Source organism: Poecilia mexicana, unplaced genomic scaffold (genome assembly GCF_051168715.1).
Source record: "Poecilia mexicana isolate PSO_F unplaced genomic scaffold, ASM5116871v1 scaffold_7, whole genome shotgun sequence".
Lineage (NCBI taxonomy): Eukaryota > Metazoa > Chordata > Actinopteri > Cyprinodontiformes > Poeciliidae > Poecilia > Poecilia mexicana.
Genome location: NW_028263376.1, coordinates 12,452,697 through 12,587,175, shown reverse-complemented (window position 1 = coordinate 12,587,175; position 134,479 = coordinate 12,452,697). Strand labels below are relative to the sequence as shown.

The following is a 134,479-nucleotide window of genomic DNA, read 5'->3' as shown; positions in this document are numbered from 1 at the left end:
AAAAAGTTGTTGATAAATGTAAGAAAATATTGAATATTTTGAGATGTTTGGCTGGCAGTGACTGGGGAGCAGATAGGAAATCACTAAAACAGATTTACACAGGTATGATAAGGTCCAACATAGACTTTGGTTGTTTAGTTTACGGTTCAGCAGCTAAAACACATCTGGTTAAATTAGACATTATCCAACATCAGGCACTAAGATTACGTACTGGAGCATTTAAAACCACACCAACAGCACCATTAGAAATAGAAATGGGAGAAATGCCATTAGATTTAAGAAGAACAAAATTAGAAATTAATTATTGGTTAAATTTGCAAGGCAGTAACGTTGATCATCCAACTCTGGAAATTTTAAATCCATGTTGGGAAAAAGAAAAGAAATAAATGAAGAGTTTTGGATGGACAATTGAAAATAAAATACAAAATTTTGAAATGAATAATTTAGAAATTAGGCAAACAACACCAATATCAATTATACCTCCCTGGATTCTACCAGAAGCAAGAGTAGATATGTCAGTAATGAAAAAAAAAACAAGATAAATCATACATTGTAGATAGTTATTCAGTGCAATTATATTTAAATAATTATTATCAATACATTCAAATTTATACTGATGCGTCAAAAATAACTGGGAAAATAGGAATAGCGTTTGTAGTACCAGAATTCAATATAAAAATAGAAAAACAAATTACAGATGGGTTATCAATATACACAGGAGAAATGTTGGCAATATCATTGGCTTTACAATGGGTAGAAGACATAAAACCATTAAAACAATAATATGTTCATATTCAAGCTCTGCATTATTAAGTTTAAAAAATAATCAAACAGATAGTAGGATGGACATTTTATTAGAAATATTTCATACATTATTTAGAATACAAAACATGGGTTTGACAGTTATATTTGTGTGGTTTCCAGCACATATTGGGGTAGAAGGAAACGAGAGGGCAGATAAAATGGCAAAGAGGGCAATTAAAAATCCTATTAGTTTTACAGTTAAAATAAGTAAATCTGAAGGAAAGAGTATTGTTAAAGAGAAACTGATGAAAGTATGGCAAAAAAAGGTGGGATGAAGATAAAACAGGAAGATGGTTTTATAAAATTCAGAAGAATGTAGGAGAAAGAAGAAATGGAAGAAGAAATAGAAAGGAGAAAAGAATGATAACAAGGTTAAGATTTGGGCATTCAGGACTTAATTATACACTTTTTAAAATTCAAAAACATAAAACTGGCAAATGTGATTACTGTGATAAATATGAAACCATAGAACATGTTATATTAGAATGCCATAAATATGAAATAGAGAGAAGATATATGAAGAGAGAGTGTGAAAGGATTAAGGAAAAGATTAATTTATTAGATATATTGAGGAAGAATTTAGGGAGTAAACATACACAAATAATTATTCAATTTCTTAAGAAAACGAAATTATTTCATAGAATTTAATTATAGTGTGTTTATGAATGAAGGCATAATATACAAAGTTGTGCACAAGTATGTATGTGTTAAGTGTGAATGTGTGAGTGTATGTCAGATAGAATTTATGGTAGAATATATGTGAGGATAAATATTTAAACCATCACGAACCACACTCCATACCAGTAAGTGGTGGTAATCCTACTAAAAATTTCTTGCCAACCGCCATAAAACCGACAAGAAGAAGAAGAACACACTGCTGAAGACATCAGGAAGAGAATCATGCAGCTGCACAGGTCTGGTTCATCCTTGGGAACAATTTCCAGATGCTTGATATGCTGTTTTTGTATTCAGTGTGTTTAAATTTCTGGTTTTATCTTTGCATTTGGTAGAGATGAGTAATTTGAGACAGATTAAATATCCTTCCACAGTAGATTGGCAGACCTTTGACCCCATTCCTCCTGACTGGAAGGATTTATCATGCTCTGCTAGGACAGCAGTGAAATGAACCATGAAATCCATCTAAATGACTTTAGAAATGATTAAATTGTGACAGCTGATTAGAAAATACAAAATGGAAAATATTTTTGGCCTAATGACAATCTGTGTGTTTTGGTGCCTGATTCACACACCTGGTGTTGATGTCAGCAGCATGAATGTCCACATCCAAGCTCCTTGTACTCACACAAACACACAAAGGCTGCCTGATCTACAGCTGTAGGTTTGTGGAAATATTAATTACATATGTTACTCTGTGTTTCATAGAGGTCTAGTCAAAGTTATACTCCAGTTTTTCATAACGTTTAAGGTACCTAGTCCGTTGTCTGATTCTTAAAGAGTTATTCCCACAGCTCGACAGTTTCTGTCTGCCTTACAAAACACAAATGGAGCACACCTGCTCACAATGCATTTAAAAATAACAGATTGGCTTGTTTTTAAGTTGAGTTGTATAGGATAATGTCACTTTACTTGTGCGAAAGGTTTTTACATCACAAACCCCCGACATTTTAGTTGAAGGTTGTACTTTTTAGAGCCCTATTATGCAAGAAATGTACCTAACCCTAAGAAATAATACGAATTTCACCCTGCTGAATTAGTTTATGCTGGTTTCACGTCCACTGTGTGGACAAAGGGAAGTCAATGCAATCACCTGCTCCATTATGCATCACCTCTCTTTAGTGTCTGTCCTCTTTAATGCAGATGAGTCAGTTTCACTTCCATGAGGTTTCACTGAGCTCTGATGCAACAGCTGCTAATCAGGGGCCTGCAAGAAGACAAGAGCCGAAAAGTTTACCCAGTGACCCTCACCAGGTTACTGAGTCTTATTGTGTTCCTTAATAAATCAGTAACAATATTTATACTGTACTTACTGTAAGATACAAGCTTCAACACGGAGTAAAGGTCTGAAGTGTCTCATGATGAGGGAAGAGGAACGTTATGCTAACATCAACGTAAGAGTCACCCAAGGTAAGACGAGGTGTAATAATGAAGCTTTGTTTGCTGAAAACTTCCAGAAAACTGTAAAACAGCTGACACACTGGGTGCCTTTAAATCTCAACTTAAAATGTAAAATATTCTTATAAGATGTTACATTATTGTTAATAACCTGACAATGTTATGTCTTTATAGTAAGTTGTTATGAAATCTCATCAAATGACCCTCCAAAGCTACAAATGTAAAAAATAATTTGTTGTTTTTGTATTTTATTGTGAAACAGAACAATGAGTCTCAAAAGAATTTCGATGAAATATGGAAACATTTTTAAGTAAAAATGAACCGACATTTGATAGGGGACAGAAAAATTACATAACTTTTTACAATTAGCACAGCTAAATGCACATCAGATGACAAGAGGCTAGTGCTCCGTCAGCTGATGTTTAAGGTCATGTGGAGTTAATCAGGACCTGTAGTTCACACAGCAAAAACATAAAATCTTGCCAACCATAGAAATTAATTTGTTTTACAGCATCTGAACGTGCACAGAAATCAGTAATACTTTTGTTACATTAGACTTAAAGATAAACAACCATAAAACATCCACTGTGCTCTGGATTAACCCAGACTGTGAGAACAGGATAAGTAAGGTTGAAGAGTTCAGATGTAAAAAAAAAATCTAATTTCAGAAAATTATTGTACCAGTAGTGATTTTACAATGGCCAAACGTAACATGTTTTCAAGTATTTAAGGGATGCAATATATATATATATATTTTATATGCAATATCTTAATAAAACAAAGTTCTGCAGTCTGAGGTAGAAAAAGAATCTGTAAATCAATATTGATCCGAAACATTGATCTGAATGTTAACCTTATTAAAATAAATAAATTCAGATTCCTATTTTGGGAGGGTTAAATGTTTTCTATTTTGGAGTTTTTTGTGTGACTATTTTCAGGATATGGGTCACTCTTTCATCAAGTTTAACAATATAGGGCAACTATAACTACTTCTGAGTAAGCTTTGCAGATTTTTCTGGTTTACCATTTTTTTCCACATTACTTACTTTCAGTCATAAATTCTAGTAAATTATTATTGTCTCAAAAAAATGCAAAGCTGAGATTGAAGACGTTTTCTTTATTTTGATGACGGCATTTGACAAAAATACTGTTTGTTGCTTGTTTCATAATTGGTTCTTGTGTTACGTTTGTTATTCAAATAAACTTAACTTGACAAAAAGAAAGAAAAACAAAGCAGGCATCACACATTCTGCTAGTGCAGTTTGCAGTTTTCTTTTTTTATTGTTGCCTCATTCACTAAACAGTTCAGTGGTGCAAGATTACCGTACACAGAGTTAGGATATCTGCATGACACATCTATGCTATACAGCGGATGGATTATAATTATTACAAATACAGTAAACATATTTACAGTTTAGTTCAAGCTCCGTACAACATAGATATTTACAAAATAAGTATGAAAATGAAACCAGTCTGACGAATAATGTACAGCGGTAAAATGTTCAGGTCTTGTCCTTTTATTCTTCTTAATGCACGAATCCCAAAGATACTGTCAGAGGGGGGCTGATGGAGACATCAGGACTAGTTTTGTTTGAAAGGCATCAACGGAAAAAAGAAATAAAGTCACATTAAAGAGTTCTATCATAATTTTAGTCTATAGCTATGATGTGTTATAATCCCTGATAGTAGATTAAATAAACTAATAAAAATAACCTTTTATTAAGATTTCAGACACCTGGCCACAGTGCGTCGTTAGCAAATATCTCTTCAAAAGACGAAAGCGTGAACCGCTTTCTGGTAAAGAGGAAGCACTAATGTAACTCGCCTCCATGCGGAAAAAAACAAAAAGGTGCAGCGGGTCACATCTTAGGTCCCTTTTAAAGAAATGGTGAGAAACGACAAAAACCCTAAATCCTACATTCAACTCTCTCTCTCAGTTCAGGCTGCCAAACCTTCATTTGGTTCACTATGAGCAGAACAACTAAACCGCACAGACTTCACTTGATCAGTTAGTTGAACCTTTTATTGATATGTGCAAAGAGCTGCAAACTAATATGTACATTTTTTTAAACGATAAACGCATAATCCATAATAATATACTTCTGAAAATTACCCACTGGGGGTGAAAATGTTTGCTCTGATGTCCTTCCATATGAAAAAGCAGCACTCTCCCCCACCCCATCTCCTAATGAATGCATAGATGCATGTTTTATATCCTACGATGGGTTCTTTAAGCACTCCCTGACCAGCAGGTTTCCTGACCTGTGATCGGAGATTAAATTATCGCAGGCACCTCCGTTTCTGGTCTCGTGTCAGCGGGCGAACTGCTGGTTGGTAGGCCAGAGTTTAACTACGCCCTTCTGCGCAGAGACGGAGGCACCAAGCAAACATCCTCACCAACAAAAAAAAAACTAACAAAAAAAACTCTCTCTGCATCGTCCCTTTCATCTTTTCATCCAGTGTAGCTTTGATATGTGCTCTCGTTTTTGTTCCTGAAGCTTGGATATAATCCTGCTGTTACCTGACCTTGCTATAGATAAGAGTTAATGTGCAAAAACAAAAAGTGCAACACCAATAAATGCTGGTTAAAAAAATTAAAATAAGTAAATGCCCTTTTTTTTTACATTTCAAAAAAAAAAAAAACTTTGAGAAATAAAAATTTTAAAAAGAAGGGGGGGAAAAAGAGATGGGTTGGAGAAGTTTCAATTCAGGAAGCTGAACGGAAAATGAAGAAGTGGTCATGTTTGTTGGTGCTGAAATGGACAAAACTTCATTTTAGAGGTTTTACCCAATGAGGGGAACATTTCATCATCATCCTCCTCCTCCTCCTCAGGCTGTGCCTGAGCAGCTTCATCACCTCATTTAACTCTCGCAACCCAGCAACTTCTTCACTTCTACTCGCGTCTTTAGTTTCACACACACAGTGGGGTAAGAAAGTTTGGGTTTATGTTAGCTGTAGAAGCAGAAAGAACAGCCTACCATGGGATCTGAGTATTGCAGTGTCTTAAGCAATGAGCTGTTCTCTCTCTCTCTCTCTCTCTTATTTCTCTCCCGTATCTCCCCCCTCACATCCTTCTTACGGTGGAACACCAAACTGAAAAATAAGTACTCCTGCAGGAACTACCCGTACAAAAGTTGTACATTTTTGCTTGTTTTTATCCAGTAAGCAAGTTTTTTTTTTTTTTTTTTTTAATGTTTGCACAAATGCATGGACTGACACTGGCACTACCTGGGAGTTGGTGTATGTACAGAGGCTGAGAGGCGGGATCCAAGCATCACGGATGATTCGGTGCCGAGCTCGACAGGATTTCGCTTGTAATTTTAAGTTTCGCTTTGCAATTCTCTACTAGCTAAAAATAAAATTTAAAAAAAGGAAAGCAATACTAATAGTAAGTAATAGAGCATGACTAAGAGATTGCTTTGATATATTTGCAGATTTTTAACTTTGTTTTTTTTTGTTTTGTTGGGTTTTTTTTTGCGATTTGAGTTGTTTTCAGGGAGCAAACCTGGTGTTCTCCTGGGGGCTGCTGCTGCACTTCTTATCTGAGCACGTTATCAAAAACCAAAAGGCAAAAAGTTAAATTAAACTTATTTTGGGAGACAAATAACACTGATAATACTTTTTTTTTTTTTTTTTTTTTTTTTTTACAGATGATTGGCAAACTGAAAATTAGTTTTTTTTGGAGAGCCGTGCACACACAAGTAGAGACTACTACGACATGCTACAAGTCAGGAAGTTCAGGAATGACGACAAAGCGGAAAGAACCAGACCCGTCGTGAAAATTTAAAACACAAAAAAGCCGACGGGGGGAGGAGGAGAAGAAGAAGAGCTCGGGGTGCCGGAGGGACGGGAGGGGAGGCAAAGTTCAACGGAGCTGAAACTTTTAGTCGCATGAAAAGTAGAAACTTAAGCCACAAGTCTACTTACAAGAGGAAACCTTTTAAGACTCACAATGATTAATAAGTGTTAACACTTTGTTTGATCAAAGAGAGAGCGAGAGCCACGGGGGTTCCTCCGCTCCGCTCAGTTCTTCATCAGACCGCTGCGCCTCCTCGCCAGCTTCGATCTGAGGGGACGACATGTTGCGGTGAGGCAAAGGTGCATTCGTTCAAGAGGAACTGAAGACGGCACACGCAAAAGTATAGAAGTACCTTATCGTCCCTGCCAGCAGAGGGTTGAAGGCGTACAGCCAGTCGTTCATGTCTTTCTCATTGTTGGCCTGCAGAAGGATTCCTCGATGCTTTGTGCACACCGCAAACGTGTTGGGAGTCTGCAAACATCAAATATTCATCATGAGACGCAGCTTCATCAGAGGTGGAGAGACTAAATAATTAGATTTAAGCCAAGGATTTTCCAAAAGAAGAAGTGGGTGTACTGGCATTTGGCTGAATGAAAGAAAAGTTGAGAGAGCACTCTGCCCCCTTTAGGCGCCACCAAAAAGCTCACAGTATAATTCTGGCTGGACATTTGAATACTCTCATCAGAACTAGCGGATCTCCTTTGAGTTGGCTGGTTTTCTGGCAAAGATCCTTGGTTGGTTTCAATCAAGACCGTTCCAGAATTCTTTCTACCTCGGTTCTTCTCAGTCCATGTCGACGTGACGCCAAGCTCACCGCCGGCGACGCTCGTGTTCCAGAACATTTCTGAGTTGTTCCTGAACATCACTTGTCTCACATCTGAGGTTCACAGTTCAGGTCAGATGGTTGACATATGGACAGGGCTGAGTGTTATGACAAAGTAACAATCTCAAAAGGCAAACTGAAGCAGCACTAAGCTTCAGGACGTTTTATGAACCGATCCTGCCAAAGGAAGAGGCCTAAAGTCCAGATTAAATTGTGCCAGAAACTTGTTGATGGGGGTGAAAAGCATCAGGTTTCTCTGCCACCCACAGAGGGACACTTATTCTGATACGTTTAAAGAGGTCCTGATTGATGGAAATCCACAGTAAAATAAGGTTCTAGTTCATAAAAATGACAGAAGCTGTATATTGTACAATCAATCCGCCCTGGAAAAAGCAGCAGCTCAAACAGATCAATGAAAGCCTGAGCTTAATGTGACATTTACATTTATTATGGGTGTATTTAAACTTCTGATTCGAAACAGACGAGCACCTTGAGCATGGCCTGCTGGTCTTCGCTGTATTCCACCTGGGCCGTGGAGAGGTTGAGGACGCCTCGCTCCACCGGGTCCTTGTCGCTGTTGTAGATGAAGACGTACGGGCGGCGAACGACCACAAAGTGCTTCACCCACGTGTTGGAGCGCGGCTCCATGAAGCTGAGGAAACCTTTCTTAGACACCACAGACCTGAAATGAAGCAAACATATATATATATATATATATATATATATATATAACGCCTTTACTATACAACTAATGCAGGTCAGACAATCCAACACCATTTCAGATGAGCTGCCATCATTTATTACTAACCCCGGCCTCATTTCCTCGATATCAGGCACCAAGTTTAAGAACTCGTTCTTTCCAGCCCGAGCAAGGTAGGACATCTCCAGAGTGGGAACCATCGGGAAGTTCTCGTAGTCCGAGCAGGAAGGACTGGAGGCACGGGAGTTGTTCTCTGGGGTCCTTTAAGACAGAAAGAAAAAAGTTAATGTCAAAATTGTCCACTCGTAATGCATTATGTTGAAAACAATTGTTTTATAAGATCTTGTTGTACGACCATCAAACTTGCTTTATTTTAGTAAATCTATTGTATCGATTATTCTGACATTTAAACAGATTTAAAAAAAAAGAACATTCTGTCAATTTTTAATGTACACCTTTTTTATATGCATTATTCAAAATACATTAAAAGATGGAAATAAACAAATAATTCAGTTCATTTTTTAAGTAAGAAGAATAAAGAAACTAAAATGCAATGCATTGCATTCTGTTTCATTGTTGTTTTCATTTTGGTGCTTATTTTAACATAAAAATGTGAAAAGCTCAGCTGTTTCTGCTTCATTTAATAAGGCTAGTGTGTTGATTAAGTTTTGGATTCACAAATTAATAATTAGATAGCAAAAGGAGCTGATAAGAGATTTTGTTTTAACAGAATTTGAAGCAGGTGAAGCTAAAACTATGCCACTTGAAAGTTTTTGAGTATAACACAATAACAGAAAAGGCTTTCTTTTTGTATCTTAAATGCAAACTGTGTATAGATTTTATTTACATTTGTTTTGTAAATGTTAAAACTAGCAGGGGAAAAAAAATATCAAAACAGCTAATATCCACATCCTCCATGGCTAATAATGCACCAATACAAGGAGAACATTGTTACTTTTGGTCTAAGGAGCTGCAGCGGGAGTCAGCCAGGGAGGGGCAGGTGGAGGACGGCGTGAGGGTGGCGCTGCTTAAGCTGGTCACCGATGGGTCTCGTCCGATGGGCGAGATGTCAGACAGCTGGAGAAGATGGCAAAACGTTAGGCGTGTTTACCCAGTCAAACGTGACCGGAGCGAGGAAAACATCCGAGTCGTTTCTCACCTTGCAGTCGCTGATGCTGTTCACCACCTGGCTGTAGTCGCTGTTGAAGGTGTGGGTCAGCAGGCGCAGACACTGCAACACAACATCCGTCAGCTCCAGGGAGCTCAGAAATCGCCGGCGTGCTTTCTTGCCGCGTGCGGGATTTCTCCTCACCTTGGAGGCGAGCTCCTTCTCGCGGTCCACCAGGCTCTCGATGTCCGCCGAGTCGTAGCCGCTGCTCTCGCTGGGCGTGATGGCGCTCTCGCAAGTGGCGCTGGAGATCTGCGAGGAGATGGAGGTGGAGGTGGACAGGGTCCCCGAGCTCATGCTGGGGGACAGAGACTCGCTCAAGGACTTGGCGGTGGGAGCCGTTCCCACCGGAGGCGCCTCTCCCAGCTTCTCCCTCAGCAGGAGGAGGTGACGGGTCTTCTCCACCTGAGGAGAGGTACGAGTTCTTTTATCTTTACACCATCAGGAGTTATTTGAGCTGCATGTTTTCACAGCAGCAATAGAACATGACAGAGAAAGGTACCTGAGCCTTAACTGCAATTAACGGCATGATAAATTAAACTGAGCTTGGCAATTTTCCATTGTGATGATTATTATTTTTTTGAAGGGCAATTTTGTTTCACAGAAACTTCATAATTCATTTTATTTATGGCTTTGGTTGTATATAGGTTGATATTTCAGTTTTTCAGTATTTCAGGTGTTGTGTTTTACTTTGGATATTTAAAATGTCTTCTAGTTGCAGCGTTAAGTAAGGGTGCACCAATAAATCGACCCTGATTTCTTTAATTTTGGGAGATTGCCGATCATTCGATACTTGCATGTGGAGCCGATCACATCCACCGATTTTATCTACTTTGGCAAAGGTCTAAAAATCAGCTCTGCTATGACAGAGGTTTGACTGACAGACCCACGGTCATGTCTGCACGTTTGTAATTACTTTTTGCTATATTTGGAAACATTTCAGACAAAAAAATAAAAATCACTTTTCCTTTTAAATATTGGTCATTGGCGACCATATGGAAAACTGCAATAGGTGCACCCTAAATGTTAAGTGCTCTTTACAGGATTAAAGTTAATTGGTCTTTGAAGTTGCAATATTATTCTATTATCAATATATTACTTGAAAATGGACTCAAAACATTGCTCTGAGACATTATCGTGTATTGCAATAATTACTGGGACATTTTATAGTCCAGCCAAATTTGAGCTGGACGAAAAAAAACTTTGTTCTCTTCCACATAAGGTCAATATAATATTCCTGCCAGTGTTTTTTTTTATTTATCTTTTTGACCACTGGTTCATTCCTATGATTAAGTTTAAAATGATTTGAAACATATTTTTTTAATATGTGAATGTCAAATCTGATTTCCAAGTTCCCACCTCATGCAGCTGCTCGAGTTTCTCCAGCTCCCACTGGTGCTCCAGGATCAAACTGTCCCCTCTGGGCCTCCATCCGGCCAGGTTCTCCTCCCCTCGCACGTAGGCCACGGAAGTGTCCAGAACCTTCCTCCTCCTCCGCTGCATCCCTGTGCAGGAGAACCCGGCTTGTCAACACAAAAGGTATAATGGCAACTATTCAGATGTTTCTTTGAAATCGTTTTCTCCTCGTTTACCAGGGCTTCCGGTGTCAGACATCTTGCACAGGCTGAGCTCATAGATGCCGGTGACGCGATTGCTGTAACAAAGCAGCAAAAAAAAATTATTAATTAATGAAATGAAAAATTCGGCCAAAAGAGTGTGACGCGTGGTAATAATTGGAGATTGATTTCAGCTTGAACAGACTTGGCATGATTGTACGGTCAAAACCCAAAAGAATACGATTTACTTGCGGTCAATGAACACACCGTACCTAAATGCAACCGGGGCTTTACAGACCACACTTATCAAAGTGGCAGTTATTACTCCACAGACAAGTCTTAAAGGCAGCTACCAGAGAAGTACTTAAAATAATTAATACACAAGAAGAATTAAAGGAGGAAGAATCTGGTTTTCTGCTGTTTGTGAAAACTACTTTTAAGCTTCAGACCAGAATAACAGAAAGGCTGAATGTTTTACAGCAACATTCTCCCTCAGTAATGGAAATGCTGGATGTAGAAATATTTGTAGCAATCTGTAAATCTCTGAGAAGTGTCCACATTCTCAGGGGAACACACACACACAGATGTCACTGATTACAATTACTACAGTCAATCATTTCATTTATTCTATGAAAATGTAAAACATCAATTCAAATATCTCTGTCAGAGTTTTGCACTAACAGTAAAATCATGCTTTACACTCCCGGTCAAAAAGCAAAACTGTAATCAGTAGGCTAAAGTTGTACACAAAACAGAACCTCAAAACTCAGATTGGCTTTTTTATTGGAGTGTTATACATCCGTGTTAATAGATGCACCAAAGTGCATCAACCTGCAGGCTTACCAGTCAGGAGTTTTGGAGTACCCACTCCCAAAGAGGTTCCTGAGAGAACGCGGCGGGGAGATCTTGGCGTCCCGGGAGTAGAACACCATGCAGATGTCTTTGGTGATGATGGCGGGCTGGATGCAGTGGTCCAGCTGAAAAGCAGAGGTGCGAGTGAGCCAACGTCCGAGACGCAGCGAGATCGCCGTGAGACAGAGCGGAAAGACAAACCTCCAGATATGCAGACAGAGTCATGTAGATCTTCTCTCCGTACGGAGTTACTCGGTTCAGCAGGAGGGAGTTGTGCAGCGAGCTGTCCCACACAGCTTCAAAACGGTAGAACGTTCTGAAGGAAAAAATATACAGAGGAAAGCAACAGGAGTTGAGCTTTGGGAAGTCTCGTTTCAAAAAAAGACACTTTTGATGTTGCGTTTCTCGTTGTGACATGGGAGGTTGGGATTTGGCTAAAGAACTGGTGTGTGGATGTGCACAGGTCTAGATGGCTGAAAACGAAACTTTCTCACACTTTCAACGTGACAGGATGCGAGGATAAACACAGAGAAGACACAAAGAGGAGACAAGACTCAAGGTAGGAGCTGGAACATACTGAGAATACAGTTCAGCATGATGCAACTAAAAGTAAAGCTGCCTTTTTGTATATACTGATACGTATTCATTTTACAAACCAATTCCTTTTCGGTGAGGTTGCATTTATCCTTATCTCCCAGCAGGGGGAGCATTTACCCACAGACAAGTGACCTTACTGAATGTTAGGGTAGTCAACAAAACAAAAAACTTGAATCAAACTGACAGTAGGTCAGCTCACGACTTTTATTTATACTAAAGTCACAAACTTATAAATGTATAAAAGTAGTACTGATCAGGGTGCATTTGCATTTAGATCGCCTTTGTCCATCAACATTTTGAGAGTTTTAGGAAATGAATGGTAATGGAAACAAAGGCATATCTTATGCAACAAGCAGGGAAGGGGCTTAGGAACCAAAAATCTATTAAACTTATTTCTAAGAGTCTACGGGTTCTAAAAGAGACACATAAAGGTCCTTCATTGAAGGCCTTATGCTCTCTGATGAATGGTACCTATCAATATCCTTATCAATAGAAAGCCTGAGGACAATCAAGAGTCCAGCAGCAGCAGGAGGAAAGAGTCCACAGAATAAAAAGAGAAGCACAAAGAGTCAGGCAACAGAAACAATAAAGCACATCAACAACTGTAAATAAAAAACAAACAGAAAGCTCATGCAATGAATTCATTTTACCCTCAGAAACCATAAAGACAAGAACATTTTCACATATTTTCAACACAAAAACATGAAAAGCCTACACAACAACAAACAGATGGATTGTCAGGTTTAGAGTTTATCAGAGCCAAAGTAGCTCTCAGAGTCCAGTCCACGTACCTGTTAGTGTTGTGGGATGACTTGATGTTCTTGGCAGAAATGATGTTCAGGGACAGGACGGCGTCGGCTGCGCTGTCGTCCACCTCGGCCTTGTTCCTGATACGACCTGATGGAGATACAACGGCATGACGCGTCAATACGGTCACTGAGACTTCTTCTGGTGAGCAATAAAATAAGAAACACAACTCTACAAGCATCTGGTCAGAGTCCAGAGGCTGCATGTGAAAAATGTGAAATGTAATTATTTGGTCCATCTGCGGCAGCTGCAGTGTATAAAAAGCTTAGAAAGAGAAGCTGCCTTAAGCAAAACAGAAGCCTCTCTTCCCCTCCCATAGGTGTGTGTGGTATATTCACAGTATATCCTCTTCTGAAGGGTTTACCCTCACTTTTTTTTACCCCGCGTTACCGTCTAGTTTCCATTGGATCGAGTGAAGCTCTCGGACGGATGGCTCACCTACAACCAGCTCACGAACATCCTTCCAGTGGAGCTCGCTGCCCTTCTCGTGTATAAGAGTCACTGTGATCCTCCGCTGGATCCCCTGCAGAAAAGATGAAAGGAGATCAAGATTACGGCATAAAAACCACGACAACAGAAACAACTTGTACGTCAGTATTATTACAGATAGACAAGTCTTTATCTTCTGAGTTTTGGGGAGTGGCAAATGCTGTACCCTTACCTGGTGCAGAAGGTAGGTGCCGTGGCAGGGCAATCCGGCACTGTGATCCACGATAGCCGGGATGTACCTGTGTGGGGACAAAACCAGGTTAGACTTTTATGGATGGGCTTCCATGCATTTTTAGAGGCTGGATTCATCCCTGTGGGAACGGTGCAAAGGGACACACTCACTCTCCGGTCGGCTCCAGCTCGCTTATCTCGAACCAGACGAGCAGGTCGTACTTGCTGACGCACTGGCCCAGGTTCGACTTGGTGATGGTGTTCAGCTTGGTGGCTGGAACTATAAAAAAAAAACAACAAAAAAAAAACAAACACCCATCAGCTAAGTATTTTAAATTCGACGTTTCAGTGAATTTCAAAACAACGTAGTCATGTCGTGTGAGCGCATTGCTGAGTCTAGTGGATTATACAGGGCTTTGCAAAGGTAGAAATGCATTTTAGTTTTTGTCGCATCTCAACTGTAGACTTCAATGTGTTTTATTTGGACATTGTGATAGAAAACAACAACGTGAAGACACATTTGAAAATATGAAAACTGTAAAGGTGTATTTGAAAACAGAGGTGGCAGCATCATGCTATGGGGACACTGTTCGGTCGAAACTATTTGAGCCTCAACATGCATCCAAGCTACAACGGAACTCTATAGATCAAAGTGTATCAATGTGCGAGGTCGGCCTAGTCAAAGTCCAGACCTAAAATCCAATCAAGAGCCTGTCGCGAGAGATGAAAAGGGATCACAGACGCCACTCATCTAATCTGACTGAGCCTGAGATTCCTTACAAAGATGCGACATTTATAGATGTGACAAAGCATTTCCAAGTAGAAATGCATGCCACACTTTTCAGATTTTGATTAGTAACAGGTTGTTGTTTTTTTTTTTCTTTTTGAAAACCCACATGTCATTGTTCTTCATTTTATTGAAGTGTTTCGCTACAGCATCACAAATGTGAGAAATTCAATGAGTGTGAATGCTTTTGCAAGGGCCTGACCGAAAGGTGGAGACGGTGTGAGGAGTTAAATCACAGATTACACCAACGCTGACCGCTCCTTGCTGTCTGACGTATCAGCAGGATTATTCTGCTGATGAAACCAGCTTATCTCTCATTTGCATATTCATTTCTGATATATATATATATATATATATATATATATATATATATATATATATATATATATATATATATATATATATATATATATATATATATAAAAAACCTCCGTAGTCTAATCAGCTGTCTTCTGCGATTAATTGTCGCTTCACAACTTGGGAAACAATTTAAATTTCTGCAAATTTATCTACTGGAAGGTAGGAGCTCCGGTCAGTCGAAGCAGCAAGGGGAGGTTTGAACCGTCGGGACCCAAACGCGATCACTGCAGTGCTCCGATGTGCACCTGCAGGCGCTGAGCAGCACAAGAACAAAGCGCTAGTCTAATCACAAAACAGCATCTAGTGGGTTGGGGGGGGGGATCTAATGCCTCAACCGCTAACCCGAGTCCTGTGTACCAACCGTGGTGCTTAGGCACAGTGAACACGGGGTCGTGGAGCGCTGAGAGGAAGGGGAAGTGCGAGAGCTGGTCAGCCTCGTCCTCCAGGCTGGCCACGGCGGAGGAGGCGAGGGCGTTGGCGTGCTCGGATAACGTGTCCAGCACTTTGCCGTTAACATAGCCGCTCACGAGGTAGCGGATCAACTCGATCTTACGGGTGTGGTCTGGGTGGGTGGTGTGTGTGTTTGTATGTGAACGGCAGAAAAGATGGGTGAATAGATGTGTGGAGGAAAATGGAAGAGTGGGGGGGGGGAAAGGCAGGACAGAGTTGGGTAAGAGGATTATAGAGATTGTAGAAAAATGATTCAATACGACAATAAAAAGATCCAAAGGAAGCGAGAAATGAAAAAAGGACATGTGAGGTATGGTTACATAACAAAGTCAAAGATACGGGGAAGTGATGGTGACAGAACATTTCACTGTATGGCGGCGTTGTGTGACGATTTGTTACCTGGTTTGGACAGAGGCATGGGGATGGGGTAGTATTTCCGTGACGGTGTTGGAGGACTGTTGAACACAGAAAGAAAGGAAATATGTATTCTAGTGCAAAATCTGTCTTCAATGAAGAACTTTTACCCAAACCGTTGAACATTTCCACATTTTGTTACATTTAAGTCACACATTTTTATTTGTATTTAATACGACAGGCCATCAGAAAATAGTTCCCTGTGTGGATAATTTGTAAACCACATTTTGCTGCAAGCCCTGAGGTTCACCTTTTCTCCCTTCAAGTGATTTTTAAAGACACTTTATTTCAGGGTATCCGAACAAGAAGAGGTTCTAGATTCAAATGTATGGCAAACTTTTCAGAATATTATCTGTAAAATTATTATTTTTTTAAATCATGTCTCCTTTTCCTCCATTTGCACAATAATTAATCACTATGTGTTCCATCTAAAATGCAAATAAATCAGAAGTTTGCTTCTCTTATGCGACAACATGAGGAAATAGATGAAGATACTTTTGTATTCTACATTTCTGTAGAAGGTATTTTTTAAAAAGCTACCAACCTGATCAGGTCCTGGCCGTGGATGTGCAGCGGGTGCTGCTGATAGTGGCCGAACACCTCGAACACGATGGGCTTGTTCTTAATGTACTCAATAAAAGACTCAGTGACCTCCACAGAAACCTGCAAGGAAAAAAAGAAAAATTTAGTTTCTGGCCATAAGGAACGGTTTGGATTGAAGGAATGACGTCCACATGTCTGTACTCACGTTCTGGACGTGGTAGAAACCCAGCGGAGCTCCTCTGCCGGTGTTCTTCAGCGGCTCGGTGGAGAAAGCCTCGTCGTGGCGATGGAGAAAGCTGAAGCAAAACGTGAACACAAGTCAGAGTGATTAAATTCATTTAACTTGCGCACAAGCGTGTAACGCTGTTGCAGTTTCCCTAAGCCGAAGGCTTCGTGAAGCATCGCAAACCGATATTTCAGGCGACCTAAACGGCGCCGCTCTTATTTTCGAAGAATGTCGACTCACTTGAACTGGCAAAAGATGTCGGCGTACTCAGGTGGGACGCCACTGGCCTGGAGGACGGTCACGCGGAAGGTGAAGATGCTCCCCACCTCCAGCTGGCCTGCCAGACCCTCACTGTGACTCAGCTTGGCGTCTGGGACGTTGCCCAGCTTCAGGTCTGAGGAGAACAACAGGGTCAGTTAAAAATGACCAAAAAAAATAAAAAATTACAGCTGCTGGCGTGTGAATTGCTCCTCTTTATTCATCACTCCTGCTGTTCACTCTTTTTTTTTTTTCTTTAGCTTTTGTAAAAATTCTCTCACGCAGCAAATAAAAACCCCTGCATTCGCCTCATTTACACGACAAAGCTCAACTTTGGATCCAGCAGGGACATCTGCCGGGCGCGTTCTCTGGCGAAGGGAAGAGAGGCTGAAAATTTACGAGTGCAGAGGTTGAAAGTCTGGCGGCCGTACCCATGTCGTTGATTCTGTTGAGCTCCTCGGAGGGTGTGATGACCTCTGAGCTCTGACCCTGACCCTCCACGATGCGCAGTTCCTCCAGGGACAAGCCGGAGCGGGTCATGACCGTAGAGGGAAAGTCATTCTGATTGGACGGATAAAAGTCGGAGGCATTAGCATATAGCTGGTCCAGAGAGGGTTTGAGTTTCTAAAGTTTCTCTACCAAGTTGGTATTTTTGGAGAAAAAAAAAATTAAAAATAGAAATAAAGTGTCTGCGTTTCAAACGGCTTTTCATGCGACTGCAGGCGGCTCACCTTTTTGAAGTATTCATCATCAAAAGAAATCTTGGCAGTCCCCGACTGTCTAACCCCGGACCCGTAATCTGGAGCCTCCTCGTCAGCTAGAAGAGAAACAAGCCCTCCTTTTATCCCAATCTGTCACAAACCTAAACTGTCAAAGCACATCAAAGGGAATAAATAAAGGATCTGAGGGAATCTCTGCGTTGCCAGCACATCGGATCCCTCAGGACTCTCCCACATGCTGCCACTGGAATCTCAAAGCCGAACTTAGAGCTACACATATTTTTGTTAGTTGCTGGTAATAATCTCGGAGTTCTCATTAATTACTCACCAGCTATAGCCTGGACCCCCACGCGCAGGAAGCCTCGCACCTCGCCCTTTTCTGTAACTATGGCAACCCGGTGAACAAGCGGCACAGGATACAGCAGGTTGCTCAGGTACACAAAGGCTCTGAGAGCAAAAATTAAAACAAAAGGGAGAAGAGAAACAATGAACAACCGCAGCATCAATAACTGTGGCATTTATTTAGCATCTGAAGGTGGAAAGCTGAGGTTTGAAGATTTAACATGTTTACGACAAGTTATTAACAAATATATACAGTAAAATATTAGTGACAAAGTAAATGAAAAGGCAAAAAAGACAATGTAATGAGCAAGAGCTCCTTAAAATCTCTTTTTATACTTAATAGTTGCATTTTTGTGTCTCATAAAGTTTAATAGTGGAATGACAGATTAGCAGATTGCAGCAGTAAAAGCTATAAAACAGCATTTTACAGTGTTGGCCATTGGCCGCACTGGTCTCACTGACATTTCGTTTCGCAAGACATGATTTGCAATTGCAGCGCTCCTAGTTACACTCTATAACGACCCGCAGCTCTTCGATGAAGTCTAATGCCCAAAACCAGAGCACAAGACATCCATCTGTAGAGTATCTGAAGTCAAAGTGATGCAGGGACCAACCTGCACCCATGTGATGTCTTATTTTGATGCACCGACCCTGCTTATTACTACGATATTATGTTTTCAGGAGGAGCTTCTCCATTTTGTACATTTTTTGGTTACTCTGTGGCTGATGTTAAATAGCAGATCGACCAGTCTGCCACAGGCTGTGTTTTTACTGACCGTGCATCAGTTTACATCAACTTCAGGGATATTTGTACATGTATACAATTTTCTATCGTCTATTGAGTCTAGCGTAAGTAGTGTAAGGTAAGGTAGCAACGAGTTATTGGGACCGATCACATTTCAGGAGCAACCAAACAGAACCAAAATAAATGTAAACGAGGTGGCAACACAAAGTTAAATATAATTAGGTCAGAGGTTTCAACTCTTATGACCGTTTGCCTCCAAAATTACTGAAAAAAAAAAAAAAAAAAAGAACACTAAACTACAGAAAAAACACCTGAACGTCACTGGTTTGAGCCTAAGAGTATGAAGTGACACAAAATGAAAAGGCAACATGTTGGTGCAAACATAGGGGCACAAACTGGGCAATTTTACTTGGAGGTGTAACAGCACTCACAGTTACATGAGACCTAACTCTATTCAATGCATTTTAATTACTTAATACCTGCAAATTGTAAGATCTTTTACAGACTGCGCATGAGCTATAGTCTGTTTTAAAAAGCAAAAGTAAACATTGAAAAACGTTCTAATTTCCATTAAGCAGAGCTACTTAGTAAGTTTTTTTTTTAAATCATCAGGAATCATTGGAAGCAAGCTAACACAACCAATACATAATAAATTAGACACAGCTGTCAGCTACACCATGAGCCAGCAATTTTTTTTTTAACAAAATATTAACCTTCACATTATTAGAGATGTTTTTAGACTGCTTTAAAGGAATTTTTTTGTGGTTTTGTTTTTATTTCAACTGCTAAATACACCCACTAAAGAAAGTAGATGATAAACTGTTTTCCTCAAATCGGTCAAATGACAAAAGTCCGAGTTCATACATTTCAGAAATAAAATGATTTCAAAGTAACACACACACAAAAAAAGAAAATGAAAACAACCCAAGTTTAAAAACGGAAAAAGCCAACAAAAAGGACAAGTACTTAGTTTGCTTAATCACAACAAATAGGCAGTTTTAAGAGACAGATGGGAGTTAATGCAGTCAGCAGAGTGTGGTGGTGGAGGATGAGACATCTGACAGGAGGACGACGGCAGGAGGTGGTGCTGGCTTTTCATCGTTCTTAGGAACAGAGTCCAAATTAAAAGTAGATTTTCGACAGTCGACCTCAGAGCACAGAAGGATGACGAATTATGTTAAATTAAATTAAAAAAAATACTTCATTTATTTCCAGCTTCTCTGAGTCTGAGAGAAAAAAAACCAAAACAACTACAATTACATTCAATTATACTCTAATCTTTGATACTTCAGCTACTCTTCACTGCATCCACCTAAAGTGAAACAAACCAACAACAGCTCTCCTGTCCCAGCCTCCGTGTGCAGAGGAAGAGGAAACGCCCAGATCACCGACCTTCCCACCAGGATGAACCAGGGGGAGCGGTCGTAGAAGGGGTCCTGCCCGTCGCTAAAGATGTCCGAGCCCTCTTCGGTGCCCGCGTCCGAGCTCGTGTCGTCCACAAATGCCTCGTCGTCTATGAAGTCCGACATCTCGCTCTGGCGCTCGTCCGCCAGCTCGGTGATCTCCGAGTCGGAGGTGGAGAACGTGGGCGAGGGCGTTCGGTCGGCCAGGTGCTCGTTGACGCAGCCGTTGAAGATGGGAGAGCTGCTGGGGGAGCGAAGGTTTGGGAGCGGCGGCGAGGGTAACAGTGGAGTCAAAGAAGAGTTAAAAAAAAAAAAAAAACTTCAGGCGCTTTGTGAGGCATCAGTGATCTCATTTCATTTTGAAAGATTCCTGCTGTTTTTCTAAGTTTTCAGAGTTCCTACACATTTTTTCATATAAATATTTTAGACTTCTGGAGATTTAGCTCTCCAGAGCTCTCAGTTCTTTACAAAACATAAAATCCTAAAGCTCACTATAGCTTTGTAAGAGATATTTCACAAGTGGATTCAAATGGGAAATCTTCAAAAATAAATTAAAATGATGGAAAGAGGACAAAAAAAAAAGGACAAGTGAAAATATTTATCCAGATCTGAAAAATACTCAGATCAAATTCCAAACTGTGTAGGAACCCTGCTTTAATTCAAATAATTAAAAATAAAAAGAAAGCCTCACTTTTCACTGCATTAACTACATGCATTCATTTAAAAGCAAAAGCCACTGAAAAAGCTTTTCAGTTTAGGATTCATTTCATAAGGAGCCGGCATTAAACTAATCGCAGGTGTCACAGCAAATACCAGAAATGCTATTTTAAACCAACATGAATAACGGCACATTAATGGATTAGCATGTAAATCTCCTCATGTACGCCGACTGAAAGAGGATAAAACACAAAGCGCCAACATTCCCACCTCACCCAAACCCCATGTTAACATGAATTAAAGGACGCATCAGGAAGAGCATGGCAACCAACGACGGCACAAAGTGATGCAGAAAAAAAGGGAACACAACAAATGGTCACAAAAACTCAAAATGTGACGTGGAGTAAAATAAACACACATTCAAATAAAAATAAATTTAAAAAAAAATCACAAAAACAAATAAAATGGACAAACAAATTTAAATAATGAACAAAACATCATCTGGTACAAATGACAAAACATGATGTGGAAAACGTGATATGACCGATACATGAATCTCCAATGAGAAGTGATGGCAATGAAAAACAAAACGCATGAAGAAGTCCTAAAAGCTTCAGTACGGCTTTGGGAAATAATACAAAACAAATTTTTAAACACAAATGAATAACACGATCTAATTGCTCCTCTTAAAAACAATGAAAAGTGTAGCAACATTTTTTTAAGCCAGCTTAAATACGCTGATACTGGTAACCAACCCTTCCCCGGTACTGTTTAACGAATTTGTTACAAAAGCAAAAAAAAAAATTAAAAAAAACAAAAAAATAAAATAAAATGGCAAGAACCAAAACTATTTAGTTTAAATGTGTAGCGTTCATATTCGGCTACAAACCTCCCCACAAGCTTAAACCAGTGGAAACGGTCGTAGAACGGGTCGTTTCCCGTCAGAGTTCCCTCTCCATCGCCGTCCTGGTGAGCGGAGGCCATTTCTCCAGCGCGGTCGTACATCTCCCTCATCTGCTCCAGCCTCTGCCTGTAAATGACCACATGCACTCAGGATTAATGGATGCAGGATGGGAATTTACAGCTCACTAAAAGAAAACTGGAAGGGGAGAAAAACTGATGATGTACAGATGATATGAATTTGACTATTTTCTCTGTAAAGATAAAAAAAAAAAAAAAATGGCAAAGATGATTCAGAACGATTAATTTTTAAGATACTGTATACAAATGACTTTTTTTTGAAACTCCTACTACAGATGCCTATATCTAATTAAGTCAGAGCAATAATCAAACAGTTTGCTACAACTGAAGTAGAAGACACTCTACTACATCATGTGTGTGCAGATTAAGGTAATTTTTACTTGAGTTTCTCCAGGGACCAGTAGTGTGTAGCTCCGTTCTTCAGGTCCTGAACCTCGACAGCGACCACGGTGCGAGGGAAGGGCCTCGGGTCGCGTTCCTTCTCCGGCTCTGGGGGCAGGAGTTCAGGGGGCAGCGGAGAGTACAGCGTGTCTGTCAGCAGCACGAACTGGAACTGGACCTGAGGAAGAGGGAGAATTTAGGAAGGACTTCACCCTCAACGAGTAGCTTTGGGCTCAAACTGTTACCAAAACTTGACTTTAAAACATCCCGAGAAGGAAAACTCAAGATGAAAATCCTGTGTAAAGTGACTCTTCTGCAGCGTCTTGCGGTTTATGTGGAGTGTAAATCCCTTGGCTTCCTGGTGGAAGGGAAACTGCAGCGAACCGGCTTTAGATTTACTTCCACTTCAATTTGTCTATGCGACAGAGGATCAATGCTGCATTCCGGATGATTTAAAAGTCAGACTAGAGCGCAGCTCCTCTACCATTTTATTCCCCCCCACCACCACATTCAGTCAACATTACATTAAATTGTCACGTTCTGAGCAGGTGGATGTAAAACTATGAGGGAGACGCAACATCTTAGCTAAATAATATCAAAGGTAAGGCACACAAAGTCCAGCAGAGTCATAATGTGTATTTTGGACTCAGTTTTCTGCTGTGACTGACTGCCAAAACCCGTTTAACATCTAAACATCAGCGGATGCTTTTGGTTTCCCTCGTGATGCCCTGCATTGCCTGAAGACATCACACAGGTTTGGGTTTAGAAATCTAGTCGGCAGGATATGCTACGTGTCATTTCTAGTCACACAACTGGAAGATCATTTAAAGGCTGCAGGAACGAGAGACCCCAAATTAAAAATTTCATTTGATAACTGTCTTCTCATGGGACAAAGCAGTCTAATTCAGTCAAATTCAATTCAATCCAAAATTGTCACAAAATTGTTTTAGATTAAAACTGCCCATCTAAAGTAGACCTACTTATTTATCCATTTTGCCCGATCGTGCAATAAGTATTAAGAACAGGCCACAGGCTGTATTTTAGCATTGCAACTGGATAATCCCAGAAACTCTCCGATCCAATTAAAGTTCTGACTTTGATCCACCGAGAAAAGGTTAAGGTAATACAAAGCATAAATTACCCAACAGCTCCACTCATTAAAGATGATGCACACGTCATATTTCTGCATCATAAACAATTTCCAGAACATTTAAGAAATATACCAAAAAAAAAAGGGAAACCAGGAAAAGACTAGACTTTAAATGAAAAAAACTAATTTACATTATAAATTTTACGCGTTTCACCTCCAGCAGATGCAATTAACTCACATTTTCCTCAGTCTCGTCTTGCACGTCATTGTGATTTCATCACCATTCTCCAACAGCTTTTGGACACCATTTATCTTTATTTATTTGAAGAATCAAAGTTTACCCAAATGATTCATTATTGGCCTGCAGAGCGGGATTGCATTACCAAATATTGCATCAGAGCAGTCCTCTGTTACTGCAGTATAACGCACATTGTTATATTCATCGTAACAAAACCTAGCAGCAGCATCATTTCTCTCACTTTTTTCTTCAGCTCCACACTGATGGCGTTGGCCTCCTTCAGGTACACGGCGTTCCCCCACAGCTGGTCACGCAGGGAGGTGAACTGATGGTACCTCCACTTCCTGAAGGCCCACTGAGCCAGCTCGAACTCGTGCTGCGTCCACGGCACTGTGGAGAACACACCGAGCAGAGGTGACATTATCATAACGCTCACGGCGCGTTTTAAAGGCAAATTAAACCAGGGGGGGGGAAAAAAATCTGAAAGGTCTTTACAGAACAGTTTGGATTGTTTAAACCTCTCCACGGGTTCAGAGAACGTTAAATTAGTGGGAGAAAATCAGCATAATTCATAACGTGGAATCATGAAGGCAAATTTCCTGCAAGAAATGACTGCGCAGACACAGTAAGACCGTTTTAAAATCCAAACTGGACTATTTTTCCAATTCAGCTCCACACAGTTTCTAAAAGTGTCGACTTACCAACAGCAGCTGGACTTAAAACTTCAAGCAGATGCCAGTAAGGTGTTAAAAATGGAAAATGAAATTAGGAGGAACTACAGTTGTCTGACATTTTAAGACAATTTGTAACCGACGAGCTGAAACGTTAAAACAGTACGGTTGATTAAACATCTAGCTAAACGTTATGTTGGATTAGATTTATGAATCTATAGACTGATTTCAATTAGTACCTTTGGTGGGAAATTAGAATGACTATTAATATGTCTTAGAATAAAAGATGACTGTAGAAAAATTATATACGCACATCCCAGTAATTTAGGCTCTGGACACAGAACGTGGAAGAAAACACACAGCTCATTTATTTATACAGTGTCCATTCGTGGCTAATGCATCAAAAGAAACATCTTCTTAGTACACACCTTCCTCCTCTTCCTCCTCCTCCAGCTCTGCCTCGTCGGGCGTCTCTGCGACCAGAGAGCGCGTCTCCACCTGCTTCTGGAGCTCCTGCAGTTTGCTCTCGTAAACCTGGACACCGACACACAGGGGGACATGGACAGCTGTCCATCAGCTGGACACACAGGTGAAATCAGCAGCACAACTCAGCCCAAATGACAGCCAAGGACTGATGCCAGGAGCTTCGTTTCTGAAAACTTTGATCATTTAGCCAAAGAAAATTGTCTGCAACATAGGTGTAAGGTTTACATTTTTTTGCATGATCTAGAATGATGGGCAAATAACATGTCAGTACACATTAAACAACAGAATATTTCGGCACGGTGTGTAAAATATTAATAGCCTAGAAAATGTGTTACTTAGAACAACAAAACACAACAACAACAAAAAGAAAAACATTTCCAAAACGATTAGATTTGTAAATCATAGAGCAAAACCCATCAGCATACATTATTAAAACTTTGGATGCCAAGTGATTTTTTTTTGTTTTGCTTCTTTAGAAGCTAAAAGGTATCATAACTCAGTGGCTAATGTACCAAGTAAACAATTCACTTTCTAAAATGACAAAATGGCTTCAGTGGGAGAAGAAAAGAGCCGGGAGAAGCCGAGTCAAATGTAATCCAATGAGAGGCGCCATCATCATCATCAGAGAAGGCCAGGCAGCCTGTGGTCCCGATGACCTCATCTTGTTTGTTCACAGTCTTCTGGTAAAACAATGAAGCCTTTTCATCTGGTGCTGACCTCCTCGCCTCGCTGCTGAAAACCACCGACAAACCGAAACCCAAACTCTCGGCTCGACTGAGAGAAGACGGACGGCGTAAAGCTGGCAGGACCGTCACCGTCATAGGAGACGTCATAAAGTAGATTCACACTGCGCATTTAAAGTGTTCAAATATTTTTAGAATAATACTTACAGGCTTTGAAAGCCAAATGTAATCCTCTTTCCAACACACATGCATTTGAGCAACACTATCAGTGTATGATAATTGCTGTCATGAGAAACAAAATGGATTTTAATGGATTACAATTCAGTAGAGTACTGGACTCTGCCTTTTCAGTATTAAACTCTACTTCTGACGCCTGTTGTTTTGTTTGGGACTTCATTTCAGCCACACCTTTCTCGAGAGTTTTTTTTTTTTTTTTTAAATCACCTGCCATTAATGTGAGCATGTGCTGCAAAGCTTTATTATTGGCTCGTATATTTCTTTCCAACAAACTGTTGTCTTTACAGTGACATTTCCAGCAAACACAGAGTGTGTTGACTGCTGCACCATCCTGTCCTTCAGTATCATGTATCCTGCTTCTGCAGACTGTCCTAAAACACCCCCTGCCCCCAACACACACACCCACACACACACACCCACACACACACACACACATCTGTCTGCAAAGGGAGCAGATGAAACACTAGTCGAGTTTCTTTCCATTCAAAGCAAAATGCTAAGTAGGTCTACCTGGTTCTGAAAAACGATATGTAAAATAACGATTACTAAACACAAAAAAATTACAGTTTTTCATTTAGGTATACAACCAACATCGACCACCTGGATAGTCAAAAAATGTCGACAAAACCAACAAATCCAGTGATTTACCTCAGTGCAGCAATTTAAGTCAGATAAAGAATATTATATCAACTCCCTGCCTAGATGAGGAGGTCTGGCTCCAGCTGGTGAGCAGCCCGGCCTCAGGGAGACCTGTGGGTCGGGGGAGAAGCCCACGACAGAACCAACTGATCGTTGAGCCGAACAAGAACAGTACGTACTTCCCCAAGTCTCCAAAGAATTTACAGAATCACCAGAAAAAGCTCTGGAATTGTCAAAAGTCACAAAAGAAAGTCAGGAGACGGCTATGGAAACTTGCTAAATATGTCGACAACATTGCTGACTGGACAGCACTGGTTCAGGTGGAAGCAAAAGTCTGGGGAGAGACAGAGGCATACTTGCCAATCTGAATATGGCCAGAATAATAAAAAAATTATTTTTTGATGCTTACAAGGTATTTTAATTACTTGATGCCAAAAACCCTAGTCAGGGTTTCCCTCAGTGTATTATAAGCCTGGAGGCCCACCAGGCTTTTCTTGCCCCCCATCTGGCTAAATGTCGTCTTCATTTAAATCTTTATTTATATACTAGTAACAGTGACAGTAAAGACAGATTAAGCTAGAGTTTATAGTTGACTATTGACCTAGCGCTATTATTTCACATTATGACTTTCCATATGGACTAAAAGTCCTGATTGGGTTCTCTGTCGTTCTACAATTTTATCCTGGACACTGAAGAAAAAACAAACAAAAAAAATCAAACTCTTTCGTAGAAAATCTTCAAATAAAAGCAGATCATTTTATTTCAGTCATCATTTGAAAAATAAATTCTCCAGCAACACACTTATGTCCTTTTTTTATGCAAATATACTTGTAAATAATATTCATCAGGTCTTATAGGTTTGGAGAAAATACCTAATATACTGTAATAGCAACAGCACACACAGTCAAAATGAGGCACATACTGATGATTCAACAAGATGTACAACACTTGTATAGAGGTTATGTGCTTTTCAGGAGAAAAGAATACTGTACAGAGTTCATTTGACGTTTTATGCACACTTTCCAGTCTAACTGGTCACCATCAGAACTGGAGCAATTCTTGAATCGCTGTTTTATAAGGAGCAGGTCCTATAAGTTTAGGACTTCTAAGATGTGACATGCAAAAGTAGATAGTCATAGAGGGACAGTAATCATTACATTCACTCTGATAGTCTTTAAAACATATTCCTTAAACATTTGTTTCTGATTATATGTTATGAAGGACATCTGACATCAAGTTATGAGAATTATCGGGATGTTTTAGAGCTGCAGATGGAGCAAGTAAAAGACATGAACAGGCAAACCTTTCTGCTAAAACTATTCGAAGCAGCTATAGCGCAGAACAACCGGAGGGGGGGGGAAAAAAAAACAGATGTATTTCTCTGAATGATTGCTTTTTCTGTCTGGATCCAACAAAAACTAAACAGTCCTCAAAATCTCATTCGATCTGGACATTTCTCCTGAATAACAAGTATGCAAACATTTCAAGTCGTTGCCCTTCCTCCAACATTTTTTAAAGGCCAGACTTTGGGAACCATGACAACACTCAGTGGGTATCCATTGACACAAAGTGAGCTCTGTGCTTACCCAATGAACCACAAGACTAAAAATTTTAAGGCTGGAACAAATAAAATAAAAAAAATTTAAATAAAAATGCAGCACAATTTTATGACGTGGGGAAAAACTGCTGAAAGATTTGGACGATAAACTTAATATCTCAGCTGTGCGTCTCAACATTTCAGCATGTAGTGGTTCATTAAATCCTTGATGAGCTCCAGGATTTGAAGAAAGAATAGATATCTGATAGGGGGAGGGTAAAAAAAGAAAAAAATCTTAAAAATCAAGTTACAGGTTCAAAATAACCATCACTGTGCTCCCTGGGTAAATACACAGCTTTCCAAAGACATGGAGTGCAAAGTACTTTAACAAAAGTGGTGGCAGTTACATGAAATAAAGCACAGGAAAGGATACAAATCACAAAGCTGCTTGCAAAAACAACTGAACGTTTTTGGTGTGTTGTGAAGCTTCTTAAAAAAAAAAAAAAAGAAGAAAAGGAGCCAGCACAGTGAATAAAAAGGAAAAGAAAAACAAAATACTGATTTGCAAATGCATAGCAGGGTTAATAAAGTTAGTGCATAAAAAGGCACTTATTGAATATCACACACAGTTACTACGATTTTAGTCTCAAGTTAAAAAAAAGGTGCACCTTTCACCGGTGCTTCAAGTTCTTCAAATTTAAATGAGCGAGAATAGTTTGATTGCAAAGTAAGGAGAATGGTGATTTATGATTTGTATTCAAAGAAAATGTCTAAAAAATGCAATAAGGACTCGTTTTTTTTCCCATCTGGAAGTCAGTCAAAATGGCACAAAAATGAAATAAATACCAACTGCTTTCTGCTCCTCATTTGGGCAATAACACGGCGTAGTGCTGCGGGCTGAAACATTCATCATCAAATCAGTACTAAAACGGTAAAAATGTAAACTCAAGCGATTCAAACATGAGCATAATTTTGGCAAATCAAAGCATGATTCATGAATTGTCGTACATGCCGATAAATGAACAGGCGAAGCGTTGCTCTCCTGTTAAAAATAACCCCCTTATCGTCTTGTTGGCTTTAAATCCTTGTGACTCTCTCAATGCTCCTGAAGACGACCGACACACACACACGCACACACACACACACACACACACACACACACACACACACACACACACACACACACACACACACACACACACACAATGCAGCAAAACCTGATAGAAATGAGGAATAACATGATCATGACGATGAGAAAAGTTTTTTTTTTTCTTTTACATTTTGAACAACACTTGGATCAACCAGTTAACACATTTATCAAGTGCAATAGTCCCAGTCAGTTTTGCTGTTGTGATCTGTAATGCGTTTGCCTAAAAGTAAAAGTGTTTGAAACTAGTTCTGTCAGTCAGACTGCCGTCTCTCTGCTGGCTTTTAGATTGGGAGCGGACATTTGCCTGCGCATTCGCGGAGGCGGCTGAAAGCTGAAAGGAGGGTTAGCGTGGTCGGCGTGGTGGTACTGCTGGTAGCCGCCGAAGCCTCCGTCCGTGTACATCACGCCGTTGTAGTGGCACGGCAGATGCTGGTAGTGAGGCAGCGGCTGCGCCGGTGGGTTGGGGTGGTAGAAAGCCGGCGTGTGCCTCCTGCTTTCGGGCGGCTGCAGAGACTCCATGGAACCCGAGGGCCGCTGGCGGTGGTTGAAAGAGCTGCTGCGGCCGCGTTCATGCGGCTGCTGGTTGTTCCTATGGTTTTGTCTGTGACCCTGGTTTAAACCTTGCTCCGAGTCTCTACGGCGCTGAACTGACGTGTTCGGCAGAGGTGGGGTGACGTGGACGACTGAGGCGGCCATCTTGTCTCTGGGCTGCACTGCTTCTTCAGCAGGGCTTTCTCCTTCCTCTTCCTCTACAGCTTCTTTGGGCACCTTTAGCTCTATGACTTGCTGGTCGGTAATGATGATATGAGTACCTGGACTCCACGAGTTGCGGTGCTTGGGGTTACTTTTGAAGGGGAAGCGCAGCTTACGGTCTTCTGGCGGTATAAAGCGGTGAGGTCCGGGATGCCGGCGGAGCTGCTTGGAGATTTCTTGCTGCTGGAGGTTCTTGAGGCGCACCTGCTCCTGGCGCATCCAGCGCATGTGACCTCGCTTTATGGTGGAGTCGTCCCCTGCGCTTTGGCATTTTTGTGCATCCACGTCCTCCTCCTCTGGCTTCTCCTGCACCGGGAAGTTCTCTTCCCGAGGGCTTGGTGTTCTAGTCGCACCAGTGGGAGCTCCTGCCACAGGAGGCTTTTCTTGGCCTTCCGGGGTGATGAGAGGAAGAACCTTTTCCATTTTCACCATTTTATTCCTGAGAGCACGGATCTCCTCGTCCTTCATGTTATTCTGCTTCTTCACCTCCTGCAGGATGTCCTCTAGTTTGTCAATGTGCACTTTGAGGTCGTCCATCACTACGCCTCCGGGCCGGGCGCCGTTTGTAATGACGTCCTCGATGCGCTCGTCGCCGACTCCGACAGTGTCCCAGACATCCCGAGCCACGGCCCTCCACGAGTCCCGCTCGTTGGGGTCCTTCTTGCAGTAGCTCGCACAGAGCTCCTTCATCTTCACGATAGCCAGAGCCTCGATCTCCTGCCGTGTGTGGCGGAAATCGTTCAGTGCTACCTCGTAACAGATCTCTTTCACCGCCTGGATCTTCAGATCGGAGATGGTCACCCACTTGGAGTCCTTGGTGATGCGCCGGCGCTGGGGGATCTGGTACATTTTAACCGGCTCTCTTTTTTTCCCACTGCTGGGTAAGCCACATTTTTTCACTATGGTTTGCAGCTTGCTGGGTGGCAGCTTTTCCCTCAGGGAAGTGATCAGTCTCCAGCTCTCTTCACAAGACCGCTTATCTGAGTCATCCCCACTATCAGAGTCTCCATCCTTGAGAAAACAACAAACCAAAATGGTTCCCAAAAAAAAAAAGGAGAAATTACAATGGGAAATCAGGGATAGGATGAAAGAATGGTTTAAAAAAAAGAATGACTACAAAAAAAAAGGTATGAATATGCAACATGGGAACCTAAAGCTAGAGCAAAATAGGAGTCATTGGCCAATTAAAGAGAATTTCCCTGGATTTGTAAGACTTTCTTTACAAAACAAAATTACTTTTTATAAATTAAATTCTATGTATTCAGCAATAGGGATGTCCTGATCAAAGGAATGCATCAAACTTTCATTGCGATCTGACCTGATTAAATGGCCAGTGTTTTCCCTCATCAGGGTGAGTCTTTGAATAAACTCACCTCACACTGTTTGTTTTACGGTCTGCGATTGTGAAAACAGAGACTAGCAAAACTAGATTAGCTAGATTAATGAGCTTGGTGTGCTCAGAGACTCACATGCAGTAAAGAGCTTCGCAGAAAGCAACTGAAACATTATACTTTAAATGTCGAGTTAGTTAAAGCAAATTGCCACGTTTATGAGGCAATACAACTGTTCCTGAAAGCTTTCTGCACTGAATTGTTACAAGCCAAATTACGGGTAAAGTATAATATCAAAACATGTTAAAATTGTCCAATAAATTCAGAAAACCTCTTAACACCAAAACCTCGTTCACAAGATTTAAATTTAAATTTACCAAAAACTTTGTCCACAAAATAACCCTAGTCAGATAAATGGATCCTGCAACATCCAGAGCATCATTGGTGATAAATTATAATGGAAAATATTAATGCATGTAATAGTGTTTGACTGTATTTTAAAGATAGTGAATTTTCAAGCATGTCTACAGAATTGGTGTTGGACCGTGACTTGGTATATGCAAGTGCCTCTTCTTAAATGACAACAAATCGTGATCAGGACATCTCTACTTTGCATACATCGCAACGGTAAAAGATGTATGGCGCCATGCAGAGTCACCTCAGGAATTTCACTCAAACTCAAGACGGGAAAAGAAATTCAAATGCAACAGTGGCTTCATTGACATTCTTCCCAGTTTTTCTGTCTCTTTACCACTTGAACGGCCACAGTGGTATGAATTTATGTTGTTTTTTTTAATAATTGGGAGCAAATTTTCAGACGATTGTGTTTCCTTTGTTGCATATTAATAATAAAAGTAAAAGCATGTCTACAATGATCAGAAAGGAAATAACAGATGATAGCTGCTGGTTGGAGGTCTTTTCTAATGATTTGTGATATTCCTCTTCTTAATTGAAAGTTTTACGATTTGACAGCTGGATCCCAAACATGCAACAGCGGCATGCATATACATGGACTTTGGAGCCTTAGTCCAGAAGGTTTGAGTGTCTTTAGTGTTAGCGGTGAGTTAGAAGACAGAGTGTTGCTGCAGCTGATCAGAAAGTCAGTAGAGAAGACGATCAGAAGTGAGGGCAAGTGTTACTCCACTACAAAAGAGTTGTTAGTTGGAAAAACAAAATGCAGTTTCTCATTTTTTTTTTTGTAGACAACAAACATTACAGATCACAACCAGTCGGCGCTGACGGTCAGTATTTTTTGTGTGCGAGAGACTATGCCTGAAGCCAGAAATGGGGCATGTGATGTCTCTGGTAAAGTGATACTTTAATATGGCTGACGTTTTTGCACATGATCCCACCGAAATATGAGAAAGGCCTTTGTGTCGTTTAACTCTGAGCAGCGAGAACTCCATTGTGAAGCCGCGCCCTCAGTGCGCTACGCTAACAAAGAGAGGTAGCCAAAGAAGTCAATGAGAAACCACATTGTCACTATCTGTCAAAAAAAACAAATAAAAAAATAAATCTACAGCAGGAATATTTTAGTTATCACAATGCATTGAAATACGTCAGCAACTGCATTGAAGAGATGAAACTCAGGACAAAAACCAGAGCAAGAAAACTAGAGGAGAGATCTAATCCAAGCAAATCAACAGCCACTTCAAAGAGTTGAACAGCTCAGCGGTAAACACTGCAACTTAGTCCAGAACCAGTAGGAGTTAAGAAAACATGCTAATAACATGAACCATGCAAAAGCAGCATCTTTTCAGAAGAGAAGGGAAATCCTGTGGTTTTAGTACCACCAAGTATTTGGTTCAAAAAGATTTTGTGTTTTTCACATCAAATCTGATTTATCTTCAAGGTGCTGTTTTGCAGGACTCAGATCCACTATCGGAAACATAAGAAAGGTGGGAAATAGGGAATTTGGAAAGTTGAGCAATCTAAGTCTTGATCGACTTTCTATGGAAAAAATTTCAGTTAAACTCAGAAACGGACACAGATGAAAAGCTCATCCGTCTCAAACCAGAAAACTTCCATGCAAGAAGAACAGACATGCACCAGAAGTAAAAAAATGTAATTCACACACTCAGTTCACAAGTGCCAGAGTGAAAAATTGGTTTAATTGAGGCTTAAAGGTCCCAATTTAAACTAGTATTTAAGAAACTAAGCAGAGCTTAGAAAATCCTGGTTTTGAATTTTCTATGTGGAAATACATTTTCCTCAAAAATCGCACACAAAACAACCCAAACTAGATAAAATCAGTCAAGAAGCTGCTTCTAGCTAAAACAAAATTAGCTTAAAATAAAAACGAAAGTCCTCTTAAACCACTCAGCACTACTCTCTCTCAAACATTTTTAGGAAAGTCAAGTGGGCCTTGATTTTGTTCCATCTTATCCCAACTCACCAGTCGCTGTTGCTCCAGAAGCTGGTCCGCTTCTTCCTTCTCCTTCTTGTACAAAATTTCCATCTCGGTGAGCCTTCATAGGTGCAGAAAGCATGTTGCGACAAAGTCAGACAAAAACAAAAGCCTAGACCCGTCAAACGACGAATGAAGGACGGCTCCGGTACCTTTTCTCCATTTCCTGCTTCATGTCGATGCCCTGTTTCTCCAGGAGCTCTCGCTGAGCAAACGTCCAGTCCACGGGCTCGACGGGGGTCTCAGCGGTCGGCGTCTTCTCCCGTTCGGCTCGAGCCTGCTCCGGGTGGTTAAAGCGGAACACGTGGTTCTTTCCCATGATGATGCGGTTGCCTGAGCAAAGGCAGATCCCAGGAGTTTCAGAGAAAGTCAACAAAACATGAACAATTTTATATGGTCCAACACCCTAATAAACTAAAAAAAAGAAGAAAAAACTACCCGTAAGAGTCAAAATCATTTACATTTCTAATTTTAATCGACAAAATAAACAAGGGGCACGTACCTGAACGAAGCTGGATTGCTTCCTCAACACGTTTGCCATTGACGTAGGTTTCAGATCCCTCGCATGGCACCAGCATGACAATAACTTCAGAGTGGGAAAAAAAAAACAAAAAAACAATTATCAGACTTAATAGTTCATCACTAATCAAAACTGAGTCAAAGAGTAATAACTTTATGTTCTGATTATAGACAATGACAGCCTATTTTTTTCAAACATTTATTAATTAATCACTTTTATTCACTTAAAAACATGCATGGTAGCATCTCAATGTATTTCTGGAGCAAATTAATTTCATAACACTTCTTTTGCTCCCCAAATTAGTTTTATTTTGTAGTTTTTCCACTTTCATAAGATGTGGTCAAATTTTCAAACAAAGTATTGAGATAAGAATACACCAAAAAAACATTGGGAGTAAAATAAAAAACATTAACTTAATTTCACAAGGCTTTAGTTTTAAGTGCTTCCATCTTTAAAAAAAATACTCTAATCCTTTCATCAACAACCCATTGCACGCCATAATAAATAAATATAAACATTAAACAAACTGGGAAGAAAAATAATTGACGTCCCACCATCTCCGTTGCCATTTCTTTCGCTTCGGAAGATGCAGTGTTCTTCCTTGATGTGAGCTCCACTTAGAACAATGTCCTGCCTCCGCTCAGCGTCAGCCTGACCGACCCTGTCACAAACACAGAGTCCATTTTGAGAGACCAGGTCTTCTGTTTCGTTGTCGACCGTTTAGAAAATGTAGCAGATGTCAATCAGATCCAATGCATGCGAGAGGCTAGTACTAAAGTGTAATGTTCTCATGCCCCCCAGCAGAGGAACAATGTAACCAAATACTTCAAAAGAATAGTCTACTGAAAGGACAAGGAGAGGACAGCCACAGAAGATGGAATAAAATGCTGGCAGTGCCGGATTTTAAGCCTCCGACTCCTCAGGTTTCCCTTGCTAGACATAAAACATTAGAAAATGTGCAGATCCTCTGAAACAATGCAGGTCTTATTATTCAGGTTTTGGTTACCTTGTAATCCCATCTTTGATATAGTAGAGCAGACACTCAGACATTAGAGGATCCTCGTTCAGGTTGACCAGGTGTGGAGTCTGAAGATGAACAGAAAAGAAAAAGGAAGAAAGATCACCACAAAACCTTCCACCAGCGTCAGGCGGCTGTTTCTACATCTTCTGTCACATCAGGGGGGAAATGAACAATTGTGGTTTTCTAAAGTATCTGATGCATCACAAAACGGACTATGGGTGATCCTACAAATCCAAATCCAAACTAACCTTCTTTGGGGAAAACACCCCATTAAAGTCTGTATAGAGATCACAAGGCTTCTCTCTGAAATGCTAACCCGTGGAAAGGAAGACAGCAAAAGGACAGAAATTTCAGTAAAAGAAACTGAATAGGAAGATATGAACAACAACAAAAAACAAAAGCAGAAAATAATGTGCAGCAGCCAGGCATTACGTTTGGAAGAGGTTTTCTAAATCCAAAGCTGATTATTATTAATGATTTTGTTAACAACTGCACACAAACATAAATTGCAGTTTTTACTGACGCCACACGTTGCTGCTTCTACTTGCAAGGGGAGATGAGGCAAATGGAAAGTCTAGTAAGGCTAATAGCTTAAATAAGAGACCTTGGCAGTAAAAGGTCTGAATCATCAGCGTGGAACAGCGCAGCATTTTTAAATAATACACCACTGTAAAAATGATCTGACTTCTAACTAAAAACAAGTCATAGAAGCATAAATGTTTAATTCTAAACCACGGGAACAAGCACAGATTGGACACTACGCAACGACCCCTAATTCTAGAAACAAGTCTACTGATACTTTTGTCTAATCATTCAACTAAACAAACCTTCTTGGCAGAAAGGCAATCAAATTGCTCATCTAATGCCCCGTCACGGCTAAGCTGAGTAGGTGAAAAAGAATAAAAACAGAAAAAAAGAAAGTGGAAAGAATGACAGAATGACTGAGTGGACTGCGAGAGAAATGTTGACAGTAAAGGGAGGGCTCTCTTGGGGGGGGGGGGGGGATAAGATGGAAAACAGAAGTGATGGGAGACAAGGCCAGTATCCACACCCAGAGGAATTATGACCTTCCCTACCTTTTTAGGAGAGAACACGCCCAAAGTGCCTCCGTCTTCACGGATTGCCACGCCCATCTCTGCAAGCAGAGCCTCCCTGTAATGAAGACAACATGTATGTATACTCAGAAACAGCATTGCATAGTCAATAAGGACTTCATAAAGCATGTTACACATCTTTTTTCTGCTATACTTAATTTCATAAAAGACTTCTCTGATGAGAACTGGAAGAGGATGAGACCTGGCAATAGACTAGGGTAAGTGATTTTGTCTGACTCAGAGGATGGACAGCAGCAGGACTGCAGGCACAGATGAGTGGATAAAGGAGGGCGAAAAAAAGTGCAAGAAGGGTGTTTGTGCAGCAGCGCAAGGCGACCAAGACAAGGGAAATGGACAGAATTGGTGCAGCGGAAAGTGAGAAAAGCAGCAAAGAGGAATGAAGAGACAGTAGCAAGACTCTCAGATTGCAAGCTCTAAAGATTTAAAGACAGACAATGCAGAAAATTAAAGGCATTAAAATGTAAGAAAGAAGAAAGAAAAATCAGCAGTCGCAGACAGCAGGGGGGACGCGTCATTTACAAACAGGGCATTTTCCACTGAGACGTCAAGAGAACCACATTTAGCTTTACACACAATAAAAAAAAAAAGAAAAAAAAAGAAAACACAGTTTCAAGCAGCAGAGTAATAGATGAAAGCAAAAAAAAAAAAAAAAAAAGGAGATCTGTGTGAGACAAACAACGCCTGTCACATCCACACATAAAAACCCAGCAGGACGTAGGCCTGCACAGCGGATTGCCTGATTGGGAAAGTCGAACACAAACAGCGCCTGACGTCACGGAGGTGTGGGGGCAGCTTTTCAAAGCCGTCACACCAGCCGACGCGCATCGAAGGCAGACTATGAATCCCAATTAGGTCTGACGGGGTGGATGCACATGGAGGACGCGCGCTTCTTCCCCCCACCCCGCTTTCAGGATCTGCATATGGAAATGAGAATACGCCGACTGACTGTGCTGACCTCTCCATGCGGATTGCTTCAGTCTTCCGTAGTTTCTCCTCCCAGGTTTCATTGAGCTCAGCAATGATCTTTTCTGATTCCTGAAAACAGAAGTGGGGAAAAAAAAAAAAAAAAAAACACATTACAGCTTACAGTGTATTTTAGTTAAACAAACCTCTTCGTGGGCTTATTCTGATGTACGAGTAAGAAACAGCTTGAATTATTTAGGCTGAGGCATTTTCTTTTGAAATTAAAAGGGGGCAAATTTGAACTCTCAAAGCAAGGCGAGTTGTTTCATTTTGCAGTTATTGGCTTTTTATTAAAACATCATAACAGTAAATATTTAATGAAGCACATCACAGGCATACAGTGTAAAAACAAACGTGCCGGGGAGAATCACATTTATAAGAGAGGCACAAATGTTGACCTTCACTAAAATGTTTACTGTTTTCATTCAACTAAACATGACGATGTGCCTCACTGTGATCGCTACGACTCCAATAAGAACTGAATCTATTTTCGTCTTATTTCCTCTGTATTTGCGTCGGCGCTTGACGTCACTGGGATGACAGACAGATTGGGAACCATGGTTGTCATGGAAACTGCAGCTCCAGCTCAAGGCGGGCTCTTGCAGCCTCTATGTTGTTGCCTTATGTAAACAGCAAGAGCACGCACAGGAGCGACATGAAGCTCCGAGAGGACACACGTGGAGTTAGATGAGGAGTTTTATTGGTGTGGGGGCTAAGATTGAAGCATTGGTATTTAGATATTAAACAATATTACTAATCAAAAGCAAAAGCTGAGGTGTTAAGATTTTTACTTGAAGCCGATTTCAAATTTGGAAGCTTAAAAATGATCCTCCGCTTCTTGGTAGCGTGCAGACGAAGTGAGCTGTGGTTTACTTACATTTTGACTACTGTGTTATTTACTCCAAGTGTTACCTTGAGTCTTTCAATGGCCTCCTCTCCTCCAGGGGTGGACATGATGCGTTCCTGGATGCTGGTGACCGACTGAAGACCCCCCTGGTTGCACAATGCGCCAGAGGACGGAGAAGCTGTCAGGGAACCAATAGGGGCTGTGGAGAAATGGCCAGGGCGTTGGTTCTCTGAGGCTATCAAGTATCTATTCTTATTGTTCTGAATGTCTTTGAGGTCTGAGCCAGCAACAAGAAAGAGAGAAAGATAGAAGTGGGGAGGGAAGGCCCAGGGTTTAGGGTGGAGGGAGTAAACACATAAATGAAGGAAACAAACATCAAATAGGAAGAGAAAGGGAAATAGAAAGGTTTGGGGGGGAAAGAAAGGACACAGGAGGGGAAAGACCAATGTAAGACACACATTTTACATCAGAGGGTTAAAACAAACAACCACAATGCAGGTTATCTACAGAAAGCAGCAGTTTTCACTCTAGGAGATTCTCTGGTCCCATTCAACATCGTTCAGAGAAGAATGACTAGAGCTTAGCATGCACTCAGATTCACTACTACTTTAAATATGAGTCAGCGTTACAGACCCTGTGTGAAAACTGCTGTCAATTTATTAACTACAGGATGGAAGTGAGATGGAGACTGCAAAATAGTGCAAGAAGAGAAACCAATAGACATGCTGCCAAACTTCAGCCTGCATGTTGGTTGATTAATTTGCTCTACACATGCTGGTCGCAGAGCCAGAAACACAGCAAAGCTGCAGCTGCCTCACTGGAAGGTTCAAACGATGGCCATGAAGTTAATTAAGGTGGCCTGCAATGTGCTCTCTAGGAGATGCAAACATTCAAACAGAAGATAAAATTAGGAGTGATGATTTCATGTAGGGCATGTAGGCTTTGTTAAAACAGAAAACCTTACAGAGTAGCAGTAATGATTCATTATTTATGTTTTGAACATGAATTATTGTCCAAGCTAACTGGTGTACTTACAATTGCTTAAAATCTACAGCTTCAATGTGAATCTTCCAGCCAACATAAGTTCACCAAGATGATTTATGCACAACTTTATTCAATAAATTCCCACTTGAAACAAAAGAGGTTAAGGCTAATCAGCTTGCCGCTAACATTAGCTTAGCTGTCTAGCTGGAAACAACTACATGTTACATGTTTAAACTGTGCAAGCTAAAATTATCAGTTGTCTTTATGAATTACCACAACATTTTTTCTTCTAACTCATTAACTAGTCCACTTACAGGACTTTATATAAAGCTACATGGCAACAATTGGTAGTAAATTGTTAAAACTCAACAGCTAAATTTAGCAATTAGCCTTAGCCATTTACATAGTCTTACTTGCAACCTCATAATTTTCGTTTTAACACTTTTGTGTATATCTAATAAAGTGAGGAAAAATTAGTTAGAAATTGCTAATTAATTGCTTAGTTAGTTAGCAATTGTTTGACAGTGAATAAGAAAAAAACAAATTAACTTTTACTCAAAAATTTGCTACTTTTACATGTTCCTATATATAAAACCGAAAAAGCAAGGATGTGATTAATTAAACGTTGAAATCAAACAACTTTTGATTTTCCTAAACTTTGCACCACTCGTTACAAAGAGCAAGTGAGCAACTACTTTTGGTTCCATTTCCAAAGAGAGGGCAGAGATGTATTAGCAGAGGGAACACTACAACATTATTCAAACTATTAAAGCACACTACGTTAGTCAACTCCATATGCATACACACTTCTGAAGCGGCTACTTATAAGTAAAAGTATATGCACCTTTCCGAACGTAGATCTGAGCCTCGCTTTGAGAACTCAGAAGTGCCATTCTAAAGCTTTGAGCAGTGTCACCTGCGGTGGATGATTAGTGAAAGAAAACAGAATAAAAAGCAGCAAGAGCCACCGGCAACAAAAAAGCAGCGTCAGACAGTGAGTGAGAGAAGGTGAGACATGATTATAAAATGATCCATGGCGGAGACTGATGTACTACTTTAAATTTATACATAGTAGGATTTAAACCTGCAAAAAAAGAGAAAAAAAAGCAGCTGCCTCACCCCATCATTTTGAAGGAAAAATAACAGAAGAGCAAGCACGAAGCATAGTAACCTACTGGCATGCTAACCTTTGCCAAATCAGACCACCTACAAAAGCCTTGCATTTCTGAGTCTTATTTCTTAAGCCATTTATGGCTTTTAAGCAAATGCATGCAAAGCTGGCAGCAGACTTAATATATAAGCAGTGGGGGTCCTAAGCAATTAGCCTTTAGAATTTTGGCAAATAGTGATATACAGAGCACAACTGGCACACGTATACACACATTTGATTCCACTTCCTGGGTAATCATCCCCCATTGGATCAACTAAGGGGAGGGAGCAGGAAGAGATGAGAAGGATCAGAAGTCAGTGCTAGTATGAGACGAATAACTTGGGAGAAATATTTCAGCACTAAATGGAAATGATGACAAGGATGAGACGCAAGGTCATAGACTGACTGGTTAGGCGCCAAGTTGTTACACAAGATATAAGCAAACATTAGCAAGTAGGCAGTTTGTTATACATTGTGACACTTTGTAATTATTCATGCTGACACTGCTGTCTTGTTCCTAATTGACAGGCCTGGGAGCCATTACTCTTGTGTGTAGCTAATGAAATGAGATATTTCCATCTGGTTTACTTTGTGTTGTCAGGCACAGTAGAGGAAAGCAGACTTTCCATCGGGACCCCAAGTACAAATTTCATAGGAGAAAATAATAAATCGATACCTACCAACCAAAGTGTATTTTGAAAGCATATTAATCTGAATTAAGCACAAGTACAGACACTTGGATAGGAGGGAACGTGAATGGCACAGAGCTTTGAGACAGTAATGAACAGAGAGGTTGTTGCCAGCTTGATGGCTGAGCAGTGTGGCTGTGCACTCACTGTCCAGGATGTCTCCCAGGCCCTGAGCGCGGAGCAGCTCCTTCAGTCGGGCCACTTCGTCCTTCAGCTCACGCACCAACTTATTGTTGGGATCCTCATTGATAACAGCGTTGCATTTGATGTTCTTGGCTCGGTCAGCGTAGCTACAAAAAAATATAAAAAATAAAAATCCCCATCAGGATTCATAAGTGAGAGTTTCAACTATTCAGCTTTTCTTTTTCTTTTTTGCTGTGAACGTGAGCTCGTAGCAATAACCTTACCGAAGTGTACTGAGTGTTTCATCGTAGTTGATATCTGCAGGACTGAGGGCAGCTACCATGGCTGTTCTTGAATTACCACCTGATGAGAAACGTTGACGAGGCACTTCAGTCATTACTTTGAATATTGTTTTTTTTTTTGCGGGGGGTTTTCTCCCCCACTACGGTAAATTAAATAGTGAAATTTACTGAATCGAGGAAGGGCTGAAGATGCACTCTGTGCTCTTTAAATGCCTCTTCCGAAGATAGAAGGAGCTTCTCGTCTTATTAGTTTGAAATGCAGTCTGCTGACAGTGTTCTTCTTAAACTGGCTCAGGGTAAAGCACACTTGCTTCGGATATTTATTTATTTATTTTTTTAAATATATTGCCGCTTCATTTTCTGTTACACAAATGGGTCACTTGCTATGCAGAAATAAAGACTTCAAAACACATGAGAGATGAAGATTTCAACAGATTAGCACATTTATCAAGCACCACTAGGGTTCATACCGAGGTTCTCCCTCAGCAGCCAGGTCAGAACAGAATCTCTGTAAGGGATGAAGTCCGTCTTTTTCTTTTTCTTGCTCTGCAAAGGAACAAAATTGCTCAAATTAAAGCTGGGAAATAGGTTTGAAAGAATTCTCAAAATAATGGTGTTTCATAAAAAAAATTTAAAAAAATAAAAACTGCTGTGAATGACAATACAGGCAGAAAACTATTCTAATGACTGTCGGGGTAATTTTGCATGTTGCCTAAAAGCACCGAACATTAGGCGATGAAACGGGAACAGCTGAGACTGTGCAACTTTAACACTATGAACATCAATGAATGATTGTTTTCGGACGTTAGCTGTCAAAGTGTTTACCTTGCTGGTACAGTTATCCTGTGTAAGCAGGCATTGAAAGGACAAGAGGAGAGAAAACAGAGGGGCAGACGTTACAGCATGCCAGGCGACAAACGACACGCCCCGAGAATGCAGGGTCAAGTTCAAGAGAGGAAAGAACGGCCTGAGAGGAGGAAAGACCCGGCACAAAGTGGAACGTCAGGAATAAAAGCGCTTACCACTTCAGCCAAGGCAGAGATGACCTTCCCTAATGTGGTGAGAGATTTGTTGATATTTGCTCCCTCCTGCAATAAAATAAAACATATTAATTAAGACACTTAGGGAGGACATCCGCCGTCTGACTGGTGATGCTTCCTGCCACTTTAGATGAGACTCTTACCTTTAGTCTGGTACCTTTGGCTCCAGTGGAATCTGCACGTTCACTTCCTGCCAAGTCTACCAGACTAATTTTACTGACCTGAGGAGAGAGTGCAAATCTATAAGATGCCAGACCTTATAGATAAATTAGATTTGCATTAAGGAAGTCTAAAGGATGCAAGGCTATGATATGACAAAAAAAAAAAAAATAAATAAACTAAGAAATTTTTCTCCACACATTTTGATAATGGGCGTCGATATTTCTCTTCTGCTGAGAAATATGATAAAACCCACAATCACTCTTGTTTATGCAATTTAGTCAGTGATTATAATGCTAGAAACACATGATGCAGAACTAACAAACTGTTTTTATAATCTAACCCAGTGAGTTTATCCGTCACTTATTTCATAATGTTCAACTGGGAAGTCGAAGCCTTCGGGTCATGAACGAAACGTCATCACCAGATTAGATCAGAGTTAGTCTAACCTAAACACAGCACTTTAAACAGGACATTACTGACATAATAAGAGGACCAAGAATTATAGAGAAACATTAACATTTCAGAAGCAAGTGGTTAAAACTCATTCAAACACACATTTAAGCATTCCTGTTTGGTGAGATGCAGCCTGGCAGTAAAAACCGATGGAGTGGCTGGAGACAATGGCCATTGTTTTCAAAATAACAGCGATCTTTGTGTCTTTACGGCGTCAGAGGAAATGCTGGAAGTCAAAACTAAAATGGCTCCGTTTCCCCTGTTCTCCATTCACGGCTGAATTAAAGCCATTTTCACAAATTCACTACAGAATGTACATTTTCTAAACAGCTGTTTAAGTCAGCCTGGCAAAAGTAAATGCAAATATTGTCTTAAATTATAATACATTTCAAAGGCACTCATTAAGTGGTTTTTTGGGTTTTTTACAAAAGTCAGTGGTGAAAAATCAAAAGACCCCTTTTGTCATTTCTTTAGGCAATACTTTAGTTTTAGGCTACGCAATGGTCAGGCTACAAGAACCTGTTCTTTGTTGACTGGGCTAAATATTTTTGATTCATTATCGTCTTGAAAAACAAAATGATGGGCCAATTTCAATTTCCTTGTGGAGTTCATCAGATTTTTAGTGCGTATCTGCTGCATTTAAGGATTTCATGAAGCCATGAATGCCAACAAAGCTCTCAGGATCTCCAAAAAAACAAAAACAGGCAACCACCATTACACACCCTACATCACACTAAACTAGTGTGGTTTAGTGTGGGCAATAAACCACACTAAACTATTTCCCCAAATATTCATCGGTTCCTTCATGCCAAACCCACCTAAAGGAAGTAAAGCTAAAAAACAGACGTGAATTTCTATTTTTTAGCCTATCAACAGAAATGAGCATCTGAGTCACGTAATACCAATAAGGACATCCTAGAAACTATTAAAAACTCCAAAGTAAAGTACCCATTTAAAAAAAAAACTGCTTCTGCTACTTTAATTTCAACAATCACGCCATCATTGACTCTGAAAAACAATGAACTCTCAACATTTAACCACAAAGGATAAATGTTTCTAAGCTTGCGAAGGGCCACTGCCCGGTCTGACCTTTTCCGTGGTGAGGTCCGTCTCGCTGTCGTGTTTCTTCTGTGTGAAGACGATGGTGAAAACCGCATGGGACCTGCTGCTGGTCTCGTTCATGTTGGTAGCAGCAACAGTTCTGTGTGTAAACACACAGGGGCGCCGTTACCGAATCACATCAAGACAGACATTAAACTGATGCTACCTCTATTAAATTAGCCGCTGTGAAAAGAGCCGTATGAATAGTTTTGGGTGTTACGAGCACCATCGTCTCTGGGCTTTACACCTATTAGGGTGAATTGAGTCCAGGGGATTAGTTTGTGTAGCGGAGGGGGGTAATATTGTGAGGACTCCATACAGAAAGTGTGCAAGGCACAGCGAAAAGAACGGCCACGGGGGAGACGCAGGCTTTGCACACCACGTTCTGGATATAAGCCCTCTGAGTCAGCAGAGGGAGATTAAAGCAGAGTTCACTCCTCCCCACAGCAGCTTTCTCAACACGGCAGAACATCCACGGATTTCACATTCTCCAAGTTCTTCATGTGTAAAATGTTGGTTAGCAGTGAATGAATGAGAAGTGAATTAGCACCACTGGAGGACTCAGATCTAAAGCTATTCATTCTGTTGATGGAAGAACTCACTTTAGGGTGAGGGTTAATATTGTTTTTATTAATCATTCTGTACATCCCCATCTTCCCTCGTGTCTCACCTTGACATGTAGGGGCTTAACTCACCTTGCTTTGTTTCCTGCATCCATTAAATCAGCAATGTCTGTGTAGGATGTAACAGCTAGCTTGGACAGGTCCTCCACATAGGGACCCAGCAGAGGATGCTCTCGCACCCTCAGGTTCCCTTTATTCTTAGGGTTGAGCAAATCTCGCACCCGTTCACAGTAGATCTCCATGTAACTCACCTAAAAAATAAAAATGTTTACAAAATATGTCAGCATACATTTTAAGTTTAAGGCTCAGAGTTTAGGTTCTGGAAGGCTGAGGATTTAAAAATATATTAGTAACTCTAAACAGGTACATCAATCTATATTTGAAGCTTTCTTTGGGAGAGAAAGGCTGAAAAAAAAAGCTAAATATTGTGAGTAAAGCACCAGGTTGGCAATGGGGGGGGGACGACTGTTGTAAATTGTAAATTTACCTCCACTGAGTAGGACAGCTCCTCTTTGTTGCAGTCTTCATTGATCTTCTCAAATAGATCTTCACAAAGCTGCAACACAGAAAAAGAAGATTGTTAATTCACATTAACTGAATTTGGAAATAAAAAACAGAAGGGACAAAAGAAAAAAAAAAGCAAGTGAAAAAGGCAAACCATTTAACAACTTAATCAGATGATCTCAATGATTAATAAAAAAAAATGCACAGAGAGAATATTCAAGAGAACACCTCTAATAATTCAGAAAATAAACTTTATTCTGTGTGAAGCAATCTATAACAACACAAACCATGGGAATGATTCCTTCCTGTCCCTCCTCCTGCTTGCCCATCATGGTGTAGGATTTGCCAGCTCCAGTCTGGCCGTAGGCAAAGATGCAGACGTTGTAGCCCTCGAAAGCATGCTCTAGCATCTCCTTTCCGATGTCGTTGTACACTCGGTTCTGTGACGCAAAGCAGGGGTCTTCTGGCTGCACGGTGGGAAATAAATCATTAGGATATGCGACTGTGCTTGTTTAGGCTACCAATAGGTATTAAAAATAAGTTTTCCAGCGATCTGTGCGTCTACTCGCCGTGGTGTGTGACCAGTAGGAGTAATCGAAGCTGAAGGTTTTTGCTGGCTCTTTGGGGGCTTTGGGGTTCAGGATAGCTGAGGAGATGATGGAAAAATAAGGAAAATGGTTAAAAACATCTGGGGTGGTATGGTTCACCAATTACATCTTTGTTCATACAGCTTCAATTAAAACCTACAGTGAGAGAGTAACATTTAGAATGAAACCAAAGAATGAATTACACATTCCCTTCTATGGCTTTTAAATGTCAACTAGCAAATTATAATTCTTTTTTTTTTTTTCTTTTTGTTGGTTTTAAAAATTCTACCCGTTGCACACTTTTTTCTCTTTAATTAAAAATAAATAAAAATCTGAATCAGCAAATCAGACGTAAAAAAAAACAAAAAAACAACCAGAAATTTCTAATATGCATTTATCCTCTGTTTATTTCATGCTTTGTTGCCAAAAGGGCGTTTTTGAATCCCAGCACCGGGCGTGATATATTTGAACCTAAAAGTCACGAGTCAGTGACACATTACATCTGCTTTTCTCTTTTTTAGGGAACATGAAACGGTTCAAGTTTTCCCAGCCAGCGTGTCTTTATCCCCCAATTAAAGTTAAGCCAGTGTGAAATAACTAATAGATGTGAGTAAACCTGTCGAAATAAGCAATGAATCATATGATGAATTAAAATGAGCTCTATTATTTCTATTCTGATGATTAATATATTTTAAAGAGGTGTCATTTTTGTTATGATTTCAGTTGCATTTTATTTCAGTTTCATTTATTGTTTTCGGTTGTTGTGTTTTTATTTTGGATATTTAAAATGTCTTCCAGCTCCAGTGTTACATGGTCTTTACAAAATTAAAGTTTAATTGGTCTTTGAGAGGGAAAGCTTGCATTGTAATGCCATTAAACTACAGTGGTTGTGATTAAACAATATTATCGTGCGTCGCAATCATTTCGGGGACGATTTATTTGTTATCGTGACACACCTGGCTTTTAGCACCGACATGCTCAACTTCTTCTGCCACGTTTCACATGCTTCAAACGTGCTGACACAGAGTTTCCACGCAGCCCAGCCGGTCCCCGAGGCCACACACACACACACACACACATTTCTTGACGGGAAAGAATCTGCTACCATGTCTGGTATGTCGTCCCCCTCAACCACGCCGGTTGGTGCCCGCAGGACAAGAGTCCTAGCTTCAAGGCTGCGCACTGTAAATGTAAATGTAAGGCTGCAGACGGAGCAGGATGCTGCTCTGTTTGCATGTACCACACACTGCAGCGACCGAAAGCTTAGAGCGAATGTTTGCTCGTCTTTCATTTAAAGACATTACAAGGGAGCCCGAACTATTATTACGAGCATTACACTAAATGCGTCCATGCCGCGTTTGCATTTGCAATCTTCCAGAAGAGGTGGGTAGTGCCAGCTCCAGGGCTGCAATTAGCGTTGTTGTATTTAATTGTGTCCCGAAGCTGATGAGCAAATTCAAGCCCCTTTGGCTCCTTCACATCAGGGTGCTTGAGAGGCTTTTTGCATCGAGATGTCGCCAGCAGAGTGCCTTACGTGCTCAGAGGATTTCAGCGCACTTATCAATAATGCAGGAGAAGAGGAGGGGACAGGGATTGCATATCGCCCTCCGTGGGTCACATCATGCTGACAGAAAAGCACTGCGCGTCCTCTGAGCTGCTTTGCATTTAATACGCGGCGATTACGTCCGCACCCGAAACGAGCTTTCTTTAAATAAAAATGATCCATTTGCTCCCGCGCTCTGCAAGCCTCAGGTTAAGGTGCTCGGCCGCCGCTTCCATATTGGGCTCTGGAAGAGGATACAGAGAGATGGGTGGCTAAATAAAGACCATTTTCACCTCTGACCTGCCTCCGGAGGGAAACTGGAGAGTTGGCGTGAAGAAATCAAGGGGGGGGGTTTGGGTTACCGACGCCCCTAATGCCCTTTCCTGGAACAATCTACAGTTGCTATTAATGAGCTGCCGTCCTTAGCTCGAGAGGCTGCACAGCAATATGAATGAAAGACACTGGGACGGAGGAGCTCTGGTGGCAGATGGATGGGGAAATCTCAGCCTTGGGAATCAACAACTGCATTCCAGCAGGACAAAGCACTTTCTAAAATTCCTAAGAAGCATTTCTGGATCCATATCAGACGTATGGTGTTTCAGTTTAGAATAAAAAGGTATTCAGTCGTTCTTATGTAGCATTATCGCCACTTTTGATCACTCAAAGTGTGTCACTGCGTCAACGTATCAGATGAGCAGCGTCTTAATAAAGAGGAAGATAGGAGGAGGATTTGATGCCACTGCACACAAAAGCAATAAAAATATCCTTTTGGACCAGAAACCAGCATATACCCTCTGATATTTTACAAGTCACAACATGGATGTCACAAACTGACTCAATGAGGGTCTGCAGTAAACGCAGACACATTTCCACTTCATGTGTGGAAATGTGGAGGATGCGTCTCCTCCATCTTGAGACGGAAGACGCATTTTTGCTGCCTCATAAACAACGTCATAAAATCTGTCCCTCTCAACCATGGCAACAGGTATAGGACCAGACTCCGGTTGCCATAACAACTTCAACTTGGCACAGACGGGAGGGGGAGGGGGGGCGGAGGGGAGGGAGGGTCGGAGGATGCGGCACGCTGCGTTCCCTTTTTCTCTCTCCTCTCGAGCATTCCTCATCGCCGATCGCTGAGAATTGCTTTAAAATACAGATCTGTGGACAATGACGGTCAATTTAAGTATGGATTTTGGGCTTATGGCGGTTCCAACACAGGAAACGTACAGAAAAGCCGGTTCTGAAAAGCTGAGGGATTTGTAACTTAAGACATTAAGCCACTTATAGAGTCGGATCCCATAAGTGATGATAACTTTTTCTACCCAAGGCTTTTTAAATAAATCACTGATGCAAAAGGTGCGCCGGTGTAGCCGTTAAATATCATCATATTCTTCATATTTAGTCAGAATTTGTCATTGATTTTTACTTGCTTCAAAGGATCCATATAAAACTGAGACAATTTACTCAAAATTTACAGAAATGTTATTCGAGGAAAAGCTACTGAAGGCTAAAAAAAGGCCATGAGAAAACAATCAGAGCTGCACTGCGTCCATAGATCCTGTCCAAAATTAGGACTGGGATTATGTGAGCACACCACAGGAGCTCTCCATTTCAAAGCCAGGCAGGTAGCTGTTAACTAACCACATCCTGCCATCCAGAGAGCATCACTCAGCTGGTTATAGCTGGCAGACATTTTCTGCTACAGCGTACAACATGGGGTCTCATAATCCAAGCAGGAAAGCTTAGAAGAAAAAAAAAAAAACACAACACACCTCCCTAATTAGGCTGTTAGGAGGTCTCCAAGCACCAGATGGGGACTAAAAGCTTTCGCCTTTCACCTGAGACAGGCAGTGAGAGTCTAAAATGGCTGAACACATCAGCCTCTCTTTTCAAGCGAACCTCTAGGGAACTGCTAGCTGTTCGCTCAGGCTGATCAATGCCAATTTAGGATCGCAAGGAGGGGAGGGTGGGCAGGAAGTGAACCCATATGTAGACTTTAAAAGGAAACAAAGAAATGCCCCCCGCTAAAAACAGTGCAGACAATCAAGGGGATCTACAATTCTGCAGAACTGAAAGAAAAGAAAAAACAAGCAAACACCAAGACGGCTGCAGGAGCTGCATGAACGCGCTCGGCAGCTCAACATGTTCGGCTCATGCGAGGAGTTTCAGAAAATGTTCTGCTCAATGAGATGTCTGTTGCTGAATACAAAGCTTCCTAGTCTGCCCTTGCGCACCAGCTGATGCAGCGGCAATTCATTTGAACATTTCATTTCCCATGGCAACCTTATTTCATTCAGAGCGAAGGGAGCATGACTCCAGTTGCCTCAGAGTTGGAGGAGGCAGCCAACACCGTCGACGCGTCTCCTGGTGTCACAGGCGCGTCAAAAGGACAGGCGAGACCCCCAGATGGACAATCCTGTGGCAGAAGTACTGTGTCTATTTAACCCAACATCCATGAAAGGAAGATGAAGTATTACCTCATTTATATTTTCTCCTTCAACTCATTAAGAGATCGGTAAAAACGGTACGATGAAAGAAAAACTTTCTAAAAACCCCGATACTTTTAACAGCCTTTAACCATTGAGGGAGAAAACAGTCCAAAGATTTTCCTTTAGTGCAGACTAGTGTTAAAACACAATCACCTAGAACAAAATTTGAATAAAAGAGACATTTTTTTGTCCTTCTATCATGGGTTAAGGATGAACATTTACTTCAACGCTGACTTTTTCCTGCCATCTCTGTGAATGGCAAACGTCTTGCAAACCCCACAAGAGCAACACAATCCTTCAGTAAGTGGCAACATGAGCATTTTATCCTCCCACTGATTAAACCAGCAGAATACAAACATGAATAATTATGCGAGTAATACTAATAAAGCTGCTGGTAACGTTTTGCAGGGTTGTTCTTTTCTGCTCAGGAAGTTTCATTAATTGACCTTCGCCAGGGTGACTTGTTAAGACAACAAGCACGGCTGGCTGAAAGAAGACCAACACTTTCCCCTTGTGAATAAGGATGTCGCAAAAAGAAAAAAAAAATAGATCAATTAATATCATTATGAATTAAAATGAACTCTGTGACTTAAATTTTAACCTATGAGAGAATGAACTTCCATTATTATGCTGTTATCAATATATTAGATAATAGCGTATTGCAAACCATAATGGTCTCAAACAGCAATATTATTGTTTATCGCAATAATTTCTGGGACAATTTATGATTCAGTAGAATCTGTAGAAGCAATTAAATTGTGTTACACATTTGTTTGATTTATTCTCCGTAATAAAATTAAACTGTTGGATTTTTACTCGGACTTGTTCACAAATGTCTGCAACCAGAGCTGCACGATGTCTCCTTGTTACATCAATCTGTGCCAACCACAGATGACAGTTTAAAACACAAAACTGAAGACATGAAGAAAATGGATTGTGACGTCACTGTAAACAGATTTGCAGCTAAAAAAAAATAAAAATAAAAAATTTAAATGGAAATTATCAAGGTCTTTTTAATCAATTGGCTGCTTATTGTGTCAGGCTTATTCACAACTGATATTGTTATCGCAGTATTCAACATCTTCAAGAGTATCATCTCCTTATATTGTGCAGCCTTACATACATCTGCTGGATATCTGAGATATTTATCACCCGCTGAGCATTTTATTATTTGATAGCACATAAAAGAGTCACTCCCTTTGCTTTTCCTCACCATTTCCAGGTGATTCGGAAACAAAACTCCAGCAGCATATTAGAGCCGCATGCCGTTTCCCTATACATCTTCATAGTCGGCCTGCCTGCGTCACCGTTTCTGCATGAGCGCCGGAGTGAAACAGCTGCTGACATGAGGCCAAGCTGAACCACAGCAACGCTAATTTGGTTATTTAGTCTCCAACAGGAAGCACAAGGCTGGAACGAGGTGGATGCTGAGGCGACCACAGAAATGTTCTGCGCGCTTTCATTGGTGCTATGGCATACTGTCTGTGTGTGATGACCGTTACCAAGGCTGCAGCGCGGGTGACAGAGTTATCACTGGATGCGGGGCTAAAAGTAGTGTGTGAGCACTGCTTGGCACATTTGACAAACAGCTGAGCTTGCTGCAACCACAACACAAGCCGTACAACATCTCCAAAACAGAAAACGTGTCCCACTGATTGCGTTGCGATTTCGCCGGAGGTCTAATAAATTATTCCATAAACGCAGGAAACTTTCCAGACAGGAGAGTTTGTCTAGTCATAGGAAGAATGTTCTTTACTAAATCACTTGTGACAAGGTTTCTGCTCTCTAAAGCACACATTTGGTTCAAACGACGATCATCGGAGATACACCTGGAGCTCTGAAGGAATGTACCAAAAGTTGAAAAAAAAAAAAAAAAAAAAACTCCAGTGTTAGAAGGCAGATCACGCCATATTTCTCTTCCTACGGGGGAGAAAACAAAAGGTGGAAAAAAAAAAAAAAGAAGGACAGGAAGACACCAGGACAAAGCGTTGAATGCGGGGTAATGCATCTGACAACAGGGTCTGCAGAAAACATTAGGTAATTTGTTATGAAATGGCTTTATGTGCCCGGTCCTCCTCTGTAACAATGACTCTTTTCACACTGCTGTCCTCCTCCCTCTCCCTTTGTTTAGAGAAAAAAAGGTCCTCAAACTGGATAATTCGACTTTAAAGTGATGAAGTTCTATTAAATATAAACTCCTCAACAAAGACAAAGGGCTAGCTACACTTGTTTTAAAGCATAAGAATAACTTGCTTATAATTGTGCCCAGGTCTAACTCGAGCAGGAGCTAAGAGCTAAAGGAAGCTAATGTTGAAGCGCAGTAGTCTGCAGACCTATACGTCCATTGTCCTGGAAGGTTTGGGTGCATCCCTGCTCCGGCTTGTCTGAATCAAATCAATAAAACTCGCCAACATGCCAACATCGCGTGTGTTGCATCCAGACGTTGCAGGACGCCAGCCCTCCAGGACTTGGAGTCGCTGACCTCTGCGTGGATCAGGATTCCCACTTAACTCCTACAACCTATCAAACTTAAAAGGATTGTGTCAGACGTTTAAGGCGACAGCAAGTAGGGAGAGAGAGCAGGTTTGACACATTTGGCAACAGGTTTTCCCTCTTCTTAATCAAGTGGAGTAGAAACACAATCCTATAAGCTACTGACAGAAATTCAAAGCAGTAGCTGAAAGCATATCTAAGAACATAAATTTCCATTTAATCTTACCAAAAAAAAAAAAAAAAAAAAAAGAACTTTGATTTAGTCCCCGTCCCACATCTACGCCAAACACAGACAAAAAAAAAAAAAGTGACACATACATGTAAATAAAGCGACTATAGACGGGGTCGCTCGCTGAACTAGAAAGCAGTGGAGGAGGTCACAGTGTTGGTCTTTACGCCAGCTGTTCCCGTTCTGCTCTGCTGTCTATTTATACAGCAGCAGATGGCAGTTAGTGCTTCGCATGCCGACAGACTGTCAGTGACAGGAAGGAATGGACAGATTTCAGCCGCCCAAATCTTTCCGCTGAACTCCCGAGCCAAGCCTTACATACACCGCTGCCTGATACCAAACTGGGGGCGCAGCAGCAGCTTAGACAGGCTCAGCGGCCGGGCTCAGAATAACAGCGACTGAAGGGGAGGTTTCTAGAAGAGAAAACACGCTAAGTCAGCAGGACTCCATTCAGAAGCAAAACAAACAGAACTTCAACAAAGAGAGGGGACAGAAGGCAGGCTGTCAGCTGATGTGTTGGGTTTAAACTCAACAGGGGGAAATTTATTACCACAATAGCAAAATTAAAAATAATAATAATAATAATAATAATAATAATAATAATAATAATAACATTTTTATTTTTCCCCGGTCAGCAAATGCACCAAATGCTATCATTTTATCATTTTGCGGCAATAATCTTTCGTGCTGATGAGGGAAAATTCAATGCTCAAAGTTAGTTTGCAGCATTCGTAACGTTTCAAATCCATTCCTTTAAAAGGAAAACTAGTTTTTACACCTTGTCGACAAAGAGTGGCAACAGGCAGGATAAACACGGCACAGAAATGCTGTTCTGCTTGATTTCAACTCGATTTCGAAGACGCAGAGCTTGGAAGTGTTGGAAAGACTTCAGGAAATCCAAGAGTTTATTCCAGAGGGAAAAGCTCGCTGCTGAGATTATATGCTAAACCCAGATCAAAAAGTCAACGGTCATTATGTACAGTTTTAAAATACTAATAAGGTCCTGTTTTTACTGTGACTCCCATGCCACACAGTGTGACATCCCCTCTGAATGCCATTTGAGAATCTGGTTATTGTTCAGGAATCAGGATCAGCAGTCTGAAGAGAGAATCTCTAACTAGGAGAGCACTCCCTACTTCACGAATGATGCCTCAAAGGTCAAAAGATATTTCTCAACACATCCTGTGTCGTGGAAAACATTCAGAATAGCACCTTAATTTCTCTTTTGGGAAGTGAGATTGCAAATCTGACACAACGAAACCAAAAGTGTTGCAAAGGAAGCAGTTCTTTCACAAAATGTTTTTTTTTTTTCCCTGTAAGCAGAAGCTTCTGTGCACCACACTCATAAAAATTGAAATTGTGCCTTCCAAATATCCACTCATTTTGGATCATCAGTAAATCCAAAAGGAATCAATTGCCCTAAATCTCTTAACATGTCAGAGGAGTTTCTCAATTTGCCTGAAAACAGCATGGGGATTATCATATGATCCAGGCACAGTAGCTGAGTGGGAACAACAGTGTAAACCAGGCGAGGCGGTGCAGACAGGGGGGGGGGGAAACACACACAGCCCCGTGCATTCATGGCACACAACAGGCGCCCATTTTACAGAGCAGTGACCTGGATTTCCTCAACCAGCATCCCCTCAGCAACTCAACTCTCACTTTAAATGCTTTCTGCCTTTATATAATCATGACATCATGAACAACAGAGAAATCTTTCAGCATCAACTTTCCTTTGATCCTCATCTAAAGTAAGAAAGAGAGTTTTCGTATAGATTTTATTGTGCATCTATTCATGTTTGAACATAAAGATCAGCTTCACACTGCTGCCTTAACACGTCTGCAAAATTATTATGGCTACAAAAAAATAACTTTGTTCACACACGAAAAATCCAAGATGAGCTTCTTGGCCACCGACAAGCTAGCCGTGCTACGACTGCAAAGCTGGGGAGCTCGTTTCTGAATGCAACCCTTAGAATCTGGGAGAAAAAAAAACAACAATACAGTCTGGAGTGAGAACAGTGAAAACGAAGGCACAAAAACGCCGTGCTCTTAAAATGTGGGAAAGTTCAGCCTTTTGAACGGAGCCGAGGCAGCGAACCAAGCAAAGGTAGAAGAATCAAAGAGGGAGCAAAGTATCAGGAAAAACAAACACGCCTTTATCTGCTTCGTCATCGAGGCATCGAGCATGCGGGCTGGAGAGAACAGAAAAGAGAAAAACACTGCCGGCTGTGGTGTGGAGAAGACGTTGGCGATGGTGGATTTGACTAACTTCATTGAAACACAATCTACATCCAGCCGGACACGCCCAGCAAGAACAACCGCTTCTTCCCTTTCAGGGCCACATTGATACAGTACGGCAGTCGAAACATTGGTGTTTACATTCTTATCCGTCATGCAATACCCTCAGGGAGCCAACAAGTCCAAACACACAGGCAGACTCATAAAGGTCCGTCTGCAGTGATAAGAGGAACAAAGGACGCTGCGAGTGCCGATATGCCAGGACTCTCATCTCAGCATCCCTGAGTCACTCAAACCTGAATGAGACCATCTGAGTTCAGCCTAAATAAAAGCAGCTTCTGCTATCAATGATTCACTGTTTTTCTACTGACAGCTCACAATAATTATCCTACGCACCAAGCATTTTTAATCCCGTGTTGTTCATGTCAGAGCAATCTGCTACAACAGTAAACCTTAGCGTGGTTATGTGATGCTGCCTCACGCTGCGCCGCACGTGAACGGCGCTCGCGCTCGACTTGCACCGTCTCCGCTGCCGAGGATGCGATTAACTACCCCCACTCGCTCGCTCGCTCAAGAGTTAGCTCATCTGATATCCAATATTTCCTCTGAAAAGCTCGCTCCAATTGCACCGAGCTCATTTGCAAGCTGCTGGAACAAAATGTGAGCTGTAAAGAAAAAGACGGAAAAAAAAAAAAGAGAAAAGGACTGGACTGAATTGAACTGAGCAAGTCAATGCAGAGAACTGGTGTTCTCACAGACTGCAGCGATTTGGCACCTTTACTCACTTTGTCCTTTTGTAAGAATTACAGAACTAACTTTTACTGAGTACACAGCTCGTTCTGCTTTTCCTCATTATTAGTTGTACTTTTTCTATTTGTTGTTTTATTGCAACAAATACTTTTTACAGACTTCAGAGCCTGAACAAACAACAAGCTAGAAAAACTGACCATTTTAAACACGTATGGTTACTCAACCGAGGCAGATCCATGAGGCGCAGCGGAGCCGACGATTACGTAGCTGCTTCAGTATTTGAAGAAACTGATCACTTTGCTCTTCTGACCTCGGCCACGTCGAGTGCATTCCAGTCTGTGGGATTCCTCTCGCGGCTTTTTGCTGCCATGTTGCCAGTTCTCATTCATTTCCAAACAATTATTAATAAAAAAAAATGATTTAGTACTAATTAACAAAGCCCCAATGGCTCAGTGGAAAGTTTTAGTGCAGCTTTAAGCAATGCCGATTTGTAATTTGAAAACTAATAACTGAATAAATCATAAACGATTTGTTTAAAGAGTGACTGACTTTCTAATAATCAGAGACATAATAATGTTCACTCCACCCCAAACATTTGGAGAAAAAGGTAAGAAATCTCTTCAATCCTCATTTGAAGCTAACGATGCAAATAGAAACTAGAGCTAGCTAGACGCTGGATTATTCAATGTTTTATATGTGGAGTGAATGTACCATACTCCAGCTCTTCTAATCGGCATAAAATCTGTTCAGATTTATAGACAGCTTCTTTAATTTATCAATATATGGATAAAAGCTGAAATCAGCTTTTAATAGGAAAAACTCTGTTGTTTCTGTCGTTTATTCAGGCTGCAAGAGAAAGCTAAACGTTCAACAAACGACAGGATGGTGGATGTAGACAGCATTTTGGGAATTTCAGCGTTAAAGTAGGGATAAATATTCTCTAAGGAATGAACTGTTTATTGAAAATAGTCCTTAAAATTAGAATTTCTGAAGAGAAACTGGAATTGGCTAAAATTAGCATTAGCGAGTCAAATCTGTACAAAACCAAAGATCGCACACTAGCCTCAAAATTCTGCTTGTTGGCATCTCTGTGTAAAACTGATAACAATAACCCAACATATTTGCCATCAACACAATCCATTACGACACAATGTCCAATTTAGCCTTTAAAAAGCACAGGTAAACCGAGAATATTTGTGAGAAGTCACTGCATCGCTACAAATAATCAAAGTTGAGAAATGCAGCTCTCCAGTGGGAGAGTATATCCAGGGAAACCCACATGGGTCAGAAGGATTACGGCGGCAGGGCGTGGCGGCCCGAGGCCAGTCTGGTGGATTATTGGTCCTAATTGGGTCAGTCGTACATGTGTGAACAGGATTCATCACACCAACGTTTATCCCTCAAACAAATATCTCCCTGAACGGTCCCACTAGTATTCCTTTCAATGTCAATACCTCATAAATAGCAGATAATAGAGTAATTTCTGCTGCATGTTCGTATGCGTTAACAGACAGCGTTTACTCCCGGTGGGGATTTTCTAATGTCACCAACCACTTAGCTCTTCCTGAGAGGACACTCGGCAGAACTACATCTGAAAGGTGAAGGTTTAATTGATGTGGTGACCTTCTGGTTGCTTTATCAGCTTGTCACTTTGTTTACACTTCAACACTGGGCATAATACTGAACAACATTCAGTTTGTGAACATGTGAAAAAGGCTTCGTCGTCCATCTGATCTGAAAGACGAACGAGTCGTGGACCTGTAATCAGAATTTTTTAGAACCAGCATAGTTCACATAAGATGGAGACGAGCGTGAATATCATGAACTGAATGAATGAATGCTGTGGACGTGGTGGAATTATTTAACACTGATGCAGATCAGAATAACTGGCTGCTACATCTCTCCTTTATAAGCACATTAGCTCTGGTATGTTTCAGGGCCATTACTGAAAGAGGGCCTTTGCTTATTTCCAGGCTGGCTCCAGAGGCCGCGCACGCTGGATAATCAATTTGCTGCTACTCTGCATGCACCCAATCCCTGACAACCCTCTGTGCATTGTGAAAAGACGGGGGGGGACGGAGGAGAAGGCGGCTCGTCCTGATCTTCCTGCCCCCCAGCTCTCTCTTGCTCTGTGCTGTCGACACAAGCACACGGATGGACACATATGCCCTTGAGCAACCACAATAGGGGGAGTGTCATGGCCCCTCGCAAACATCTGCCAAACACCTAAACGCTGACCAAGCAACTCGATGAAAAATGCCAGACTGCTTGCAGTTCTGTTTAAGCCCAGAAAACCCTTGAAAAATAGCATGAAAATGCATGCTAACAGCAGCGTTTGGTTAGCTCTTTCTAACAAAATAGTGAGCAGCTATGACTCAAGAATTACCTCACACTAATGTGATTTATTTTTTAGTCAAGCACAAAATCAACCAGCCAGTGATTAAAATCAGAGTTTTTTCGCACGGTGCTGTTCAATGATCCAGAGGTCAAGTACAAGAAATAGAGTTTTTCCTCTCCATCCTTTAAATGTATCCAATTAGAGTTTCCTGTAAACATCAATTAAGGCTCAAAACAAAATCTGTAGGTCAGATCCAAAATATCAGAATCAGCCAGTAAAACAAAACAAAAAAAAAAAACAAACAAAAAAAAAAAGATTTTTGCCTGCACTTCTGATGACATTTGGGTGTTACACATTACAGACCCAAACAGAGAAGCACAAAGGAATCTGGTGCTGACCAGAAACGTCCAATTAATGGATTGATCAGTCTTGACCAATGACCAGATGGTTGAAACTTCAAGAACTTAATTCCAAAGAATTTACTTTAAAAGGCAAATCATTTTTCCTCTTCAAGTCAAGACTTATCAGCAATTCATTTGGACTCAAAGAGAGAGTGAGATGTTTAACAGATAACAGAAAGGGTGAATGAAAAAGACTGGAAATGGACATAATCTCAAACTATTTCAAAGGTGGGCATCCTTAATCATTCTGCGTTGACAGTGTTTTCTTCTACAAAATCGCATAAAGTTCATATTGGTTTATCCGTCATGTGATCAGTCATGAGGAGATTTTTTTTTCACCTCTAATTGGAAATTATTCAGATAAGTCACGTCCGTGAGATAAGAAAATAAGACAAGGCAATGTTATGAAAACATGAAGAGAGAGAAAAAAAGTATTTCCTGGAGTCTCAAACAGGCCATTATGAATTTGAGACTAAAACCACGCTAGCCGACTCTGCTAAATACGACAAGTCAGGATGTTTGAGGCGATCCGCTAGAGAAGAAAGGTAGTGTACATCAAATCACCGTAAATGTAATAACCCCTACATGTTTGACCCAGCAGGTGCAGTTAAAACTCTCAGCACCCTAACAGGACAGCGTTCTCAGCATACCATCTGCAATGAAGACCTGATGAAAGAAGAGCATGGCTCCCTGCCAGCCTCTCTCTCTGCTCTGCAATCTGGCCATGTGATGAGGAGGTAGAGCAGGCGGTGCTGCAGCCTACTCCTCTCCCTTACTTCCACGCTCGCTGACTAACCCCCACCTTGAAAAACGCTGCATATGCCACTGCAGTTCTGCCAGAAACCACAAGTTTCCCCTCCAGCTCCTTTTCGGGTGACATTGGAATGATGAAAACCCGAGGATATGGAGTAAAAAAAAAAAAAGAAAAAAAGAAAAAAGTACTAGGGATTTAACAAATCCTCTTTTTGGTAGACTGCGAGAGATAAAGAGCAAGTGAGGCACATCTAGAAGAGACACTTGATCTTATAGAAGATTCATACAAGCTTAGACTAATGAGGCTGATAAGGCTGACAGGAGAAGAGCTGAGGAAAGCCAGAGAGACTGCAAGAAAAACAAGTTTCCTCCGTCAGACGCTGTCGTGTTACTGGGTCATTAGCTGGTTCTGTTAGCGTCAGGGGGGGACGGAGTTAATCATCGGACCGAAGCAGGACACACACCACTGTCATGACTAAGGAGGCAGCTAATACTTCACAGCACCTGATGACTCACGGTCACAAATAAGCAGGCTGATCACATGACTTTTAAAAAGAACATTCTTTTAAGACGCACTTTATATCCACAAGGATGCCTCAGTTAAAATATTTCAGTGTGTGACCTATTCAGTTAAAACATTTTTAATTTGCAGCATCTCGATCTGGCATGAGTTATTTTTATTAGCCACTGTTACAAACCCTGTGGCTTGTTTCAACCCGTCTTCTTCATGTTTAAAAGTCCTGTGGCCTAGAGGCCTATAAAAGAATCAAAACTTTGGCTTCAGTACATCACAACCTTACTTACTCATCTCTTGAACGCGTTGTCAAAGGACATGAGAAAAAAAACTAACAACAAGAAGGGCATTACAAGTTAATAATTAATAGAAATTCAGAGATGGCTTTTCCTCGCGATACAGATTTCCATTTTATTTGACGTCTGATTTGCACATTTTAGATTGCACCAATTCAGGGTGTTTTTTTTTTATTTTAAAAGAACACACACAAAAAAATGACAATGCACTTTGAGTTTCTTAACTAACTTTTGTCGACTGAATGTTGCATCCCTAATAAATATGTCAATAAATTGCTTTGGTTTTTCGGAAAAATGGCAGGAAAAAAAAAAAAAAGAAAACCACGTGAAGTAAAAAGTTCACCAAGTGAATGAATAACTTTAATCTATAACATTTTATTTGCATCTAGAAGGTGCAACGCAAACTGTAAGTGCATGCCCAGAGATAGTGCAATCATAAACTACAGAGCCATAACAATGGCTGTGATTAAGCCCTAATGAACTGGGCGGTGATTGCAGGTCAGTCTTTAAAGTGACCTCTGGGTTTCACCCCCATCAGGAACCAACTGTTGATTTCTCCCACAGACTCCTCAGGCATGTAGGCCCCATCCAGAGGGGGAGGGATTCCCCTCTGCAAGCCTTTTATTCCCTTTCAGTCTGTTTTGCCTTAACCGTCCACCATTCAGCTTGGTCATTCTCCGGCTCCTTGCAAAAGACCTCCAGAAGAGAACGGCACTTGGGAGGACGTGCAGACAAACCTGCATGAACTCAAAGACGTGGTTTGTGAGGATGCTCTCATGTGTGTGCCAGTAGATTGCTTACTTGTAGTGTTGCCTTGCATCTGAATGATGCATTTTGACTCCTTGCTCGTTTCCCTGGAGTTGAAGGGTCGGACTCGAACAGCAACTTTTACAGACGCCCCAGACATTCTTGCTGCTCAGGTCGGACTCCCAAGTAAGACTGCTTTTATATTCCTCCTGAAGAAAACACACAAAAAACACATCCATCCGTGTAATCAAAAGTATTTTACCAAGATGCTACACAGAATCCACTTAATGCATAGGTCCTATATCAACCCTACAGGCACATAATAACATATAGTACGTATTATTTATCTGTCAGTTGTCGCATGTAACAGTTTTCCATTTTGTTTTCTGTGTAGAGTCAGTAGTCAGGGTTTATTGTTAAAGCTTTAGTACCCACAAACAACAACAAACAATCTATGTTTAACTTATTTGAAGATGAGTGCATTTTGTTTTTTCCCCAAATCAACCAAATAGTCTATTAGGTCATGTTTTAAGGTAACTGTACATAAATGTCCAGATTCATCAGTTCTTTTTATAATGTTTTATTAAAAAAAAAAAAAAACAAAGAAATCTAAGATGAACATCTTGTAAGTTTGAAGCAGAATCTTCTTTACTGCTGTTTTTAATGGTAAAAATGCATTCCACAGTAAAGAGCATTTGATTGAATCAAAGAACTGTAACAAGTTAAGAAACCACATTTACACTGACTATGGAAAAAGACAACATTAGTCAGGGATTATTATTAAACATTTCATGGCAATACCTATAATAAAATTTTTGAATTAAGCAATTTCTTGTTATTTTTTAGCCAAACTGTTCTATTTTCTAACTTACAAATAGTTATTACATCTTTAGGGATGTTCTCCCCCCTCTTATATGCAAAAGTGGACACCTAAACGTAATTGTTTAATGGGCTTCATTCAAACTTGGGTCGCCCCTGTATCTATGAGTTTACTAGATTACAACCCGTGCTTCTTTCTGTTCGCTTTTAGTCCATTTCAGCTCTAGATTCCCAAATTGTCCCTTGTTTTTTCCATATTCTAGCAGTCAGCCATACTTGCTGAAGCATACGCCCATGAAATTCTATCTCCCCCTTTTTTCTTGCTGAGGGCTACCGCGGGACAACGAGCCCGGGGGGCCCGTCTGCTGCTGCATGCGACTCTGCATTGGTGCAAATGAAGAGCGTCCATTTCTAATACTTGAAAATTAAATTCGCCGATGTTAAGAAGTGGGCTAATCCTCGTCTGCTGAATGTTGTGGGAAGAAGAGTTAAGGCTCCCATTAGCAGCGTAGGCTGGGACGCACTGTTCACGTTTATTCAGCAGGAAAGGTTAAAACCATTTAAATGGCTACGACAACTGGAGTTTTAAACCATAATTGTAACATTTGTTCATTTGAACACTGCTAAGACACGCCGAAAGGTTTCTGGTTGGGGTTTCTATCAACATTAAGCGCTAGCAGCTAACCAACTGTGCATAAACGTAACCCCTTTGAACTATCAACATCATTTACTTTGCTTATTTCCTAAAAAATAAAAGTAAGCGTACATTCCGTGACATAAATATGTAACCGACACGCAGCTCTATGACTAATGTTGGCACCAACAGACAGCTGCTCGCCAGCAGAAATTAATCTGACATAACAACCATTAAGGTTATACATATAATGCATGTTCCCAGTCCGATCGTTCATACTCACGTTTGACGACTCTATCCAAGGCGGCACCACCGGACAGTGGGGAGAAATAACGTTAGCTTGCGGCGTCAGGATGTGTTGTTGGTGTTTTTTAATCAGAATCTGCACACACGTAAACTGCTACCATGTCCTCTTCCGTGGAAAACACCCATTATAGCGGTATCCTCCGCCGTATGGATATGTAAAGTACAAAATGTGAACAAGGTGACTCGGTGAAATAGCTTGTTTTTTTTTTCCCCGTAGCGACAGAAAAAAAGCGGCCACCCGTCTGCGCCCGAGCGAAAATGGAAATCGATGGATCGCCTTGATTTACCGAAGAGATTACGTCAACTCCCCTTCAGCGTGCTGACTGACAGGCCAACGGACCAATCAGCGCAGAGAAGTGGGTGACTAAGACATCAAGGAGCCAATGAAATCGGAAATCTGCGGTGTGGGTGGAGCCTCTCTCTCTCCATTTTTCTACCGTGACGCCACACTGCAGGATTTCTACCCCACCTCTCCCACCGCCGCTGTCACTGTGTCGCTAGGGTCACCGCAAACCAGCGCCGCCTAGCGAGGATTTGAATGAACCTTTTTTAATGATAAAGGATGCGTCCTGCAAAACTATTTTTAACAATTAAGGAAACAAAAATGGCGGTTTATGGTGCAGTCCCTTTGTATGTTTTTATGTAATATCTGAATTTCTACAACAGAATAGCACCAGCGGTACAAGGGTTTTTGAATTCAATTTTTTTTTTGAAAAAAATATTTTCAAAAAAAATATTTTATAATTATGAAAAGAGCTTTCTCAGCTGAATTTGTTTTACAAAATAAAGTTTTTTTTCTTTGCAACAGGTAATTTTGTTCTTGAATCTTAAAATAGAGGGAAAATATTTATTTTCCTTAGTATTTATAAACAGTTTTACTGAGTACATGTAACTGGCAACGCATGTATATTTCATTCAGTATGAATGAAATACACGTTTTAGTTTTCTGAAGCTTATTTTAAGCATCGGAAAAAAGAACATAATGTAGCTTAGTGTAGCGTATTTATATTTGATGGAAAGTTCTGTGCTCAGACATGCTCATGGTAAATGTATCTAATTTCAAACTACACCAAAATCACCTTTGCTATTATTGAACCCCTGCCTTTAATTTGTCTGGTTTAATGTGTGAAGGTGGATGATTTAACAGAATCAGGTGCTCGTTACGGAGGGCAGATTCTGACGTAATTGACAACAAACAGAAATAAATGTTAGAACCTGTCCTCCTTACATCAGCTCTTCAAGTAAATTAAAAACCATTAATGTTCAGGAAAGCATTTCCAAAATTTGTACTACATTGTCAGGACTTGTATAATGTTTGTGCACAAGAAAAAATGCCTGCAAATACTTGTACAAGTTTCAAAAATGCTCGTAGATATACAGGAATTATATAGGAGGCATGTTTATCACAGACTTGCATGGAGCTTTCCTGTTAAATGAAATACTTTAAGCATTTAAAGAGCTGAAATGGCTGTTGCATGAAATTTAGAGTAACATAAAATAATTGCCCATACATAAATAGCTTCGTTTCTGGTAGTTTTTTTTTTTTTTCATATTTGTCTCTTCCCTCGCTCCCCAACCTCTTCTATAACACAGATACTTGACCTTGAGGTGACAATGAGGCTTTTATCTTCAGATCCAGAATACATACAAGTAAATCAGATTAATGAAGTCAGCATCAAAATATAACTAAACAGTTTTTTCTTCTGAAGTTCCTGCTTATTACGTTCTAAGACTGAAATAACATTTCCTTTGAAGATTAAATTACATTAGCCTACATCCTTTATGGTTCCACTTGTCATCCATAAGCACAAACATGAGCTGAAGAACACAAACAAGTTTACAAATATTCACACTGCTTGGCTCTGCTCTCACTCGAGATTTTTTATAAAGCCAAGATATTAAAAAAAACAAAAACAAAAAAAAAAACAGAGCAACCACTGTAAAGATAAACTGACGAGCTTTTTGCAAACGTATTTCTGCTAAATTGTAATACGTAAACCAGCAAAACTGTTAATTATCACTTGATATAATTCACACAAACTCAAGAGACAAACTTAAAAGTTTTAACTTTATTATGTTTTGTTTTTAGAACCATGATAATGGTTTGAGACAAAAAGGGTAAATGCAAATAAAAATCCAATCAGGTATCCTTTTTCCCCCCCTCCACTCAAAATGTTGTTCTCATTGGTAGTAGTGACATTAAATTCAGATGATTTGGAAAGATCCCTTCAAATCAGTAACGCAGCCTGACACTAACGAAGGGGTTGTTAGAAAGGCCGAGAGCCCTGTTTCTCCCTCATCCAGGTGTGGATCCTCTCCTTCAGCTCAGGCACTGCAGGAGTAAAAAAAAAACAAAAAAACATAAAAACAAACACTTCAAGTCAACAAATTTGAAAAAGCCTAAAAGTTGTTTCTTCCAACGTTCGAGAACGCTTTTACTATTCTTGGTCGTCCAACAAAGACCCGTCATGATGATGTTACCTGACTCCAGCATGCTCTCTGTGAGGGGCTGCCTGTTGAAGGGATCAGTGGGGGAGTTCAGCAGGTGGCGCAAGATGATGGATCTGTCCATAATGTTCCCAGAGGGCAGCATCACCGGGTCAGTCATCAGAGTGTCCATCAGAGGGTCTAAGGTAGTGTACAAGTAAGACAAGATTAGGAGAAAAACATAATAAACTTTTTTGAATTACACTTTTTATTTTTTTTTTTAATTCTGAAATGCAAAAGAAAATTTATAATTTTTAAATTCTAAAATTATAGAGCCTTTTAGTTTGTTTCCACCACCCAGCCTTCAAATTTGTTCACCAGTTCAAACTGTGCATGGAGTTTAGAACGAGGCAGGTCGTCTAGTTTTAACCAAACACCAAAAAATACAGTTCAATATAAAAACAATGAATGCTGAGTGCAAATTACCCCCCATAAAATCCATCCTAAACAGCTGAACAGGTGCCTTAATATTAATATTAGTTCACCTAAGAAAACAAATGAACCAAATACCCAATAAAAACTTATGAGTGCCCCCTATATATTGAAATGTCACAGAGTTGTTCATGTGAATCCTGCAGGTTACAAAAATAAAAAAAAACCTGGCGTGCGATATCGTAACGACAGACAGCTGTTGTGCCCGTGTCCTGGACGACACACTCCCATCAACTGTGGTGGGCTGGCAGGCATATCTGGGAATCAAAGCTGGTATGCAGACCGCATTCTCTTTGTGGATTATATTAAGTCTGTGGTTACAGGATAGCTTTGCTCTAAGCTGTCTATATGATCCGTATGAGCTGCCATAACCTGCTGCAAATGTCTGGAATTCAATGAAGACCTTCTCTGTCTACACTGACCTGGGGGTCACGCTGAAGCGGCTGGTTCCCCTGAGGGCAAAGGTTAATTTACACACTGAATATGGATCGCAGAGTTCTTACTCTGCATTTACATATTACGATGTATTGCTTAGGAACAACTCGGATTTGACATTGGAAAAAAATAATAATAATAAAAATTGTGCTTCATTTACTTGATGTATTGAAACATCTAGGATTCATCCTTCCAGTTGATTCTATAGTAATTTCTTATAAAGTTTGCAACCGTCTTGTTTATATCCTTAAATATTTTTAAAAATCCTAAGAAGATTATACTTATAAAACTTGATTTGTGGTTCTTCGGGTGGAGTCAGTTTAGAAGTAGGGATTTATAACTTCAGTTATATAATCCACGTTATATTCTCTGTCCAGACTTTATTCTTTATTGAAAGGAAATAATTGTAGAATATGTGCAAAATGCAGAAGACTGAGAATAAAGTACTGATTTTGCTTTGTAACAGTTACTAAACACCCAAATATTAGCTTTGCTGATTGGAGAAACGGACCTTTGAACTCATCAGGTGCGTCACTGTAGTCCATCTCTGACTGGGAGTTCTTGGCGACTATTTCTTCCACCTTCTCGGATAGCAGCTTAAATTTCTCAATGGCAATAGAAGACTTAATACCAGCCTTTCTCATCTTGGAAATAACCTCCTCAAAAAGCTCCCGGCTGTATGATCGCTGCAAAGAAAACAAAGATCCACAACAGTTTGTTAATGATATTGTGGAAGAGGAAAAGCTATCGCGGGGCCACGACTTTGCCAGGTATAAGAGTAAACATTTTCAATAGAAATATTTCCAAATAAAACACTATGAATTTAGTCTCTGAATCAAAATCTTTGATGCGGTCGGCGCCAACCTGGTCATCTGCAATCGCTTTTGCAAAGCGGGCGCAATCCAGTTGAAGGTAGATGTCTGTCAGCTGGTCTAAGAGCTTTTTGGGCTCAAAGCCGTATTTCTCTGGGTTCTCCACCTTCAGGTCCCGGCACTTGGGCCCACAGAGCTGCTGAAGGTTAAAGTTCAGCATAGCAGCTAAACGAGGTCCGAGCTCCTGTGCGAAGAAAAGAGGACGGGCTCAGAAATATTGTCTGGTTTGAAATCACAGAGTCAGGCTCATAATTTCGACTTTATTGCGAACAATTAGTTCCTTTTTATGGAAACAGGTTCACTTAATGCATGGAGTGAATCTTGTAGGACGTGCAGAGGAGGCAGCAACACTCACAGGCCTGAGGAAAGGCTTCTGAACCTGCTTGGTTAGGATGTGGAACATTTCAACCGTTTCTGTAGCCAGCGCCAGATAAGAGCGAGACACTCGCTCATCCTGAGTCAGCTGGGACTGGCGGCTCTGCTGCTGCTCCTGGAAGTTTGAAGAAGAAGAAAGAAAAAAACTGGTCGAATAAACTGTGCCTTAGCATATCTGTTGCCATGTTTTGAAATTCAGAATAAACATGTACGAAAAAAAATCCATCAATATTACTGCAACATAGCAGGGAGCTCTTGATTAAAAAAAATGATTAAAAAAAAAATAATAATAAAATAGAGCACAGACTCTGGGCAGCTGATCCCACTGCTCCTTATTCTTCATCTCTTCCTGAACTTCATGGATGCGCTTCAGGGACTCAAGGCTCTCGTCTAACAAGAAGGTGGTGTCGTTAATCAGCATGTTGATGTAGCGCACAAACTGCTTGCCAGAGCTGGGGGAGAGGAGACGAGATACAAGCGCAAATCAGGTCGGAAACACCCAAAATGTCTCAGAATTGAGCATCAACTGTTTATTTTTAGTCACATGTCAATTTTTGTAATCGACAAACTCACTTGAACTCCTCCATGAAGGTGCCATGGTGGGCAATGTTCTGCCAGAGACTCTTGAAGATGGTACTGATATGGTACCGTATAGTGAATTTATCGTAGAACTCGCTGGTAGCACCAGTGTGCTCAACATCTAACGAGAAAAATGCAACGATTTAGAGAAATACTAACATTTGTACAAAACCTGGATTTAAGTTTCTTCTTTTTTTCTTTCTTTTTAAAGTACACACGACTCAGTTGACTAAATATTGTGACGCAGCTTTGTTTTTAACATTTGAGCTCACAAATTAGGAATAAATTATGCACAACGGAGAAGTTCAAAAGAGAAATAAAGTAGAATTTTGTCATTAGAATGGAAAAAGAAAACTCATTCAGTTTTAGAAGTGGTTGTCGACCTGCTGGAATGTCAAAACTCAGAGTTGACAAGTACATTAAGCAGAACATGTAGAGTCCAGCTAAGCAGCAAAACCATTTGTAAAAATGATCACCTATGTTACAAACAAAAACATTTAGTAACTGTTCTAAGCGAGAAGGTTGATTAAAATATTTTCAAAGCTGATATATTGACTAATGAAGAGAAATACGAATAGATTAAAATCTATAGATACAGAATCCACAGGTCAGAAATGAACTCCATCCATCTTCATGATAACCTAAAAGTGTATGCTGCCACCATTGTAAACAGTTACAGATATTGCACAAGTAGGATTAGTCGCCATACTAAATATAGGAGCACACAAACGGGGAAACTCTTCAGTCAAAAGCAGACAGTTTCAATGTACAGAGGATCAGACCCACCAGTGTAAAACTTCATGAGAGCAGGGACCAGGTGTTTGATGGACAACGGGTGGTTCTCCATCATTTCAGAGAATCTCTGAGTGCGAGGCTGTACAGCAGGGTTGGTGACAAACAGCACTTCCACCAACTTGGCTATAAGGTAGGGGTTCCTGATGTAGTGCTGACTGCAGATGAACACGACCAAGAAGGTGACAACGTCCTGGACACACGGCTCATACAGAACCTGGGGAGAGTACCTGCAAGGAATAAAGAGGCAGTAAAGAAGGGAATTCTCTAAAGTACTACGTGCTGAAAAATGCTAATTATTCACACAGGTGCAATACAACTTTGCAATGGAAATAAAATGATTTCATCCAGTTTTATTACGTCTTAAACATGTGAAGGACTTACTGCACGACAAAAAGCAGAAACTCTGCCACGTCTTCAACGTAAAACTCTGGCAGAGCAGCAAAGCTTTTGGGAATCTCAGGGTTCAAAGGAAGGGTAATGCTGAAAAAAGGAGAACATGTTGTGGCGTAAAGTTTATTTTTGAAGAATGGCAGTAGAGACAGGAAAAAAAAAAAAAAAAGATGAAAACAGTTGTTCTTTTTCTGTTAGCATCATGCCAAATAGTAGCATGGTCAGTCCGTGGTATGCCGACTCACTTGGGGTAGGCTGGGTCCACCATGCGAAGTATGAGCTGAATGACTGTGCTGTAAAACTGCAGACATCTGCGCAGCAGGTTCTCGTCCAGAAGGCCCACGTCAGCGCACGCTTTGGCTCGCACCAGTTTCTGACAGGACAGTCAGACATGATAAGCATCATGTCTCAGGAAATACGTTCCCTCGCATAATCGCTTATTTTTCAGCTTTTCAGCACACAGAACAAGTACGAGTGTCCAAACGGAGTCAATTCTGACAGCAGATAATCCTGGCGTGTCTGTGCCTTTAAGCCGGTCCTGAGGATTGGATCAATATATAGCAGACAGACGGTAAGAGAATCTACCAGGACTGACCTTGAGCTGGGTTTTACATCGTTTCAGCATTTCTCTGTGCCGACTAGCCAGGGGAGAGTCTTTCCATTGGCTCTCGCTGTTTTTCAGCTCCTCTACAGTCCTAAAAATGTGAAGCGAGGTTATAAATAACTCGCTGGATGAATAAGTTATAATCATTCGGCGTGTACGAACTACCTGTTGAGTTCACGGATGGCGCGCAATCTGCGGATGTAGCGCCGACAGCATGGCAGGATGGACAAGTGATGAGTGTGAAGTGTCAAGAAAAAACACTCGGTGGGGAACTTGGGCTCTGAGAACTTTGAGGGATCCTCATCTGATGATGTTCACACAGACGAGAAAAAAAAAAACATTATACTTATTTACATTCTTTTTTCAGCCAAAGGAATAATCTCTGCATCCTAAATAAAGAACAGAAGGTTGTATTTATTTTATTTACTTTGGGGTTTGACAATCCACGCTAAAAGTATTTTTTCCTTTTTCTCTACTTACGCAGCTCAGCCATCCAGCTCTTTAGCTCCTCCATGGTGGCTTTAAGACGAGTCTCTTCCAGGCTGACAACAAGGCGACACCGCGGATGGAAAATGTAGTATGGGTCCACTGTCTCCAGTTTTATCTTCATGCTCAGCTGCTGCAGCACCCACAAGAAGTTGAGCATGAAGCCATCTGTCGACACCAGCTTGTCATCGGTCTGAGAGAAAGAAAACGGCAAATGTCGCTCAAAAAAACCTTGTCAAAACCTGAGTTTTACCGAGAGGCATGTTACGGGTGCAAACTTTATCTTTGCAGTTTATTTTTCTTTTGACACAAATCAGAAACTCAAATATCAGCTGCTGTTGTATGAATAAAGGATGCGCGCTGCGTACCTGCATCTGAGCTTTCTTCACATTGTAGTTGACTAGAGCTGCCATGTAGTTGAGAGCTAACTCGCGTGTTTCTCCGTTCAGCAGAATATTATGGAGAACTTTGAAAAGGTCACCCTGATGAAGGAAATACATTATTATGATAAGAGATAAAGTTAAGTAAAAGTAAAATAAATAAATTAATTAATTAAACAAAAACATGTGAAGGCTCACCCTTGCCGACTCCAGATAGTGCTGCAACGACTGGCTGACAACTCGGGTGTTCTCCATGGTGATGGCTGGGCCAGAGAAATACTTGTCCCCTACTTTGGTCTAAACAAGGGAACAAGCAATTTTTGTTCAAAGTCCCAAATGTTTTGGGAAATGATGGCAAATAAAAAATAAAAAATAATAATAATAATTATATATATTGCAAGTGTCCGAGCCTCAGTGCATGGAACATAAATACTTAAATATTTATTCTGTATTCGCGGGGAGGATATCGAGTACAGTGATAAAGCGATTATTACACTTTTGATATATTGTAGTGAAATTATACAAGTTGAATGTGCAACTTACATCATCCTCTGCAAATACTGAAAGGCTAAAGAACGCCCCAAGGTAGGATAATCTCTGAATTTCTCTGCCACAACCAGGGCTCAGAGGTTTGGGACACCACAGAGGAAGTGATGTTGCCTACACAGAAGAAGAGGAGTGACAGATTCACATGTTACACTAAATAATAAACAACAAACTCTGGGCTTTTTTCAACCAAGAGTTTTCTGGGTATTACTATAATAGTAGTAGTACTAATTCCCTTTAGAGTACTTAATTGTGCATTGTGGGTTAATACATAAAAAAATTATAAAATTAAAAACCAAGAATCAAAAATTAAATTGATTTGCATTTTTCATTTATATCATTCATTTAAAAAAATAACTCGATAACTTCAGTCATAGAAAAAAAGTATCAAGGGAGGGTTTCAAATTACTTCTACATATTTAATTGCAATAGAAAAAACATTTGTCGTTATTAAATTAAATGCACACAAACAAAACAAAAAAAGAATCTATCTTATAGCTCTGAAAAATCACTTATACTCACCAAGTTGCACACGGGATGAGTCTTTCCAAACTTAATTTCACAAAGCTCAGCTAATGCCTGTAAAAAAATAAACAATCTTTGACTTCTTAAAACTTAAAAAGAAATATTAAACAACTTTAGCATTAAGTATTAGTCATCCGGCAGTAAACATCAACATTTCAGCAGAACAAGGCGAAGGCCGTGAAAGGACTTTTCATTATTTCATCTAGATGACATAAAATGATATGTCAAGTAGAAAAGCCGTCACTCAGGCTTTTTTGTGTGGCTTCTTCTCTCTTTGCTGCCAATTGTTCTTTCAAAGTCTTTGACATTTCTCCCTTTCCGCTCTGCAGGCTTCTGTCTTCTTACCATGAGGGGGAATTTAAAGTTGTCGCTGTCAAAGGAACATTCTTTCACTGCCAGAGCGAGCCCATGGAGAATGGGAATGAAGATCTGGAAGACATGTTTGGAAATGCCGGTGTTAATTGGCACCGCAACTTTTAGGACGTTGAGATTTGCATTTCTGTTGTCGGCTTCAGAGACGTTCAGAAGATTCTCTCATTATTCACATTTATAAACATAAAGTAAAACTATGAAACGGAATGAAATCATTCTGCATTGTTAATTAAAATGTAAAACACAAAATATGGTACTGTGGTGAGCCGACTGTCCTCTCAGCTTGCATCATTACAGACTTAAAGCTTATTTGTAATTTTGATAGAGTTTGTAAAAATAAATAATTTACTGTTCAAGATCAGGAAAACATCTAATGGTGATATTAATGCTGAATACTGCTACGAAAATATTAATCATGAATAACCTATATTTTTCTATCTCTCTGATATATGATGACCATTGTCATTCAATATTTCATCTTTAATGTGATTTATGCTTTCTTAGTAGTTTATTAGTGGAAGACATAATCCATGAAGACATAATCACTAGTTTTTTGTGTAATAACGATGTAATTCCAGTAGATGATTTATCTTTAAGTCTTTATTTTTCAACATGTTTCAGGGATCACTGTAGCCGAGTTTCTACTATGCAAAAGCGAAGGAGTTACTCCCAGAACTTTGTATTTTACACTGCCAGATTTTCCAGAACCAGGCTGGTTAGTTAAAATACAGTTTCTACTTTAAAAATATTATGACACTTTGGAGGTGAAATAGAGCCCCTTTAAGCTATACAGCAGGAATACTTGTTATTGCTTGCAAGGGCAACTTTCAAACTCTAGAAGAAGGCTGAGAAGAGTCAACACACACAGCAGCCGAAGAGTCCAGGCTGTGATTAAAACACAGTGGAATCACACCGATAGCATTAATCTCAGACTCTTCCATCAGCGTTACAGCTTAGCACTCAACACTTTACAGAGATATTTCACTGTATCAGATTATATGTGATCTGCTCTGATCCTGGAGTGTCGTTCAGCTGCTTAGTGTCTGGGAGACGGTAGAAACAAAAAGGAGGGACCTCCAGATGCAAAAATAAAAAGCTGTCATTTTCAAAATTACAGTGGAACCTCCGCATACAAACACGCCTGAATATTTTATTCATAATGCAGTTTACTCAACTATTTTGGGTAGCATAAATCTCTGCAGTTATAAAGTAATCAAATTTCTACAAATTTCTCAAAGTGCAGGCACATGCAGATGTCAATGTGCTTTCATGTTGACTGCAACCCAGGAGAAAATAATGCAATTTCTACACCAGCACAAATTGCATTATTGTCTTCAATAACAATGAATTGTTTGTGTTTTTTTTTTTTGTCCTTCCAAAAATCATAAAAAAGTTTATATGTTATGATTCATGCTTTGAAGACTCCCAGCAAAGGAGCAATATCGGAAAAATTGAAAATGACTATGATTTTGACTGCCGGGCATGTTTTACTGTATCGTTGGCTATCAATTATTTAAGTTTCAGTGGGGAACAGCGTCTCAAAAAATATGTTTTAGATGTAAACTGCATATTGGAACCAATTAAATTTGTATTCAGAGGTTACACGGTAAAACTATAACTCGTGATTCTGCCAGAATTTCTGAAATAAAATGGCAAACTGGTCACTGAACACAGAAGGCCGTGCTCCCCACCTGTTTGAACACTTCCTCTTCCTGGTGGGTGATGCGCACCAGCTCCTGAATAAAGCCATATGGAAGGTTCCGACACAGCATGTAAGGTACCAGCAGAGACTGTTGGAGGGAGCTCCTACATGCAGTTAGAGGAGACAAAAGATAATTAACCTTCTCCGGATGCAAGGAGAAAGAGCAGTTGCTATGGAGACAAAATAAATAGCTGAAATGGAAAAAAGGGAATGGCTTCACTCACCGAGGCTGAGTCAGAGCCCCCTGCAGGACAAGGGCAACATGGGAGATACACTGAGAGCGAATGTTACTGAGAAGCTGGCTGACATTTGGTTGGCTGCACATCTGGAAAAATAAACAAGATAAATTATTTCCCTGGTTTTGAAATGGGAACGAGAAGATGGATTTCACAGAATCAGATCAAGAAAATACATTTTTAAATAATGTTCTTTTGAACAAGACTGGAGCTTATCAGAAATAAGACTTTAACGTCAGTCGTTATGTCACACTTATTCAGGAAAAAGATCCAAAAATGAACAATGTTTTAATGTATCCTCTTAAGTCAGTTTTCTTACTCATCTGGAGATAAAGACACAAGTACGAGGAATCTCCTCTTGCAGACAGTCGCCTACCTTGGGAGCTTTCCTCTCCTCCATGCCAACGCTGTCAAAACGCTCAATGAGGTAGTTCAGCATCTCTGTCTCTTTGCATGCTTCAATGGTGAAACGGTCGCTGGTTGAATCGCATGACATCCCCCCTCCACAGGCACCCAGACTACAAACAGACACATGAAACACAGAGAGAGGATTGTTAGAGAACAGAAGAAAACCCTGCTGTGTTCGGGAGAAGGTCCATCACATCAAACCATCACGTCAACAAACGCAAAACTCTGAAGGATCCTGCGAGGAAACAAGCTTATTAAATAGCATCGCAAGTCTCACCAGGGCTTCCAAAGGGGGACAAAAAGGGCTTAGAGGAGTTCAAATTATTAAATTGCTTGCAGCAAATCCTTGCAGGCAAAACTCACCTTTATCCGAGTCTCATGTCATTTCATTTCATTTAGGCATTTATTAAAACAATGTAGAGATAAAAGCTCAAACTGCTGTTAGTGGTCAGCTGCAACACGGTACGAGTGGCTTCAAAGCCTAGTATGTATTATACGAAACTTGGTTATAGACATGCAACGCGTCAATAAATCACCACTGCTCTCAAATGTAATGCATGATAATACCCTAAAACAACACAGCTTTGTCAGGTTATAATGTGTAAAACCTAAGAACAAAATGTTAGCAGTTCAGGGATGCTAACTGTTACTGACAAACTATTTAAATCTACTAGCCAAGGCTGCAACAAAGTAAAACGGCACAATAAGCCACAAAAAATGTCAAAATCAGAAGATTTTCCATCTAATCCCACCTGAGATGTTCTTTAATACTTACCACCTACATAAAAAGAAACGTTTAATGAACCATCTAACAGATGGTCGACCATCAGTTTCTGTGTTCTGAATCGTATATTTGCACAACCCTAGTGGTAAACCTGCCGGAGCCACTGGATGGACCATGCAGTGAGCACATCCCTGTGCAAGCGTGCACACACACGCGTCAACACACACCGAGCACTGGTGTACCTGGACCCAAACTGAACCTGTGCAAAATCCTCCTCCTCCACCACCTCCTCCTCCTCAGACTCTTCATCACTGCTGTCTTGAGACATGTCAGAAAGGGCAAAAAACAGGAACGACAAGGGGCTGACAGGACGAGAAAAGGGAAGAGGTGAGAGAAAGAATGTATGGACAGGAAGAGACAAAAAAAAAAACTAATGTGGAACATGGATACATGGAGGAAAGTAGGACAAAGAAAACGGTACAGCTCTGCAAGCCCTACTATGGATGTGTACTTGTAATGTTTTGAAATATTTAAGCTTTTCAAAGTGCAGCTTTAACACAATAAGACAGCCACCCCCAGAAGCTGTCTTATTGTCCCACTATAGTGAGACAAGGACACTTTAGCTAGATCCCACTTAAAAACTTTAGACACATTTAGAAATGGATTCATCAGATCCAATTCCAAGAGTCGGATAATTTATATGCAAAACGGTCAGGAAGCCTTACTGCATTAAACTCCTGTCTGATTTTATGCCTGCCTCACTCTAAACAAGCTGTTGGTGCAGCCTATATTTAAAAATAATTCCATTAAAATTAAAAATGGAATATGTGTGTAATGACAATAGTCCCAACATTTTCAGCATAACATTTGCTTGTTGGACCCAGTAACTTTTATTACCTAGCTCTTTGCCATTAGTGACCAATAAATCTCTAAGTTGTTCACTGATTTATAGAGCAGCAGTAAAAATCTTCAGCTAAAACGATCAGTGATTTGTCTGAGTGAAAAGTAACAAAGCAGGCTGAGAAGAGAGAAAAGAAAGTCGGCCCAACTTATAGATCAACACATCCCATGCCTAACATAAAACTGTGGGATTTGCAAAACAAAAAAGTTGTGTGTTTTTTTTTTTATGTGTTTATTGACTAGATCACACCAAACACACATACAAATGACAGATGAGATACCTAGATGATGGGATCCTGGCAGCAAAGGCAGCCTGTCGAGAACTCAGTCTGGGAGAAGGAGGCACCACAGGAAGGGTTGGGGAAGGGGGATGGTTGCCTGAGCTGGGCGAGCTCAAATGAAGGGACTGGGGGCTTAAAGGCGTTGCCGGAACCGGGGTGTTTGGAGGAACGAAGGGCGCAGCTGGGCTGGGAGAAAGACCAGGGAAACTATATCCTCTGTAAACTGGGCTCAGGGGGGAAGAGGCCACCCAGGGAGTGGTGACAGAGTATGGTCGATATCTCTGAGAGATGGGCATGGGGGTAGATGACGGATTGAGGGAGTGCCTGGTACCGGCGGTGGCAGGTGGGCTGGGGGGAACTACAAACTGTGGCGTAGAGGGTGGAGCAGGTGCAGCGGGGGTAGAGAGAGACGGGCAAGTCCTCTCTGCTGCATTCAACGCCATTGGATGAGGACTATTCCACCCATACAAACTGTGGATAGCATTGATAACAAGATCATCATTGGCAAAAAGGCTCTGTTGACAATGAAACCAGGGCAGAAAAAAAATGACAAGAAAATCCACAGAGGAACTTCATGGAAAAAAAAAAAAAAAAATCAACAATCTAGTTGGGTTTCTAGAATATACACAGTTCATGTGCAAAAAACCGTGAATCTGGGTATTTACCTGGAGAGAGAGCTGGCTCCAAAAGACCCAGCACTGGGCCCCATCGGGCTGCCGCCTTGGCTAGAGGGCTGCACCAGCGTCAGCCGGTGGTCGGAGGATTTCGCTGCCGCAATGGGCTGAGAGGTGGCGGTCAAGCTGGCGAACGGGTTGTGGACATTTGACTGGGATGACATCATTAAGACTTCCATCAGGATCTGGCTGATGAGGTCTTTGAAGTCAGAGTACACTGCAAGATTCACAAAAAGTGCAGCAAACAGCTTATTAAAGGCAGAAATAACAAGTAGCTGTTTTTAATTTACAATAAAGTAACTGCAGTTGTAATGGGAACACACAGACAGAGACGGGTCAGAAAAATACCATCTTTAGGGTTCTGGTGAAAATCTGCAGCTAGCGAAGGGAGAAAGATGACATCTCTGTCCTGCTCCTTCCACGATACGCGGAGGATCTTACAAATCAAGTGCAGAGCCTGATCTTCAGAGACATCAGAGTTTGCAGAAGTTTCCTGAAAAAGCAGAGGAAAGCTTTTTCACTGACTAGAATCGCTCCGGTTGATCATGCTTCCAGGAATCAAAGTAACCAAAAGTGAAACAAAGAAAAGTAAACAACCGTGTTTAATGAAGGTCTAGACAATAATGTTACGTTAAAGCCCTTTACCTTTTCAGTCAAGTTTCTCTTCTCCCTGCGATCGCTGTCCTCCACCTCCATGTTCTCAATCCCTGAGTCCACATCCACCTGGGACATGCTGAAGAAGAGAAAAGGCCAAATGCGTTAAAACTCAGCAGGCTTCTTAATGTCATACAAACATTTTGAGCCAATTAGTTTATCCCAACATTCCCATTTCTTTTCCAGATGATTAATTAAACATTTTTACAGCTACTTCTTATATCAACAAACAGTATCTTACGGGAATACTGTAGAGAAGGTCAATAAAAAAAAAAAAAAAAAAAACTTTACCTCTTTTCACAGGAGGCAGGGTCAATGTCCATGCTCTGCGATCGAGACAAACTCTGAGACTGTGTCTCGAGGCTGTTGGAGGGGGAGCTGGAGAGGGAGCTTACACCTTCGCTGCTCTGACTACCATATGCCACCCCTGCAAGAACATTAGTCAAAAAAAGCCCAAAATTATTAATATATCTGCCATATTTCATTTTAAAAATCAGAATTCAACCAATGAGTTTACTTCTGACAGAAAATGAGGTCGGCATCTCTCAAAAGGTAATAAACAATGTAAAAGAAGCGCTAGTTTTGACAGCTGTAATTCAGCTTTATTTATATTTTATCAAGAAAAAAGCAAAAGAGTGTCAAAAATTATTATCAACCAAAAAAAAAAAATCTTTGTTGGCAATGAATTCCTTTTTATAATTGCAGGTTTCCAGTGGTATTTTGACAATTTAGCCTTTGGTGTTGAACTCCAAGTCTTTGAGGTCAGAATGCCTCACTGCCGTTTCCCTAATCCTCAGCTCTCCCCACAGACTCTTTATCAGACTGAGGTAAGGCGCCCTTGGCTGGGCCAACATGAAATTTACATTTTTTCAATCAAAACAAAAACATAAACAACATTTTACAGATTCCTTTACATGATTCTTCCAGGGGTATGAATAATTTGGGGCCTAACTGTAAATTTAAACATCTGAGACACAACAAAATGTGTGTCAGTAGCCTGAACATTTTTTTTTAAAGCTATACGCCTAAGAAGTGAAGAAAGACGGAGAAAGACAGGAGGATTCTGTCCTTGATCGGTTGGAGAAGACTAAAAGTGTAAGTGTATAAAAAGCAAAGTAGCTGCCAGAGTTAACCAACTCTGAAACCATAAGCATGTTTACTACTTTGCTTTTAAGATTTGCTCTGTGTGCAACAAGATTATAGGTCAGAATGACCCGAAATAAATTTAATGGTTGCTAGGAGGCTGGAATTATATTGAAAATATTTATTGAATCATTTAAGCTACATCCCCTGGAAGCTTATCCAATAGCCAAGTAGAAAAGTAAAAATGAAATGTGTATTAAACGGTATTAATGGCTCTTTTAAGCAAGTTTAGGTAGCAGAAAGCACAACCAATGTCTACCAAGAAAATGCCAGGAAATGTATGTGTCCATATGCGCAATAGTAGTGCAGAACATGGAGAAAAGCCTAAATTTCCCCTCTGCCCTGCCCTGTCTGCCCTTTATGTCTCATAAAAAGTGATCACAGCAAGCCCATTGTTATTCTATTTTCTCATTTTTATCCCTCAAATTTATAAAGGCTGCAAGAATTAAGACTCCTTACAGAAATTTTGCTCAGACAACAAATTTTTATCCTGTGTGGCTTACAGAAAATATACCGCCCAGGCTTATTACAGACAAGTACAGGGGTTGAGCAAAAGTTCACAAAATATGGTGCCACACATGTAACTGTGAGATGCTAATGTTTAACCCAAAACACTTCTGGCAGTTAAAGTCATCAGAATAAAATGCCTGAGCGCAGCCATAACCAATAAACTTTGATTACTCACCAGAGGTGCCCATAGGGGACGTGGCAGGGGTACCACTGTGGACATTGAGACCCAATGATTGAGAGGCAGCTGGTGGTACAGGTTGGGGTGAGACACCTGAGGGGCCAGGGAGGGGTCCAGGTGGAGTCTCTCTCTGTGGGGACGTGAGAGGGGTACTTAGGGGGGTGCTGGGTTGTGATGTCTGTCCTCCTGCCAGCCGTGCCAGCCGCCTTCTGCGAATCTGTAATTAAAAAATAAAAAGATAAAATTCAGAGAAAGTGAAGCAGATATACACAGATATCCAGCCAGCTGAAATATTTTCAGGCAGTTTCTGATTACTTACACAGTATTACTGCCTATTCATGATTACTATAAGGTATGCTATGTGAAGTTGAAGAGATAAGGTTTTATTTTTATCAAGTGGTTGTAAAGGGAGTAATAAGATAGGCGAAATGCCCAAGGTTGTGGGGCAATTGAGCAATGCTCTTGCCATTTGGCCCGTAAGTAATGACAATAATCAAGTTTTTATCTTCAAACCTCTTGACAGTGGATACTATAAGGTAATGGTTAGGCAATGAGGAAATTCAGGATGAAGAAAACCTAAAGTGCTGCAGGATTCCTTAACCAAACCATTTCAGCAGACATTTGCACTTAACATGCACCAATTCCTACAGAAGATGTAAAAGTGACAATTCAGTAGTTTTTATTTTATTTAGTATTAATCTTGTTTTAATCTTACTGGAAGGTGTAATAACACCAAACATTGCAATTGTTTTAATTTTATCAAATGTACCTAAACTTAAGAAATTATCAGATGAAATGATAGGAAACCTATATTTCTCAGACAACCCACTGTGTAAACTGAGGCTGGTTGTGTTGGACTGGAATTAAACTATTACTATATTTTAAGGTATTTACAATAAATGTAAATCTGTATAATTTTTTAAGCCTAAAAATGTTAAAATGCGCAACATTTCAAGCAGAGTCAGAACTTGGAGCTAAAAGGATGACAGTATATTTTCTGTACAGTAAACTGAGGTTGGAAAAAGCAGTGTATGTTTTGTCTGAGGTCTAAGGGGAGCAGCCCCGTCAACTCTACTATGGTGGTCCACTGTTTTTGTTTGTTTGCCCCTTTCTGCTGAGTCGTTTCGCAAACACTGTTAGCAAGTCAATGCTAATAGCAGTAAGAAATTTTACCGTTAGAAGACGTGAAATAACACAAACTTAAAACTAAAAAAGTATCCATGCTACAAGTGAAAATGACCAGTTGTATAAATAAGTCTTTCGCTGAGTTTATTAAAAAATGAATAAATAAAAATGTTTAAAAAAACCACCGTTAAGCACAGCTTGAGAGCTACCATTAACCAGTTAGCACTGTGCTCCTGCTAAATGACACGGCACAGGCAGTTACACGACTCTCCACTGATTTCTTCTACATAAAATTTCAATTATGAATTTACTTTATTTAAAAAAAATTAGGAGCAGAGTTGTTCAACTCGGGTTTAACTGTCTTTCTAATAAAAGAACTGTAGAATCAACTGAGCGAGTGATTCCTTCCTTTGACGTTAAGCTAACATCTCTGTTACCTTTTGTAGCAACCAGGCTCGCTCTACAACTCCTAAAAGCTTGCGAGATGAAATGTTAAGACTGAAAATAACATCAATGTAGTGAAGCTTCGCTCCATATATATTCAGTGCATTCATCCATTGTCACCTTACCTCGTCTGCGCTCAACTCCTCCATCCTGGCAGCTAAGCCAGCTAGCTATTTCACTTTCAGTTGCTTCGGAGTGCCAGCCAGAGCCAGCTAGCTAGCTAGCTTCGATTAGAACTGAATATGCATAGTTTAACACGTTCAACGAATAGGTGTCAATCTTGATTGTCGCCGAAGTAAAAACTAGGACACCGATATATGGTAGATGGCGAGATGCAGATCTTGTAAAGCGTCTCTCGATTGGTAGATTTTCTACCGAGAATCAAACAAAAAGAAAAGTAGCTAGCTATTATATACGTCAAAATACAACAGCGGCCATTTTGGCTCTACTCCACGTCACGTGACCTCAGAGAGCTCAGGAAGAGTGTTGCGTCACTGCGTCGAAAATATTGTTTGGGCAGAGGCGAACTGGAGGAGCAATCTAGTACTTTAATGTATTTTAATCTAGTAATCTACTGATTATTTGTGTATTTAGGTGTGCATTCTTAGTTATGGCAGAATCGGTCCTCTATAAACATTAAGTCTGCATCACCGTTCTTTTTTTTTTTTTACGTAGATTTCGCCTTGAGTTATTAACAATAGCAAGACACTTTTTTTATAGAACTCTAGCTTTCGCGCAGATTTTCAAATGAAACCTTTTTACCCAAGATTTTTACACGAGAGAGGACTTGGGCAACTGAAAAAAATAATTTTGGCTTAATCTCTAAGATTAAAGTGATCTCTTTGTTCCTCCAAAAGCTGCCTTTTTTATTTAAATTAAATCAAAAATGCTTTATTAATCCCAAGGGAAAGCTAAGTAATTCAATTCAAATTAATTTGAAATCAGGATGATTAAAGTCAGAATTCTAACTTTTTTCAACAGCCCTATTTTGAGCAACCACAAACCTTAACATATTTATTGCCATATTAAGCACAATGAGTTGCATATCTGAATTGGGAGGAAAGTGAGACATCCGTTTTTAAAATCAAATATTTGAAAAGTGTGGCATGCATTTGAGGTTATCCCACTTAATCAGTATTTCAAGTCTATTTCAAATCTCAATCTGCTAGAGGTCTGAATAATTTTGGTCTTAACCACATATAAAGTAGATATACAACTCTTAACTTCCCTTTTTTTGATGGACAAATATCACAAATTACAGCTTTTATTTAAACAAAATTTATTTAGCAAATTTCAAATCGTACAAAAGAAGTATCTCAAACATATCTTACATTTCTTTTAAAAATATTCACATGAATAAGAGTTGTACAAGTAAAACAATAAATGCAAATTGCACAGAACAACTCTCAAGGAGGAATTTCGAACAAGAGAAAACCCAAAAGTACCTTTAATCTGTTTTCAGCCGGCTGAAAAGTTATGAAACAATCCCGATGCTTCATCCTATAAGCTTGAATGTAGCTTCAGTATGCAGTGTAAAGCGGTGTAGTGGTGCCATCTAGTGGCGTAAGTTTATATCTACATTTTTTTTTCCTGATCTGAGCACCCCCATAGGCCTCGACTCTCTAGACTGGTGTGGCTTTCTTTTCTTCAGGGTCAGCAGTTGTGGATCGGACGCATGCTGTCCTCCAGCACTGAGCGAATTCTCCTTTAACATCTCCTTCCTCTTTACTCGTTTACATTCTTCTTAAACACCTGCTTGCAGACTTCTCCATCACAGTGCAGTTCCTGAGGTGGACAATGTGACATAAATGTTTAGTGAATATGAAACGCACGAAATTAAGACAAGTTGAAATTTCTTTGCAATTTCATTCCTACCAGATGGAGCTTGTCGCCTTCGACCCAGTGAGCCCAGCCTCGGTTCTTCTTCTCTCCAACCTGCTCACACGTTAGTTTATTCCCCTGCCATGTCACTGTCGACTGCGCAGACGGAAAACAGGAGAGAAAAAAAAAAAGACGAGAGAGAATAATCAGAATGGGAGCAAAAAATTAGGTCATCAGGTTTCATGCTTCATACAAACGCTTGGGAGTGCTACGTTTACAACCTTGATGTGCCTGTTGTCCAGTCCCTTTGTGAACTCCTCAAACACTTGACCGGTTTTGAAGGAGATGGCGTAGTTCTTGAAGGTGCTGAGAGTTTTGATGATATACTGGTCTCCCTGCTGCTCAATCACCTTTCTCAGCTTCAGCCGCAGGGCAATCTTTCTCAAATAAACACTGATACCTGGAATAGTAAAGGAATGTATTAGGAAAGCTTTTGCATGCTCTTTGCCACATACAATAATAACCCTGGTGTAAAATCCCAGCTCAATTTCTCTTTGTATATTTGTGCATTCACAGCACAAACAGATTTTCTAGTTTGTTTGTTTTTTTGTTTTTTTTAAGTTTTCATCCTATGGAGTATTTTTGAATTCAAACTCACCAAGTGCACTCATGTAGCCATCGAAGTTGACGTTGCTGATCATGTCCCATGTTCCACACAGACTGGCAGGCATGCTGATTTCTCTTAGCTTCCTTCTTCAGGGTGTTACTAGGAGCAAACTGGCGATCCCATGCAGATGAGCCTTAATAAATGCAGCTTTCAGAAAGTCCCTGTGACACACAGGTGGGTGTGTCAAACCCTCCTGTTTCCGTTGAAGTTAAGATCATGTGAGGATGCAGGAGGCACTCTCGTCAATACCAGGACAGCAATGGGAAGCAAAGACTTGTCAGACAGGTTCACTGTCAGACAACCTTTTAAGCTAGGCCTCAGGAATTAAAACACAAATGAAGGAAAAAAAACAAACAAAAAAAAAACAGACGTCATTGTTTACTGTCAGAAAATTACTGATATTTAGCTAAAAAAAATACGAGAATTTTGTAAATTAATTTTAGTACAATTGAAAATAATGTAAAATACCCTATTCTAGTATTATGCAACAACTAATTTAATGTTTTAATTTTGATTAACAATCTCCTGACCTCAAACCAAATTAGGTTACGTTGTTATCAATGTCATAATCACAACGGTCTACAGCAAAATGACAAACTTTTCTGTGCAGCAGCAAATTGAAATTGACAAGTAGACACACTGCAGCACAAAGTGTGGAAGAAATTCAGTTTTCAAGAAAACAAACATCACCTCGTTGTCTTGTCGTTTTTTGTTTTGTTTTTTTTTTAATTAAAAAGGGCCTCTTGCGTTTTCCTGGAACTTTTTGCTCAGATGTTGTTTGTTCTATGAAAAAAAACAAAAGTTTGGGAGGACGCCGCAGTTTTACTGCTCACAGCAATTTTCAAGAGAGTGGAGGCTTTGATGCAATCTTGGATTTCACACATTAATGCAAAGTTAATAATTTTCCTCTATGATGAAGTTAATCCTTTATTCTAATCAATCGCTTTCAAAATAATTATCTGTTTGTGTGATCGCATGATAACTTAACTTCCACTAATCACACATTTTCTGAGGTCTGAGTGGAACTGAGCGTTGACATATGAGCCATCGTACCTTTAACATGTTCTACAATCAATTAAATCAAGTGTACCGGAACATAAATTATTCCACCATGTTGTTGTACATAATAACACACACCAAAGCTGTCACTCCGATATTAAATGTGTTGTAAATGTTACCATTTGTATTTTTTTTTGCAGAAAAAGCAGAGGTCATTGTTTGTGGTCCCAAAAATGTAATGTTACATATCAGCGGTTAACTAAACTGAAATGGTTTGCACTTCTTGAGTGACTGAATCATGTGGACTCTTTGTGTTGTTGGGTTGGAGGCCTGTTGGCTCCGTGCTCCCAAAACTAAACAATTAGCCTTTAGTTCTCTTCTGCAACAAACCTCCTGAAAATTGATTCCCCCTTTAAAATTAAAAATATAGTTTATTGAATTTAAAATGTACATTATCAGGTTCCATTATTGTTTAACTGAGATTCCCCCCACCCCCACACCTTTCTTCATTTATGTAATTTTCCTGCAAACGGCTTTTAATGAGCGTGTGCATGAATGAAGTTCCTTTGCCTTATGCAAAAAGTAGAGGTGAAAAAATAGGGAGTACTTGAAAACTAGGACCCTGAATAATTAGGGAGTATCAGCTTTCAGTCTCTGCCGCATTAGAATAACAAGAAACAAAAGGGAACACCCAAGGTGAAAATCAAAGAAACCTCTTTATTATTAATGTGGCACAAATCACTTAGTCCAACAAAAAGTCTTTCCAGGGAGACTTTGGCTTGTTAAAAGGGGATGGGGAGGTGCTTGGAAAATTCCACTTCTGAGTGAAAATATATGGTGAGATGACAGAGTGAAAGCAGCCTCAGAATCATTCAAGTATATTTTTATTCAATAAAAATTATTTGATCACTTTTTGTACAAAATATCAAATGTATAAAACTGTTTATTTGTAGTTGAACTTTAGCTCAGATGCTTTATTTGACAGGTGCAAAATGAAACTATAATTATTCAATTACTACAATCTGTGGAGGAGGCACTATTAAGGGCATCAACGAAATGTGCAACTCATTTTAAATTCACAGCAAAACCGGTTTTTGTTTGTCGTAAACATGTCAGTAAATTATCCGCTTGTAGAAGCGTCTGAGTATTTCTGAAAAGGTGCCAGAACCACGTCGGCGTTTTTCTGCTCGCTCTCGGCGCTGTAGAGGCTGTGTTCCTGAACGTAGCGGACGACGCTCTCGGGCAGCAGGTATCGGACGCTTCGCCCTCGACGAAGCGCCCGGCGCACGTGAGTCGCCGAGATGTCGTTGGTCACCCATTCATGGACGACGTGGATGTTCTTGCGATACTTCCACAAATCGTCCGACTGGTTGATGAATTTGTGCGGGTCGCCGCCGCTGCGGGTGACGCAAACCAGCCCGTACCGTCCCACGATCTCGGCGATGTCCTCCTGCTTCCACAGATTGGGGATTCCGAAGGATTCGAGGACGTCTGCCCCACACAGCAGCATCAGCTGAGGGCCGTCTGAGCACAGGGACAAGGGGCTCAGCTCTGAAGGAGCTCAGATGGGGTGTAACAACACTTGTTCAAAGATCTATTAGAAGACAACTTTGAAATAAAAGATTCTGTAGAATCAAAGACTGAATTTTCCATAGTTCCCAGTCTGTTTCTGGACCATTTTTAAAATAGTTCAGTAAGAATGAATGGCAGATCTATCATGATTGTTAAACAAATAAATGGATGGATAAACAAAACATGCAGATATTAAGACAGGAAATAAAGTTGGAAAAACAAAAACTTTTGTATACGTTTTGGTTTGGGGAAGGTATAAAAAGTCCTTTAATGCTTAAGTTTAGGACAAGTTTAACTAATGATAATGATAATGATAAGCTCATGACACCATTTTTCACATGACCAGTTATTGTTTTGCTCATGTGTGACGCAGTTTTGCTTTAATTTCAAGTGCATCTGTAATTACCACCTTGTTGCCCAGAGGCAATTTTCACGCTGCTTCACTCTGACAACTAACTTTGTTGGTTGTGACTGGCTGTCGTCCAGACCATGAGACAGAGCGCCCACACCCTACAAGAACTGCATTCCTGCACATCAGCAGAACGCACCAAACTGTAAATAAGCAAGAACGCCAAAAACACAACGTCTATTTACTCACACAACCCTACAAATATTCATAGCTCACCTCTTTTCCTGTGATGAACTGAACTCGCTATATAATTCTCCTCTATACGTCTCTTCTTTGTATACTTGACGGTGTCCACGTCGTCCCTGTTATGTTCTCTAGCGAGCAGCTCTTCATAGTGATGCCTGTATGAATAAAGATAAAACGGCTATATAGTCAAAAGCAGCTGTTCAAATCCCTCAATCCATATGTGTTTTAAGATAAAAATCTACATCTGTTATTATTCTATGAAAACATCTTGCAGGTTACAGGCTGGTCTTTCTGATCTATGAGCCAAAAATTATTCTACGAGCAAAAATATTCCCCAGTTGCAATTTCATGAATGCCAAATATCTTGTTCAGCATTGAAGCTAAAATTGAAGGAAATGTTTAATGATTGAATGAAAGAAGCCAATAGGCCCGGCATTTAGCTGCTAACCTACTTTATATTTACCAAAGTAGAGAGTCAGAATTTGTGTGAAGTAAAAAAGACAAAAGGATCAGTTAACTATTAATGTGTTTAGAGTGTGTTGTAGCTGCCGTCAAACTCTGCAAACCTAATGAAGTAATGTAAATGTGATGCCCAGGTGATCGTGTCTCACTGCTCCAAAACGAGAACGACTATTTCAGCTTCAAAATGTGTTAATAAAAATATCCAAAAATACAGGAAATTAATTATCTAGAAATCTAGAAAATTATATATTAAAATCTTCTGTCCTATCTGCTTTGTTCATGTTTCAAAATAATGAACAAGAAGTTTTACTGTAGCAGCTCTGCTCACGTATCACACGGACCTAATATTGCCATCTAGTGGACGAAGCACGTAATAATCACATCACCCTTTCTTTAATGCACAAATGAAATGAAAGTAACATGTGACACTGTTTACATGCAACATAACTTCCAACTAATTCTGAGCCTGCTTAAAGGTATCAATACATTTTGTTACAATTTATTTATTTTTTTGCACTTATAAATTCAATCTATCACATTTTCCACTTCCTCATAACCTTTATTTTTAAATTATCTTTTATTTTTTGCAAGCAACAAAGCTGACTTTAGAAACTGTGTGATAAATCCCATTTCATAGAGTCTGAAACAGGAAGTGTTCAACTGTTGCGTAAAGAAATAATAAAAAGGTCTAAAGTCTGAATAACTCAGATACAAAAAAAAGGACATTAAAACTTTGGAAAACTTTGCCAAGGTTTCAAATCAAGCCATAGTCGCCTGCATCACTCCATCTAATGTGAATATGCTTGAAGACTAGCTGTCATCACAGATAGATGGTAAATAGCTAAAACAGAGTCAGAGGATGAAAAAAAAATCCAAGAGAAAAATGTTTTGTGAACTTTAAACCTACCGGATAACTTTAGACGTCTCCACCCAGTCTGACTGCTGGCTTTCCCAGGAGTCCACTGTGATCCACTCTGAGCTTTCTGTGGCCAGTCTGGCCATCTCCACCCGGTGGCTGGCCTCAATCAAACCCTTCTTCTTATAGGCATCGCCCACCGGGGAGATGATTCCTTTTATCACACTGTAGTGACCTTAAAAACACAAAGGAGATGCAGTTTTGGTGTTTAAATCACAGTAGGAGCGTGATTTGAGATGATTAAAAAATAGAAGCAATAATGAGTTATGTGGAAATATTCCAAAATTGCAGGTTAGCCTCAAATAGGCCAGGTGTCTTTTGGTCCACTTTGCACCAAGTTTAAAAGTGCATTATTTATTACTGTGCAAAATGAAATAACACAAATGATCATTTGTGCCGTTTCCAGCTCTTCAAAACCACTTTTTAAAGTTTAAAATTAACACTTTAGTACTGCTTAAGGACCTCAGTGCTTGAAGGAGGCCTTAAGTTCTAGACAGCATTAAATGCATTTTAGGATACTTTAAGCACAACCTTTCTGTAAAACATGTAAAAAGAAAGTAGCTCTCACTTTAAATTCTACAATTGTGTGTATTTTGTACATATTTAACATTACTAGGGTGTACTTTTAAAAAAAAAAATATGCCCAACTAAGAACCTATAAAGAAATAAGGAAAATCATAATATTCTAGAGTTATTTTCTATTATTTGTTGATCAGTTGTACAGTGTTCTACTTTCCACTTAGTTAAAGATGATGCTGCAGATACTTATCAGGCAGAAGACAGTAGAAGCACATCACACAGTTCCCGGGCTCCAAGTTCATTTTAAGATTCATTTTTGATTAGGCTTACAAAGTTTCACAGGGAAGTAGACAGAAAACTCTTAACACTAAAACCAAAGGATGTAATCTTAAATGGCTTCAACCTGTGTCTTCCAGGTGATCTCTGGCCAGCTCAAACATCCTCAGGTGCATGTTAGTGATGGGGTTGAAGGAGCCACAGGCCAGCAGAACCACTTTGGATGTAGTGGGATTCTCCATTACTCATACTGGTGCAGGATTTGCCCTGCAACAAACACAGCAGCTGACATTACTAAAATGCGATTTAGTTAAAAAAATCCAAGAGTTAAATCGCATTTTAACGTAGGCACAAACAAAAAATTAACAAACCGAGGTAAAATACTTAAGGTTTATTATGCTGAGAGCATAAATAGCAGTGCTATAACTTGAGCTAACATGTGTTAGTCTCGTTAAAGTTGAATTTTCCATTGTAATCTGGATTGTTAGCTCTATAAATTAGCAACATGGAGGTAACCCAAATTACTTTTAAGAAGACAAACGAAAAATAACAGTCGGTGTTCAAAAGAAATAGTACGTTTTCGTACCTATAATAAAATAATGCAGTTTCTGTTTCGCTCTTCTATGGGTGTCAGCTGTTTCCTGTACGTAGCTGACGTCGAGGGCTACGTAAGGATACACAAATCTGATTGGACAGAATTTACGAGAGCCGCACCCACGTTCTGAAGTTACGTTCATGGTCACAAATCCTCAAGACTTATGCGACTCGAGACGAACAGTAAACACTCTTTTTACTAAAATAGTAATTTTTTTTATATGGGTTTTTATGCGGTGGCTCTGTTCTTTATTCTATTGTTTTTCTCATTAGCCTGAGGCAAACGTCCGTCGTTCCTACGGCGTGTTTATAACTGGTTATTACAAAGACAATTCACGGTGAGATGCTGTGCTTTAGCATGCTAGCTTACTGTCAGTATCAATGTTTATCTGAGCCTTCGGGTTTATCGTGAAAAATAATCAGTAATAGTGACCAAATACAGTAAATACAGTGAATACAACCTTCACCGGGCATCCACTTTAGTCTGTTTGGGACTTACTGATTAATGTCATTCTGATCTGTTGCTTGTTAATTTGCTTCCTTAAATCTGACACTCCAGAGTTTGGAAACAGGATTTTAACATAATGGCATCACGGGGCAAGTCCGAAACCAGCAAACTGAAGCAGAACATGGAGGAACAACTTGACAGACTGATGCAGCAGCTTCAGGACCTGGAGGAATGCAGGTGGACTATAAGCCAATCAATACACTCATTTACTTTTACTTTTCTCTTCTTTAAGGTCCTTATCATTTCTTTTTTTTCCCCCTTTTTTTCCTTTTCTAGAGAGGACTTGGACGAGGAGGAATATGAGGAGACAAAGAAAGAGACACTGGAACAGCTGGAGGAATTCAATGAGTCCCTGAAGAAGATAATGACAGGAGACATGACACTGGTGGATGAACTTGGTGGGATGCAGCTGGTAGGGACATTTATTAATAAGCACTCATTACTTTGTGGAAGTAATACTCCCACTCGGTGACGAAAATAATTTATCTCATCTCATGGGCATTTATGCAACATTTAAACCCGCTCAAAGTAGAATCTGTCTGAGAAGGCCTTACTGTCGTTTAATTCATATCTTAAGACCACACATTGTGTTGTAAAGGTTAACATGAAGGCTTTTCTTCTAAAGTTTCAAACAGGAAACCCACAGTGAATATTTTTTACTGTCATTAAAGATCTTCTATATGTTTGTCTAGAATTTGGCCTTCACGTGTATGCTGTAAAATCTGTGACGCTGTTGCATAAAAGCTCAATTTACCCTTGGAAAAAGTTTAAACTTGGCAGTGCTTTCTAAAGCGCTAAAAATAAATGTTAATTTTAATTTGATGAAAACAATAACCTAAACCGTGCAGTTCTGAACTGAAGAAATCAATATTTCGACTTACTTGTTCCCTAATTATGAGAAGCTGCAGTATCTGACGACAGTGACTCAGATGTTGCATAATTCGCTTTTAGCTACCCAGTTGTTAGCACATAAAATTCTGAGATTGTCTCATAAAAATGAAAATGTATGTCTAAATCTGTCCCACTATATCATTGTGATAGTCTTTATCTCCATCAGGCAATCCAAGCTGCCATCAGCCAAGCATTCAAAACCCCCGAGGTGATCCGACTTTTCGCAAAGAAGCAGCCAGGACAGCTGAGGACCCGACTCGCCGAGGTTTGAGTTACGCTTTCAAACATTGCGCCAATCAGTCACAGAAATGGTCAGAATGTTTTGTCAGTCACATTTAGCATATTCAAGGGTTGACTGCAGAACATTTTCAGAATTTGGTCTTGTTCCGTTTTGTCAAATTGTTTAAACTTCCTAAACATTTCTTTTGCTGCTCCGTTCTCTCCTGGTTTTACCAATGAATGCACCTCTCACCGCTTTGTGTCCTCCAGTGCTGAAGAGCTGATAGACTCCATTGCTCCACCGAACATCAGACAACCAAAGCTCAGATCAGATCCCTGATTACACGGCCAAACCTGTGTCGTTACATTGACGTTGGCGTCAAAAAGGCTGTAAAAGCCCTAAATTCGGTTTTGAGCGCAGTCTCTCAAAACCCGCTTGCTCTTTCCTATCGTCGTGAAACCATTCCTGTCAGTCTTCACGGAGCTTTGTTAGAATGATTTGTGCCGTTAAATCTTTTGACCGATGAGCGTTTGGCTCATGTCGCTCACTGCATTGTGGTTTTCTTTTCCATGGCTCTGCCTGAAAATTGTGCGGCCTGTGTGTGACATTCCGGGCAGATGGACCGAGACGTGATGGTGGGGAAAATGTCTCGGGACGTGCACACGCAGCAGAAAATGGAAATCCTCACAGCCCTGAGGAAGCTGGGAGAGAAGGTGACGAACACCGCACTGCGCAGTGTGATTCGGTGGCTTCTGCTAACGTTTCCATGCAAAATTCCCAATGCAGTTTATTTTAGTCATGTGGCAGCCATGATGTTGACAGACTGATCTTTTTTTTAAAGAGTTGTGACATTGTAGATGTATTTCCCCCCCACCCCCTCAATAGCTCACTCCAGAGGATGACACATTCCTGGCTGAAAACGCGACGGCGACTCTGAGTCAGTTTGAAAAAGTCACTGCAAACCTGGGTGAGCAGAAACACTTTATCAACTCTTTCGGTTTGTCTCATTACCAACGCTCATCTTGTATTTCTTTCCCTTTTTTTTTTTCAGGGTCGGAAGACAAAATTATGGCCTTAGCCAGTTCTGGGGTGAAAACCCAAGCATAGACAGTTTACAAAATTATAGTTAAAAGTCATTGTTGTTCTTATTATTAAAAAAAAGAAAGAAAAAAAAAAAAAGAAGTGTGCCAATTAATCAAGTTTTGCATAAAAATCTGTGCAGTTTTTAGTGTTTCTAGAGATGCAAACATTTTTAATAGTATTGTTTTATACTTCTTCACTTTTGTAAATTTCAGTTATTTGTCCAAGTCTGTAAAATTGTAATATAGTTGGTACGAGTACATGCAGATGAATGTAGAGGTGCTGTGATTTGTAGTGTTTGTTTTCCTGTGTGCTGTTTTACAACCTGAGAGTTCTTAGACTCTTAAGGTTTTAATTAAACTGAAGTTGTTTGGATAAAGCAGAAACACTAGATGATCCTGAGCCTTTGTGAAGCCGCCTCAAGGCTTGAACATCATCATTCAAGCTAGAATGAAAATCATTACTTGTGGTCTTTTAATGATTATTTTATTATTTATTATTATTATTATTTTTAACCGTGGTTAAACACAAGAATTGAGATCACCAGTTTGACTTTGTTGTGACAAGAAGAACGTTTAGAGGAATCAAGGTGAGGCAAGTGCTGAGCACGGTGTTGGCAGTATCATGCTGGGGTCTAGATATTTGCCCAAAGTGGATGGAACAGTGAATAAGGAGGATGACTACTATTAAATTGACTTGAAATCAGCAGGGGGGTGGTTGAAACTCGGAAACAGCTTGTTCAAACAACAGAATGTTCCTAAAATCAAATCCAAACTGGATGTGTTTGGATCGCTTTTCAAAGCTTTTTGAAATGTGACGCCAGGAAACCAGGCAAGTTAAACAAACGACCGATTCTACCAAGAAGGTGAATGAAATATAGAGTTTCGCCAAAAGTCTTTAACAGATGGAAAAAGCACGGGGATGAGATATTAGTTGCTAATGAGCATTTATCTAAAAACACTTGGGGTTGTATACATATATTTCAGCCATTACCGGTATGCACAGGTTTGACTTTGTATTACTGAAAAGCAACAATAACAAACTTACACACCTAGTTCTTGTTTAAAAAATAAAAAATCACAGCTTGTATTGTACAATCGTCCCATGCTGGACAGATTGGCATAAATTAATCTCCAAAAGGCCCAAGCTAAAAGATTGGTATGTAAACTTCTGACCTGGACTGCACATAATGTCTGTTGTTTGCTGTAAGAAGCATAAAGTGACTTCTGACTGTACAGAGCCGCTCCTCCACAGAACCAGTAAAAATGCTCTTTATATCCATCGTGTGTGAATTATTGTGCATTTCAGATATTTTAGTGACTAAACTGAGCAAAAGTCACATTTCAGTGCTGGTAGAACAGAATCAGTAGGTTACAGGAGGACAAAAAAAAAAGTTTGTTGAAAAGATGTTTGAAAAGTAGTTTCACACACAAGCATTATGATGGAATCAATACATTAAACATCGGTTTTTAAATGTTAGCTGTAGTTACTTCTTGTATCCAGCGGCTGTGGGAAGATACGCATCATGCGGTAAAACAGGTTCAATGGGTTTATTTTATTCCTCCTCCTACTGTCTATAACTATGACTGTTAGGTTAATTATCTCTAAATTGACCTTATTTATTAGAGCGTGTGTGTGGATGTATGTCCTGTGATGGTTTGGCTTCCTGGATTTTAGGCATGCTCCATAAGTCTTCAGTAATGTTCAAGTTGGCAGTGTTTAAATTTTATTAACCTGTGATCTTAAAAAAAAAAAAAAAAGTTGCACAATTTTTACTCAACACCAGGGGGCACTATTGCTCCAGACGTTCTGCATGCAGGGTGTGTTATTCCACCCCAGAAATGCATGTTAAACAGCGGCACAGTTACTGTAAAAAAAGAACAAAAAACAAAACAAGAACAGGAAGTGTTTACATCCCATCAGTTCATCCTTTATTTTGTGTAAGAGCGAGCGTCGACTTGGCTACAACCCGCCTCCAACAAGCAACAAAGGAAGCATCCAACATTTTTATGCAGACATCACAACCGTTTGTCCATTTGAGCAAGATTTTAAAGGAAACAGCAAATAAAATAAAATAAAAATAAACAATCTGGTCTGGAGGGTGACGGATGTGTGAAAGAAGACAATCTCGAGAATCAGTAGTGCGTCACAGACTCCTTTCTCCGTCTCAACCCCACACGGGACATTCACAAACGTGTGGCTCATGCAAAGTGGATTCCTAGTAGCGGCGCTACGGCCTGGCTGCCGTTTTATGGCGAGAGGTGACTCAGGTTAAGGGGGTTGGAGTCATGGCGGAGGCTTGTGAGAGAACCATTACTGACTTTTTGAACTGGACTTTGAACTGTCTGACAACGATGAAGATGCGAGTTTTGGAGATGGCAGGCCTTACTGCGACTGCGTAAAATTCATGCTGCCCTCAGAATCACTCCTCAACGACTCTGGCGATGGGACGCGGTTCAAAAAAAGAAAAGAAAAATAAAATCACCTTCCACTGTACACAGACAGCAAAATTTATTAGTACGCCCACATTATGCTGCCAAAGCGATTTCTTCATGTACTGTACATCATTTAAAGGTGGATTCAGTACAATATCTATAGAAGATACAATATGGATCTACTTTCTCTACACATCAACAAGGACACATGACATCTAATGTAGAATGTTTGTAGTTTCAATAAAACTAGCGGTGGACTACAGTCACTACAAGCTGGAAAAAAAACATCTCAGCTTTGTAAGAAATCTAGCATCAAACAATAATAATAATTTTTAAAAAAGCCACAAATAAAAGAGCGTGGATAAATGTTTGTTGGTTTTTTTTTTGTTTTGTTTTTTTCTGTTAGACCTGCTAATTTTGCAACGATTGGCGAAAAGGCACTCCCCACCTCAGCTGGCTCAGACCTGGCCCCGTGCTTTACGTGTCGTCGTGGAAGGGAGACTGGTCGTTAAGCAATTAACTGGAGATTAGAAAAAAAATTAAAATCAACTCTTTAAAAGTTCTGTCCCCATAAAGAAAATCAGATTTGGCCTCTGAAAACAGACTCATGCAAAAAAAGAAAAAAGAAAAATAACTAAAATCCAGCCACTTGAGCTTTTTGTAAACGCCGCTTCTGCGCCATGCAGTGCCCCAAATCTGGTAGTAATTAACGCAGCTTTTAGTACCCTCACAACTAGAATAAAGCGCAAAGGATCGTCATCTTCTGGTTTTGTAAGACAAATATATTTATATATTTATATATATATGTATGTATGTACACAACATTGACGGACAACAGTGTCTGAGAGGAGACAGGCTGGTCACATTTTCCCAATCGATCGTACGAGCTTCAACACTAAACTCCAGCAGGAAAATTAAGTTTACCAAATGTAAACAAATGTGTAGGAACAACTCTCCCAGCGTGGTTCCATGAACAACAAAGTCTAGTGGTCTGCTGTGAGAAAAAAAAAGAAAAAAGAAGAAGCTATTTTTAAAGTGTTTTCCTGCTGAAATAGAGCAAAATCCGTCACGCGGGTTGGAGCAGGAGAACAGGTTGAAAATGCACCGAATAAACGTCTCAATCATCTTAGCCGTGGAGCAGCCGTGCAGCCGTGGAGCAAAGATTCATTTTTTCTCTCTGAAAAACAATCCAACCGCCACCACTGAACCTCGGTGGAGGTGCGGAGCGAACCTCTGCTGGTCCAAACTTCGGGACCTACTTTTCAAAATCTCGCAGCCTTGCTTTCCAAAAGTACCAAATGTTTGTGAAATAAGCGCAGCTGATCTGAAAAGTAAAACCAAAAAGATTCCTGCTGTACAACAACGAGTTCCACCGGGAACGAAATGAGGTGAGCGCCAGGAGTCGAGCATTGCCACCTGTGCAAGCGGAGCCAAGCGTGACGCATCGATGGGCCAAAGACGCCACGATTTAATAAATAAGTCATTTATTAAATATTTATGTGTCTTAATCATGATATAGGAAGTGATTTAGCTGTCATTATTTAAATATCACAATGTTATATGGAGCATAATTAAAAGTGGAGATGGTTGATTAGCATCTGGATTCACAATGTTAAAAATATGAAGTATTTCAGTGTTTATTGAAATATTTCAAAGTCCTGCGGTGGCAATTGGTTTTAAGGCTATAGAACAAAAAACAAACACAAATGCTTTATGTATCAGTTGTGATACAAAATAGCTTTGAGTTGGGTGCTTAAAAGCATCTGATGAGGAGTTAAATTTTTAAAAATATAAAAAAAATTGTTAGGCTGAAACTGCAGTACAGGCCAACCAATCAGATGTTAGGGTGTCTTTTACAACAGTAAGTTATTTCATGACAGCAGAAAATCTGAAACAATTAAATGAAATTATAAAATTCTTGTTTCATTTTAATATGTAATGAAATTTAAAATCAATAATTTACACATTTAATTCTGTAATCAGTAATTTATTGACATTCCTCTTTGTGTATCAATCCAAATTTTTGCTTACTAAGTCAGTACAGCGTAGAAAGATTGGAGAAATCACTTAAATGACTTATTTTTCAGAGTGCGGCGCTTTAGGTCCTCGACAGTAAACGGAGCGAAAACCTGTCGAATCATCCTTGCTCACGAGAAAAGCACTGGAACCGATTTCACTTCTCGCGGAAAACGACCGAAAGAAAACGTCAAAAAAAACAAAAGAAAAACGGACACCACTTTGTCATGGAAACCTCCGCGTAACAGTCCTGGGTTTCTCATCACGAGGCAGACTTTAGGGGAAAGCGCGATGGAACAGCTTCAGCGGAAATTCAGCGACATGCTACGGCCTGCGGTGACACAAATATTCTACATTAAGTACGGCGTGTTTTTTTTTTTGTTTTTTTGTTTTTATTTTTTAAAGATATCGAGCCCTGCTGAGCGGGCTTTCACTAAACACATTGACTAAATTACATTGTTGTTTTCATATTTACAAAAAAATCTTTAAAAAGCAATTCATTTCTCTACACATAAGACTTCCCAAGTTTTCCTCATGCACTAAAACAAGAAAAATAAAATAAAAAAGAGAGAGAGAGAGAGAGAGAAGGGGAGAGAGGGAGATTGCAGGCTACTTTGATAAAATTGCTTCACTGTGGACTACAATCAAAAAAACCGAAGTCATGGCAAGCGACCCTAAAAGCGTTAAGCCAAAGGATATACGTCGGGAAATCTAAACGAATCTCTGCGCGAAAGCCTGACTGAGAACAGAAAGTGCAGGGCTGACTTCCTCGCACACTCCAGAAGAAATGCAGGCCAGGTTTTCCAGGGAATTAAAAAGTATAATAAATAAAAAACATAAAGTAAAAATCAGCAATCCGGTGATGACTACACTACACTGAGTACCACCACGAAGATAACAACAGGAAAGCCTTGACCGTATACGCTGAAGGACTCTTCTATACTTTATTTATTCTTTTGTCAATGTTTTTTGGAGGGGTGCGTAAAGCGGTGACTGTGGCTTGGTTATGTGTGTGTGTGTGTGTGTGTGTGTGTGTGTGTGTGTGTGTGCGTGTGTGTGGGGGCTCGGTGTGTCTCAGTAGGTGAGGGTGGAGTCGTCCCACTCCAGCTGCTGCTGTCTGCTGGTCCCCTGCTGGTCTTCTGGCTCGCCGCCCTCCTCGTCCTCGCTGCTCTCTGACTCAGCGCTCGTGATGTCGTCTTCCTCCTCCCCGTCCTCGCTCTCCTCCTCCTCTTCCTCCTCCTCCTCGCTGCTGTGTTGGTCCTCGTACGTCTGCATCACAGGGTGCAGGAAAAAGGGCGGGAGGGGGGATTTTGGTCACCAATGCAACAACAAAACAAACAAACAAACAAACAAAAAAAAAAACAGGCAAGATACGTCCCAAGCGTGTTTGTTTGCACGTCGAGGTGCTTCGTCTGTGGTCTACGTAGCTCTGGTAGTCGTTTTCCCTCCTTTCTACTTAATGATCTCCTCTCATCCCTCGGCTGCCATCATCATAAAATGCAGGGTTGGCCTGAAAGCTAATTCGAGAGCTTAGAGGAGGAGGGATGGCAAATGAGTGCAAAAACGGCAAGACAGCGAACGGATTGCAGCTTTAACAGCAGCTTTCAAGCAACCTGCCCCTCCCAAAGTTGAGGAAATCAGGGACAATTGTTTTGGTGCACTCTAACTTAATAAGGGTATTTTACACCCAGTTTTGCTGTAATGTTAAATTGAAAGTGCCGCTGATATATAAGGGGTGCTTGTAACATTGTAAACTTGTTGGCCACTTCTTTGGTGCTGCTTTTAGGGATTTAGCAGCAGTGTATGAATGTACGTTTCATTTTGAATATGGTTGCTTGAAAATCAGACAAAAACAGTCAATATTCAGTCATTTGTGGCCAACTGTGATTTATATTATGCATGTATGACACTGTGTCGTCCAGTCCAAGACATTTCTATTTGATTTAACATTAGAAAATTATCTTATAGAGTGTTACGACATTTTAAAACTATTTGTTGATGTTACTAATGCTATAGGATAGATCAACAAAGAGTAGTCCATAATTGTGAAGCTGAATTTTTAAAGGTTGACAACTGTTGTAAACTTAAAAATCAAAGCATTTGTACTGTGTTGCCCCGGGGCTTTTAGAGGATGCCTCCAAAAGTTTTACTAATGTAGACACTCAAATTTGTACCGATTCTCGCTCTCTTTTTCCCCCCCCCCCCAAAACAGTTCAGCCAGATTGGACTGAAAGGGGGTTGTGAGCATCAATTTTTCCTCAACACTGTTTTATGGTTAAGTTTCATGCATTTACAGTTGTTGATCTTAGCTTGAGAGTTCCCCTTTGCCTCCTGCTTTCTGCCTCTCCTGGTCGTGAGCTTCTTTGTCTCCTCTTTGCATTTCAGCCATCCTCATGTTGAGATGTGGTCCGGTTTGTCGTTTATCTTTCTTATTTATTTTCAAGTTTCTGTTCTGCCGTTTTACGTGATCACGTTGCCTCCAGCCCCTTTCACAAAAAACACGTCCATCGTAAACCCACGCAGCTGTTTTTAAAATGAATGTGTGCGGGATGAGAAGAGGTGACGCGCAGCATCAGTGTCAGCACTGCAGGTAAAATCTGTCGGGAGTCAGGAACAATTATGGTGAGAGGACTCAGCAGCCATCTTGTTCTTAGCTAAGCATGTGCGCCAAATCTGATGATTTCCGACTTTTATTTTCGGTTCATTTTATTTCGGTTTTATTTTTGGTTAACTCATCAAAGTGTAATGTTTACTGGTTTTTGCAATTGTTGACTGCATGGTGTCTTTTATAACTTTGTACTTTTGTGTTTCTATGATGTTATACAAGACAGAATGTATAGAAATTCAAAACATGCATCCTTTGTTTGTTGTACTTCTCATATTCTGTCTTTTTAAACCGAGACACAGTTTAAACAAATGCTCTTATTTCTTGTTCAGTTTTTAGTATTTTGTGTTTTGCTTCACTGACATGTTTTTGAACAGAAAAGCTTTTCTTATATTTTAAGGGATTTGAGATGAAAACGAAACCAATCTCAACATTCGTTCTCTAAATGTTTCTCATGCAGAAACTTAAAAAGATGATTTAATAGAATTTTCAATTCAATTCAAAACTACTTTATTGATCCCAAAGGGATAAATTAGTTAAAATTTAAGTTAAATGGTAACGTTAGCCTATAATTTCTTTTATACTTATTAAAAAAAGGACTTCCTTTAGCTATCCTTTGTTCAAAAAGTGATTGAATTTAATTTTTTCATATGTTTACGCCTGCCAAAATACTGAGATTTATAATGGTGGCTTACATGGGACAACAAACCCGTTTCTCTTGCCATAAACAGTGGAGAAAAAAACACAAAAATCACTGATTCATTCCTGTTTCAAATGCAACTCTAGTTCTGCAACAATGTCCCTCCATCACGGCTTCTAATAATCAGGACTAGGACACAGTCGCAGCATCACACAGGACAACTAATCAAGTGTAAAGCTGAACAATCTTTTGTTAAACGGTGAAATATTTCATCTCATTTTGCATTTTTTTTCTATTTTTTTCCTACCTCCATGGGGTTAACTGTGATGGTGAGGGCCGAGTCGTCCCAGTCCATCTCGTTCTCCTTGCCGCTCTCCTGGTCTCTCATGGAGCGCTGGTGTGCAGCTCGGATGCGGAACACGCCCAGGATTATCATGAACACCAGGAAGCTCACACACACCACGATGACGATGGTGGCGGCGCTGGGGACCACTGCAGAGAAAACAGCCCGAATCAGAAAGCAGCGGGGGGGGGGGATTGATAGAAGGATTCTGGTTTTATGCAGGAAGGCGCAAGAGCATTTCAAGGACAGCAGCGACCACATGAAGGCGTCTAGGAGCTCAAGGTGTGTGTGTGTTTTCTTTAAATAGCTTTTCCTGTCTCCCGACAAACTGCTCCACTTTCCCCAATGTGATCCAGATAGGATCTCTGCTCTGGACCGGGAGTGTTTGTCAGATACCAGAGGCTAGAATACGAGGATGAGCTCCAAACCTGGGCGGTGCAGATGTCACAGACTTGAGCTCAAGTGTAATCCTTAAACCAACGCCATAAAATGAAACTAAAAGGGAAAAAAAAACAACAGCAACAACTCGTGTTTCACAGACGCCCTACTTTGGCTAAATACGCAGTAATCCATCTGCAGCGGCGCCCGCCTTTTAGCAGACCGGATCATTTCTAGAGCTTTAATTAAACAGATTTGATTTCAACACTTAGCATCAATACCATCTGCCTATTAAAACCGGTGAGACGCATGTAGCTAAAACACAGTTTTATCAGGTTTTGAGCAACGTAACACAAAGACAGTGTTAGCATGATTAAAACAAACCAAAAAAAAAATAAATAAAAAATCAGAATGTTCCACAGATTTCAGTACCCGAAGCCTGGTGAGCGTTGACCAGGTTGTGACCAGACAGATCGACGGAGGCGTGATGGACAGGATTGATGAAGTTGGGCTGCACCATGGCGTTGTTGGCGTGCTCTACAGGATTGGACGTGTGAATCACATTGACCTAAAGAGAAGGGAGGCCTCGCCTGTCAACTTCTCCTCTCAAACAGGGCATTTTGAGGTTGTCAGTGATTCATAGAAACGACGGTGATGTGTTAAGAGTGCTCCTACCTCAACCTTGAAGTCGTTGCTGATGTAGCGACCGTTGAGTTCAGAGCAGACCAGCTTGAACTTCCGGTCAAAGAGCGCTTCGGTGTGCCAGTTCTTGTAGCGGATGAGGTGCAGGACCTGCTCATAGTTGGCCATGGTGTTCACACCTGGAAGACACGCAGAGAAGCTCAAGTACATAAACGCCTAATTTCGGTGGAAGCTATCCATCTGTGATGTTGTGTACCAGTTATGACGAGGCCAAGGTTAGACGAGCTCATCTCCAGGGCGCGCTGCTGCAGCTGAGAGACGTCCACCTCCAGGCTCTCATGCTCGCCGTCCAGCTCATCTCCCACCACAGACACTTCACACGAGTCCAAGTTGTGCATGATCTCCTCTGACACAACTGTCTCTTGAACTGAAAGAAACCCAGCATAAAAAAAAAAACAAACACATTACCAAGACAGCATTTGAAGCATATTTCACAGATGTTTCTACATTATTTAAGAGCTGCATTAAAGGTTAGAACCTGCCACCTGATATCGATTTGTCTAGTTTCAAAGCTTGAACATGCAGTCTAGCTTTTGTTGCAGCAAATTCATTTCTCCGGCGACTACAATTAAATGATTTTTAACATCGACTGTGACCCTGTTTGCTGTCCGGTCATGAGAGTTGGGTCAGATTAAAGCGAGTAAGAGCAACTGATCTTGCTAAGCCCCCTTTGTCCCATATGCCAATGTGTCGGCTCTGGAGCATGTCTATTGTCCTTCCTCGTCTTAACCCATGTGGAAGCCCGACAGATGGCACGGCTGGTCGCTTACCACGCCCACAAATAAACAACTTAGCTCTGATTCCCAAAAGTCTCATTGTGTCTGTACAGTTCCCTCATCCTCCAGGCAAAGTTACTGCCAGCTACAGTATCTCTACGCTGATATAAACCTTTCAGCCTTCCAGGTTATTTATTCAAGAAGAAAACATGTCAGCAAAGCCTGAAAATTAAAGCTCGGATCAAGACTTTCACTCCATTTAATGAATAAATACACAGACCGTGTTATGCCAACACTCTGGCTGAAAACATGTCTGACTGCTTTCGTTTTATTACGACTAAGTATCTGACTAATTTTCTAAACTGCGAGGTCTCGTCTGAAGGTCCAGGCGTCCCTTACCTGTGGGGTCGTCGTCGGTGCCTTCTGCTGCTTCAGACTCTGCGTCGGCCTCCATTTCCCGGGTGATGGTGCTGACGATGCGAAGCTCGGGGAACAGAGTCACGCCTTCCTGGCTCTCGAATTCGGCGGCGCTGCGGGCGAAGTGGTCGATGCCGCTCAGGCTGATCTTCGGCTCCTCGGGCTGCAGCACCATCACGTAGCCTTCAGCGTCCGGCACCGCCACGCAGGCGTCCTCGTTCAAACACCTGGCGAAGAGTTGACAAATACCCTGAAATCACGGTGGTAGATGAAAGAAACCCTGTCCTCTAATTTAGTGCGCATGCCGTCCACTCACAGGCTCCTGAGATAAATTACGTTTTGCTTCCGTCACTTACTTGACAGTGGTGGAGATGCGGAGGTGCCTAATGCCTGGAGTTGGGAACTGGCGGGAGTTTAAGTAGGAGATGTGCTGCATGACTTTGTCAAAGGCGCCGATGTCGTCGCCTTCCACTGTCAGAGAGGACTGGCTGGGGTTGAAATCAACCTAAGTGAAGGAAATGAAGTAGGAGTTTACATAACTGAACCCAAAAGTTTATTTATTTATTTACCTAAAACAGATCTTCAAGTGTAAAATCTCTGGAAGTTGAACCATTACGCCTACGGATTCGCCTTTACAACAGTGTGCAGACACGTAATTGTACAGGTTACTTATGAGACAATTAAAAATGTATTTAACCCTTACCCGTCTGCTTTTCAGCATCATTAAACCCTTCTAGTCACTTCCTTCTTTTATAATTCGCACAGAGAGGCGTCTTGTGACAGAAGAACAGCCTTCAGTGTGGAAGTTGTGACTACATCTGCTTCTTAGCTGGGTCAATTACAGTTGTGGTGCTTAAAATAGTGTCAGAGGAGGCACAAAGATGTACGAAGTTCTTTAAAAGGAAACAATTTTCAAAGTGTCATTTATTCATGCTGCAAAATGTGGAAGAGAGCAAGACTTTTGGCAGATAACAGGAAGGCTGAACAGAGTACAGGAGAGGGGAATGGTTTTATCATTTTGACCATCCAACATGATAAAACCATCTCTGCCTGATGTGAGACAAACTGGATTAAAAGGCTCTATATTCTCTAGCTCTATATTCTAGAGAATATATATGCTCCTACAGTCCTGGAGGGCCACTGTCCTGCAACTTTTAGATGCGCCTCTGCTGCACCACACCTGAATAGAATAATGAGGTCATTAGCAAGACTCTGGAGAACTGATCTACACAATGAGGAGGTAATTAAGCCATTTCATTCCAGTGTTTTGTACCTGTGGCACATCTAAAAACTGCAGGACAGCGGCCCTCAAGGACCGGAGTTCGACACCCCTACTCTAGAGAAAATACGTACAGAGACTGTGGTTATAAAGTTAGCCATGCCAAACAAGTAGTGGCCATTTTTCCACATTTTAAAATGTTAATTCTCGTTTAAGTCCTATTTGCAGTGATCGCTCTCTCACACAGGTAGGGTTTGCCTCTGCTCTGCTCACAGCAGTTCTGGTATCTTCCTGTATTATATTCTAACAAATTACACATATTATGTAATATATTACAAAAACAAAACAAAAAAAAATCAGTATGGTGGACAAAACAAACAGCTGCGATCTGTGTGATACGTCTTTAAAAGGAACTGACCAACCTGAACGAGCCACTCTGCTCCCTCACCTTCACCGCTGAAGCCACTTCCTCAGGCAGCTGCACATCCAGGCCTTCTTTGCAGGTGTACAAACAGTCGATCACCTTCTTGTTCTCCAGCTTGCCGGAGCGGATGATCAAGCCTGCAAGGTTTCCTCGGAAAAACTGAGCCATTCGGGCGTTCCCGCCTGGTTCGGAAAGTACGGAAAAAATGGAACAACGCGAAAATGAGTGAGCTACTTAAGAGGGGATTTCAATGTTTCAGAGCTGACTATGGAAGCGTGGTGTCTCAATGAGCAAAGCCGGCATGAATGAAGTTCATGCAAGTTAGTATATGCCCCCCTTAAAGGCCCGAGGCCCGGAGGATGAGACAGGCAGACGATGGATGAGCTTATGTATGCCTGCAGCACATGCAACATTTAAATCAATGAAGTGGAGCTACGAACGTACTGTGGATAAAGATATTGCAACAACAAAAAGACATAAAGGAGAGGAAAATTTAAAAAATAATAATCTGCTTTTCTCAGCAAATCGTGACAAACGACAGAATTTCAAGACGGGAAAATGTTGATATTGACAAATGTAATCGGTAAAACTGAGCTTTAATTTCTGCAGCGTTAGCCCCAAACCGCACATGTCAAGGTCAGACGAACTGCAGGTTTGTTATCCGATATGCAGGAGTTTTGACAAGGCCACACTTAACGGTATGGAGGAAAACAAGCAGCCGGATCGGAGTTGTTTTTGTGCTCTTTACGTTTCTATTTCTGTTCTGCTGGAGACAGAGTATCGGCTGAAATAGAGGACAAACCTCCCGACTGCTGAAGATCTAAATAAATTATTAAAAAGAAGGTGAAGAAAATGAAAGAAGAAGAACAAAACAAAACAGGTAGGACGGCATCGCAAAACTTATACGCAGCCCATCATGCTGTAAAGAACGTCGATCAACAAGCAAACAACGATCTTTTGCATCTAGAATGTTCCTGTCATTCTAGTTAAAAATGGCGTGAAGATGCGGTTAAGCTGGTAGCATGGCGGGACGTTGTGGACACATGGACATGTCTGAGGAGGAAGGGAAAGACTTAAGCAACCTGAGGTGGTCTCAGGGGCCGCCTCAGTGTCATTGTCATGTCCCGAGTTTTCTGTAATTGGACGGAGAACGAGAGAGCAGGGAAAGAGAGAGGAAGGAAGGTTGAGGATTTTTTTTTTTTTTGCAGGAGAGACTACAGATGCTAGAGAATAAAAAGATCATGCTGCATCAGTAGAGATTCCCAGGAAGAGTAAAAACAACATTTAGTGACTAAACAAAATACAAAACTGACTGTAAAGAGTACTGCTAGATAGTTTTACTATTTTCATCATCATACAGTGCTTTATGAAAATATTCACACCTCTTGAACTGAAATTCAATTCAAAATTCAATTTATATCATAGTATTATGTCATATAAATTTGTCTGTTTCAATCTATGTAAACCAGGGTTTTCGGTGACTGTCACTGTGAGACACAGAGGTGGATCTCCAGGACAGCGGGCAGTGTTGGAAACCCCCGATATAAACCGTGAATGCTTATTAAACAACCTGAAGGGAATCAGAGTGTCTACCTTGCCAGCAGGCCCCAACTGTGAGCTGAGTCTCGATCTTAGAGGGGTGCAGTGGGTAGTCCTCTGTGACCATGAAGGGCTCGAAGGCCGTCCCGTCCACAAACAGAGAAACGGTGGGGAACTCCACGTTGAGCACATAATGATGCCACTCTTTGTCACACACCTGTAAACGTGGCAGTTAAAAAAAGACAAAAAGAAAAAGAGTTGAAAAGCTGCACGAGAGCAAACGGAGCTCGGTTTGAGAGGCAGCGGCTGACCTGGTCGAGTTTCCAGTGGAACTCTGCTGGTTTGTAGTTCTCCGCCTCGGACGGATCCTGGCGGAGGAGAAGGATTAGCCTGCAGTTGTGAACGTAGAGGGAGTAGTGGTGTCTGTTCATATCTGCAGGTAGGAAGAAAGAGAAAAAGATCAGGTTAAAAAAACCAACACTACTTTGTTCTCATCAGAGCTCCAAAATTTTAACGTGTGGTGACCCACAAGGGCGGGATTCATGCTTCCATGACTGGCAGCTAAAGAGAGGTCACTGATGGTGCGCTGACATCACGGGCCTCGGAGCGTCCTGTCCGGGACGCAGCCGCTCTGATGTAATCCTTCCTATATAAGCAGCCACGGCCGCCTGCTCACGGATCAGACCAGAGACTTTACAGAAAATAAGATCAAGGCGGCCTGTGACTGATCGTATAGTCTCTAATATAAAAGGAAGCGCGGTCAGTGAGCAGAGGTGAGGGCGAGGACTTGCACGCTCCAGTCGGCGCAACACAAACACTGATTAGAACCGCGGCGTTAAGTCTGAGCCAGAGATACGGCGGCTATTTTAATCCTGTGAACTAGCAGACCAAATGTGCGCGGCGGTAACGAGATGCCGAGGGAACTCGTCACAGGTTTGACCTCAGACACTCAGCTTTCAGATGCATTGACCTAAAGAGGAACGACCTAGAGTCAGCTAGATCAGGCCTGAACCGTCAGAGACACATAAAGATGATTACAAAGTCGGCCTGCTATCACCTGAAGAACAACGCCGACTTTTGTTGATCTGATCAGAGCGACGCCGTTTTTCTGCAGAGTATCAGATTATCATAGACCTCTACCTGTTTTGTCCGAGTTACAGAGGATCGTCTCCTTGTCGTGGGAGCCGGGTCCGTGCCTCATCCACACAGAGATGGTGAAGGGCTCCTTCAGGTTGGCGTTCACCAAACCATCGGGCACCTTGATGGCCTGGGTGCCGTTGAATTCAAACACCTGGTCGCTGTCGTGTCCATTATCAGTGGGCAGTCCCACCGTCCAGTTGGCAGAGCTGCTCGGAGCAGGAAGGAGCTCCACGGTGCCGGAGCTGGCTCCTAAGATACGACGACGGCAGAAGCAGATTTACATATCTACACTGGACTCTGCTTTGTGTGCATATACTTTAACTTGAAAACATGCAACTTTAACATGTTAAGTTTCATGTCTTTATAAGGGAACAGATGGAAAGGCAGATCAAATTAACGACAGAGGTGAAAAAGAATGCCTAACAAAAATAAAATATTTATTTTATTGCAGACGACATATTCTACTCTCATTTTTTGCATAATTTTCTTTCCACCTCACAACTGCGCGTTTGTAAAATGTAGAAAAGTTCAGGGAGAAGAAGTCCAACTTCGAGTGCAAATGATTAGCATTTCCAGCGGAGCGTTTGTGCATTTACCACACAGCTTGTGCAGTGACTTCTCAGAGTACGTGTCACGGTCACAGCCCTTTCCGATGTGGTTGGTTTCCAGTTCAATGCTGGCCCGGACGGAGGTGATGGGCACATCGCAGGTCTCCAGGTGCATGCTGGGGAAAAGAGCCAGGCTACCGGTGCCCGGTTCATACTCAGTCCTCTTATTGAAACCTGAGAACCAAGAGAAAAGGAGAATTGAGAGATTAAAGGAGGGATAATCTGCGTAGAGTTGTAAAGTAGTATAGAAAGTTTGACTTTCACACCTTGCCAGCTGGTTCTGCATGTGGGCTTTATGCTGATTTTGACCAACACGTCTTCAGAAGCTCGGTTCTTCCCGCAGTCGTAGGCGGTCACGGTCAGCTTGTACATGTGTTCTTTGCCGTAGCTCAGCTTCTCAGTGTTCTTAATAAAGCCTGACCAAGACAACAACAAAGGGGGTCAAGTTTTGACCATTTCTCTGATGAAAATGACATTTTTCTAAGCTATAAAGATGCAACAATATAAGACCCTCACAAACAGCCCAAAAATATTAAGTTGTTGAAGTAAAGGAAAAGAAGGAGATGGATGGACACTGTTTTTGAGGTGCCATTTTTGAACTGTCTTTAGTTCCTTCTTATCTGTTGATTCTGTTGTGCTGTTTTTCCAACAAAGAAATACAAGAAACAGACATGATGAGAAAATACCGACCACCCTGGATAATATTTACAGGAAGCTGAAATTGCTTGCGCTGAATTTTAAATGAAACCCTTGTGGCGTCAGTTTGCACACAAAATCGATAAGACTCCTTGATCCGTGTCAATACAACCCATTATCTCAGCCGCGTGCCGATCGGTTTTCCAAGCGGGCAAAGACAAAGGCACGCTCCTTCAAGGTCCTCACCGTCTTTGTCGATGGTGAAGGGAACGTCGGGCGTCACAATCTCGTAGCTGCAGATCTGGCTGAACTGGAAGGAGCAGTCGGCGTCCACCGCCTCCACCTTCAGGATGTTGTCGTATTTCTTCCCCTCGATGACGGTGGCTTTGTACGTCTTCTCCTTGAACACTGGGGAGTACTCGTTGATGTCGTTCACCTGGATGTGGACGGTCGCCCTGAGGGGAGCAGGAGCAAGGTTGGGCCGTTTTAATCAGCGGCGAGGATTTTAGTAGAAGCATTTCACTATGCAAGGGGAATTAAAAGGTCTGTTTATGTGTTTACCAGGAGTTTCACTCAAATTGAATACAATAAATTTTATTTTCAGTTTCTCTTTAGATTGTTTCTAAGAGAGGAGTTGTAGTGAAGAGCAGATAAAGCTAATTATCTTCTATTGTGGCTGGCGTCGCGTCAAGCAGCGCCAAGCAAGGTCTTACCTCCAGATTTATCCTCTGTTTAGTCAGAAAAAGCTCACTCTGGAGAAACTCTTTAAATTATAATTTCTTTCAAGCAATTGTGTAATTCTACTAATTATTTCTTATTACTTTCATCCTGTAAAAAGCTACATAAAAATTGTTACTCCAACTACAATAGAGTTTACAGTAATTTACCAAATCTGTCAAAGCCAAAAAAACCAGCAGAAAGCCATGCAGCAACAGCAGCATAATGAAGCACCAAGTTTGCAAACAAAAAGGTAAAACATCACATGTAACTAAGCAACAACTATTTCACAGACTAAATATATATTTAGTCTGCTCGTATACATTAATACGAGCAGTGGAGATAGCGTTAGCGTGACCACAGGAGCCAAAATCTGCAGTCTTCCTTATCTTTGCTCTTATTGGTCCATCCAATCAATAAGAAAATAAACGGGGCTCCTCGATTGGCTGCTTTGCAAGCGACATCCAATAGCGCGTAAAGTAGCAATGTGCCTCGGTTTATCAGCTGCCCAAGCTGTTAACGGTTTTAGATTTACTCTGCGAAAAAAAAATCTGTGCATAAATTGGAGTTGCATTTCACAGATCACTTCACAAACAGGTGAATATGCAAATACTGAACTACAAATAGCTGGGATGTATGGCTTAAAGTACATCCACGTGTTTCTCTTTTGATCACACAAGGTTCTGACGTTTAGAAAAATCAAGAAAAAAAAATCTCTGTCAGTATTCTGGCATTTAGAGAAACATAAACTAGCAGAAAATATTTAGCATGTTTTAATTACAGTGAGTAAAAATGCCTCTGTGTTTATTTATACAGTGCATGTAATAATGCAGTAAATCTGTGAATGTAAGATTTTCTTTAAATCCAGGTTAAAGTCTATAAACCGACTATCAAATCAGGGATCGTCTGACGTGGCCAGGCTTGACTCACTTGTGTGATTTCTTCATGTTGGCGCCGTCAGGACCCTCTCCACAGTCGTAGGCCTGGATGGTGAAGGTGTGCTCCTTCTGCAGCTCACAGTCGAGCTTCTCCTTGGCCCTGATGACCCCCTCGCCAGTGGACTTGTCCAGGACCACTGCCTCGAAGGGGACGTTCTGCCCGTGGATCCTGAAGCCGCAAATCTCACCTGGAGTCAAAAGGGAGCTTGCTCAGAACAGCCGATGAGAGATGCGACATCAAATTTTAGATAAAATGAAAAAAAAACAAAAAAACAACAACAGCGTTAATTGGAAAAAAAAAAAAAAAAAAGAAAAATCCACGCAAAAATAAACAAACAGCCACAGATTTTGGGAACCAAGGGGTTGTAGGTAGAGAAGTGCATGGAGTCTGTGGAGGAAGCCAAACCGCACATCAAGTGGGTGAGTAGTCGGGGGTGAGGGAGTGGGACATTTGAGGTAACTTTGTTTTAATTTCCAAGCCACTTGAAAACCAGTGCATCCAGTCATGCAGGCGGAAACTGAAGAAAAAAAAAAAAAAAAAAAAAAAACGTGGACAGGCATTTCACAGGAGCACTCAGGATGTTGTAACAAACGGAAGTCGTGAAAGAGAGCTTTAAAAGAAGTGAATACAAAGATAAAGGCATATTAGATAAATAAAATAAAAAAATTAAACATAAAGGTGATAAAACACCAATTCATCAATCAACACCCCCCTCCACCCACCAATAAAATCTGTGAAAGAAAAAGCAAAACAAAAAAATAACACTTCCTGTAAGTAGTTTGCACCATTTAAAGAAGAAAGTCTTCCTGTGCAATTCTGCCTGCCTCTCATCCAAAAAACAACTGCAAAACAAACCCATGAAATCATACGGAAACTAAACCAGCACGATAACAGGATCCAAAACAAAAAGCACTGGATGAGAACTGGGGTTAGAAATATCAACTTGCTTGACATCCACATCAAACGACTGCAGCCATGCTAATGGTTGGGATTAGTGGCGGAGAATTAAACTCAAAAGAGATCCACCGAGGCGAGGGATGCAAAAAACAGAAGCTTTGCAGCGAAGAGAGCGACAGGGAGAGTTTGCATCGGTTAACAATCTCAGCAAATTCACAGAAATCTGCAGGAGTTACTCTCAAATACTTGCAAGAGGAAAAGCCCAATGGTGGGCACGTGTAGCACCTTCAGGAAATCTGCGTTGTATTTTTATCTTTTACTGGAGTCAAATTCTGCTGGAGGATTTATTAATGGACATTTTAAAAGCTGCCAAGGTTATTTTTAATTGAACTTGCTGGACAAAATGGCGCCAGAAAGACAAGAGAACTCCTGTTTTCAAAGGTGGTTTTAGTTCTCGAGGTGACAGCTGATACACTGTTAGGGTCTGCAAACTGCAATGGATGTCTCATGCACAGATATTTCTAAGAGCAGTCAGTCCCCACATCACACTTTTCATCCAGCTGTTTCAGCTCTTTAAAAAAAAATAAAAATAGTCAAAGTGAGGCGGGGGGAGAGGGGGGGAAAGAACCAGCGAGAAACAAACGAGGAGGTCAATTACAGAGCATGATAGGAGTTTCTGTGTAAAAAGTGTGGATGCTGCTTTTTATGTTAGTGGGTTAATCGTAAAAAAAAATAAATAAATAAATAAATAAAAATAAGCACAAGGCAGAAGAAAAAAAGCCCACGATCACCTTCTTTGGTGAGGGTCACCTCAAAACTCTCTACGTGGAGGGGAGAGGAGATAAACCCAGATAGGAAGAAAGTTAGAAGACACGTTGAGGAAAAGAAGAGACATTCTTGAGCTGTACACCAACACAACCAACATCAGAAAAGCTCATGGTAAGGAGAAGGCTCTCTCCGAATTTTAAAAAAAGTGAATTTTTAAAAGCACATAAGACGTTTTTTTTTGTTGTTTTTTTCCCCCTGGAGATGACAATAAGGTTACAGATGAGAATCCCACTGTCCAGAGACTGTACGATCACACCCTCAGCCTTTGGGTGAGTCATTTATCTTGTTTACAGATGAGTTTCGCCACATTACAAGCAACATTTCCTACAAAACTCTCTGGAGGCTTCTGTGAAGGCCTCCGTTAGTTCACATCGGGGATTTTTTTTTTTTTGGGGGGGGATTTCGTTTGTTTCGGAAGCAGGCAATCAGGGAAGCCATATTTTATCCAGTTATCTCAAACTTAAAATTTATTCATTAATAAGGCGGAGGACAGCATCAGCTTTTATGTTCACTAAAAAGTTAATTTGGAAATCCATTTGCAAATTCTTCCTTCAATTCTCGGGAATTGAATTGGCAGATCAAGAGAGTCATTATTCGTGATTTGTGTTTCTTTTTTGGGTTAATAGCAGAGTCATCCATTAGCCTTGTGTTTGCTACCTTTACTTCCCACACCTGATTATGATGCACAAACTTAAATGTTTTTTATTGGGTTTTATACGACAGACAAAGTTAAACAAAATTGCCAAGTTGGAAGACAAAAAAACAAAGCAATTCCTGGGTTTCTTGATTTAAATTCTGCTCTCATCTGACCCGAGAACCTTCTGCCACATGTTTGCTACATTCCCTGTGTAGCTGTAAACTGGATTTCTCGTATCTTTTTTCCAACAATGGCTTCCTTCTTGTCAGGCGGATTTGTGGAGGCCACAAAGAACAGGTGAAACAATATTTTAGTAAACTGCAAATAATGCAAGCTCCAAGTTATAAACTGAATGATACTACAGTTGACCGGAAAATATATTTATTCTGCCATGTTGTTTGTTCTGCTTAGTTCTTTTTTAGTTTTTTTTTTTTTTATGTAACTTTTAGAAACGGTTTCATTGAAGTAAACCATGAGGAAGAAAAACAGCGCCAGGTTTGCTGTTGCTAAATGTGGATCTTAAATAAAGAAAACTTTTCAGATTTGTATCTGTGGAAAAATGTTTAAAAAAATACTTTCTGCTACACAAGTCTTGTGTCCTTCTACCACATTAAACCCCAGTAAATTAAATGTAAGTATGTGCTTATAACCTAACAAAACAAGGAAAAAACTCGAGGGCTACGAATACGTTTAAAAGGCACTGTAGCACATGCTAACTTAAACCGTGACTCTCCTACTGCAAACATTAATTTATTCACTCTGATCTGACTTAAAGGCGTGCATTTGATTGGGCCTCTGAGCGGCCTGTGGGTCGGCTTAACGGGGAACCCTCTTAGTTGGCACAGATGGAGGGAATCTGGCGTGATGGAGCAGATCAGCCCTGCAGCCACGTGAAGCCAGACTGCTCGCAAAGAGACAGAGAGAGAGGGAAAGAGAGGGAGAGAGAGAGAGAGAGAGAGAGAGAGAGAGAAAGACGGTTCACAGGGACACACAGTCCGTTCATAAACGCCGCTCATCAAAAGGGGAGCCCCCGTTGAAAGAGGTGGGCGCACCAAGATGTGTATTCAGCACTAATATGCTGTGAAGGGAGACAATCATCACGCAGAGGATGAAGCGTTTCACTCTGTTTTTGCAGGCTCGTCGTTCAAAACAGCGACAGTGCGGAGGTCCGCTTTAAGCGGTGGCCGTCGTCTTCCTCTTCGTTTAAATGTCGACTGATTTTGGTTGAAAACGCGGCAGCTGAAGCCTCAACGGGAACTCAAGACGAGTACTCTTGGATTAAGACGATCGCACGAGGAGCAATAAAGCAGATAAAAGACTGTGAAACTCATCTGCTGCTTTAAGGCCCGACCTAAAGTCAATGCTGATGTGATTAGAGACACCGGGAGCAAATGTTTTCCTCATACCATTAAACTCATAAATTGTGGCTCCCTCTCTGGGAAGAATAAAAAAAAAAAACTTAAAAAACCATTCTGATCTGATAAATCAAAAGGGACAATCTTGCGGTATGGCAGCCAGATGTCCATCAGTATGAAAGGCAAGTCATAAAAATCTTATGGTTGAGTCACGTGTGTGTGTGTGTGTGTGTGTGTGTGCGTGTGTGTGTGTGTGTGTGTGTGTGTGTCACCGCAGAGAGCGAAACCATAATTAAAGCAACAAGGTAAGATTTAACGGTTCCTGACCTCCTCATGCTGACTCAGCTGCTGTTTTAAATGTAAAAAAATAAATAAATAAAAAATCAAACAGTTTATCTCAGATTTATTCATCACGGGAAGAATTAAAACTTATTAAAACATGCAGCAGGGTGGGAGACCTTCATAAATTAACCATGATGCATTTGTGATTTCAAAGCCTGGCGCTCAAAATAGATCAGAGGCTCTACTTCCGCGTTAAGAACAGCTGTCTATCTGTCTTATTTGGGAAGAATAATGAATTTGACAAATGAATAATTCATCGTCGGCCTTTAAATAATATATACCGACTATCTACATCTGTGAGTCCCGCGGTTGTTTTGCATAAAGGAGCATTGTGACATCGCTTTCTCTTTCATTTTACGACCTGAAGGTGATCTCAACAGCGGGGCTGGTCATGAACTGGCGAACGAGCGGCGGCAGCGTCTAAGCTTTCTCTCTCACCTGCGTAGCGTAAAGGAGCGTCTTTGTCCAGCGCAATTAGAGGCGGGTCCAGAATAACCTTGTCATCGTTCTCCGTCACAATCCCATGGTACGTCGTCTCGATCCACGGCTTGTGCTTATTGACTGCGAGGAAGCAGAGAGAGAAAACATCAGCCGACAAACGACGACGACAAAACAATAAGCTGATCGTAGAAGTGGACATATTCAGATCTTTTTTTTTTTTTTAACAAGTTTCTTCCTATGCAGGAATGACTTTTATCTCCTCCATCCCCCCACTCCCCCCATGCGGCGTGGATGCATTTTTAATGAGCTTAGGGATGCTTTTAATGTTATTTTTAGAAGTGGAGAGACAACCTGCAGCAGAAAGCAGGGAGCCGACGAGGAGCGGGCGCGAGCATCGCTGCAGAAGAATTAAAACGCTTTCTGTGTTACGTCTACCCTCTTCCCTAGTATCTTTCAACCTCCAGAAAGGAGACCAGATTATTTCAAGATAATACTAACTGAGAGGGGTTTTTCCCCCCCCCACATGTTTAACATTCAAAAGACAGATTCACTGTTTTTGTTTAGTTAGCTGCAACAGACCAAACAACAAGTAGATGATAAAGACAAGGTCAGGTTTGGGGTTCTTGTCCACTTGTCTGCATGGGAAGCCTCCCGGCTGCAGACAGCAGGAAAAGCTGCAGTGAGTGACTCTTACAGTCAATATGCCCTGCCTCCACCACGAGAGGGAACAATGGCGTTAAAGGGCTACTGATCTGCAGACGTGACGCTAACACTTGGTGACAACAGACTGAGGAGCAGAGATATAATGACTGAGCTAATCCAGGCTGAGCCACATTAGGAGAACATGCATTTGCATTTGTGACATTGTTGTTGAATAATGTGTAGTGATTCTTGAGAATAGGGACAAAACAGGTCCTATGGATAAAGCATGAAATTTGAATAAAATATACACAAAATATATTTTTTTCAAATATCTAACTAAACTAACCTGGGTCATGTGAGCACAACAATGTATATTTTTCTTTTTTTTTTCTGAATATTTTTTTATTTTAAACATTGTAGTCGGTGGATGATGCCTGTAAAAGCCCTTGTCCAGGAGCAGAACTCAACACATTCTTATAGTTTAAAACAATTAAAGAAATACTAAAATTATATATTATGACAATTAAGTATAAGTAGTCATATAAATAATTATAAAAGTATCGATAAATTGAATTAAAAATAATTTTTAGATATTTTCCAACTCCGTTAAAATTTGTCCTTAGTTTTTGTCAACACCGTCAGAAATGAAAAGAATGTAAAAAAATCAGGCATTATTGGGGGGCACCAGAACTTCTGAGGACCCCATGACGTTGTCTTTTCTCTTCCTTTGCTAGGAGGGCTAGTTAGCTCTGGTTAGCTTAAGTTATTCTTTAGTTTTTTCTTCTGTTTTATTCCTAAGTTGTTTGTCACAACCATGATGTGTCAACTCCATAACTGACAATTTACAAAACTTTGATGAAATTTTGCGAAATAAAAGCTTAATTTTGGTATTATGTAAAGATTTAATGGACCTGACGAGCTACAGTATGGCCTCCTTCAGAATAACATCATATAAATTGAGGTAGTTTGACATTTCGTCAACTCCGTCAGAGTTTTTCTGACTCTTTCAGTGAAATTGTTGTCAAATCTCACTTAATTGTGCAACTAATTCATTTTAATGTATTTTACATGAATTGCATTACTTCACATGTACCAAGTTTTTCATTTTACTCACTAGTTTGTCACCACCTTCAGTTCTGTGTCAACTCCGTCATGCACTGTCAACTCCATCAGATGGACTTTTTCTTGTTTTTTGTTTTAAATATTTATTTTATTTCTTGAGAAGCATTTGTCTGTAAATTGAGTAAAAATATCACTAATGGGGTATTTTAAAAATCATTTTATATTTATTTTTGTCAGATGGTGATGACAAAGTTTTGGGTCAGGTCGATTAAAAATGTAATTTTTTTTTAAAAATTCGCAACTGGGAGCCTGTACCTTAGCATCTTCATATTTTCTAAACATTATTTGTCATATTTGCATACATAAGGTTGAGAAATAATAAAAAAAAAATATGGGAAAATTAAAACCCATTTTGTCCCTATTCTCAAGAATCACTGTGGCTTTTGAAGACTTTTTTTTTTTGTATTTATATTTCTAGAGGTCTCAGGCCTTCTTACCACATTTTCTAATAATAAAAATAGGCAAAAGTTGACAAGAAATTGTGTGCAAGGAAACAGTAGCGAGGCTATAAATGTAGAAGCTACAAAAACTACTGGATGGACAGACGGACGAATGGATGGATAAGCAAACCAAAGGGTGGGTGGATGGATAAACTAACAGATTATTAGTTTAATCATTTATTAAATAGTATTAATCACTTTTGAATGTCTAAATACAAACATTTTTCTATACTTTATTTGTCGTGATGCAAAAGACATTGCAGAATTTGAGAAATAAAGTGTAATCCACCGGAAAATGTGAAAACCTGTAGTATTTCTGAGGCTGACCAAATCAAGGGAAAAATGTAGGTGCTTTAATGTTTTAATTCAACCTTCACAGTGGGGAAAAAAAAACAAAAACAGGCCTCTTTGGCTGCTGCAGCTCTCTGATGCGAGTTAGACAGACCTGAGTACAGCATGTTGCTGTAACACTGAACTCAAAGAAGAAAGATTTCCAAATGAACGCACTAAGTTTCCAAAATAGGTGAAAAACTAGTTCTGCAAAATTTGTTTTGGACCCAATTCACTGATCACATGATCAACAAAGCATATCAAAACAGGAGCTGGTATGTCGGTGTTCCACTTTGCAAAGATTGTTAGCAGTACATGCAGACTTTTCAGACTTGTTTTTGCAGACTTTGCAGCCCTACGTCACAAATCAGGTAAATAAATGAATAAATAATAAATGTTTTAAAGATTTTAGCAATGGTGTTGGGGCCCATAATAATTTCCTAGCTTATATCTGTTTGATTTAACCAAACAAACTATTTCTTTACCTACAAATGAAAGCTAGAAAGAAATATTTTTCTTTTTCATACATCCAGATCAACATCATCTCACCTAAAACTTTTATCAGGATTGACACCTGCTTCGCTCTTTAGGATAAAACTTTTTTAATGACAGTTCAGGCACATAAAAAAAACAAAAAGTTGTCCTTATTGATTTTTAAGCCACAAATGAATGCTCACTATGCCTATCCAATTAATGCAGCATACAACGTCCCATACGAATGATTGGGTCTGACTCAACCATCCATGCATGCACCAAACAGACAGCAACAATAACCTGCCGCTGCAGCCTACACAATCAATGGCAGGAAGTCATCGACCGCAGCACAACATTGCCAAATGGTACATGGGATGCTGCACCGTGACATAATCCATCCGAAGTTTTAAAAAAAATGTCTCCAGAAGTTAATTATTTTTGATTGACAGAATGAAATGTGTTTTCAAGGTCCCACTCTTTTTAAATTATTCTCTTTTTTTTTAATTCACAATTTTTAGAAAAATCACAAAACTCTAGAGCTTTAATAAATGAGTGGCACATCAGTCATCATAATGTTTTTGTTCCCCCCATTGTAGATTTGTTAGTTTGTTTTTCTAAGAATCAAAGCAAGCTATTGAAAGCCTCGTTTCAAATATTGGTTCTGACTGTAGGAAGAAAAAAAAAAAAGCTGCAAAGATTTGTTCCAGAATATTTAAACATTAATTATTATACCTGCTGAGTTTTATCAGACATTTATTAGCAGAAACAAAGCAGCAGGTCAAACAACCAGCTTACTGCGGCAGTCAGACTAAACAAATTAACTCGAGCTTTTTGCTTTTGGGAGTGTGAAACATTAAACTTACATACGAGTTACCGCAGACATACAGAAAAGAACTGGATTCGTTATCCCCATTCTGCTCGCACAATGGCATTAAACTCACTAAAACAAATACTCTGCCAGATCAAAAGGCTTTCCAAGTTTCATACTTAAAATGCTTGAAAATTAAAATGCTGGAGTCTAAAATCAACAATTCAAAGGATGCAAATGTTTCAAGGCAAGATTAAATATTCCTCTGCAATACTTGGATCGGCTGCTGTTGCGCCATCACATAACGCAGAGTAATCATCGCTGATTGCACAATCAGTAAAAAGTAATTATGACCTACTTGAATAGATCTGCAACATCTACAATTGACAGTTAAATAGTATTACGAAGGCCTCAGTGAAGGAAAGTGGTTTTTAAAGCTACCGCGACCAGCAAGTATCTTTATTACAGACATGTTTTTACACATCATTAAATTAAAACTCCCTACAACAAGGAATAGTGACTAAAATGGACAAACTGTGCAAAAGAAAGACTTCTGAAAGACTCTACCAATCAAACCCAAATGAAATGACTTTATTTTTCGGCACGCCCGGTTAAATCCCGTCCTCCAAAAGCGGCGCTCGATATGAAAACCTCGATGTGCTTACGAGTGATTTGGAAATGACCGAGCCCAATAAATGGCTTCGCTGAATGACTCGTGACCTGAAGTGAAGTGGATCTCTTTAGGCGGGCCGCCAGGACAGACTGCCGCCATAATCAGCTTTGGCTTCCACAGAGTCACAGTTACTCTGAGCTGGGTCACATGTGGGCCTGTTGCTCGACCAAGAGCAGCTCGTGTCACGGCTGTCATCGCCAATGGTCGGTGAACCGGGTCTGCTTGTAAAGAGTGTTGCTGGGTGTTTCAGTAAAGTATTTCAATCTGATCCAGTCGGGGGGGGGAAAAAACAAGATAAGCAGCATGACGGATGGATGGACAGACATGGGTTGACGAGAGGCTCCCAAATAAGGGAAACTCAAAGACCATCAAGTTTGCTCTGCAACACAAGCAAAAAGCCCGACACACGTGACTTGCTCCCAACAATGGCGACCCAGATTGGCAGCCCAGATCCACTGAAACAAGAGTCGGTGCAGATACATTCACAGATGGCAAACTGTGGAAGAATGCAAGCAAGTGTCAGCGTGAAAACAAAAGAGGCAAACCCACACAACCAATGGCGAATTCAAAAGCGGCGCTACAATGCCGCTGTGCATTGCTGGTGAAATTCAAGTCTGTCCGATCCTTACGCATGCAGCAAGACTTGCATAACATTTCTTTTAAAGCATGAAAGTCATTGTTGTGAAATTACCAACAAAGCCCCTTTGACAAGACGGCTTCATCTCCCCTCCCTGCGAGCCTCCAATAGAGAGAGAGAGAGATAACGTTTGTTTGTGTCATTACTGTTCACACATAAAACTAAAGACGCAACACATTAATCTGGTTCATTTAAAACCTATTTTATGTTACTATATGCAAGAAAAAGGGGAGGTGATAGTTGTACAAGGATTTCCACGCTCAGAAATGAAGCTTAAAAACTCAATGCAACGCAATCCTGCCGTCATCAGCAAAACCTGAAAACTTAAACTACTGATAAATGATGGGAATCCTGAAATGTGTTAAGTTATTCAAAAATGCACCAAACTAAAAACTTTCTGTTTAAAGAACTATTCTTTAATTTGATGACACCCAATGATTGATGGAGACTGAACAGACAAGCGGTAATAAATGGATGGACAGACAGACAGATTAATTTTGTAATTTTGGAAATTTCAGGAGAGATTAAGATTCATAAATAGCAATAGCAATAATATAACTCTCTAATTTTCTGCTTGCTTTAAAACTACTACCACTTTACCACTTTCAAAAAACCTACAGCACATTATTTATTTTTATGACAAATGATTATTATATTTAAATATTGTATCAAAACAAAGTTTACAGAAATTGGTTTACATGTGTTTTAGTGCTATAAAAGAAATTTGGAATCTGTGAAGAAAACCAAAAATCGGTATCGGCCGATACGAGATGATCGGTCCATCCCCAGTAAAATCAAACCTGTTGCGCTCTACTTCTTTTATTTAATGTGTGCTAAAATCAACATTTATTTCTGATTTCGATTATTAGGTCATGCCATCAATTTTCAGTTCAGGAACAATTAAAAAGGTAAATGTTGAAAAAATAAAGCAGAGACAGCCGCCAAATAAAAGGACTATTTAATAAGTGGGTTGGTATTTATTTTTCCCCTCAGTTACACGATCAACTGACTTCAGGTGCCAAACACGATGTATGAAGGTCCTGCTTTCAGGGAATATATTAAAGTAAAATATGAGGAAAACGCGTTAGCCTGAGAGTTTGCTGTAGTTATATTTACCACAAAACATTTTGTGAATATAAACAAAGTGAACAATGCCTGTAAGGCAATTCTGTTGAACAAACATTACAGGTGAGTAACTTTCAGAAAAAGCCTCAGCAGATATGTAAAGATTAGGAACCTACTGAAATAAAAGAGGCAAAGTATTACTCTGAAACAGAAAAGCCTAAGCTTGCACTCTGTGGGTCAGAGAGGAGAAACATCGCTGATATCCACACATCCAGGTAAGGTGAATTTACCAAAACAGTGACCCGGTACACCAGATACTAGTGTACATACACCGTGCATGCTAGAAAAGTATAAACACTTGGGGAGAATTAAAATTCACGTCTCAAGCTGTGACTCTATGAGCACAGATGGTGGACTGCTGAGCGTCCTCCGAGCCCAGCAACAGAGTCCTATGCAATCCTGTTACGGCAAACAAAGCCAATAACATTTAATCCTATGAAGGAACGCCACTTCATTCACTCCAAAGGTCAAACAAGAACCAGCAAACAAAACAGTAGAGCCCCCTGCCAAGGTTTTATTGTGTGCATGTGGGGAGATGCGGTTTCATAATAAAAACAAAAAGCATATGAAAGCACAGGAAAATAATAAACATTGTATTTTGGAGGCTAAAAATGTTTTGGAGAGAGGAAGTTTGGATAAACAGCAGGATAAAGTGGTTGCTTTTGACCAATATGGCCAAAAAAACCTAGTGACCCGCTCTGCACACCTGGACAGGGACCTTTTCATGACAGAGCAACATTTTATGAGATTCCTGTTGCACAATACGTAACTTGAGAAATACAAACAATTTCTTTGAATATGATTATTGATGCTTTAATCAATCAGCCAATGGTCAAAAGCTGCCAAGTTTCCCATAACTGGCTCTGAGCAATGATTGGCAGCTCACTTAGAACAACATTAGAATATTTATGTTCAATAAATGAATCAAAACGGAAAAGTTTGACTTTTTTTCATGGTCTGTAAATACGTTAACCAATTACCTGCTCCTCTTTTTGAGCTTAACGAGAATTTTTTTTAAAGAAGGTTGAGAACATAAGTGCTAAAGTTTGACATTAGCTTCCCAGACCAGACCTCTCCCAATATCAGCGTTCCACTGTAATCCCTTTATTTCAGAAACGATCATCTCTATAAAGAAAACCTTGAGTGCAATTTGTTCAACTGGCACCAATGTTTATTGGATTTAATTACCAATTACTGAAACTTTTCTTTAAAATGTCTAATGAGAAAAATATCCTGAGATGGCTTTTCACAGTACGATTAATTACTTCCAAGTCCAACCATAAATAAGTAAATCTGCATATATTACGCAACGTTGCTAGAGTTTGACAGTGTGAAGCATCTTGATCTACGTGAATGTTAAGAAGGGGCTATTTAAGGATTCAATGACTTACTGAATCAATGCAAATTGCACACAAATGAGTTTGTAAGTACTGAAGCCTTACTATTGCCGCTCTAATTAATTCTCAGAATAAATGACAAAACATTTCAGCTGTGAAATACGACTAAATGAGGCCAAAGTAATAAGAACGCAGTTATGATGGTTGTTCCAATCAAAACGCTGCAGATCTTGGTGTTTTTATTTTTGTCCGAAAGAACATTTATCTAAATCTTCAGCACATCTCCATTTCAATAATCTTTACTTTTCCTGACACAATTTCATTACAGATTTTCCTGAGCGCTTCAAAAGCATTCTGCATTCTCTTGACATCTAACTAAGAAATATTTAAAAAGAAAATACTTGGCAACAGTTAGATTTTATAACTCTATCTGTTTTTCTATGTTGGTGTGAGACTAAAGCTCTGTTTAAAACTCTGCGACACTTTCTTTAATACTATTTTAAAAAAAAAACAAGTACAACTGCTAGGTTTGGCAAACCCAGTGAATGAAGTAATGTAACAAGCCTTCACATGGACACAAAGACTGAACCCCGACCTATACAATTTGACCTATAAACCGTGTGAAACACTTCCTGGGAGAACGGGACAGACACAATGGCTCTTGGTAATCCTGAGATTCAATGGTCCGCCACCACATCGCTGTTACAGACAGCGCGTCTCTGTGACACGGAGAAAGAAGAAAAAAAAAAAAAATCGTTAAACAGCAACTGCAGCTCTGATAACGTGTGGCAGAAAATCTAAGACTGTTTCCCTAAGAGACAATTAACCGTGGCTTTATCTGGAGCATTTGCCAAAGGTTTTTCACAGATCCATTAGCCGCACGGGCCCCGAATACCCGTCCTGATTAAGGAAATGCATCATATACGTCTGGCCACAGGCTGCTGTTTGCTCAGGAGGAACAACAAAGCCGTCCACATTGTAGCAGCGGCCTGTGATTATCAGATGAGGGTTTATAATACAAGCAAACCTCAAAGGGCTTGTTGTGTAATAATGATGGCGCAGTCACGTGTTGCGGCCGCGCTGCGGTGTGGAGCTCCGCTTCATAAATCAAGCGCCAGTGTTACGCCAGCAGCTCCGGAAAATCATCTTCTCTGATCGCATCACAGCCAAAGCAAGAACGCAAAACATATCAGGATTGAGACGATGATTTGGCAGGGGGCGGGGGGAAATGGACCAGATTTAGTTCCATCTTAAACTATAATTAAAAAGAGGAAACTGATAGAAATGTGCAAAGCCTGACATGTTGGGGAAGAGCATCGCTGCAAGATGATGCTGCCACCACCACGTTTCACCAGCAGGGTCAGGATGGTGATTTAATCTCAATTAAATGCACAGGATAAAAAAGGGAAGGGAAAAATTACCAACACTGAAAGGAGTGTGAATAATTTTACATAGCTTTCTTTAGTAGGGACGGGCATTTATTGTATCGTTCATCGTTTATTGTGATAAATTTGTTGTCATGATAAAAATGTTGATTTATTGTTAAAATAAAGTCCAGTTGTCCATATTGTCAAAGATGTTAGTTTTATTATTTTCTCCTCTGCTTATCCAATGAAAGCATCAATAAATTTGAAAATGAGCGTGTGCAGTTTGTGATTGGTGTCCTAAAGAAACATATTACAACTGGGGTATATTTCTCAAGAGAAGAATTACCTAAAAAAGAAACAATAACTATCCTACTGAATAGCTTGCATCATTCTCAGTCGGGTTTTTTTTTAAGTAAATGTTTGATCACCTGCATTGCTAATAAATATGAAGAATTATAAATTCTTGACTGAAGGCAGCGCGCTCTCTGGAGTAGACCGCCAGTCTCTTCGTTTGAGGCTAAATAAAGCCTTTCTGTTGCCTGGTTGTTCATACTTGTCTTATTAGCTGGAGCAGCACACTCAAGAGGGAGGGTTTATCTGCGCTCAGACAGAAACGCCAGACTTTGAAGTGCTTCCCAAGAGTGTCTGGGACATTTTTCTGCAAAACAAAAAGTAAAAAAAAAATATTCTAAATATTCAAGAACACTGATAACTAGGAGAAAGGCTTTAGCAAACAACTGTACTTTCAACAAAAAAACAGAAAAAAAGCGCATTGCCTTTTGGCAGTGTCAAATACAGCTCTAGGCCTTTTTTAAGTCAGCAAAGACGAATAGACATCGCAGCCAAAAAGGTGAAGGTATGCAGTGCATGCAAATCCGAGTTACTGAAAAACTTCCAATTATGCCGAGAAGTGGACCAGGAATAATCAATGAACAATCTGCTCTCGGTCTCAAACGGCGAGCACACTTCTCTGTTTGTCTTGCCTTGCAGGTTCCTGAGTTCGCCGTCGCGAGGCGCTTCCATCACAGACCTGGGACTGTTCTCAGAGGCCCAAGAAGCCAGAAAGGAAGGTCTGGGGCCTCAGGGGCCCACACTCCCAAAACATACAACTCAGACAGGAAAGCTTCTCAGTTCCCCTGCCAGGCAACAACATTTGTTTGTCATCTGTGCAGTCGCAGCCGCCCAATAGCGCGAGCACGCCCTGGACGACCGCAGAGCTCTTCTGAAGAAGGGGCGGGCTGATGGGTGGCGGGGGGTTTGGAGACGATGCAACCTTAAGCGTAACTCAACCAGCTCTCTGTGTGAGCTGCACGACGGCAGCAGTGAGGAAGAGTGAGACGATGAAGGTCTAAACAGTGCTGGGGTGTAGCGGCCCTGCAGCAGGCGACGTGATCTCTGGTTACCTGTTTCCCATGGAACCTGAATGTGGATGTGATACGCCCCGGTGTGAATAGCTCTGCTGTGGCTCTTTTCTTTCCCCTGGAAACAACGGGACTCCAGGGAGAAAGGTAGTCATACAGACAAGGTGCGCAACTGGGAATTTGGTTACTGTTCACTCAGAAAAATAACTTAAAGCAGGATTCCTACGTGTAAAAGTGAAACACGACTTCTTAAAGATCTTCTCAAAGGGATGACTTAAGTAAGGAAAGAGGGAAGGGAAGAAGGGAGAAAGGAAGGAAGACAATGAAGAAAGAATGAAGGAAGGAGGATTTACACAATGGAATCATAAATAAATGTGGAAATTTAATTGTTCTTCCACTCGCATTTTATTTTTTCATACTTATCCAGATCTGAAAAATACTGAAATCAAATTCCAGACTTGTACTGGAAAAATTACATGTACATATTATTTATTCATGAGTTAGAAATTCAACTTTGAGTGCAGGAATTTACAAAAAAAAAAAAAAGCAATATTCCTGCTTTAAAATATTTTTATGTCACTGAAATTTAAAATCGGTAACCCCAAACTTCTCACCTCCACATTGATGTTTTCCCACAACAAGCAAAACCAGGCAATAATCTAAACGCATTCGACTTTTCTTGGTGACTGGCAACTTCCTAAGTCATCCGGCCGACTTAATATTCACAACTAAATGACCCTTTCTAAACAGTTCACCGCCCCCATTCAGCTCGTAAAGGCACCAACCAGCGCAAAGTCACCGCCGACCCAAATAATGAGAGTCCAGCGGTCTCAGACCCTCACAGGCAAATTAGCAAACCAAAATGCCTCGGCATCTTAGCACTTGGGGGATTATCCAATACGCACATTCTTGAGGGGCTTGAGTTGTGATCTCTCAAACAGTGACCACACTGTTACACGCTGCTCAGTCAAGACTCCAGCCCTGGAAGCCTTTCACTGAGAGAAAACGCTGCTGGGAAACATGTTAGACCTGACATGTGAAGCACAGTGTTTGCTGGTAAATAAACTGCTATTCAGGGCAAATTTAAAAAAAAACAACAAAAAACAGGGGAAACAATGATTGTTTTTAACCAGCTTTCAACCAAATTCATGTCCCACTTTTCAAGCACAATTTGGGATAAAATTCAGAACAAACATACATCTAAATTTAACAGAGTCTTGTTGAAACAACCAAAGATCCTTTAATTTCATTTGAATATAGCTACAACCTACCAAGCTGTTGTTCTATCAGCTATCCTCAGCACCACTGTGTTTTTTTTATCATTCCTCTTAAATACAATTATTTTTGCTACCAGCTTCAACAAAGAAGCACAGAAAAAGTCCTGAGTTTAAACCTGTTATTCAGCTTTGTGCGCGGTTTTCGCCCCCACCCCAACCTCCTGAGATGGTTGAATTTTGTAAAGAGTGTGTTTTTGCTATAGAGATGCCACGTAGACACGGGCTGTTATTAAAGTAAAATAAAATGATTTCACTGTATTGATGTACTGTATTTAATAAGATCTAATTACAAAAAAAAGCATTGATTATTCCCACTGCTGACAAAATATTTCAAATTTCCTAAATAAGTTCAAGTTTTTGCCGATGATGCCTTTCTTAAAAAACTACAATTTCCCTCATTTGGCTTACATTAATGTTAGCAGACCTGTTCTTCAGGGAGATACCCTAACCCTTTAACCATTATCCTCTCGACATTTAACATTGTCATTTTAGAGGAAAAACAAGTATGTAAACTGATGCAGAATGACAGCACACAACATTGTCATTGGAGTGGCATGAGAGGGCCGAACAATGCGGCCATTGTCAGCCGTGTGTATTCACGCAGTTTCTAATCGCCACAACACGGAACGATGACTTACAGATCAGCAATAGCTTCGAGGCTTAAACGGGGCTTAAGTGACGGCTTTCTGCAACACATAAGAAACCTGAGCTCCCTTCACTCCTGAAGGGGTTGTTCAGGTCTGTGGAGTTTTTTATATATATATATAATTTGTTAGAAAACTTGCTAAGCCCGGTGGTTAGGGGCTCGGTAGTCATTCATCCAGCAGCCCATCGTGTTTTTGAGTTAAAAAATGTTTTAAAGTTGACAGGAAATTTGAAAATATCACCTGATGATTATATGTTATTGGAAGATTAGTATCTGAACACCAACCATAAAGTCTTAAAAAATGCAAACATTTAAAATAACTGAAATAAATAGGCAAAGCTAAGCCTGGTGGGGGTACAAGTAAAGTCTGGTGGCCCGCCAGGCTTACAATACATTGAGGGAAAGCCTCGTATACATGTATGAAATATTAAGGTTCAGCTTCATTGTGATCTACAGAGAAGCACTGATCCAGTTTTCTATGGCCGACGTTTATTTACGGTTTTCTTTAGAGTACGATCTCTGGAAAATAAAAAATTATATTGTTTACATTTTCTGCGACAGACTGGCGACCTGTCCAGGGTGTACCCCGCCTCTCGCCCGGAACGTGAGCTGGAGATAGGCACCAGCACCCCTCCCGACCCCACTGAGGGACAAGGGTGAAGGAAAATGGATGGATGGATGGATGGATGTTTACATTTTCAAAACCTTTATTTAATTTTTTTTTATTGACCTAAAATAAAGTTTCTCAAAGTACATGAAAACCAAAAATCGTAGGCTGTGCTGAAGCACCTGATAATTTGAAAAATAAGATATTTTTTTCAATCTTCACCATGTCAAATGTCAAAATAACCAAAGAAAGTCAAGGGAACATTTGGCCGACTTTTGATAAAGCAGTGAGGTATACTTAGTTTGGTTAAAAGATTCGATAAAGATTAAATAAACCCCACGTGTTGAGGCTTGGAAAGAAAACTAAAGCATCTGACTTGAGTTTTTAATAAGCTTCAGCCATGTGAGGAGAACCCATATGTTAACGCCTCACAAAGCAGGGCATCCAATTTGTTTGACTGGAATTAACTTAATTCAGTGATGAATGAGCCACAAAACTTCCCAGCAGCCAGTGTTCCCTTTGTCCGATTGTTTGCACAGCAGAAGCCCAGGCATTGCAGCAGACCTAACGTTTGAGTCGAGAGCACGGTGGACAAGCCCAGCAGCTGCTCGTGGGTACAGAAAAGGAAATAAATGACATGGGTGACATCTGGAAAACAAGCAAGAAGCACTTTAATGACCAAAAGTGTCTCCGGCGTAGCAGGGAACGGTAGTCTGAACACTTTGACCAGCACAGCGTGAGACAAATTCATTTGCACTCTGACTTTTTCTTGATGCTGAAATGATTCATACACTCTAAATACAAACTCTGATGTCTACCAAAGCATGTAAACTGAACCTTTAGCTCAATCTGTTTCATATAGAGCTGGCATCCAATCACTTCTTAACAAGCTTTCAAGACCAAGAACCACAAGGGAAACAAACCCTCGGGAGTTTTTGGCTTCTTCATCTCGCTGCCAGATGGCTGGTAATAAAAAAAAAATAAAAAAAATAGACGGACAACAAGCCATGAGGCGGCGCACAAAATAGGCAGGTAACCTTTGGTTAATAAAAGATAAGCCCTCCACGGAGAGTTGATTTCACAGGTTTTCTTTCCTGATAAGAGCAGGGAAAGGCAGCAGGTGCACTTTGTACACACAAACTGGGATGCTGGCACGTTTTGCACAGCACCAAGTATTTACTGGTCTTCGTGGCCTTTTAATGGATGACAAAGGGAATGAAGTTACTGCAGAGCATTCTGTTTCACATGGAAACTGGGGAGGAAAAAAAAGGAAAATAGGCAAGGATAAAGCACTCCCTTAATGGCTACCTTTGAGTTTAGCCATTCAGTTTGGCATTTTCTTCATGAGGCGCACAGTGTGAGCCAGCACGCTGTGGGATCACGTTTTATTCATGAGTGTGTGATGAAAATGCACATTATTTCATTACTCTATGAACCAATGATCTTTTTCCAACCTGACATTCACAATAAAAAGGTGAGTGGAAGTGAAGGGGGATTTATCATCTTCTGTCAGTAATAAACCCAAAATGATAAAAGTAGGACAAGAACACAAGTTTTGACATGGCTAATCGCAGATGAAACACATGATCTGATTGTAAATTAATGTAAATGCACCTCACATTTCATAAGGTTCTGAATTTTATCTTTTAGATGCTGAGATAAGAAGTAAAGTCTATAAATTCAAACATGCTTCACTAGCTGTTTTTTATTTTTTAGGCTATTTAACCAGACTACAAATGGTCAACTCCATTCCAGATTGTTCATGAACTTGGTGATTCCATGAAAAGTATCATTAGCTTGAACAATGGATTTGCGGATGAAGAAATTTGACAGGATAATGAACAGGTTAATCACATGACAGCGAGAATTTAATTTGCTGTCACAACCGTTTCAACCGCACAACACATTTCTCCAGCCTAGAGTGAAATTGGGGTTAAATGCGACTGGAAATCAATCTGATAACTGGTTCCAAAGGTGCTTTGAAACACATGTAAAACATATCGTTTCCCTGAGGTTGTCACAGGCAGAATGGTGGCCCTAATATGGCTTAAAAATAAAATTTTGAGATTTTTTTTTCAGACCAAATCTGATTTCAATCGACTGGTTTCCCTTTCTTAAAAAGAAATGATAAATGAGAGAAAATGTTATTTGTATTTAAATCTTCCCTTCCCGGAGTTGACCTGAATTCAAAGTCCAACTAAAGATATGAAACTTGTAAAACAAGACGGTAATACCTGGGCGGGCTGACTTCACTCTGAGGCCCAAGAAAGGGAGATCAACAAATATAATCAACATTAAATCATTGCTAATGGTGCTTTGCAAATTGCTCAAACATACGTGTATGTTTTTAAAAAACTGGATAAATAAAAGGTCTGTCTCCTGATTGAACAGCCTTCTTTTCAGGGATCATTTCCTCCGGTTCACACCCAATTTCCAAATTTGCACAATCAAGTTTCCCCCACAATATTTTAAGCCCTAACAATGGATAGCTGCCCAGGCTTGCTGATAACGTCCAGTGACTAACATACACCTGCCTCTCACACACCCCGGATCAGGAAGCTCGCTCTGGAGATCCAGAGCATTGAGTTTAAGGATAAAAGCAGTCTATAAATTCATGCGGTGGAGGTGGAGGGGGGGGTTTATCTCTGAAAAGGGAGGAGCAGGGAGGAAGAGGAGGGAGGGAGGAAGGAGGACCTCCCTGCAGCAAATAAAGACATGCTGCAAAAGAAGGGAGCAGCAGCACTTCGACTTTGTACAGTTTCTACTCATAAGTAGGCGCAGATCTTTCTGCTGGAGCTCCTTGGCTCATAAATATTTACATCCACAGACAAAAACAAGGACATGTGAATAAGATCTGCAGTGCGTAGCGGACCCAACAACACCCCGTCGCGATGGGACCACAACCCAATCATTTGGCCTCACACTGGAAACACAAACATGTCATACTAAATGAATGCTGCAAATAAAATAAGAACTCTGTTATATATATATATATATATATATATATATATATATATATATATATATATATATATATATATATATATATATACACATATATATAAAATAAGCGGAGTACATTTAGTACCTGCAACAAGGGAGTAATAATAATTTATAAAATCTGCAGAGAGGGTGAGGCTTGTTTTATTCTTGATTTTAAAAAAAGAGAACGAAGCAATAGAAATAGATGGAGATAACAGAAAGGGGTCGTTTTGTACGTTTTATTTTATCTGATGAGATTTAAGATTAAATGTCGCAAACTGCTAATAATAATAATAATAATAACAATAATAATAATAAGCGTTACTGCTGTTGGAGTTTGTGCGGGTCTATTATTATCGCGGGGATGCACTTGCCACCGGCCACATCCATCCGCTGCAGCTCCAGACTGGACCCACCATCCCTGAGCAGGTTAGTGGTCGGGCATCCGTCAGCCCGGCTATACCTCCGCTATTTCACCTTCACGGCTCCCGAACGGAACCAGAAGGCTCCGGGCAGCCGCCAGCCTCCAGTCCCAAGCAGAAGCGAGCCTGTCAGAGGCTCACACAGACACAGACACACAGAGAGACGCAACGGGCTCAGATAAATCCCAGCTTAGTTACCTTTAGCTGCCTCCACCGCGCATAATAGTCCGAGGACCAGTCCGACTGCGGATGCAAATTGTTTATTCCCTCGGAACCGCATCCTGACTTTGAGTTCAGCCGCGGGGAAGTCAAACACAGCCTTCTTCGGTCCTCGTCAGTCAGGCCGGAGCGTTTATACTGAACAGGAAAAATAAAATCCAGGAGATGAGTGTCGGTTACCACGGTAGCTCTAAGATGGCCGTCGTCGCTACCGCCGCTCTGCTCTCTCTTCAATCACTGATTCTCTCGCAGTTTTCTCCCGGCTGCGTTCTCGGACTGTCGGAAATCACACTGACGTGTCCGCACAAACTAGTCACCACGGTTTACATACTCGTTAGAGTGGCTACAGTTTAATTGAATATCAAAATGCTAAACAAGTAAGTAGAGAAAATATGTAATTTAAATAAAGACTTGCAGTAATAAATAATTTTCAAAATGTAATAATTTCCCCGTCTTTTTCTAGAAAATGTATCTGAATTTTACTTTACCTTTTACTGATTCCACAACGACTGAAGCACAGTAACCAATGGCAATCTAAATGTAAAATTGAAAATTTGTCTAGAGTTTTTTTGTGTACAGAAAAAAAAAAGAAACCTCCAATAAAATTGTCTAGTTGTTGCTTTTTTTAATCACATTCCAGTGTGTGGATCATCAGACAGTTTAATATTAATTTCTAAAAAAGAAATTAAAAGCAAGAGGCTCAGTGTAGCATTTGCAATACTGGCAGCGACTCTTTTAGGTGACTGGGGGAATTTTTGCCGCAGCATAATTATCTCGAATCAGCCACATTGGATGATTTTTGAGCGTCAATGGCCTTTGTTTGGCTTTTTCTTATCCATTTTGAGGTTGTCTTCATTGACCTGCTGCAAAGTAGAAAGCCCGGTTGCATGGTGTAAAATCAAAAACCTCAAATATAGAGGGGAAGATGTTGAGGTCCATTTCTGAAGAGTGAGGGTTGGCAACTCTGTCAGTTATTAAACCAACAAAATCTATGAAAATGTACATAGGAACAAATTTAATTTAACTACACCAATAGTTTTTCTGTGATCTGTGAGAAAGAAGGAATTCACATTGCACCGGTTTCTTTTTCCACAAAGACATAAACAAGATAAAAATCAGAGACAGAAGAGTGTAGCCTATCTAATGGCTTCGAATTTTATCAGTGGATTACAAAAGGTAAATCTACAGATACAGAAAATAGCCCCAAAACTGTTTAAAAATGATAAATCACTAACTGGCTAAATACATTTATTAATTATTTCATTGGGCGTAACCAAGTTTCCTATACTGAGTTGCTAAAGGGTGATAGCAGAGAAAACAGAAAGCTAAAAAGTAACACAAGGGGGAAAAAAATAACTAAATAAATGAAATGAGATGAGAACTGAGTCATAAGATACACAAAGACAAACAAATAACAAAGCAGCAATGCTGACAACGTTAAGAAAAACTGTCAAAGATGACACATTTCCACATCAAACTGTAACAAATGAAGTAGAAATTTAATTCAGTTATAACTGTGTGAGTGATTTGCAAAAGGTCAGCATTTTAGGTTTGCAACATTTGTTTGACAAGTGTGAAGTGGATTGATGCATCCTTCCTGAGCTTTTATTATCAAATAGTGACTCCCTACAATGTGTGTTTCAGCTCAGTGGGCTTGTTCTTATTTGTCTTTCAAACAACAGAATGAGGGTAATGCGTCTCATAAATTTTTTAACTAATAGCCTTATCCCTAAAACAGTGTCATCTTATTACATCACTTCAACAAGAAATCTTAGTAAAGGGTCACACATTTTCACCTCAAACTGCTTCAAGCCAGCTGACAATGATTTAGTGCAGGTTTTTTTTAATTTATTTCTCATGCAGTGATAATTATTGATCATCGTTTTAAACAAATGCAACAACCTAAAGGGGATCTGTTGACGTCCCCGTAATGTTGACACAGTCGCTCTAACAGAAATTTCCATGGTCAAAAGAATGCATGTTGCCGAGCATGTTTTCTTGCAGATGTTTACTGAGAAAACTGCCAGCTGTCATCTGTCTGTCTGACTGATTGTGCAATGATGCAACATGCAGTTAAACTCACAAAGCAAAGCTGCAGGTGAAGAAACTTCCTCTTGTTTGTTTGGATCAGAAAAGTTCTCTAGTCTTTTGTCGTTACCTGTTATCATGTTACTGATGCATAAACTCATGAATTACATTTAAATAGAAAATATTATAGCTTAAACGTGGATAAACTCAACTTTAATAAAGGTGCTTTACTTCACAACAACACTCGTGTGTTGTTTCTGTTTGACAGATGCTCTATTGATTAATGTAATGCTCCATCCAGTATTAATTTCTCTGATGAGTCCAGAATCATTCACATTTGCAGAATGGATCTGGAATACGTACAGAAAAGCAATTCCAGGACACGGTTTATAATTTTACTGTGAACTGACAATGTGTATCAAAATATCGAATTAAACTGACAATACTTAAACCAATGTGCAGTAAACTTTAAACATTAACTTGTGTTTCACAGACAATTCCCCGAGATAAGATTTGTTTATTCTTTTATCCTTTCATTACTATGGGTTTCGTTTGTTTCCCCAACTGCATATCAAAAACAATCCACTTGTCTGATTTTATCAGTCGCATTCATTTAAAGCTAAATATACATGCAGCCTAAATTCCGAGCTTGACATTCGAGCCTGAAGGCATCACCAGTCCGACGTTTCGCCAGTGACGTCAGCGGTGTTATTGTGGGAGCATGCAGCCTCTTTAGCACAGACGGCTAAACTGAGACCAAGGGCCGGGGCCAAACGCCTCCTCCAATACGATCCAGTGATTGTAATACTGCAAAGTGCCTTGCTGCAGTGGAGGAGGGTCATTTTAAATCTGGTCACTTTCTGAAATTTTGGATGTAATTGAAAGATATAAAGTATAACTGTAATTTGGAACTGAATATGTCATCATTCACCTGCTTTGTCATCTTGATAAAGCGGACAAAGCAGTGTGATAATCCCTGACATTTGCTCCATATCTGGAAATGCTGATCTTTTCTTAATAAAGCATTAAGAAACAGATTTAGTATTCACCCAAATCACATTTGTCTGATTTTAAAATGTGTTTAATGATCTTCAGCATGTAAATATGACCCAAAAAAAGCACCAGCAGCAACTATATTGTGGCATTTTATTTCCAAAATACCTGTATAGCCATACAATTAAAATGGAAGCTGAACATCTAAATGATAGGTAAAAACAAACAAACAAACAAAAAAATCAACTTGTCCCAAAGTGGAAGATAATTTCCAACAATCCTTCCTACTGTGACACAGCTACAACACATGCATGCCAAAGTGAGAACAGCATCTTCCTGAATTGCAAATTGGGAGCTACTTTCTAATCAACACCTTCCAAAACAGACAGCACCCCTAAGGAGAAGATGCCAAGTAATCACAGAGTTACTTCGGCACATACATTTCTAAATCTGCATCGCACTGAGCAATGTTAGCATACATTACACTCATGCTAAAGTGGCTTTGTTTGAGGCTATTACACCTCAGAAAGCCTCTCAAAAACAACATCATGAGGAAAGTCATGTTGTGAATTTAAGCTAATTTATTTGCCGCGTCCTTCAGATGTGACCGTGTAAAGCATCCCTTTGTTCATTTACCTCGACTGGGAAACAATAACAATTTGAAGTAACAGAGAGATAACCTTTACAACCCTTGGACGTGTCCAGAAGCGAACGTTCTCTCTCCACTGGCCTGACAGCTGCAGTCATCGCAAGTAAACAGCAGAGAATGACCACAATTAAGTGATGAGTCTATAAACAAGGAGAGTCTATTGACTTCAGAGCAGCAGCAGAACTGAAGAACAGCGCTTTATTTGTTCCCAGCTTGGCAACACATGAAGTGGTGGAGGGAAAGCGAACATTTCTTTCTCTCACAGATGTCCGACACTCCAGGGAACAGATAGTGGCCATTGTCGTGTCTTTGGGGAACAATGCTGAGCAGTAAAAAGGTTTGACGGAAAGGTGTGAGACATCAGCGAATAATCACAGCAGTGTTGCTTCCTCCAGAACATCTCGCACTCTTGGTTAATAGCCCCGCTGTTTAGGATTGCCATGATTGCTGATGCATTGTTGTCTCATCCTTGTGCCATCTCTCTGTACTGTGAAAGGATGTTAAAAGCCCTTATTTTTGTACAAACTGAAAGCATGTTTTATCATTTAGACAAGGTAAATGGAATTTGTTTCCCCCTTTTTTTAAACACAGAAAATGTACTTTATCAAATTACATCACATCTCATAAGTGTGAAAACTGTAAACCATAATACTGTATTAAATGATAGTTTCAGGTGGGTAAGAATATCTGCTAAAGCTCCATATCCTTTAAGAGTTCCATGCCAAAAGGAAAATAAAGGTATTTTCCCCTCAGAAGAACTAAAATATGAAGTGTACTGAAGTGTGCATGCATGGATGTCTGTTTTCTGTCTTTGTGCTCCTCGGTGATGGACTGGCATCCGTACCCTACAAAAACCCCAGACCCTACAAGGCACAAACCTGTATAGAAGATGGATACGTTTAAGCTTTATGAATCAAAGAGGGC

General features: G+C 40.4%; 6 protein-coding genes across 11 annotated transcripts; 1 reads left to right on the top strand and 5 right to left on the bottom strand.

The window, feature by feature from the left end:
- Positions 1 to 4,133: 4,133 nt before the first annotated feature.
- Positions 4,134 to 62,370, bottom strand: kif1b (kinesin family member 1B). Its single transcript, XM_088007069.1, has 48 exons — positions 62,043 to 62,370; positions 60,361 to 60,515; positions 45,495 to 45,571; positions 45,213 to 45,392; positions 44,909 to 44,977; positions 44,494 to 44,672; positions 43,787 to 43,898; positions 42,226 to 42,303; positions 42,065 to 42,130; positions 41,513 to 41,588; positions 41,025 to 41,103; positions 40,765 to 40,907; positions 37,860 to 37,993; positions 36,940 to 37,019; positions 35,946 to 36,021; positions 34,855 to 34,934; positions 34,403 to 34,509; positions 33,831 to 33,914; positions 33,481 to 33,661; positions 33,317 to 33,389; positions 24,534 to 24,639; positions 23,676 to 23,824; positions 22,106 to 22,284; positions 21,634 to 21,774; positions 20,077 to 20,331; positions 17,926 to 18,044; positions 17,610 to 17,695; positions 17,310 to 17,439; positions 16,861 to 17,014; positions 16,600 to 16,690; positions 16,396 to 16,514; positions 15,837 to 15,892; positions 15,349 to 15,549; positions 14,012 to 14,120; positions 13,842 to 13,908; positions 13,619 to 13,703; positions 13,165 to 13,270; positions 11,978 to 12,092; positions 11,768 to 11,901; positions 10,961 to 11,022; positions 10,728 to 10,873; positions 9,513 to 9,773; positions 9,360 to 9,431; positions 9,156 to 9,277; positions 8,309 to 8,461; positions 7,990 to 8,182; positions 7,030 to 7,148; positions 4,134 to 6,944 (listed from the first exon to the last, which is right to left on the bottom strand). Exons 2-48 carry the CDS (start codon positions 60,464 to 60,466, stop codon positions 6,902 to 6,904), a joined length of 5,553 nt encoding a protein of 1,850 aa, XP_087863195.1. The 5' UTR covers positions 60,467 to 60,515; positions 62,043 to 62,370; the 3' UTR covers positions 4,134 to 6,901.
- A 1,298-nt stretch (positions 62,371 to 63,668) lies between these two features.
- Positions 63,669 to 80,791, bottom strand: ube4b (ubiquitination factor E4B, UFD2 homolog (S. cerevisiae)). 2 transcript variants are annotated; one of them, XM_015009311.2, is made up of 29 exons: positions 80,448 to 80,791; positions 78,751 to 78,970; positions 77,214 to 77,349; positions 76,914 to 77,001; positions 76,617 to 76,761; positions 76,260 to 76,485; positions 75,595 to 76,065; positions 74,656 to 74,775; positions 73,658 to 73,799; positions 73,270 to 73,370; positions 73,035 to 73,149; positions 71,317 to 71,400; positions 70,969 to 71,025; positions 70,444 to 70,560; positions 70,099 to 70,197; positions 69,889 to 70,002; positions 69,515 to 69,713; positions 69,200 to 69,338; positions 69,026 to 69,125; positions 68,676 to 68,803; positions 68,422 to 68,520; positions 68,032 to 68,267; positions 67,240 to 67,366; positions 66,974 to 67,118; positions 66,647 to 66,781; positions 66,284 to 66,475; positions 65,931 to 66,105; positions 64,547 to 64,693; positions 63,669 to 64,397 (listed from the first exon to the last, which is right to left on the bottom strand). In XM_015009311.2, exons 1-29 carry the CDS (start codon positions 80,469 to 80,471, stop codon positions 64,333 to 64,335), a joined length of 4,146 nt encoding a protein of 1,381 aa, XP_014864797.2. In that variant the 5' UTR covers positions 80,472 to 80,791; the 3' UTR covers positions 63,669 to 64,332. The 2 variants fall into 2 exon arrangements, with proteins under 2 accessions (XP_014864797.2, XP_014864798.2); XM_015009312.2 differs by lacking the exons at positions 74,656 to 74,775; positions 75,595 to 76,065 and having other exon boundaries at positions 80,448 to 80,790.
- A 793-nt stretch (positions 80,792 to 81,584) lies between these two features.
- On the bottom strand, positions 81,585 to 82,989 carry rbp7a (retinol binding protein 7a, cellular). Its single transcript, XM_015009307.2, has 4 exons — positions 82,802 to 82,989; positions 82,425 to 82,603; positions 82,198 to 82,299; positions 81,585 to 82,107 (listed from the first exon to the last, which is right to left on the bottom strand). The coding sequence occupies exons 1-4, from the start codon at positions 82,872 to 82,874 to the stop codon at positions 82,048 to 82,050; spliced, it is 414 nt and encodes a 137-aa protein (XP_014864793.2). The 5' UTR covers positions 82,875 to 82,989; the 3' UTR covers positions 81,585 to 82,047.
- A 1,687-nt stretch (positions 82,990 to 84,676) lies between these two features.
- Positions 84,677 to 88,814, bottom strand: nmnat1 (nicotinamide nucleotide adenylyltransferase 1). Its single transcript, XM_015009304.2, has 5 exons — positions 88,736 to 88,814; positions 88,277 to 88,416; positions 87,346 to 87,529; positions 86,007 to 86,131; positions 84,677 to 85,333 (listed from the first exon to the last, which is right to left on the bottom strand). Exons 2-5 carry the CDS (start codon positions 88,389 to 88,391, stop codon positions 84,930 to 84,932), a joined length of 828 nt encoding a protein of 275 aa, XP_014864790.1. The 5' UTR covers positions 88,392 to 88,416; positions 88,736 to 88,814; the 3' UTR covers positions 84,677 to 84,929.
- A 30-nt stretch (positions 88,815 to 88,844) lies between these two features.
- On the top strand, positions 88,845 to 92,723 carry lzic (leucine zipper and CTNNBIP1 domain containing). Of its 3 annotated transcripts, XM_015009305.2 has the most exons (8): positions 88,845 to 88,926; positions 89,017 to 89,081; positions 89,303 to 89,428; positions 89,528 to 89,663; positions 90,309 to 90,407; positions 90,980 to 91,075; positions 91,248 to 91,329; positions 91,414 to 92,723. In XM_015009305.2, the coding sequence occupies exons 1-8, from the start codon at positions 88,885 to 88,887 to the stop codon at positions 91,467 to 91,469; spliced, it is 702 nt and encodes a 233-aa protein (XP_014864791.2). In that variant the 5' UTR covers positions 88,845 to 88,884; the 3' UTR covers positions 91,470 to 92,723. The 3 variants fall into 3 exon arrangements, with proteins under 3 accessions (XP_014864791.2, XP_014864792.2, XP_087863194.1); XM_015009306.2 differs by lacking the exon at positions 89,017 to 89,081 and having other exon boundaries at positions 88,867 to 88,926; XM_088007068.1 differs by having other exon boundaries at positions 88,868 to 89,081; positions 89,316 to 89,428.
- Positions 92,724 to 93,348: 625 nt separating this feature from the next.
- clstn1 (calsyntenin 1) lies at positions 93,349 to 130,117 on the bottom strand. Of its 3 annotated transcripts, XM_015009298.2 has the most exons (19): positions 129,865 to 130,117; positions 113,414 to 113,536; positions 110,605 to 110,634; positions 108,908 to 109,103; positions 107,507 to 107,715; positions 106,891 to 107,040; positions 106,613 to 106,798; positions 106,017 to 106,265; positions 105,188 to 105,309; positions 104,931 to 105,093; positions 104,420 to 104,470; positions 103,362 to 103,519; positions 102,051 to 102,199; positions 101,677 to 101,921; positions 100,758 to 100,928; positions 100,535 to 100,680; positions 100,292 to 100,427; positions 99,446 to 99,630; positions 93,349 to 97,162 (listed from the first exon to the last, which is right to left on the bottom strand). In XM_015009298.2, exons 1-19 carry the CDS (start codon positions 129,944 to 129,946, stop codon positions 96,968 to 96,970), a joined length of 2,946 nt encoding a protein of 981 aa, XP_014864784.1. In that variant the 5' UTR covers positions 129,947 to 130,117; the 3' UTR covers positions 93,349 to 96,967. The 3 variants fall into 3 exon arrangements, with proteins under 3 accessions (XP_014864784.1, XP_014864788.1, XP_014864789.1); XM_015009302.2 differs by lacking the exon at positions 104,420 to 104,470; XM_015009303.2 differs by lacking the exons at positions 104,420 to 104,470; positions 110,605 to 110,634.
- Between the last annotated feature and the right edge of the window lie 4,362 nt (positions 130,118 to 134,479).

Bases quoted from the DNA above. Each gene is read 5' to 3' on its own strand.
- kif1b (XM_088007069.1), bottom strand. From the start codon at position 60,466: ATGTCTGGGGCGTCTGTAAAAGTTGCTGTTCGAGTCCGACCCTTCAAC. The intron at 37,020-37,859 runs GTAACACTTGGA...TTCTGTTTTCAG, and splicing joins AGGCCATTGAAAGACTCAAG to GAATCAGAAAAGATCATTGC. The intron at 13,704-13,841 runs GTAAGGGTACAG...TCTTTTCTGCAG, and splicing joins GCACCTACCTTCTGCACCAG to GGGATCCAGCGGAGGATCAC.
- ube4b (XM_015009311.2), bottom strand. From the start codon at position 80,471: ATGGAGGAGTTGAGCGCAGACGAG. The intron at 77,002-77,213 runs GTAAAGTTTTTT...TCTCTTCTTCAG, and splicing joins CCTGCCTCCTGTGAAAAGAG to CATGTCCCAGGTGGATGTGG. The intron at 73,371-73,657 runs GTAGGCGACTGT...TTATTTTTCCAG, and splicing joins AGGAGAGGAAAGCTCCCAAG to ATGTGCAGCCAACCAAATGT.
- rbp7a (XM_015009307.2), bottom strand. From the start codon at position 82,874: ATGCCTGCCAGTCTGTGTGGAACATGGGACATGATCAGCAACGTCAAC. The intron at 82,300-82,424 runs GTTGTAAACGTA...CCGTCTGCGCAG, and splicing joins TGGACAACAGGCACATCAAG to TCGACAGTGACATGGCAGGG. The intron at 82,108-82,197 runs GTAGGAATGAAA...TGTCCACCTCAG, and splicing joins AAGGCGACAAGCTCCATCTG to GAACTGCACTGTGATGGAGA.
- nmnat1 (XM_015009304.2), bottom strand. From the start codon at position 88,391: ATGGAGAATCCCACTACATCCAAAGTGGTTCTGCTGGCCTGTGGCTCC. The intron at 86,132-87,345 runs GTAGGTTTAAAG...TTATTCATACAG, and splicing joins GAGACGTCTAAAGTTATCCG to GCATCACTATGAAGAGCTGC. The intron at 85,334-86,006 runs GTGAGCTATGAA...CCCTGTGCTCAG, and splicing joins AGTTCATCACAGGAAAAGAG to ACGGCCCTCAGCTGATGCTG.
- lzic (XM_015009305.2), top strand. From the start codon at position 88,885: ATGGTCACAAATCCTCAAGACTTATGCGACTCGAGACGAACA. The intron at 88,927-89,016 runs GTAAACACTCTT...TTTTCTCATTAG, and splicing joins TATGCGACTCGAGACGAACA to CCTGAGGCAAACGTCCGTCG. The intron at 91,330-91,413 runs GTGAGCAGAAAC...TTTTTTTTTCAG, and splicing joins AAAAGTCACTGCAAACCTGG to GGTCGGAAGACAAAATTATG.
- clstn1 (XM_015009298.2), bottom strand. From the start codon at position 129,946: ATGCGGTTCCGAGGGAATAAACAATTTGCATCCGCAGTCGGACTGGTC. The intron at 107,716-108,907 runs GTGAGTCAAGCC...TGCTCCCCTCAG, and splicing joins AACATGAAGAAATCACACAA to GGCGACCGTCCACATCCAGG. The intron at 105,094-105,187 runs GTCAGCCGCTGC...CCACGTTTACAG, and splicing joins TCCACTGGAAACTCGACCAG to GTGTGTGACAAAGAGTGGCA.